The sequence below is a fragment of the Pogoniulus pusillus genome, chromosome 14 (assembly GCF_015220805.1).
Source record: "Pogoniulus pusillus isolate bPogPus1 chromosome 14, bPogPus1.pri, whole genome shotgun sequence".
NCBI classification, from domain to species: Eukaryota; Metazoa; Chordata; class Aves; order Piciformes; family Lybiidae; genus Pogoniulus; species Pogoniulus pusillus.
The window spans coordinates 22181509-22303404 of NC_087277.1; the positions used below are offsets into that span (position 1 = coordinate 22181509).

The following is a 121896-nucleotide window of genomic DNA, read 5'->3' on the forward strand; positions in this document are numbered from 1 at the left end:
CCAGTTTCACTGCAGAAACCCAGCAAAAACTACTTGTTCGAATCTCAGCTTCAGAATGTTATGGTCATTACAGAACGTGGTGGTTACTATTTCCCAGTCAAGTCAGATTTTCACTGCAGTACCATTTTTTTTTTTCCAAACACAGGGCTATTATGACAAAAAAAAATATATAGAGAGGCTACTAAGCCAACAGATTGTTTGGACAATTTGTATGCAGCAATAAGCTTTGTGATACTAACTAATCTCCAAAAGCTATAGCTAGCACATTAATGTTCTTTTTCACAATGTAAACAGAACAACATTATGGAGAGATAAGTTACACATCCACACATTTAAGAAAGATTATCAAAGAGCACAACCTGAATGGAAAGAAATCCTGCAAATATGACTTTGAAACCTCACTCAGAGCTGAGATACAATACAAGGAAACAAGTGAAATAAGTATTACATGCTCTACAGTGGAGCTCTTGACATGTCTGGGAAGCCTAGGAAAAGGAGTGCACTTCTGGAGTGTTAACTCTTCATGAAGAGATAATGTTTCCATTTCTGCAACACTAAATTGCTTTTTAATTGAAGCAGAACCAGAGAAGTGAGGGGAAAACAAAAATATTAAACCCAGATGATTGCACTGTTAAAAAGCAAGAGCTGTCTGAGCTATCTGAGCAACAAGAATATATTCTCTAAAAAAAAGATTAAATAGAAGACTAAATGAATGACTTTACTGAAATTTTCAAGTTGAAAGCACAGTGGGAAAAGATACTCAATAAGAAAAAGCATAGAATCATAGAATCAACCAGGTTGGAAGAGACCTCCAAGATCAGCCAGTCCAACCTAGCACCCAGCCCTAACCAGTCAACTAGACCATGGTACTAAGTGCCTCATCCAGGCTTGTTTGAACACCTCCAGGGACGCTGACTCCACCACCTCCCTGGGCAGCCCATTCCAATGCCAATCACTCTCTCTGTGAAGAAATTCTGCCTAACATCCAGCCTATACTTTTCCCGGCACAACTTGAGACTGTGTCCCCTTGTTCTATTGCTGGTTGCCTGGGAGAAGAGGCCACACTTGATAGGAGCTACAAGAGATTAAATACTAAACTAAATGCATTTAGACTGTTACCAGAACATATCCAAGAGAGAAGTCTAGTGTGTACTGATTGGACACATAGTCTTTGAAACAAAGGCTTCAGTGTGTCTGTGATACACATATACAAGACTAACATCACACTGAAACAACTGGAAAAAGGGTGCACATGGATGACAGCAAAAATTCTCAAGCTAAGAAGTGGTGGAATAGAACAAAAGGCATTTGGGGTTGACTTTTTGTTTGGCTTTGTGTTGTTCTTGTTGGGGGGTTTTTGTTTGGCTGTTTTTGGGAGGAAAGTGGTGGTGGGTGGTGTTGGTTTATGTTTGGGCTGTGGTTTGGTTTTCTGCAAGGTGGGGATTTCCAATCCAAACTTGAACTAATTGGTTTTAAAACAGTATTTCAAGAAATATAGATTAAAGCAAATCTCTGACATAGAGGCCACACTGCTCCTTTATCAAAGGTCTTGACAACCTCAAACACCATGCTGTGTTAGACTAAAAAACAAACAGGAAAAATTATGGAAACAAAAAGGGGGAAGCTGGAAATAAAAAAGACAGATTAATGTGCAGAAACAATTACTGATGAGTGTTATCTTTGTTTCCTGCCACTCGGCTGCAGGCTAAAACTAAGCAGCACAAGCTTCTGCCTGAATGGACTGTGCACTGGGGACAGTTTTTCCTCCTGCTGTAATAGTTGCTAAACTCCTCATTCTTCACGGGGAGCATTTGATGCAGTCAGTAAGATGTTAGGCAGTTCTCCCTCTATTTAAAGCCTCTCAGACAGTCACATACCTACAGCTACTTCTGTCACTTGTGGCTGCAATCAGGACTGAAGGGCCAGGCAGGTGGCATTGGCTAGATCAACATATTTAACAAATGCAAGTGAGAAGAGAAAAGCACCTGCTATACTTTCAACTGGTTTATTATCCACCACAAAGAAAGGCATCTATGTTTAGCCTGTATCTAGGGCCAGACTCTAGAATTTGCTCTATTGCCTGATGACCTCTCCATGAAAGAGAAGGGAAATTAGGAAAAGGAGAGAAGACTCACAGGTTGAAACGAAAACAGATTCAATAAAATAGACTAATTAATATCTATGTCTATATAAGATACATAAATTTATACACACCCAGCAAAGGTACAGCAGCAACACTAAACAGGAAGGAAGTCTTTAGGAGCAGGAAAAGGGATGAGTAGTCCAAGCAGAAGGCTCTACTCTCCTCTGCAAACTTCCTGTTTTACAGTGAGCATGATGCTCATGATCTGGGATACACCTGTAGCCAACTGCAGTCAGCTGTCCTGGCTGACTCAAAACTCCTAATGGTCTGCAGCCCATGGCTGGAGTGGGATTTCTCAGGAACACCAGGACAAGAAATCAAAACATATAAAGCTTTTGCCAAAAGAAAAAGATATTTATTTATATTTTCTGTAAGGCATCACTAAAAAAAGCCAAGTTTCCTACTTCTATGATCACTTACATGATTTTTGTCTTGGTATCCTACAGACTGCCTCCCTCCATCAAAACCAGACACAGTATATCAGCTCAGAGGGGTGGAAGCTTCACATAACTCATAAGGCATTTTTCTACTCACACTTTATGTTCTCTGACATCTTTTAATATCATGAAATTGCTGACTCTTGTACTTTTTTTAGTCCTCTGTAACTTTAGCTGCTTCCTAGAAAGCTGTTGCTCATATCTGTCTCACTCTTTATTTCTGTAATAGTTTTATAAGAGTAATCATCTGTGTCATCTTCCAACCAATCAAGTAGAGTCCAAATAAAATAACAATTGGCATTTTCAAGATTTCAGATATATATATTTCAATAGTTACAGGTATAGATTTAACCTTAGTGATCTGGACATTCCAACACACATGGTAGGGGTGAGACAGAAAGAACATGAAGTTACAGATGTCTAAAAGAGTAGCATAAGCTTATAAAGGGTGACAGACATTAAAAAGAAAAAAATTGGTTTTAAAAAGTAAGAGAAACCTTTGTGTGCAATTAGAGTAATCTAAAGGGGAAAGGAGCACAATTTATACTTGCCTGTTGATTCCCTGTAAGGAAAGAAACAGCAAAGTGCTGTAAAATGCGCTATGTCTGCTACAGCTGTTGATGCTGCAAAGCAGAAGTCACATGAACTGACTCAAAATACAGAGCAAGAGACTCTGTGAACCACGGATCACCAAACTTTTTCTTTTAAGCTAGCTTTTATTTTCAGAAAAGAACTCTGTGCCAAAACCAACCCACTAAGAATTTGCCAGCTTCGGCTAGCTAGAAAATGAAAGCACGCAGTTTCCTTTTGCTTGACCTTCCCAGATTCCTTGACCTTTGAGTTTTCCATTTGTTGCTCCTGAATAGGAAGCAGGAAAACCTCTATCTGGCTTCCTGCAGGATATGCCTCTATTATCATTCTTCAGTCACTAAACTAGAAGTTTTATGGAGCCTCGGGGTCTGAAAAAGCCTCAATGAATTGTGGACACATGCTTGCAGTCCCAGAGCTCTGCTGAAACCTATTTGGTAGCACTGGCTCTGGAATTAGCCATCATCACTTACAATGATAGTAACCAACGAAATTTAAAACCAGAAATCTAATAATTCATTCTACTTTTCTGAAAACTTGAAGAAGAAACAGTGCCTTAAATGACTGTCAGTATTTTCAAGTTAGAAAAGACTAAGAAGCCAGTCAATAAATGAAACTGCAAGCCACTGATGAGGTGAAAATAGATGAGCTATTGAGAAAAGTTTTCTCTAAAAAAAACTACAGAAACTACTTTCTGGAGTTTTCCTCAGGTTGTATTTTTCTGAACAACAAAACCAGACATAGCAAGAGGCATGTAAGTACTAAGCAGTGTTAGTTTAGGCACAACAGTGCCATCATATGTCCAAATTTCACGCATTTCAAAATGCTACTTGAGAATCAGAGTGAGGTAGAGAGTAACAAAGAATAAAACAAAATGCCTTTTTTGTTTGTTTGCTGCTTTTTGGTTTTGTTTTCTTACTAAGCATATGAACAGAGTAGTACAAAGACGTTTTACAACATTAGAAGTTTTGCATTTGACAATGCAAACAATTGAGTTGGTGGTAAAAAAACAAACAAACAGCCGGTTTCTGTTGGGTAAAGATAGTATATAAGAGACTCAGAATTTGAGTTCTGCATGCGTGGAAACCTGATGAGTGCAGGTACTAAAAAGAAATTCCCCCCTGCAAGCAAACTGGAAATAACAGGGGAAAAAAAAACAAATCAAGAAAGAATCCACCCCTCCCATGGATGTTTTGCATCCTTGTCTTTGTTAGTGTTCTCTTCTATTAGAGCTGAGAAGTTCGGCAAGCTCTCTGGTTCCTAACATTCCTATAGTGAATAATCCCATACTGGGTTCTGTTGCTTTTCCTGAAGAGAATCACTGTCACCCAAGCCTGTGGCCACTAAAATGAAGCATCCTCTATGTCACCAAGGATTCTGAATTCTACAAACTCTGGAAAAACTTCACAGCAATCTCAGGTTTGTTAAGAAAAAGAGGATTCTCCTTAAATAAGTTTGAGCATGCAGCAGCCAAGCCTTAAGCTTTTATTCAGCTAGGTTTACATTGTCCCCAGCCTTTTCAACTGAAGATCTGCTCCAAGGTTTTTTATTGCAATAATATTTGCTGTTTCATAAAAGCCACCAGGGGCAATTGAAGATTTTCACAGCAGGATATTGGGCAGCTGGATTTTTTTGGCACCTGGAAAAGCAAGGAAAGCAGCTTGCAATTGAGAGATAAGCACGTTGCTTAGATTCTTCTGCTCAAACATCTGTAAGCAAAACTGTTACTTCCCTTGCCACAATAAATCTCAGAACAGCAGCACTACATAGAAATGCACACCACTAGCACTTCTGTCAGGGTTTTTGTTTTGCAAATTCAGGAAGCCATTACTGCCCTAGATTGGGGGGGCTGTGTGTGTGTATGTTTTCATTTTTGGTGCTTCATAATTTCAAAACAGTGCCCATCATCCAAAATTATTGTTCTTGAGCAGTATGAAAGAGTCACCTAAAATGAAGGCTGTCCAACACACATGCTACAAATCGCATGCAGTTTGATGTTTGTTTCTAACCCAAAATAATCAGACCTTATATTACAGCAAAAATTAACAAACAGGACAACCCATTTGTGCAAAAATTCTGATAAATTAATGACTACACCATACAGTTTACTGAACTCAGAATAACTTGGGAGAAAGTCTAACAACATATTTGATACTTCCTTTACTACTATGACATTATCTGCAGAGCATCGTTATTAACCAAAACCTGTAACTATGTGATGGTTTGGGTGTCCCCCACCCCCACACACACTTCAGAAATCACCCAGACTAGACTCAGCTGACTCTGGAAATTGAATGAAGCTTATAATTTACAGCTTAACAGAACATATAAGCAGTATATACAGTTATATACAGCAATATACAAGGTAAAAATGTAATACAGAAATACAACTCCCCTCCCAGAAACCTCAGTCCCTAGGAGGGTCTCTTTACCGCCTCTTCACCTTCCCCCTACCCCTCTCAACCTTACCTTAGACCCAAGGAAGAATAGAGGTTCAGCCAGGGGGATTAGGAAGCAAAGTGGATTAGTCAAAGAGGCTATGAAGGAAGCAGACATCACCATTGTTTTCCTTTCACAGCCTGTAATCTAGTTCTTCTCACCAAAACTTTCTAGCTTGCTTCAAACTAGCACAAACTACTACCCAAAAATTGTAACCCAAACTAGTAAGCAAAAAAATCAGATGACCAAATTTTGCCTTTGAAAGAAAGATAAAACATAGAGCACTGTAAGTTCTCTTAATTGAAAATGCCATCCAAAAAAACACTGCTCTCCCCATAATTTTATGTAGTAAGGTATCTCACCTACAAGCATTGAATTTGCCACAATCAGAAACCTGCCTAAGAAAGAAACCATCACATCAAAGAAATAAAAATAAAACAAATACAAAATAAAGCATTTGACTCTGTCCCACATGACATCCTGGTCACCAAACTGGAAAAACACACACTTGGTGGGTGGACCACACACTGGATAAGGAATTGCCTGGATGGTGATCAACAGCACAATGTCCACCTGGAGACCAGTGACAAGTGGCATCCCTCAGGGATCAGTGCTGGGGTCAGTGCTGTTTAACATCTTTGTCAGTTACACAGACAGACGAATTGAGTGCACCCTCAGCAAGTTTGCAGATGACACCAAGTTGTGTGGCACAGTCACCTTGCTAGAGGGCAGGGATCCATCTAGAGGAACCTGGACAGGCTGGAGAGGTGGGCCCAGACCAACCCCATGAAATTCAACAAGGCTAAGTGCAAGGTCCTGCACCTGAGTCAGCACAATTCCAAGCACAAATACAGGATGGAAGGTGAATGGCTGAGAGCAGCCCTGAAGAAAAGAGCCTGGGGGTCTAGGTTGATGAAAAGCTCAACATGAGCCAGCAGTGTGCATATGCAGCCCAGACAGCCAACCACGTCCTAGGCTGCATTAAGAGAAGTGTGGCCAGCAAGGCAAGGGAGGGGATTCCCCCCCTTTACTCTGCTCTCATCAGACCCCTGCTGGAGTACTGTGTGCAGTTCTGGAACCCCCAGCAAGAAGGATATTGAACTGTTGGAGCGAGGCCAGAGGAGGGCCACAAGGATGCTCAGAGGGCTGCAGCATCTCTGCTCTGAGGACAGGTTACAAGAATTGGGGCTCTTCAGCCTAGAGAAAAGAAGGCTTTGAGGAGACCTTACAGTGGCCTTCCAGTATCTGAAAGGGACCTACAGAAGGGCTGGGGAGGAACGATTTACAAGGTCTTGTAATGACAGGATGAGAGGTAATGGGTTTAAACTGGCAGATGGGAGATTCATACTAGATCTTAGGAAAGAGTTCTTTCCAGTGAAGATGGTGAGACCCTGGCACAGGTTGCCCAGGGAGGTTGTGGATGCTCCTGTCCTGGACATGTTCAGGGCCAGGTTGGATGAGGCCTTGGGGAGCCTGTTCCAGTAGGAGGTGTCCCTGCCTATGGCAGGGGTTTGGAAGCAGATGATCTTTGAGATCCCTGATCCCTTCCAACATAAACCTTTCTATGATAAATAAGCATTTGTATTACTATTTTGCCAAATATTATGCTGTCTGTTGGGTTTGTAAGCAAGAAGTTTCCTAAATGAGCAAAGAAAATTTAAAACAGAAATGGAGACGGTAGGAAATAACATTTCTTCTACCATGTGTTGCTCTTTCAATTACTCCCTCCAAAATACAGGTTCTTCCTGGTGCAGAAGATAGAATCTTTACTTATGGCACTGCACACATAGTTGCTTGGGTTTGTTTGCTAGAAAGACAAGCCTTTTCAAAGAAGTCAAAAGTGATCCACAGCACTTTTGAAAAGCAAGAGAGAAACTACTTTGATGATGATAATTACCAGTAGTGGTCTGCTTGAGTCAGTTTCTACTCTCATTTTCCCTTACTGTTCAAACAGGCATAGTCATTATTATGAAATAGTGGACCCCAAAATTTTATAATTGTGAGGGGAAGAATACCTTAGATTGTTAAACTTCATAAGTTCGTTTCTTCCTTCCCACCACATACTTCACCATAGCAGTTGCACAGAGATATTCTAATAAAGAAAACCTGAACTGCATTAAAAAGACATATATTCAAGTCAATATACTGCTAGGACATTTTGATTCCACTTCCTGTTCAAACCAGCTTTTAGGCCCAGCGTACATGGCAACAATTTAAAAAGGCAAGGTACACTGCCATCTTGAAGGTACAGCTCCAGCAACACTACTCATAATGACAATCTGAAGCTTCCAATATAATTTCAGATGGTGGGATTAGCTAGATTTGTATGACTCAGTGTTAAAAACCTTACTCATGTGAAATATAAGCTTTTACTTTAGCAAACAGGAAACAGTTTTAGGGGCTAAAGACACAGCAAATTCAATTTGTGTTGAAGGAAAATTTTCATTAAGAAACACACAGTTAGTAAAGGCCAGAAAAACACTTTACATTAAAGATATCTAAAGACTACTACTCCTTAGTAGTTTATAGAAGGCAAATTACTATTTTTCAGCTTTTTTCAGAAATTAACATGTCACTTGAGTCACACGTGACACACGTAAGAAACCCAGGTTCTATAAGGAATCACTTTTTATACTTCCACAGCATATAAGCTGTGATCTCCATGTTCCACATACAGGGGAAAGGGTTGGTGGAGCTATTTTGAGATCTTCTTTCTTCAGTTACCCAAACGCCATCATCCTCCCCACAGTCATCCTTTGGTTCTTTGGGTGCCAGTACTCACTCATGAAAACCACACAACTGTGTTCCAGATACTCACCTATACACTGCAAATATTTGCATGGCCAGCTGAGATTTAGCTTTGATAAAGGAAATCCACAAGAATATGATCATCTTTCAAATACTACTATTTTTATCTTGTCTTCTTGGTTTTGTGCATTGATATTTTGTGTGCTTTTCATGAAGACACATTTTACAGCCCTATAGAGGCAAAGTCACTCTCAGTTATAAAAGATTTGCCCCCTCCCCCTTCAATGATGGTGTCATAACTTTTAGAGAAGTGAAACTTTATCTAAAGGTTTTGCTGATGTGAAAAGCTTTTGCTAACACATCCTGTGGAAAGAGCTGACTAGTGCCTGGGCTGCGGTAATGATTGTGATTTTTGGATGGCCCTCTTTGGAACTGCCCTGTACTGGAAGCTCTGATGTCTCAAGCTATGAAGCTCATCCAGAACAACAATTCCAAAATGTGCAAAGTACTTCTTTTTCCCCTCTACTTCACTCAAAGCTAGGCTACCACCCTCAGTTTTTCCACAGGTCTCAGTTTGGGGCGAGGGGGAGTTTGTTTGGGATTGTTTATACAGTTTTAAAGTAAAAATAGCCAAGTTTTCCAGCCTTTTTAAAAATTAGATACTAATGACTTCAGGACTCTATGCACAGATTCGTGAGTTGAACAATTTGGACATATCACTGCACGGGCAGAAAAGTTCAGTCAAAACTCAAAATGTTCTTCTGTTCTTTTGAAGGTTTTTATTTGTGGTTTTGTGACTTTTTTTGTTGTTGTGGGCTTTGGTTATTTTATTGTTGTTGTTGGTTGGAGTTTTTTCAGCCATGTTAAAGATTACAGTGTTTAAAAACAAAACGAACAAACCCACTAAACTTCAGAATCACCAACAGTAGTAACTACTGTAAACTCTTGTGCTAGTCTGAAGCAGGCTATAATGTTTTGGTGAGAAGAACTAGATTACAGGCTGTGGAAAGAAAACAGTGGTGATGTCTACTTTGCTCACAGGCTTGCTGAGTTGTATAGGAACAAGAAATAAAACCATTAGATAATCACTCTCACTGGGGCTGTTGGCTGAGCTGCATCTCTCTAACCTCACCCTCCATTTTGTTTCCTAACCCCCTGGCTGAACTTCTATTCTTCCTTGTGACTGGGGTAAGGTTGAAAGGGGTAGGGAGAAGGTGAAGGGGTGGTTGGGAGCCCCTCCTGGGGACTCAGGTTTCTGGGAGGGCTGTTGTGTTTCTGTATTACATTTTACCTTGTATATTTCTGTATATACTGTAAATATCTGCTTGTATACTCTGCTAATATGTAAATAATAAGCTTCATTCGTATTTTCAGAGCCAGCTGAGTCTAGTCTGGGTGACTTCCAAAGTGTGGGGGCAAGCAGGAAACACCCAAACCATCACAACTCCTGACAATGTTACGTTCAGTCAAACATACGTATCCTAGAAGCGAAGGTTAAAGAGAATCCACTTGGTACTTTATCACAATTAAAGAGGTGAATTTAGAAGATTAGGACTCCCTTCACAATAAAAAGAACATTTTCAGAAATAGCTTCATAAAAGGTTTTGAAACACACAATCTTCCCAAAGCCTTCTTAGCTCTGCACATGTCTTCATCTATTCCCAAAATGACTGTTGTTGAAAAGGATGTTAAGTAATGTAATTTAGTTGAGCCATGGAAATAAATGACACTCATAATAGTTACCACAAAGCATTAATAAACAGATCCCATTTTTAAATAGAAATAGGGTTTTGTCTTTGTTCTGCCACACATGGCTTTATGGCAATCCAGAGTACATTCATTTAGCTATTAGCACCCTATTTCTGCAGAAAAATAAAAGATTCTTTAAAGCCATAGTTGTGGTCCTTGCTGTTAAGGAATGTTACGTGTAGTGAGATTGAATGTATTCAGCAGAAAAAACATCAAACCTAACAAAATTACTTCACTATGCCATAGCGAATTGTTATATACAGTTCCAATAAGTGCACAAAATATCCTAAAATTAACAAGAAATCAACCCAAAACATATTTCAATTTAAATATCCATAATTGGCACATAAAACAGAAACTCTCATTTAAGGACTAGGAGCCTGATTCTGACTGCTGAAGTGTACTCTGATTTAGAGACAGGCTTCAAGAGAAGCAAAAATCATTCCATAGCTCGTGTTACACTAGGCGAGAAGATAACCTTTTCACAGGAGCAGAAAAATGGTCGTATTAGCCATGCAATGCTGGATGACCTCAGGATCAGGAGAAATGGCCACACAGAAACCTTATGAAGTTCAAAAAGGAGAAGTGCAAAGTCCTGCTTCTGGGGAGCAACCACCCCATGCACCAACATATGCTGAGGGCTACCCAGCTGGAAAACAGCTTGGCAGAGAAGGACCTGAGGTTCCTGGTGGACACCAGGTTGAATGAACTAGCAATGAGCCCCTGCATCAAAGGCAAATGATATTACAGGGTTGCACTAGACAAAGTATTAAAGGCAGCCAAAGGGATGTGATCTGCCCCTCTACTCAACCCTGTTGAGGGCACACCTGGACTGCCATGTCCAGCTTTGAACTTCTCAGTACAAGAGAAACATGGACATACCGAATGGAGTTTCACAGAGGACTGTGAAGAAGATTAAGGGTCTGGAGCATCTGTCATCTCAGAAAAGGATGAGAGAGCTGAGATTGTTTAGCCTGGAGAAGGCCCAGGGTGGACTTCCTCATTGTGCACAAATAAGACAGAGACAGACTCTCTTCAGCAGTATTCTCTTTTGCTCTGGGAATTTTTTAATCCACCCTTCAAAATTTAGAAGAAAATGGAAAATTGAAAGAAAAAACTAAAAGAAATTAATTATTTCTATCACTATGGAGATACCTGAGACAATATTTTGAATAATCATGACTTCTTTTTCCAGATAATAATGAAACTTAAGCTTGAATATTCTATGATATAATCCTTTACTCCTATTAACTCATCTGCAAGGAGATCAAGCCTCTGTTACTGTGCTGTGGTGAATTTAAAGGTTGAGAATTTTTTGTGACTTTTTTCTGAACCTAATTAACTGTTGTGTAATTAAGTGATTTGTAGATGAAGATCTTGAAACTAGGATGAGAAAGAGCTTTTTCAGAGAGATTAAGAAGTGTTTTGACACTGTATTTCCACTAGAATTTACACTTGGGAGGTCAGAAACCAAGACATTCTAGAGTCATGGGAGTTCAGAAAAGTGTTTGCGCAGAGGATGCCCACAAACATGAAAAGAATTAGCCCTTATAAGAAGATTGTTGTTTTGGAGAGAAAATAGTTTTATGCAATTCCCTTTCTACTCGCTCCACTGAAGCACTATGTGCTAGTTTGAGACAAGGTAGAGTGTTTTGGTGAGAACTAGATTACAGGCTGTGAAAGGGAAACAATGGTGTTGTCTGCTTCCCTCATAGGTTTGCTGAGAGATATGAGTAGGAATCAAAACATAGACAGGGACACTTCTGCTGGGGAACTGGCTGAGCTGCATTTCTCTCTAGCCTCTCTGCCATTTCTTTGATTAATCCACTTTGCTTCCTAACCCCCTGGCTGAACCTCCATTCTTTCTTGGGACTGGGGTAAGGTTGAGAGGAGTAGGGGGAAGGTGAGGGGGCGGTTGGGAGGCCTCCTGGGGACTCAGGTTTTCTGGGAAGGGAGTTGTATTTCTGTATTACCTTTTTACCTTGTATATTTCTGTATATAACTGTATACGCTGTAAATACCTACTTGTATGTTGTGCTAGCTGTAAATATAAGCTTCATTCAATTCCCAGAGCCAGCTGAGTCTAGTATGGGTGATTTCCAAAGGCGGGGGGGGAGGTAACATGCAAACCATCACACAGTATTTAAAAGCTCCATATATGTTCATTTACCAAAGTAAGCCAAAAGAAAAAAAGTATGAATATCATGAGAACGTAATACTGCAAGATCAAAGGAAAACAAACAGGGTGAAATCCTGAAATCATTCATCTTTCTGTTCAAGAAAGTCAAAAGAACACAGATTTTCAATAGCAACTGCAGATGAGAAAACTTGCAAGGAAGTGCAACTTTATGAAAAGATTAGTTTCTCATACAAAGACTCTTCAATTGGTGAGAATAAAAGAGATTTGTTTTTTTCTTGTCCTGTTTCCTTTTGGAGGGTCTGAAAGTTTCTGGCAGACTGAAAAAAAATCCCAAGAAAATTTATGACTATGTGGTATGTTGAACTCTCAAACCCAGTATTTTCACAACCCATTTATGAGTTCATCTCCTCTCCAAAATGAGTTACATGAATTCATCCAGAAACTTCAAGAGATTTTAAAAACCTCTTCATTTTTGTAATAGGCAAATGGATTTTCACAGCTGCAATTATTTTGGTCATCTTCATTATTAGAAAATTCCTTTCTATACCCTACAACAAGCTGGATAATAAAAAAATTATACAAGAGCAACAACAACAAAATTTCTTCCACTGATGTAGAATCTGAACACCCATTTCTTTTGCCATGTTCAGACTTGGAAATAACAAAGGAAAGATTAATTGTAGCTTTATTATCACCAATTAACAATGAAGGGCTGAAATTTTAAGTGTCTAAAAAAGACTTACCCCACTAAAAGGGAAAGAAGGAGCAAGATCTTTCTTTTTCACCTCAGTGACACTTATTACCATCATGCAGCTATTCATACATGGGTCAATGAAGTACCAGATTGGTGTTGTTTCTTACATGCAAGCCACAGCAGATACATTTTAGGGAGAAATTCACTAGCTGCTTCAAGAAATCTAAAATGAGGGATGTGACAAATAGAGTTTCTTCTGTTTTCATTGTTATTCACCTGACAAAGCAATGAAGTGATTTCAGAAATCATATGGTCAAAATGTGAATTTAGTTTTTGACCAGATTACTCCTTTGAACTCAGTAACCAATATCACAGCACAAGAATCCTGGCCCAAAAGTAAAGGGAACTGGAAGATGCAATATGGGTGCAGGTGTGTTTCAGATTAGATTAAGGTACTTTAGAGTTATATCCTCAATCTAGAGCTTTGTATGCACTTCAAGTAAGCATCTCCATTGTGAAAAGCAGTCTCACTTCAGTCCTGACCACTAAAACCTGCTCTGCACTAGCTTTTCCCTTATAGCATCACAGGTCCCCATCCTTGATCTGGGCTAGCAATATCACAGGTCATCTCTTTAGCTCCCCATCACTGCCACACAGATGCTTACACTCAGAGGAGGAGAGGAAGTGGGCTGAAGGTTGAGACTGTGTCTTCCAGAACATGACAGCATGTTTGGAGAGACTGAGCTGTCGCTTACTGGGGTGGTCTCTTCCCCAGCCTCAGCTGCTGTTTCATTCCCTTACAGCAGATGTTAACTAATCTGCAGCTGCAAGATGAGTCACTTCAGCAACCCAGTCTAATGGAAAATTAATTTCTCTTTCATTTGGGTTTATTCTTTTGGTGGTAGGCTAAACTTCTGTCATTAGATCTGACTCAAAGGAAAGACCAGAGACATGAAGCCAAAAGCAGGACTGGAGGGAGTTTCTTGTAACACAGCTCACATTAGCACTACATTAAAGATGATGTACTATCTGATGCTAGAGAGGCAGAAAGTATCCATAGACTACTCCATATTGTTGGTTTCAGTGGATTTGACACTACCTGAACTCAATAGCAATTCACTACTGAACTTGTGTAAATACGAAATTCTAGTCTTACTGAGCACAGACATCACCTCAAATAATTTCCCTTCTCCCTTCTTCAGAATATAGCAGTTTGGTTTCATCAAGGACTTATATTAGAGGCATCTCAGCAACAAGTATGGATTAAAATCATTATCACCTCCCACTCAATATCAGCTGTTCATTCCCACACTTCTCTCCTACCAGTTGACACAACTGTTTAACCCTTCCCTAAATGATATTTGTGAAATAATCTAGGTTAAGGAAAATAAAAACTGCTTAAAAAAAAGACCCAATTACACAAGTGCTTGCTTTCTACAGAAGTTATTCAAACAAGTATGTGAAATGAACAATGCTACGTGTAGTTATGTCAGCAAAAGAGTGGGAATAGAAACCTCTAGCAGAGTTACAAAAGTGGTAGGAGGAAGCAGGCAAGGCAAAGGGCATCTTAGATCCCATTTGCTTTCAGTTCCAACTGCACCATTCAAGTTTCCTGAAAGTAGTAATGTGTATTACTGAAGCTGTGAAAACGCAGAACACCTTCTTGGCCATTCCTGAAATGAACGAGAGGTTGTACCACTTACATTTTAGTGAGTCCTGTTCAACTTCCAAGGTTAGACAACCCTTTACACTCGAACTCACAGGACCATTGAAGGCACAAGAAAGCAAACATCACTATTTGTTTTGCACGTCACTCCTCTTGTCAGCTAAGTCAAACATACAAATGTTAAATCAGTTGACATTAATTACAGGTTCCATTCACAACACACAGTCACTAACACTCTCTTCCAAGGTTCTTACAGAAGGATGCATGCAGGCAGCTAAGCACAGACTGGCAAATGAAGGCAGCAGCAGCGCTGTCTGACATTTCCAGAAGACAGATGAATTCACATCTTGAAGTTAAGCAGTACAGCATGACTATAAGCATGAAAACAATAGTCATTTCATTATTTTAAATGAAACTATTTGAAAGTAATAGCAGCTAAAGAAATTGAATTGTGAGTTAAATCATATGTGGCTGATATTGCAGATATTTTGCATAGCAAATATTTTACGCCTGCACAGACCAGGAAAAAGTAGGTTGACTGCAATGAGGAACCATCCAAAAAAAAAAAAAAAAAAAAAAAAAAAAAAAAAAAAAGGGAAAGGCTCACTCAGTTTCTAGCAGAAAACCAATATATTCCAAATACTTGGCTCAAAAATTAGAGTGGTATAGAATTACCACTAACAGTAGAGAGTAATGGATCAGTTGCTCAGCATAGAGAAATCTGATCATGTCTTAAAAAATCAGCACTAAATTTTCAGTTTCTCTAGTAACCTCAGTGTCTTTTATAATCACTTAGCACAATAAAATATATATTTGCCATGTAATCTCACTCCATGTCAGGAGACTTTTGTGGTTGGTTTGTTTTTTGTGTTGTGTACTGTATCGATAGACCTGAAACCAGCATTTCTATTCCTAAGAAATTTACAGCTTAAAGACACAGTGGGAGTGAGAGTAAGGACCCTCAAAAAAGAAAGCACTATGGCTGACTACTGAAGATGGCAGGTCACATTCCATACTTCAGAGTATTTTTCTTTCATTTGGAATTTTCCCTTAAATCGATTTGAAATTATTTGTTTCTCTTTTCAACATCAGTGACAAAACTTGATATTGATCGTAATACTTTCCCGAGCATTCATTTAACCCTTTTCCTGAAGATATTAATACTCAGCTTTTGGACACCTTTGATCTCTTAGGATAAGTATTATCATAAATTTGCATCTACTGGTTGACCAGACAGTTTTGATCCCCTAAAACATAAGGGCAAATTTCATAAGACGTGAATCTCCAGCACCTAAAGTAATACAGTCAAACACAATTGTGGCCACTGAAGGTGCTCTGTAATTATCTGAAGTAAGTAATTCTAATTCTTTTTTAAAATGAAAGTATTATTAGTGAAATAGAGCTGAATGCTTAAAAAAGAGTGTCTGCATTTGGCAAGAATTCTAATTTCTTTAAGCAGTGATTAGCTATACAAGCCTATATTCTCTTTTTCAGTGAGAACACAGGAGGAACAAAACCACCCAACTTTACCCAAAACTGTTTTCACCTTTTTTCTATTCCAGAAGCAACTCACAGTTGAGCTAATGTAAGGGCTAACAATTACATTGAACCATTTGAATTGAAATTGCTAATAATGTGTTTTCCAGCTAAGCTTTACAAATTAAATCAGCTACTTCACAAAAAGGTCCTCATTAACACACTTCTTGCATAATTGAAAAAATGATGCATCTGCTTTTTATTTTTACATTACTACAATTATTGTCATTGTGGTTTGTTTTTTTTTTTTCAATTCTAATTCCACTGTGCAGTAAAATAGTAGATTTGGCTTTAAACAATATTTAGATGATTTGGCTTGCTTCAGAGCAGACCTCACAAATCCTTGGCTACTTAAGTCTTCATCAGCAACCACTTCAAGATATCCCTTCAGACATCTTGCATAAAAGACACCAATCGTTACTACTACCACAACCACCCACTACTTGGGCAGTTTGAAAGCAGTTCTTGGTGGAGAAGAATATATCCTTTTCACATGTTCTTAGGCACCAAAATTCTTTGGTGAAGTGCATACTTAGCTTTTTTTTGTTTGTTTGTTGTGTTGGATGGGGGATTATTTGTGTGGGGGGGGTTATTTTGGTTGTTTGATTTGGGGTTTTTTCCTTTCGTCCTTCTGTATGGTCCTTTGAGGAGCAACAACTTCTTATATAAACTCATTCCTCGTGAATTTAGTGACTGTCATGGCCTAAGGATTCATAAAAGTAAAGCCAGGCAGTAGAAATGCCAAGTTATGAATTTTTCTTAAGACCCCTGATGGAGTGGGATTATTAGATGCTGAAACACATGCATTACAGATAGCTCAAACTGCAAAATTCAGGTCTGAATCCAAGTTTCTCTAACAGTTCTGGCCACGTGGATATACACCTCTAACTCGGCCTAATGCAGGAAGCAGAGAAAAGTTATAAGTTTGCGAAGTAAATGTCAAAGTTCATTAATCTCCAGATTTGGACTCTGCTCATTGAGGCAGGCAGGCCTGACTTTACACAACTGTGCTGAACCTAGTGCACTCTGTCCCTGGGGCAGCATACAGCATCCAATTTGAGCTGTTGAATTGATGACAGAAGCTTCTAGGATAGAAAGAGCAAACCTCAGATTTGCAACCAAAACAGTGCTGTTAACATACCAATGTTAGTTACTGTTGAGTAATTCATTACCTTATGATCTAATAAATACCATCATTTATAATTCTACAATATTAAAAATATGTGGCTCATTAAGTCTTAGTTTCAAAGAGAGAAATTGAACTCATTTTTTCCACTTGCCCATAGGAAATAGAAAATTAGAGTAACAGAGAGAAGGAAGTTATTAAAATATGTAGATTCCTGATTAAATTTAGAAACATGAAAACAGAATAACCTAAAATAATAAAATGGAAGTTTATAGAGAAGATCCTTTCTGTAATAGTTTAGACTAGATTAAAACCATGACGTTCTGGATAGCAGAATGCCAGACAAGCAAAACACTTTGACCCTAAAGTCATGGATTGTAATTCAATCCCTGAAGTGAATATGTTGCAGGTTTGTTTTTCCTTTTACTATTTCCTACAGGCTGCCTAAGGGAGTGTACCACTCTAAAGCAGATTTAAGGTTTCTCTTTGGTCAGTCTACCTTCTATGGATTTCATCCTTTTCTGTCCCTACTGGCTTGGCATAACTGTCCTTTCTGCATCCTGTGTTGACCTGAAGATTAATGTAAGAGAGACACTGACCAGCCAGAAATAAAGAGATATAAATAGGTATATATATTCTCAGCTTGGCTTTCCTATTATTTCTCCTTTCCCTTTTATTTTGGTCTTAAATGTTTCCTTGCTTGTAGGTTTTACAGACCAAACTAACTCCTTTGTTAGAGATAGCTGGTCTGTTTTCTTTCACTTGGGAAATAAATCTGCTCCTACAATATTTATTTCCTGTATTATTGCCCTTCATCATCTTTAAAAGAGAAAAAAAAGATTAATTAAGCCCAGAGGTGTCCACACAATTTATGTTTCATTTGATATAGATACACCAGAGGAAGCTATTTGCACATACATGAAAAATGAAATAGCTACACAGAAAATAAAGGTTGTGGCAGGCTTAATAGATGTTATAGAGGCTCCAAGAAGAGGCATCACTATTTTAAGATATCAGTAAAATCAGCAGTCATTTATGACATGGAAATTTTCACCTATTGATGCTAAACCCATGTCAAGAATTTAAATCAGCCTTCAATATAGTCTCCTCATTAGAGCTTTGTTGTGCTTAGTAAAAAAACATCTGTCAATAGTACTGATAACAACATATTGGTATAGCTCCCCTGTCAACATTTATTTTGGTTTTATAGTGCTCTATTTTTGATAAGTCTGTCCTCATCTTTCGTAGCAGCCCTCTTAAGTATTGAAAGGATACAATAATATCTCCCAAGTGCCTTCTCTACCCCAAGCTGAACAATCTCACTTCTCAACTTTTCCTTGTAGGGGAGGTGTTTCATTCCCCTGATCATTTTTGTAACCCTCCTTTTGACTCACTTCAACAGTACTGATGACTCCAGACTTGAATGAAGCACTCCAAATAAGATCTCACCAGAGTGGAGTAGAGGACCTGCTGTCCACACTTCTTTTAATGCAGCCCAGGATAGGTTTGGATTTCTGGATAGCAAGTGCAGATTGTCAGCTCACACCTGCTTCTCTACCTACAAAAACTATACTGAACTAAATTTGGAAATTCCCTCTCATTGCCCATGTGTAAGGATCCCATGTGTCAAAGATGGCCTTGCCTCTCTTTCTCCCTATGACTGTAGTCAGGTTTATGGAGCATGATTTGCAATTCCCTTTCCAAAGCATCTCAAGTTAAGCTCGACAGTCATGGTGTGCCTTGGAAATTACAAGGCTAGCATGAACCACCAATGGTGGAAACCAGGGTGAAACAAATAGCTAAGAGACATTCCTCAAGATATGATTATTATGCCTGTCAAAACAGTGTAGTGGCAACTCCTGAGCATGCAAACTATATTGCACCTTGTTTCTTCTTCCAATGGTTTGGCTCCAAGTGGCATGGATGAGTACCTCCAAATCAAGTAAGAGAATGTCTTCATTCTTATTGCTATGTTTAATAAGCAACTCTCTCTTCCTCAGCCTGAGAAATTTTATTAAAGGATTGCATTTCTATTATCTTCACTCTCGGGTGTGTAAAAGTTTTATGTTGGTTTAAGTATACTGAAATTTTTGCAGCATTTTCCTCCCCACATTCTCTTCATCCTTCCACTGACATTACTGCCCATCAAGTAAGCAAGTGATTAGTATGTATGTGCATCTTTTTCTCATTCCTTACATCCTATAGTTATACGTGTATAAACATAGACACAGAAGTGTGCTAGATTGAAGCAGGCTAGAATGTTTTGGTGAGAACTAGATTACAGGCTGTGAAAGGAAAACAATGGTGATGTCTGCTTCCCTCTTAGGCTTGCTGACATGTATAGAAACAGGAAATTAACACATAGATAACCACTCTCACTTGGGCTGTTGGCTGATCTGCATCTTACTCTCTAACCTCACCCTCCTCATTTTGGACTAATCCACTTTGCTTCCTAACCCCCTGGCCGAACTTCCATTCTTCCTTGGGACTGGGGTAAGGTTGAGAGGCGTTGGTAGAAGGTGGAAGGGTGGTTGAGACCCACTTCCGGGGACTTAGGTTTCTGGGAGGGGAGTTATGTTTCTGTATTACCTTTTTACCTTGTATATTTCTGTATATACTGTAAATATCTGCTTGTATATTGTGCTAGCTGTAAATATAAGCTTCATTCATATTTCCAGAGCCGGCTGAGTCTAGTCTGAGTTATTTCTAAAGTGGGGGGGGATGGGAGGGAACACCCAAATCATCACAGTAAGATTGCTATATGTCAGCTAAACTGCACAAGATGCACAAGGATGATTTAATGGGTATTTCAAAGAAAGCTTTCCATGCATCAGCAAAAACAAAACCTCTCTTTCAAAAGAGATGTGTATATATTTTTCTGCCTGAATCTTGGACAAAATCATCACTGCTGATCTATATTTTCACTTGTAAGAAAATAAAAGCACCATGAGTGCTGTAAATTACTGACTGGCTTCCCAACTATTGAATGGCAAAGAGATTGACTGCGTAAGACTATTTCAGAGTCCTGACACTGTAAACACTATACTAGATTATATTTTAAATAATAAATACCCATAAAAGAATTCATTATGTCCCATAGCCATCTCCCTCCAAGACATTTCTCCCAAATATATCAACTAGAATGCATCACAGCCTGATCGCTCTTCAAGATTAAAAATAGAAAACAGTTGTGATGTTGTGTTGCTTGAATCTGCTAATATGTCTTCGCACATTTTAAGTGCCAAGTATCAGGCTTTAAATTCTTACTTTCAGAAGCAGAACATGCAAGTCTGAAGCAAGTTCTCTATTCTTACATTGCTACCATAGAGCCTTCACACTTGGCAATTGTTGACTCCGCACAACTGTGGAAAACTTCTAAAAATTTTGTTGTAGCAAGCTGAGATTTCACTTGCTCAAGCTACAAAAGAGGAGTTTTACTGGGACCTTAGATCCAATGTATGAATGAAGACGCTCCTCTCTCCTGCTTTTGGACTACAACATTCTTAGTGGTAACTGTGCCACAGTTCCATACCAAGTGATCAGACTCTGATCTTACAGGTCTTTTCCAATCAAAACAATGCTATGAAACTGTCAGCTCATTCCCCATACCACATGCAAATGCACAGAACTCACCTCTCAAGACTTCATTCACTAGACTGAAAACACACTTATCAACTGCTGATGTTGCATCATCAGTAAGACACTGAAGACAATAATACACAATTAGCTAGTAAGACCAGGTGAAAGAGTCTAAGGGAGAGAAAACTTGAGGTCAAGTCACAAAACATTGGATTTGTGTTGCTGGCCCACAATCAACTGGCTAGAAATGGATTTAAAAACTTCATTTTTCCCTGGCCAAAAGATTTAAATAGCAGCACCAAGACGACAAAATCAAGAGTAGCATATAAACTATGACATGGGACAGTATTTTTGATCTCCCTCTTCCCAGACTGAATCCAAAACCACAAAATTAATGCATAAAAGAGATCACATTCTCCTTTTTTTCATCTTTGGTGGTCTCTTAAAAAAAATGGTTTCATGGATGTGTGTTTATTTGAAATAAGTCTTAAAATTCAAAGCCTTGAAGCCCTTCCTGCAGCTAAATGACTACATACCTACCACAATAAAAGCCTCCCAACTCTTACAAAGTGTGAAACAATGGCACTTGCATCTCTTCAGGTCTTCTGACAAACTATATGGTACATTGAGAGCAGCTTTTAATTATAAGATTTCACTTAGGTTTGTAAAATGCTGCTGATGGCATGCCCTGGCTCCATCTAAGTGCCTTGGTGCTTTATTGTTCCCTCTCCTTAGGCTGCTATAGGTTGCTACAACACTCCCCATCAAGGTAACTGGGTGATCTAGTTGACCAGTTTTTAATTTATCTCATCCTGTCCTGTTGCAGTTTTCCTCAACATGAGAACCAAATCAGAACTTTAACAAAGCTGTCATAGTGAACTAACTGCATTGTGCATGAGAAAACACACAGATATTCAAACTGTCTTGCTGTCTCTGAGCTTTTGTGATGCATTTTGGGTACATTTAGAATGCAGCTCCCAAAGAAAACTCTTAAAATTCCAGGCTTGACTTGCATGTGCAGAAGCCAACAGCTTTCTCATGTGCCATCTAATGATTTGTTAGGTGATATACAATACTAGTCACACCTTTATTGCAATAATTCTACATGCTGCACATGTGTGAATTTTAGGATTGAAAGAATATATTGACAATTTCAAAAGACATTCATTTTAAAGGAAGGGGGAAACTTTTGGGGCAGAAAATCTACTGGAAGACATACTTTCAAAAACCAAAAAAGGCAATTGCCAAAACAAGCATTAGTAACTTACCCTAAACTGAGCAAGACCAGTACATAATTAAGATCTTGCATTCTAACTTCATCAGTCCCAGAAGAAAACAATTGCATATTGCCTCAATCTTGAATTCAGTAGCAGGAAAATCTAAATATGTAAAGCTCAAGATTGCTCTGCTCCACACAGTTGCTGCAAGGCTCTTCTCTATAATCTGGCAGTTACAATATTTGTCTAATGCTATGAACAATTATGTATATAGTATTCTGCAGCTTGATGCAACCAATCTAAGGTTTTCTCTTCAGACACACATGTAATAATCCCACCAATACTTGTAAAGCAAATTCTTTGCCTAAGTAAAAAGAGTAAGCTTTTTCTACAAGGTTAAAAATGTCACTGAGATTGAACCTTTCTCCCCAACTTACAAATTCAGTTTTGCACCAAGAAGCTGGGTATATGTAACCAACAGTTTTTCCTCCAGAAGTTGGACAAATGAACTTCCCAGCAATGTCCATATGTGTCTGCTTATGCAGAAAATAAAGTCACCACTAGATACTAAACTGCCTCCTCTAGCTGCTCCATTGTATTGTATTCAGCAGTAAAGCTAGACCTGATAATATCTTATGCTCTTCTTTCTGAACTGGTGTGCATAAGGTATCTTGGTTTGATGTCTTTGCCCAATTTCCTATGATTTAGTATGCAACAGACTAGATTAGGGCTATATAGTCCCAACAATAATCTTGGCAAAGAAACAGATCAAGAAGTTCCCAGCTTTCTTAATCTTATCTCTGTTTCTACCCATATGTTTCTGTCTGCATCTTCTTTTCAGCAGGTTATCACTTAGATTAGATGAGCCCAGTGATTCATTTTTTACTGAAGATCGAAGGGGGGGGGGGGGGGGGGGGGAGGAACAGCACAGTCAAGGAGGTTGTGCAGAGAGGTGAAAACAAATTGTAGGAGAAGCCACTTCATAAACTACTTTTTCTACCAACTCCACAAACCCTGAAGTATAGCCCAAGCAGAACTTAAAAGAAGAGCAATGCAGTAGCCAGATAGACTTAGCCCAGACAATTGATCAGCTGTATTGATTCTTCTGGAGGTAAAATACATTGCATGCAGCTGCAAATACTAAACAAGCACAACATTCTGGCATCCCAACAGCTGAGTGAACACATGGGGAACGTAACCTTCATTTACTTATGGCAGACCAGAAAGCTTTCCAAGACAACAGGCAAAATAGCAAATATGGCTTAAAAAACCTCCTAATACAACTGAGACCAAACCCAAGCTTCTACAGACAACAGTCTGGAGATACTAATTTTTTTAAATCATTTGCTATTTCAATAGCACTGCAATTCTTCAGAGTCTTATCTGAAAAAGCTCTTCTCTTCCTACTGTTCAAACAGATTTTCACAGACACATAAGCTTACAGCAGAAAGGTTTTAAGAAAGAAATGGTTGCTATATTTTCAACTGGTTGGCCTCCTTCTACTCAGCAGTGCTCACAAAAAAACAGCATGAATCCTGCTAGGATATTCTCAATTACACAATTATGAAGTGAAAAAAGTAACATCCCCAAGCTACTACTGTTTTTCATTTCATACTTTCAGATAATGACAAATTTTGCCTTGGAACACAGTAAATCTTAATGGGAAAATAGAGCTGTCTACAAATTAATCAGTAACGACAGATGCCACAATCTAATAACACTGAAATGTGCAAAGAACTATAATGAAAACTGATTACTATCCATATAATTTCTACAATTTTCATTATAATAAATACTTTAAGCAACTGATTACACAAATATGTCACATTTGGCTCTTCCCTTCCTCATTATAAAAATCCTACAGCAAAACTGTTGCTCTGATTCATATTTTGGATTCCATTAGTTTACTTATTTCCTATGACTTAAATTGCCTTTTCTGAATCATAAAATTTAATTTACACTTCTATATGAATATGTTTAAAGAAACAACTCAAAATATTTTACTGGTGTTTAAGCTACAAATAATATAAAAAAAGGAAACATCAGTCATTTTTTTTGAAGGTTAAAAATACACAACAAAAACACCCCAAAGGCAAACACCCTGCACAAGCTTCTTTCTTTCCAAAAGCCTAGGAAAACCTAAAGAGCCTCAATATACATCCAGAACATCACCATGAAGAGCTGATTTCAGGCTACATGATGGAAAATAGAGACAGCCTTAGAACTTGGAAACCCTTCAAAGTGATACAACCAAGTGAGCAGCATCTCTTATTCTATCTTCTACTAAAACATTTAAGGATGATGAATAGAGTGGGACATGAAGAGAGCTCAGAAAACTCAAAGATGCATCCAGATAGAACTCAAAAAAAAGAGAGGAATCTCTCCTGCGAAGGCTTAGCTGGAATAGTTACACTCACTGAGGTTCTGTTTTAGAGTTCAAAGTTCTCATCGCCAACTCTAAAGTAGGGTGCTGAAGCAAAGACTACAATGTCTGGTGAACAGAAACACCAAAACTCCTGGGTGTTTCAGAGACTTTGTATATTAAATATTAAGAACTGCAGTTTTATGGCAAAAGGTTTTTTTTTTATCATGATGGAGAAATGGCAACATGAAATGCTTTCTCATTTCACAGTGAGAAGCATAGAAAAGCGAAATTGTTTATTAGCTTCTCAGAATTGCAATGTGCCCTGGTTTTACCCATCATTTGCTCTCCTTCATTCCTCAATGCATTTTAATTCTGGCAAATTAGGTTTCTTTTCTTAGTTTTCAATCTGTTATGTTGACATGCTATCAATATTAAAGCTCACATTCTTCACTATTCAAGGATTTTCAAAAGGCTTCCAAACAAGAACGGATGGAACAATTGTTCTGCTTGTACAAGTTTATGTTTGACCCAGAAAGAAGCACAAAAACAAACAATGCAAAAAAACACTAAACAAAACACAAACCACCAAAGTTCTTCACAGAGAGAGTGATTTCCCAGTGGAACAGGCTTCCCAGGGAGGTGGTGGAGGCACCGTCCCTGGAGGTCTTCAAGAAAAGACTGGATGAGGCACTTAGTGCCATGGTCTAGTTGACTGGATAGGGCTGGGGAATAGGTTGGACTGGATGATCTTGGAGGTCTCTTCCAACCTGGTTGATTCTATGAAACTGGAGTAGAGCAAAACCACATCTCTTCCATTCCTTTTAAACTGTGTATAAGTTCTGTAACTAGCCACACAGAGGCTTAACCTGATAATTTCCTAGTGCCAGAGTATGTCAGCTCATAAGAGTGAACTTCTCTGCAGAGCGGGTAACAATGCCTGCTGCTCCATTCTAAACACAGCAAGGAGCCTACTACAGCCTAGAAACAAGTAGGTGTAACAGCTTAGCTGAGGCATAAGAGGTTGATAATTTTAAGTGAAAAAGTTTCAGGCATGATTCTCCCAGTCAGTGACATCTCTGTGCAAGCACTACAGCATAGTACAGGAAAAAGGATAAAAGGAAATGGACATAAATTGAACCAAGGAGGCTCACAGGGATAAGGAAGATCTTTCACCCCATCAAACTGCTTTGACTAGAAGCTGGATGGACTAAATAATTCCTGAGGTTCCTTCCAACCTGTATTGTAGTAGTGTATATGCAGAGAGAATAGAAAGATGACTATTACTAGGACTGGCTTTATACATTGAATGGATTAAAGCAGCAATAGCTGCTGCTATTCCACCTGAAATTGAAGCAACTGCATCCCCTTTTGGTAAAGTTCCTGATAAAAAGCTGTCTTCATAGCACAGATGGATTTTTTTAAAGCTTTGTATAAAGCATTAACCTTTATGAAAGTAAACACTTCCTGTGCAGAGTAAAACGCATGCACTCCCTTGTACAAGCCTGAATTGCAGGTTTACTAATTATTTCTTCAGTGGTCATATAAGTCTTTTGATTATTTCAAGAAATGAGACATGAGGGCAATCCAACCTTGCTGTATTTTTTTGTTTCAGTCAAAACCAAGCATATGAGGCAAAAGTAGTTTCAGATATTATACATTGTTTGAACCTCAAATCAAGATACCTTTAAGCTGCTGGTGGTGGTGTGGGGTTTTCTACATTAGGAAAAATCCCAAGCAAAAAAACTTCCTCTTTCTCACCTCTCTTATGATGACCTGAACAAACATTGTAGCAAAATGATCATGGACAACCTGTCACTGTGCCACAAACACATCATAACTTCAGAAGTACGAAAAGACAATTATTTTCTCTCTCCCATGATCATAAGAAGTCATGCTCTTGTTAAAAACCAAAGCATGGCATAAGCAGGAAAAGTGGACAAACCACCTGAATCACATCATAGCACCCCAGTTACTTCTTCAAGCATTCTAAACTATTTGATAAGCCATAAATTATTCTCTCTAAAGGAACAGCTAACTTAGATGGCCAGAGTAATTTCATTTGGCTTAAATATGTATCCTCAGCCCTTCCTAACACTGAGAGCTCAGTGACTAGGACACTACTTGCAGCATGCAGTTCTTTCTTTGTTTTAGAAATATCAGTGTAGTGATTTACACTGTGATTGTCAATGCTAGCCAGCAATGTAAGAGACTATGGGGCCAGTTATAGGGGCAGACTCCTTTATCTCACATATTGCATAGTGTGACAGCAACAAATGTGTAGTGAGAACTCTTAGGAAGGAGAGGGTCTGGGATCTGACCACAATCCAAGATGTCAGAACTTGCAGCAGTACATAAATCATACAAGAGGATGCAGAAGAAGACAAGTGGAGATGGAAACACACCTGCATTTACATATCCTGAGTTGTACAAAACTAATTCTTTTATGAAGTCTCTTTTCTTAGCCTAGAGGGAACTGACTGTTTTGTGGCATAGTGGAGCACTTCCATGAAGTAACCTGTGCTCAGGGAATTCTCTAAGTACAGGTGAGTATCTGTGGCAGTATCACAAACAGAAGCAGATCTTCAATCTGAGTGTGCTGCATATAAATCAGATTTTATCATCCTGTGCTTCCTGATGGCAATCTAACTTACTAGAGCCGAACCATAGATACTGTTATGAACAGGAGCTGAGGTAGGCTAAAATGTTACCTCCAAATGAAAAAGTCAAGACTCAAAATGTATGAAAACAGGGAAAATAACACTAAGACAAATTAATTTGAAAATTATCCATAACACAAAACAAAGAGTTCATGAGTAAAAGCTAAGCTGCGATAGCCATTCTCTGCTTAAATCTTGCAAAGGATAATCATCTGAAAAAAAGGTAATCATCATCAATGTAAATTAAGTCCAATTGTTTATGTTTGTTCCATGCCAGTCATCAAAACACAAGAAACAAGACTATTCCAGCTCCAGCAGAGAAAGACAAAGGCAGCAAAGCACCTAGTAAAGTATTCTGAGCAAAGAGATGTAGAGTACACTTTTCCAATTACAAATGCAGAAACAAGTAAATTAATTACCAGAAGTTTATTTTTTATTTTGACAGATGGAATACGACGCAGTTACAAACTGGTAACTAATGAGAATCAGCATCTTGACATGTAGTTTCTGCTTTAGTCCTGCCACAGGTAGGGCACCACAAGAGTTCCCGTAAAACACGAGGAATGGAGGGTGGAAGTTTGCTGTTCAGAGCAATGCATTCCTAGTTCCACCACCTGCTGTGTCATGTTTCATATTTACATAAAGCTTACAGGAAAAAGGTAATTATGCATCCAGTAAGAAAACTGCATTAATATTTCTTATAATGCTATTTTTCCATTTTCTTCTCAGAAGCCAGTAACAGAGGAAAGAAGCCTGAAGCCAGGAATGTGCTAATGAAGGTGCACAGATATTAATCAAGAGATTTAAGAAGAAGAAAGGAAATGTTTCCTTCACTGGAAAATGACATCCTGGTGCTAATTCACAGGAAATGACAATGAGGTAATAAACAGGAAAGAGAAATGCAAATAATTTCATTTATGATTGAAGAAGAAAAAATTTGCCCTGAATCCTGACCTGAATAGCAACTTCTAAAACAGAAAAAGGACAAATGCAGCTCTAAGAGCTCTCCAAGATGCACTAATCCCTAAATGACCCTTGGGATGAGTTAGGCAGGTTTAAAAGACAGCTGAGATTCTGAAACTGCTAAAGGGAATCTTTATGGTTGAATATATTTCAATATGTCTAGTGATTTTATAGAAATAAATTTGATTTTGGCAAATCTGTGACAATCAACTTGAAATGCTGATACATGTAACATGATTGAATAAGCAAGACATTCCTTCATGTAAAGCTGCAATGTTGTACAACTTTCTGCATCATCTCCTCCCGTTTCCCCCAAATACCAAACTGTAACATGTTTTTTCTTTCTCCAAGCTGCACAGCCAGGCTCTGTATGGATACAACTCAGGGATGAAGGACCAGCAAGGGGAGCTGCTGCTCATGAAAGGCATAGTAGCAGAGACTAGGGTTTCCTAAATCTCAATGTGCAACAATTCAATGTATAAAGTCATACCTCATGCTAAAATTTAGGGGAAATGTGGCTCTTCACTTCCCCCTAAGTGCACCTAACACAAATCCTAGGAGAATGTAGCTGAGGTCAGTGAATACAACACTTCAGAGAAGATAGCCTTTGATGCCTGTAGCTGGGAGCAGAGCAGGAACCACACTGCACTTGACATGCAGCAGCACTGATGTTCTCCAGCTCACCCAGAAAAACTTGCTACATTTCCAGGTACTACTCAGTTAATAATATATTTGCCTGCTCATATAATCACTACACATCACTAATTCCCACTCATGCAAGAGTCAGCACTAATCCCTTATCTCTAACAGGAACACTCCTTGTTCAAAGTAAACAATTGTAGCAGAGAAGCTGAGATCATAATCAGGCCAATTACCGCAAGATTCCCAAAACTCCCAACACGCCAGTCATGTGTTGCTAAGGACTAGAGCCTCATTCTGTATCCTTTTCTCCCCCCTTTCTTTAGTCTTTATTATGTGCAACCCACTAAACATCACCCAAATTTCTTATTCATAACACTTCTCTTCATTTGACTTCATCTTAAGAAAAAAATAAATAATGCTGTTTTGTGATACTCCTGAGTACATCACTAAAACATTTGTAATGAAGTCAAAGACTTCAGTCCTGTTGTTGCAGAGCGGATGCAGGTTCTGTCCTCTCCCTCCAACATATTTTATTTCTAAGAGCTTAAAGAGAATTGTCATAAAAAACCTCTCTGATCGTGGATAAGCATATAATCTGCTGGATAGAAAGCACTGGCTAGACAGATGGGCCCAAAAAGTGGTGGTCAGTGGAGTTAAATCCATCTTGCAGCCAGACACAAGTGGTGTTCCTCAGGGCTCAGTGTTGGGACCACTTCGTTGAACATCTTTATTGATGATCCGGATAAGTATACAATGTGTTATCAATAAGTTCACAGATGGCACCAAGTTGGGTGGCAGTGTTGATCTGTGTGAGAGTAGGGCAGCTCAACAGAGAGACTTGGATAGATTAGATTGATGGGCCACTATTAGTGGTATGAGCTCCACCAAGTCAAAGTTCTAGGTCCTGAACTTGGGTCACAATGACTCTCTGCACATTAATGGCTTCAGGAAGTCTGACAGAAAGAGATCTGGGGATTCTAGTTGACAAGGGACTGGATGAGCTAGCAATGCATCCAGGTGGCCAAAAAAGCCAACGGCATCCTGGCTTGTATCAGAAACCCTGTGTTCAGCCAGAGTAGGGAGGTGATTGCCCTCCTGGACTTGGCACCGATGAGGCCACACAGAATCACAGAAAACATCCATCTGAAAGTGAGATCAAAGATATCCAGTCTAACCCTCAACCCAGCACTGAAGGGTCAACTACAAACCACGTCCCTAAGCACCAGGCCCACACATTTCTTGAACACCCCCAGGAACAGTGATTGCATTACACTGGGCAGACCATTCCAATCTTTGATAACCTTTACACTGAAAAAGTATTGCCTAACATCCAACCTGAACCTCTCCCATTACAGCTTGTAATCATTTGATTTCCTCTAGTCCTCTCACTTGACATCAAGAGGAGGCTGTCCCCTCCTCACTCCAACCTCCCTTCAGGTAGCTGTGGAAAGCAATGAGGTCTCTCCTGAGCCTCCTCTTCTCCAGACTGAGCAATCCCAGCTCCTTCACACACTCCCCAGAGAAAGCCTAGGTATTACAATACAAGTTGAGGGGAGGGGGGGGAAGGAAGAAAAATTCAAGATTTTTCACTCTCAACATTTTGAATTTTGCTTCAAACCATAGGAATTCTCAATCCATGCAAACACAGGAATGCTGGATTAGGAAGAGCATAATTAAAATCTCATTATTTCACAAAGAATGGAATGAACAAGAAAGTATCTTTGATGTTAGAGACAACGTAGTCTTAAAAAGTCTAAGGGTTTTCTTTCATTTGAATTATGAAGTATCTTACATATGAGAGAAAAAAATTGTAGCAAGCAGTTTTAGAAAGGGTTGAAATAGCATAGTGCAGTTATAGAGCTGGGATGATCTAATTTCTTTAGAAGGTATGCATTATAGAACTGTGTGAGTTGTGTTTAACGGAAGCCCAAAGCTATTGCTATCAGAGGAGAACTTAGAGTTTTCCAGAGAACCTTATTATAAGTGAAATGAGTAGAAGAAACCTGATAGGTTTTCCTTGAGGTGGCAGGGAAGATCTTTTGGGACTTTGGAGGGGAGGCCTTATGAAAGTCAAGATAATAAAATTAATACAATAAGAGATTAAGTTTGCTGGACAGACTATGGCTCATTAGGAGTCTTTCCTCTAGAGGTTTTCATTCTCTGTCTGTTCAGAATTCCAACATGCACAGACATAGTAAAATCCTCAAACCAGAAATATATCTATTTTCTACACTATCTCATGACCAGAAAGATAGAGCTTCCATATGGGTCAAAGTGGTAATGCAGCACATTTTACTCTCTATAATGAAGATATAGGAGGTATACACTGCCTAAAAAAATCAATTGATGCAAGGGAAGTAAAAGGAAACTCTACAGAAAGCAGGATCGGGTGCTGGGTTATCAGCTTGTTCAGTTTCAGGCCACAAAGACTTTTCTTCACTATGTCAGCAGCAGGAAAGTATTATCCCAGAGATGTTGCCAGCATTTCAGAATATTAGACTGAAGTAAGATCACAAATATCTTACCACTACAAATCCCAGAGCACTTTGCTATATAATCTAAACAGGGGTCCTAAAAACGTACTAGTATGTCAGATTTACCAGTATCTTGGTGCTTGTTTCACCATTTGACAGAGTAAGCCTGCTCTAGCTGCTTTTAATAACAATTATGAAAATATAAATGCATTGCCATGCTCAGCATCTTAGCAAAGTAACTACTTAGTCGAAGACACCCTATAGTTTAAAGGTAAGGTCATGAGGAAGACTACATCCATAAGTCTATAAACAAATTTAGCAGATGAATTACATTTTGAGTTTGACACTATAGAGCAAGAGATCCTGCATGCCTCTTTGCAAATAAGTGTTTTCAAAAACAAACAAAACCCAACAATGAAAACAACCAACCCACCCAAACCAAAAATCCTCTTGTGACTTGGAGTGTTCCACTGAATCATAGTGAGAAGTGTTGTCACTTGACAAAAATCAATTAGGCAACTTCAAATTAAGGAATCTTTTAAGAGTGCAAAATACGTATCACAGCTAGGACACATTCTTGGAAAATACATCTTCACCTTCAAGCTGACTTTTGTCATCAACAGTCAGTAATAGTAATTTGTTAGAAATACTTGAAAGAATGCATTTTCTCTTCAAGTTTTGAACATATCACACACAAGAAACTGAATTAGAAAGATGTGATTCTGACCCTGTACATCCTATGGGTGTAGTCAAAACAATGCCATTGAAGACAATTCCACCAGTTCAGAACCCAAAGTACAGAGTAGTCAACACCTCTGGGTCATCAGTGACTCCAGCCATGCAAGTTCCTCCAATCTTGGTGTACACCAAACAACAAAGTTCAGTCATGATGCATTAAGTGCCTACACATCAATCCTACACATCAGAAATGGCAGTCCCAATTTTACAAACAGTCAAAGGATTTTTTGAGCCAGAGATACTAAGCAAATTCAGAGTTTTTCATATATCTGGCTTCAAGTAGTTTGGCGGAGAGGCTCTCAGTATTGTTCAGATGAGGACAGTATAGTAATATCTAAAGGGAATACCTGAAGCAACATTAAGAAGTAACATTAAGAGTTAGGATCAAAGACTATAGAAGAATTACAAAAAGTCACACTTCCTAAGATGAAATGAAACAGCTAAGGACCAAGTATCAGAAATAGAACTCACATTTCCAATGTAGGAACACAATTCCCTCTCTGTTGAATAAGACAACTTGGACTATTAAATGTGTTTTGCAAGGCACATCATGCTAAATAAGATGACATTTCCTGAGGCAACTGGAAACACTGGAAAGCTGTCCCACCTCTTCCTGCATTTAAAACATGTTCTCTTTTTGCACTTCACCTGCCAGAGCTGAAAATAACCGAGATGTAGAAGATATTTGAAGTGAAATTTGTGTTCATGTTCATTAGGTTTTATGCAGGCTAATTGTAGTCACCTGTAAAAACTAGTAGACAGAGACAGGTACTTACAGGTATCATTTCCTGAACTCATTTATGATGCTCACGCTAAGTCATGGGAAACCTAGGTAATTAGACCTATTAGAAATCTCACTTTGGCTGAGATGAATCCACTTATCAAAATGACATGTACATCTGATATCCAAATAAATAAATTTAGAGAAGTAACATTAAATGATTAGTAACATCATCAATCTTCCAGACAGTAGGTAGTTCCAAGATTACTCTTATCAATTGTCGTACCTAGACTGTTGACAGTGTTCAGGAAGCCAGTGTGCCTTAATAAACAGAAGCATATTAACTTTCCACATGAGTGGCAAGCTCAAGCATTTATTTTTTTCTCCCTCACTGACCTGTTAACATACACCCCACTAAATCCAGCAGAACCGGGTAGTTGGTTGTAAGAGTCTATGAATGTGAGTAGCACAGCTGAAGTGCTAGATTCTGATTTAGGCACAATAGAAAACATGTTACCAGGTCCATCAGTAACAGATTCTTGCTTAACTCCTCCTTTCTAGACTGAAACCAAAACCTGACACTAGTAAAGTGATGATCCCTAGAGCCAGCGTTTTACATATGGGTTTCTTGTTGGTGCACTTGCTCAACATCTCAAAGTTTAAAACTGCTTCTCACATGAGTCTTTCATGACACAGAAAAATGTAGTACTGGGGGCAATGTTAGGATAGAAGGCATTGTATACCTCTTTGCTGAAGCTGTACAGCTATCCTAGAAACTTTAGACTGACATGGCCAAATACAATTAGTAAAGGGTTGCGAGGCTCCACAGTGCTTAGTTTCCAGTTCATAGTTCCATTTTGCTCTTGAAATGAAAATATGAAGTCATTGCATAAGGTCATGTATTCAATTTATTTCAACCAGATACTTGAAAGCAGAACCTTGTGTCTTTATCAGAAGATTATTTAAGTGACTGGTTTAGAGTAATTTACCAGAGGAAATTCACTGCAAAACATACACATATTGACATCCTGATCACACAAAATTCTCAAATCCCTATGCATTTATGAGAGAAGAGAAAGTATTTATCTTCTCAAGGCTATACACATTTAAATTTCTTAATTAAAACCTTCACATCATTTGACTATGGACACAACATTATTTGTAACATAGATTGTAGTCTTGGTGGTATGAATTTTTTAGATGTAAAATCCTAGTTTTTCAATTTCCAAGATTTTACTGCACTAATTAAACCAGATTTAACAGAGTTCCCTGCTCATTGTGATCATCTAAAGCAGCAGCCAAATAAAAATTTGGTCTAGTTGACTGGATAGGACTGGGTGATAGGTTGGACTGGATGATCTTGAATGTCTCTTCCAATCTGGTTGATTCTATGAAAATAGCAGAATGTGTTCATGACAAGATTGAAAACAAAGGTGGAATCCATCTTTCCAAATCTGTTGCTACTGTGGTGTGCATGGTGGAAGAGATCACAAGTAATTTCCAAATTAAAGAAAACAGAAGGCCTGCAAGTAGTGTATTTTTACAGATATGCTTGACTGGAAAGATTAATTTATAACTAAAGATCCCTTTCCTGGGTTTGTTCTTCTGTGCTGGTTTGAGGCTAATTGCAGTATTTTAGTGAGGGAAATTAAATCCTTGGCTGTGCTGAGACACACAAGTAGCCAAAAAATCCCATCTAACCATTTCCTCTAACTTCCTTGTTCTCTTTTGACATCTCACCTCAGATCTCTGCAGATTTATCACACGAGCTATACAGAAATACGTCTGCTTATTTCTGGGGGTGGGGGAGAGGAAGGAGAGGGAGGTTTGGTCAGGAGCCTTTTGGGCAGTCTGGCTGCCTTCAGGAGAGATTTTGAATTTCTGTATTATTTTTAACCTGTATGTATCTACATATATGTTGTATATACATGCTTGTAAATTGTGCTACACTATAAACACAGCTTCCTTAACTTCCAGCCAGCTGAGTTTAACCTGGTGAATTTGGAGGTTGCGGGGCGCATAATTCTCAAACCACTACACCTTCAAGGATGACTGTAAGGTATAACATACAAAATAGCTGTCACTGGAAAGCTGAAGCCATTAAGTAAAAAATAGAAACCTATCATGGGTGTCCCAGGTTGAGCCTATAGGGTTAAAAATTTTCTGGGGACTAGAAGACTGTTATTCAATCCCATAATTCTATCTCCTTATAAACTTACAACACAGTCAGTTCGCTCTCCTCTCTTTCTCCTCCTGCCCTGTGTGTGTGGCAGGAGCACTTTGTCGGAAAAAACATGCAAGCAGGAGGCCTCCAGAGGCTTGTTTAGGCCTCTTTGGATGGCAGAGGCATTTGGGGGGGAGGACTGGAGCACTGGGGAGTATTAGATTTAGTTTTTGGGATGGGGAAAATTCAAGGCGGTTTTCCAGGGATGTGGTAATTGCTTTGTAATATCCATCTCTGTATATGTCTCTAAATATAATTCTGTTTTTTCCCTCCAATTTCATTTGAGAGTTTAATTTCTGTCACTATCTTAAAAAAAAATGACACATGGTAAAAGATTTCAAATGTTTTGTTCCATTAGAAGCTTTCCTAACATTACAGAAAAGGTCTCTGCATTATTTTTATCAAAGAAATTAAGGCATAAAATATCAATTAAGAGATTTATGAATATACTTTGTTTAAAGTCTAATGTTTAATCCTAAATAATCACAAGGCTACTTAAAAAAAAAAGATAAAGAACATTCCAGCCTCACTACATTGTAATAGAGTGCACTGTCAAATTCCCTCATGCAGAAAACACATGTACTGAAACAAAAATGCCTCCAAACGATTTGCCTGCATAGACAGCTAAGACTGCACATTGCAAGACATCCTGCCTGTCTCTTGACATCCTGAAAGTCTCCTGCCAAGATGGGAAGCCTTGGAGAAACACAGATCATCCAGAGGAGCCAGGACCAAGTCAGAGATTTTGCCTCCTTTCCCCAGCTGACAAGACAGTAATAGAATTCCTTGAAAGCATTTGGGTACTGTCTGAAGTTGTAGCTAGCCCCATGAGTCAGGAAGCCATTTTTGTAAATACTTAATGTCTCTTGTAATTTACCATTGCCTTCTGCCATGATCAGGAAGAAGTTTCCCAAGTCCATTTAGTGGGCAAGCAGTATATTGACCACAGGAACCTACTCTTCCAGTTCAATTAATATTTAGATCTAGAAATAACTAGCAAAATATGTAAATATTCCTTTGTTGAATGTTTCCACAACTGTGCAAAGAACCAATTATTATTATCATTAAAATTAGTGGTCAGGGTTGGAGAGAGTTCTGAATATCAAATTAATAAACAATGTTCATTCTAGAAAAATATCATCTCACATTAATTACCTCTCCATTACCACTGCCTCATATCAGGCCCCCACCATGTAAAATTCAACTTGTGTTGCCATCAGACCAAAAAAAAAAAAAACAATACAGTGTGAGGCTTGCACAAATACCTTGATTCAGCAGGTTTGCATGCTTAGACATGTTTATGTCCTCAAAAAAAAATCCTGTCCACTTACTATTTTCCACCAGGAAAAATGAAATAACAATGAGGTTACTGAAGATGGATTGTCTGTTTTGCTTTTTTCTTCTATGTGCAAATACATTTCCACAAATAAATAGTTCAGAAACACCATTTGCAGTGGCTTTCAGAATGGAATGGCAGAAAGCACAACACATTTTGGAACACTAGCCTGGTTTCATGCGGTGCTTTTCAAATTCTGTGACAAGAGGTATTTTTAAAAATCAAAGACTGAATGATGGAAAGCTATTGACTGAAGGCAGCAGCTGCCATTTTCTGTTACCACATGTGTCATTACAAGATTTAGACATTAGAACAAGTTTTAAATAAGTGATGTACGCTGCCAGAACTGCCCTTAAAGGAAATATTAGAAGCCAGACAAGATAGCAAGGCAAAAAGCAGTCTAATTTAAAATCTGCCAGAAATACAGAGGCCTCCTGGTGAGATTCTCAATGACAAAGTCTTAAATGTAAGATTACAACCAGACCTCATGTTCTGTGTAGAACTGCTTACCTAGCCCCTCATTTATAGCAGAATTCAATTGTGTGTACTGAAGAGCAAATGATCACTGTCTGTAGCTGAAGAAGCAAGTGCTGCTAAGTTGTGTGGGGACTTAACCAAGACAGCAACCACAGCAATTCACTTCTAAATGGTCACCTGGCCAGAACAGCTAAATATTGGAATCAAATTCAATAGGATTACACCATCAGTTAAGTCCAGACGTTTAAATTCCCTGCTATACTGTATCCTGCAGATTTGCTTATCTACAGAATATCTATATAGGAGACTCTAAACAAGACCAGAATGCTAGTGTTAGACATTGTTGTATAATGCTTAAAGCCCAGACTACTGCACACTGTATTCCCTTTCAAAAAAGGCTTCCTGGATCATAACTCTGAGGCTCCTGGCTGTACCTCATGCATCACAGAATCCAGCTCCCCATTAACACAGTCACCTGTCACTCTATTATTAGTCTGTCTACCATCATCTGCAAAGCAGCTAGTCTTCAATGCTCTCAGCTAAGAGATCATAGACTTCTGTGTTAAGTTTTCAGCCCCATGGAACAATCCCACACTGTCATCACTATCAGTGGCAGACAGTAGGGATAAACAAGACCCTACTGTCCTCAGTTTCATCTGTCCTGAAAATTAATAGCAAAGGCATAAACATGAATTTTAAGACACAGAACAAGCCATAAACCAAGATTCTGGCACCGACAATAATAAGGGGATCTCTTTCCTGTTCTGGATTAGAAGATGTATTTTACCTAAATAACTGATTTTTCCAGCAAGAGAAAACACAAAGAACTATGACACCTAACCCCACTGTATTCAAACAATGCCTTGTTACTTCACTTTTATCAGACTTCTGGATCAATCCGATTCCAGCATTGAAGTTGAAGAAATTATGCTGAGAAGAATCAAGCAACCTACATGTCCACGTAATATTCCCAGTGCACTCTGAATTAATTACAAGCCCAGGAGGAATTCATGAGGCATTGCACACAACAGCAACAACAATTATTAACTGCAGGCCCAGCTGGGTCCCAAACTTAAACCAGCAAGAATTTTGCTAATAAGCATGGCAGTAACAGAAAAATAAGCACCTTTGCCCAATACAGTCATTACTTATTTGTTTCTAACCCCATTGGTGTAATTTGACTTGGGCTCTTTATGCCTTTTGCTTTCTTCATATCCTCCCAGCTAGGACAACCAGGACATATGACAGTAAAGAATCTTTTGAACAACTGCAGAAGATCTACAGAGTCAGTCTGGGAGTACTGAATTATAAAAAAAAAAAAGCCACCCAGGAAAATCTGTACAGGTCTCATTATTTTACCCCAAGGACTGAATATAAACTTGTGTCTCAAGGTAAGGAATATCAGCAGCAATGACTGCGATTTGTGTCAGAAAAAAAAATGCCAGCAAGTATCTAGAATTTAATTTGTATAAAATTCGTTTCATAAATGAATAAATTTGTCAGCAAATGTAATTTTTTTAAGGAAGGGGGGGGAAAGGGAGGGAAAGAGGTGAAATCCAAGTTCAACCAAGTCAGAATGTGAAATGTGAACTTGTCCAGGCTGTTAACTCAAGAGAAAGCAAAGACTGGCAAATTGCTAGAAATGAAATTGAAAGCAAGTTGTGACAGTCTGCCAAACTGCACCTATAAATGCAGATTTATAAAAATAAACTCCACCCTTCTGCTTACATAAAGTATAAAAAAAGAGATGTGATTTGGCTTATTTTCTCAGTATAATAGAAATTAATTTGTTTAATAAATCCAAACTGGAAACTATGTTTTCCAATGCTAATGACTATATTTATCACACTTGCTATTTTCAGAACGTAGAGTAACTTTTTTGAAAGCATCCAAGATTTTTCACTGGCCAGACTTTGAGTTGCCCTGAAAAGTTTGGGTTTAGCTAAATGAAACATGCAGTACAGTCCCAGGCACTGCTGTTCTTGAACTATCGTTCTTTGGAAGCAGCATCTTGAAAACATCCCTGTATTTTGTCCATCCTTCTATCTTCAGTTCTAACCTTTCAGTTTCCTCTGATTATAAGCAACACCATACACATAATTCCCTCAAAAAGTATGAGTCACTGGTCTGAAACAGCCTCAAGAGCAGTACATGTTAGATGTGTCTATGTTTAGCCCATACTTGAGGCTAAAATCCAGCAGTTGCTCTGTCACCTGATGACCTTCTCCCCAGCAGAGAAGGAGAATCAGGAAAAAGGAGAGAAGACCCAGAGGCTGGAATAAAATCAGATTTAGTGCAATAGACAAGCTGATCTCAGTGTCAGTACAAAGTAAGTGGAGTTATACACAGCCCAGCAGTCACAATAAGCAGGAAAGCAGGACATGGAAGAGTAGAATTAGGACACACCCAAGCAGTAAGCTAAGAAAGTTCCTCCATCCTCAGCAAACCTCCCCCTTGATCCCATGTATGATGCTGGTCTGGGATACACCTGTAGCCTGCAGAGTCAGAGAACAGCTTAAGGCCTGCAGTCCATGGCTGCACTGGGGTTCTGCCCCAGCAACCCCAGAACAATGTTTGTTTTACTGATGAAATCTTAGGCTTCACTTCTTACTGTGTACATTCATTTTTCAAAACCCAGTCCCTGAAGCTGATACACGCAGAAGAACTCCAGTGATTCTGTGAGACCCCACTGACCTACATGAAGCTTTTTTCAAGTATAAAGTTTTATCACAATGTTAGGAATTGGAAGGGGTCCCTAGGCTTCATCTACTCCAACTCTCCGGCTAAAGCAGGGTCACCCTGAGCAGGCTGCAACAGAAACAGATGGGTTTTGAAAGCTCCCAGAGAAGACTCCATGGCCTCTGTGGGCAGCCTGTTCCAGTACTCTGTCACTCTCAGAGGAAAGTTTTCCTTCATGCTCAGATGGAATCTCCTCCTGTATTCCAATTTGTCCATGTCCTGTCAGTGGACATCACTGAAAAGAATCTGCCCCCATCCTCTTGACACCTGACCTTTAGATATTTATAAGTATTGGTAAGAGCTTCTCTCAGTCTTCTCCAGGTTAAACAGCCTCAGACCTCTCAGCCTCTCTTCTTAAGAAAGATGCTCCAGTCACCTCAACATCTTTGTAGCTCTGTGCTAGACTCTCCTCCCTTCTTGAACTGGACACAATATTCCAGATGTGGGCTGCATTAGGGCAAAGTAGAGGAGCAAAATAACCTCCCTCAAACCTGCTGGGCACTCTCTCCTTAATCAAAGAATCACAACGTCCAGGGTTGGAAGAGACTCCTTAAGATAACCTAGTCCAATCACCTTGACAAAGAGGGTCTAACAGGGCAGGATGCACAGGAACATGTCTAAAATGGTTTTGAAAATCTCCAGATGACTCCACAACATCTCTGGGCAGCCTGTTCCAGACTTCTGTCACACTCATCATAAAGTTTTTCCTCATATTGAGGTGAGACCTTCTGTGTTCCAGCTTAAACCCATAGTCCTTGTCCTATCCCTGGGCATCACCAAGAGCAATTGGCATTTCCATCTTGACACCTACCCCTTGGATATTCATAGACTTGGAAAAGATTCCCTCTCAGCCTCCTCAGGACTACACAGCCCCAGTTCTGTCAGTCTACTTTCATAGCAGAGATGTTTTGAAGTCCCACAATCACCACCAGAGCTCTCCACTGTACTCTCTCCAGTAGGTCCCTGTCTCTCTTGATCTGCGTGGTCTCACCAGGACAGAGTACAGGGGCAGGAGATCCTCCCTAAACCACATTGACACATTTTTCTCAATGCACTGCAGGAGGGTCTGACCCTCTCGATCACATAGGTGCATTGCTGTCCCACTGATAACTTGTCCATGAGGACTCCAAGGTCTGTCTCCGTGGGGCTGCTTTTCAGCAAGATAACCCCTAGTTGGTACTGCTGCCTGTGTTATTCCTCCCGAGATGTAGGGGACCCTGTGCTTGTCCTTCTTGAACATCATACAGTTCACCTCTGCCCAGGTCTCACTGAATGGCAGCACAGCCTGATAGCATATCAGCTACTCCTCCCAGGTGGATACTACGATATGACTAATACGTACTTACAGCTCTTCACATCTCATTCTTCCTGAAACAAGAAGGCAAACACTGTTTCCCACTGTATTTGTTGTTTATTGGCCCTATGCTGTCCAGATTCCTTGCACTACCTTTCGTTTGCATGCAAAAATGGACTATGATGCAATTAAAAGTATGGTTATCTTGAAGAATTCTCTTCATATAACACTTCTTGATCCTCTTTTGTGCTTTCTTCTCCAAAGATTTGCAGTAACACTTTTTTTTTTTTTTAGTACCATTGTAACTACTTCTGCAATCTGTGCAAGATCTTTGGAAAGTATGATTAGTTCCAGAACACAGGACTTTCTGTGACCTAGAAGAGTGAAGATCTTGTTTAAAAGTTGTGTGCCCCCACCCTGCCCCAAGGAAAAGAGGTCTTTTTTTCCTCTCCACTCAGAGGGCAAGGAAGCACACAAAAGATATTTTAGGAGTTTCCTCTCAGGTAGTACGCAAATTGTAACCTCTCCTGATTTGTGTGCTAACATGTCACCAGTTAATCCCAGACAAGTTTTTTCCCTACCCCTACTTATTTCACTGGTACAATCTTTCAATTACAAGTACAATGCTTTGCTGGACAGCACGTGGACACCTGTCACTGCATTTCTCACACATAATCATATGCTTACAACAGAAAAGGATAAGGTAAAGTGGTTAAATTGGTTTACTTATTGACCAGTCTCAAATCAGTATGAGTTTTCAATATAGGCAGCACCTCACTTCAACAATCACAACTGTAATATGCAGGAGCTTTCCAAACTATGATATGAACTAGGCAGCTCTACTCTTGCGAGCTCCAAGAAAGTTTGGAGAAAACAGGAAGTCAGACTGAGAAAGAACAGCAGTGAGCAACACCTAAACTTTACAAGCAACCAGCAACACACTAATATGGCTGAAATGCCAAGAAAGATTTAGGCTAGAGGTCTCAGAAGGACTTAGCAGTACTGGTGGGATTACAAGCTCTAGGTGAGCAGTTGGAGTAGATGATCTCAAAAGTCTCTTCCAATTCCAACAATTCTGTGATTCTATATTGAGGCTCCATGAAAGACCTGTCTCAAAACTGAAAATGTTCATCTCCTGCTCCACCATGGAAAACATCAGCTCTGAATGCTCTTGTCTACCTTTGAGAACCCATGGCAAATATTTCAACCCCCCGAGAAATTCAGGGGTGCTATCTTGACTTCAACCTCTAAGCCATGATGCTTCACAATGACCTCTATTTAGGCTTGGTAAGAGCTCAGGTTCAAAAAAAGAAAATATCTAGGTTCCTGCACTCCACCAGGCAAACTGCCAGCATCTAATGTTGTTGGCCATCCTTGAGTATCCTTGGAAGTAATTTCATAGCTCCAAGAAATTTGGAGGTACCACTTTTAGCTTATAACCCACAATGCTTCACTACAACCTATCTTCAGGATCAGAAAAGCCAAAGGTTCTAAATTGAAGGTCCAGCTCCTGCTCCAGAGAAAGAACCAAGAGCAAATGCTGTGGTCACTCTTCACTGTCTTACAGACACTATTTATTTGGCTATGCACACTAAAAGAGTATAACCTATTTTCATATTCTTATCAAAACCACAAGTATTGAAGAGACTCAGACTGAAGCCAAAGATCTGTCCTTCATAACACAAGATTGGTGTTGTAGCTCTAGTTCCTAAGGGATTATTAGATCAGATGCCAGGATCGAGTGATCTAAATCTCTGTGGATGATGCCAAAAGCCAGAATATCAAGAATATCCTGAGCATACTAAACTCATGCTAGTTGTGTCAGGCAAACAGCCACAGCTATTCCATTTCTTCCCAACTTCTTGCATACAACACCCTGTGTTCTTTCGTAAGAAAAATCAAAACACATTTGAAAAAAAAAAAGACTAAGTTGAAACACTCTAAGTGTGTGACAAAAATTAAGATTGTCCATAAGATCTTCACAGGTTTCTCTGAGTATAAGGTTAAGGATTCTTGGTCCTCGGGACATCTCATTCATTCCAAGCAGAGAGCACTAATTGAGTGAGCATATATATATATAATGTCTGTTGTTTTGTTTTTTTTTAATAGTTGAAAGACAAACTTGATTTGCAAATGTGCAGCATTATATAATCTTCAAATTTAAGACTGTAAGCATGAATGCTTAGGCTAAAGCCAAGAAGACCAACAAACATTTCACTATGTGCCACCATACACAGCCTTTTGGTAGTATTTTGGAGAGGCATTAGGACTTTCATAGAGTCTTGCATTAAAATAATCTCTTTCTAAACTATCATTCAGTAATCGCCAATACACAGCAACAGCTTTTCTAAAAGGCATATAGAAGTGTTATAGGTAGGTTCTTATTTGATATAAGATTGTACAGTTGGAGAAATGTATCCTTAGTTTCAAGCAGGACTGGATTTAAGACTTTGGGACTCCGAAGTCCAAGGAAATATGACTCAAAAACTCTTCTGGTTATTGCTTAGATCTTTTTTGAGTCAAATCACAGAAACAAACACTTGAAATAGTCTCACCACAGCCTCAAGTTACTTTCCTGAAATATCTTTGAAGCATTTTCTCCAAGGCTGGCCTCTAATTCTCTGACCATAAAAATTCCTTTGAAGCTCCATAGCAGGGACTTGGGAGCCTTTTGCTTGTGTTAGTCAGAAATCCAGTAATTAAAGGAACAGAACTTGAAAGCATCTTTGTAAAGCTTCAGACAGCTGGTTCATTTTCTCCCAAAGCAGCTTTATTAGGCTTTGTCACTTATAGATTCTGTATGTTCTGCTCTCATTTACAACTAGATTAAGAACTTCTTGAGACCATTAGTTATTTCACATAATGGAGGCATACTTTCAAGAAGTGTAGCAGATGCCATCATAAATACATTTTTCAGATTGCCAGCACAATACTGGATGACAGCTGAGTTGCACCCATATAGCCCTCTGGCTGAAGATGCCACAACAGAGATGGCTAAACTTCTTTTCAAAGTTCTTTCCACCAAGCTATTAAAGTGGGTGACAAGATCTCCTACAGACAGTGTTTTGAAGCTTTTTAAACCTGAAATGTCCAGGATTCTAATCTAATTCTATTATGCTGAATTAAATGTAGCTTACTTTCCACAACACTGTATCAATAATTAAGACTCTTTATGTCATGGCACCTGGTGCTTGTGTGGTATCATACAGGATGCTATGTATCAAATAGTTTGTATATGGCTGCAGCAAGATAGTATTAGCATCCTGTTCACCATGCATGCACTGTAAAAAAACCATGTCCCATTCCAGACCAACAATTATCTAAAAGAAGTGACAAGTCAAAGTAAATTGATCAAACATTATTTCCAATTCTTTGAGAAATCAAATCTATCTCAAATCATGGTAATGTAAATTACTGTGGCAAATGTGACATCTCTGTCTGAGATCATGTTAATGTAATTTACTGTAGTGAATACTACATACCCATCTGCTAAAGCATCTGTTAAAATTCACCACAATTATCATCTTCAAGAGCCAGAGAATTTTAATCTTTCAGGTTCTTGCTTTATAAACTCCTTCTAATGGATGTAGTACCTACTGTGCAATGCTGACTCTGAACATTCGAGTAGATTAAAAATGAGGTATGTAAATTCCCAGCTCTTAGCAGTTCACTGCAAAATAGCAGCTGGTAGGAAGTTAAGGTCACTATTTCCATGGCTCAAAACATTCTATGTCAGCCAGAATTTCCATTGTGAATGACAGAGAGATAAAACCTAGAAGAGCAATATGATACTTTAGATATTTGCCCAAATTATACCTGCTTTGTCCTAGTCTTGCTTATTGTAGAGGTCAAAAGGAGCTGTTTGTCGTAGAGGGCCTGTAGACCCCAAATTAGGCTTATACATGCTTTCCCTTGCCTGGACATGTTTTTCTGCCCACACCAGAGGTAAACACATTAAGTAAGCACAAAAGGGGCACAACAGACCTGGCACCATAAAGTCTGGCCTGCCCAGGGCTCGCATTGTGTAACACGGTTATGTAAGATAGGCTTGTGTCTGCCCAGTGCAAGGCCTCTGTGATTGCCATGTTTGGGAAGGTCCAGGCCTGTGTCTTTTGCCTATTATGGTATGGTTTGGGCCATTAGTCTCGGCCCACATTTGATAAACAGGGGTACACAGGTAAACAAAGTGCTTTTACTTATGCTTGCCTACCTGCCTGCATGCCTGCTTGTTTTGCTGCTTTTTGCCTGTGCTATCTACTTTTCTCTACAGAGACAGAGTCTCCCATGGGCTCCCAGCCAGCCGTGCACACCTACACACCAATGCGGTGAGTTACCTGGACTAGATCCTGTATTGCATGCTATTCTCTACAGAGCTCAGTTTCCCGTGCAGCCATGCACCCTATATGACGCCCTCTGCCTTATCACTGCCTGCTAAGCTCCATTGCCACGAGTTACCAGGAGCAGACCCTGGATTGTCTGCACATGATCAGCCTACATGCCCAGTGTGACAGCATGCTGAGACTGTATGGCATCATACTCTCTCTGCACCTGAAGGTCCTGCGTAAGAATCCCTAGACAGAGCTTCTAGGAGAAGCCAGAAGAACAAGTTAGAGACTGTCTGCAGTTTCCCCAGAAGCTAGGAAGATTCTCCTTTCCCCTGAAGCTGGGAGGATTCCAGCCTCAATGTCCATGAGCAGAGTGCCTGAAGATCGGACACTTGTATACGCTGTGATGTAGCCCCGGAGGCTGATAGATAATTAATGCTTTAATGCCTCTGTAAGTTCTATGGCCTTCTGCCATAGAGCAGAAAGAGCTTGGGCCCATCTACTGGGCAAGCAGCATGTTGACCCCAAGTGGCAATTGGCCACAGGGAAACTCCTCTCGCTGTTTATAGTTTGAATATTTGCTAGTTATTAACAAGTTACTGTTTGATATTATTCCTAGAATGTCTTCCACAACTCTGTAAGACCCAAAACGATATTCAAATTCAGTGATTGCACGCAGCAAGAGTTCAGAATATTAAAATTAATAAATTATATAGTTGTATAGAATATCATCTCGCACCAATTCATTCCCCTCCGTGACACTGTTCCAAAGTAAAATGTCCTACCTTGAGAAGTTATCTTTTAAAAATAAATAAATAAAACAAATTTAAAAAAAAGATCAAAGAGCATTCATAACTGTTTAATCAATCTGCTTATGCAGTGTTTAAAAGAGTAGAACATATCCCATAGGCACCACCTTTGTGGAAAAAAAGGCTAAAGTATCCTAAAGAATTGCATATCTCTAAGAGGTACTCAGTCTGCATTCACAATCCTTAACCTGTAGCAATAAGGACAGACAGATTTTTACAGTTAGTTGAAAAAATTCCAAAGTCTTAATTTAGGAAAGACGCATCCTGTAACTGCACAAAACATGACAAGACTCAAGGAAAGCCTAAAATCCATTAATATGTATTAGAACAGCACCTTTAAGAGAAAAATAGATAGGGTGCAGTAGCACTTCCAAGTTGGAAGTCCACTGCACTAATCAAAACAGTCAAGTATCTGACATTTTATGGTGATGGGGAACAGGGGATAGAAAAAGTTATTACTACAATCAGTAGGAAAGACTAAAATGAATCTTATGGGATGGAAGAGTTGCTTACTTTCCCTTCCTCCTTTCTCCTCAGAAGATGACTTCCTCACTGGTGGTGATGAAGCACAGAAGAACTTCACAAAGTCAGCTTCCAAAGAGACATCTTAACATGTACTTCCTGTTCCAGAAGCTAACTGTGTCTTGGCTGCTGCGCAGCGTCTTCACTTTGGGGTGTTGACACCTGCTGGCCAGTATAAAATTAGCAAACTGCCTTTTTCTCAGGAACACAGCACCGGTGCTAGATGCATGTGTTTCCATATTCCTTCTCTGCCATATGGGTAGAAACTTTCTGATTCCAGCTGGTTGCAAGTAAAAAATCATCATTTTATAAGTATGACATCTTTCATATCTGTTTTAGATTTTGTTGCACTAGTAATGCCAAGACACCCAGAACAATGCAAAGTGTTACTAAGTCTCCTCCAAGCACTCTATTGTACTATAAATAAAAATGTTCCTTGTTTTCCAAGTGTCATGAATTTCAGTAAATTCAAAGAACTGTGTATTTCAGATTTTCATGAAAAATAATTCTAAGTATCTGTTAATGAATACATAACCACCATAGATAAATGCTATGACCAGCAAGTTGGAGCTTTGGGCCAAATTCATTTTTATTCCTTTATGATCCCGCTGAAGTCAGAGGCTAACAAGAATTTTCTACTTATATAAAATCATCTCAGTAGGTGTGTTTCCTAATTAGAAAAATAAAACCTTACATTAAATATTCCATTATCTAATTGCTCATTTTACACACTGTATGTTCAACACCCAAAACAGGCAAACATTAAGGGTGTAAATTCAGTTCTCAAGCATATGATAAATCTCTATACAAACTCCTTTGGTGAAGGGAACTCTGGCATTGACTTCATAATCTCCATCAATTTCCATCAATATTTCTGAATTCTCCTGTGTGAGCAAACTCTAAAAAAGGTTTGCTTCATTTTTCTCAATCTTTATTTTGGGTAAAATATTGTATTTAGATGGCATAAAAGTTAACTATGACGAAAAATATTCTGATTGTGATCCTATTTTCACTATGGGCAAGATGGAACCACTGATTTTCCTTGTTTCAGCTCATTTCATCTCATCCAAACAGTCTGAGGTGAAACAACATGATGCACGAATGGATATTGTAACACAGTACATTTTAATGCCAACTATTTCACATTTCCATTTATATGCAATCTTCTCCACTTCCTGTAGCACCAGTAGACTGGTTTCCTATTCTGTTTCATGAGAAGAAAGAGGGAAAACTATAGTAATTGTTAGATGAGAGACAGGTATTGAAAGAGTCAGAATGACAGGTAAGAGTGGAAGCAGGAAAAAATAAAATATTTGTAATCTTCATAATAGTAAAATATTTTAATAACCAAATAATGTAAGTCTGCACTGAACACTAATGAGAAGCATACTTAAAATGTGAAAAAAAAGATCTAGAAAAATGCAGAACAAACAAACAAAAACAAACAACACTAATAAGCATGGATACTAACAAGGTGAAGGAAAGAGGAGTGCTAAGCAGGAATAATAAAATAGAATACAAGAGAATCAACCAGGTTGGAAGAGACCTCCAAGATCATCCAGTCAACTAGACCATGGCACTAAGTGCCTCATCCAATCTTTTCTTGACCACCTCCAGGGACAGCGACTCCACCACCTAGTCAAGAAGGGATGTGCTGACAGTTGATGACCTGAACTATCAAATTACGTTGGGTTTTGACGTTTTTTGTAGGTTAAAGAAACAGCCTTTCTATACCCCATAGCTTTTCAACAAGTTTCTTCATTACTTCTAAGATTTGCCCATATGAACACTCCTAAAAATACATGAATAAAATGCCTGCAATACCTTGTCATGTGATGGTAACACTGATTAGTAGTTTAGCAAAAAATACAAATGAACAAAACCCTACATGGATAATTGCCTTTGTAAACTAAGTACAAATCCAGAACATAGCATGTGATAAAAAATGACTACAAATACTGTGCCTGGAAATATAGGCTGTAACTTACACAAATCACTGTTGCTCACGATGTTCTTTCTTGCCTTAGATTCGCAACTCTTTTACTTATACGGTCAGATTATAATGCTGTTTCACCCATGCAGTTGGCACCAGTTCCCAGGTCTTGCAGAAACCAACCAGAACTTTCAGAGGAAATGAGTGTAACACCATGACATCTGGGAAGCCAACTCAGTTTCCAGTCTGGTTTTAGAAACTCAGAACAACCAAATGCTTTTGGTTATCTTTCCCTGCCCCTTTGCTCTAGTGTTCTTGCATTAAGAAGAGACAAACAGTATTTGTGCCATGCTGAAATGGGACTGGACAAAACTAAAATATTCTTTCTTTAAAAGAAGAGAGTTCTGGGAACATTGTTGATTTGCTAATAGTTCCATCATCCCTGTTAGTCCTACTAAGACAAAGAAACAAAGAGCAAGCAGACAAGTTTAACATGCTTCTCCAATCCAATGTTGTCATACCACCTGAAATTTGGTAGCATTCTACCTCAGTCTATTCCAAAACGCTCCTTCACAATTAAAGAACAGTATTCATCATATTATACTTCACATTCCTCATGGTGAAAAATAACCTGGATTACTTTTAACACACGCTCCCCTGCCCAAGCTATTAAGGAGTGGGTGAAAATTACCTGGAACAGAAGTACCTAAGTGAGAAATGCAAACTGCTAACACCATACCTAAAGAAGCATCTACATGCTTCTGGTCAGAATTTATGGTTTTCATAGAATGGTCTAGATTAAAAGGGACCTCCAAAGGCCATCCAGTCCAAACTCCTCTGCAGTCAACAGAAAGCATCCTCAACTAAACCTGCGCTCCCTGTTTCATATGCAGACCTATTTGAGTTTTCAAGCTCAGCAGTTTGCAGCCCAGCCCCAGAGAAATGCTAAGGACAGACCACCAGTGCAGAAGCTCATGCAAAGCACAGCAGTTTCAGCCGTTCCCATTAAATACAAAACTTGAAGAGAAACAAATGGTGCCAGCATTTTACACTACCCCAAAACTTTTCTCTAGGGAGCAGACATCAGGGCTATCCAAATACCAAAAAGAAATAAAGTCTGCATCTTCCATCACAGTATCCCAGCCATCAGAAAAATAAATCTGGGGCACTGTACCCTTAAAATATATATATATGGTTACCAATCTCTGTTCTGATGAGTAGGAGAGTTTAGCTGAGCAATTGCTTGATTAAAAATGTATAAAACACCTTTAGGAGCAAGGGCTGGGGATTGGCATAAGTTCTTTCCCCACTATGTACCCTAACATTAATACAAAATGTGTGCTTCTTCATACTCATTGTCTTCTATAGTCCCTTGAATCTTGTGTTCCCAGCTAGTGTAACAGTTCACACTCAGAAAAAAAGGAAGAAAATAAACCCACCACTGCCCTCTACTCTGCCTGCACTGGTGCTCTCCTCTAACATGACAGGTGCATCTAGAAGAGAGCACCACACAGGACCTTAAACTGCCTGCTTTGTTTGGTAACCATGACTCTTTTGCATACCTCAAACAACGTAACTTTGGTTTGCGTTAAAGATGACAGGGATGATCCAGCCAGCCTTGCATAAATTAATACCCTTACTACCTAAACTCTGATAAGGCAGAATTTCATGAAGTTCCCACTGTGTGCCACAATCTGTTGGCCTATTTAGACACCTGGCACTTCACCTGTGCTTGCAAACTCAGGTTAGGCCCTGATTTAACTCAAGATTGGCTTTCCACTGTTGATTCTATGTTCCAGGCTGAGTTTTTGCAGACAAGTGAATAACAGTACTTCAGTTTCTTTATGGTATCCAGAACTTCTGAAGTCTTAGCCAGTATCTACTTAACTCTGTTTTAAAAATCAGAAATATTAATTTTATATGCTTGCTCCTGATGTAGAGTCTGAATTAGCCTTGTTTTAGTGACTCAATGTTATAATCTACAAGTAACTAAAACAATTTAAACTTTCACATCTCCTCTAACATTAACAGTTAGCAAAGAGGCTATCAGAATGAGAAAAAATAATGGATTTACAAGCGCAATAATAGGACAACTTCAGAAACAAGAAGGGTCCACTGCTTAATTCCTATTCTATATTTGATTGCATATCTCTCTGCATGCAGGCTCTGCTTCTTACCTTCCTGGATTTCGAGTTCTTAATATGCACACTGACCTTTTTCAGAGAGTATAGGGTGAAAATGTTTCATCAGTTTAATGTTCAATTCAATAATTGCAAAAGTCTCATGCAGCCCACAGAACACATGAAGGATCTCATATAATAAAATTAAAGGTTTCCAGTATACATGGGTGGCCTATAAGCACTATTTCTCTTCTTCCAAATAAAGAATACCACTTCAATGAAACAGGAACTTTTCATATTAGTTTTTCTTGCATTCTGAATCACTTCACACATGGTAAGGGAGAGAAGTCCAAGGAAGCTAAAATTTCAACCTGCTGACATCTCAGGGGCTGAGAATTCAACTACGTTTGCCAGAACTGTATGAAGAAATGATGCCTGATGCCATATGGTTCTTGGCTTTGGGGATGTCATACTACACTATTCACAACAGGGCTACATCTATCAGTAACTAAGCCGCTGAAATATTACACAGAATCTTCACATAGAGACTTGCATCATTTTTCCCATTACAAGGAAGTTTCACATTATTACAACTCAGCTCTAAAACAGTTTGTTTTGAAGCAAAAAAAAATCTGTGTTGCAGATGTATAATTTGTTTTGCAATGAAATCTTCACACTAAGTGACAGAAACAAGCTGGAAGGGAAGCTTCAGGTAGCATAGCCTTATTTTTTTCCTTAATCCTTACACTCAAAGGATGTTGCAAGTATATACCAGAAAACACAAAACCATCCTTTGAGGACAACAGGACAACAAGGATGGCTACCAAAGTGTCACACTGAAATGAGTGCAAGAGACATTACCCTGATAGACAGTGGACTGAATGTTAGGGCATGCAGAGTGAAGCTGAGCCAGTTCTGTTCAGTTTTTAGGGAAAAACTAATAGTGATCTATCTGAAGATGCTTCCCAGTGAGGCAGCAAGTTAATGGGGTCAGACTTTTGGTGAAGTACAGCAACAGGATGGCAAGTGTTAGCCAAAGAATAAAGAACACACGAAAACACCACAAAGAACAACACACCACCAAACAATCAAAAAACATCACCCGAGTCATCTTCACCCTCAAATGTATTCAATACTTGACTACACAAGTCTCTGAGCAGACAAATGCCCTAGACCACCCCTGGTTTGAGCAAGGGCTGGATGAAGCAACCTAGAGAAACCCCTTCATTATTCTACAATTTAAGCTCCTGTGTGTGCTACTGTCAATGAAGTAGTTCTGCATCAACATCACAGATGTACTTAGGGAACTCCTACTGTATAGGCCAGGTTCCAGACTCAGATCAGTCAAGTTTGTTTGGATTTCTGCATCTTCTACAGTAATAGGCCTTAAGCTTCAATTCCAACTGGTTCTAAGCAACATATTGTTTTTAAGAACAAGAATGTAATGTAAACTGGACAGAGCTTCGCAGCACCAAATAGACCAGTGTGTCTTATGAACACGCATTCAGAGGAGCATGAGAAGCAGCAGTTTCTGGTTATCTACAGATCTGTGTTCCCTGCAGTCCAGTTTCTCCAGGTAAAAATTCAAAACCTGCTGATTTTTACTGCTTTCAGTAACTTACCCATTCTAATTCCTTCACAGGTGTTTTGGGTATTTCTGCATTGCACTTGACTTGAACTTAGTGTTTGCAGCTGGACCACACACTCCCAGGGTAGGAATTCACACCATCCAGTTTTAAGGATGAAACCATTATGAATATCTTTATCTACTCAAGCCTGTTTTTGCACTGCACAGAGCTTCAGTAGAAAGAGAATCTGGGCCACAGTGTCATATCAAACACTAATGACAACTGACTTCCTTAATGAAAACTGGGAATGTATTTTTAGTGAGAAAGCAAATTATACTACCCACAGTGTAAGGAAAGCCAAGAAATACATTTGAAATCTTTGATTCTAAGGTCTATGATTTAACCACAAGAGTACTGCCCTTTCCACATTAATAGCAATTACCATCTTCCAAATAGAAGGTTACTGGAGAGATTGAGGGGAAGCAATCTCCAATCTCAGCAGAACTGATTTTTTTCTCAGATCTTACATCCTGTTTTTCTCAGAGATGAACTTAACATGCCTATCTGCCATGATTTGAATCTCAGCATGCAGAGCTGTATGTCTCACCTATAAGCCTGAAAAATACAAATTTTTGTTTAGTACTAATTTATTAGTTCAAGTGTTTAGTGTTGAAAATATTTAAAGGCCTCACACATTTTTGAACACTCAGCAGAAATTCCCCAGGGTTATAGGAGGCATTACAGTAGTTTATAAAAGCAGAACAGTGAAAGAATTTGAGAGAATTATTCAAAATTAATTAAGTCATGAATTACAGTACTGGGATATACCTTATAAGAGACACACTTGGACTTCCTTGATGAAATTTTGCAAGTGGAAATTATTTTGAGCTTTGAAGACAGTACTTCTTCCAAAGTCCAAATTAGTACAGAAAGAAATAAGTATGAAATTCTTTTAAAAATAAGTTATATTCCTAGATACATTTGGGGCTTTTTGTTGCTGCTGTTGAATTTCAGTTTTTCAAAAGATAAATTAACTCTGGACACTGCTTGCCTTCCAAGTTAGCGCATGAGCAGAAACAGTAACACTCAATGATCTCTGAATGTGTGTCCCACAGCACCTCTCACAAATACAGCACTTACAGCACTTCCCTTTCCTACCTTAGACTCATCCATCTGCCCCATCGCTCTGACCAAGACCAAGCCACCATGCAAGTTAGCCAGTTCAAAGCTATAGACAAACTGCTAAGTATTCATAGACTTCTTGGCTGGCTGATTTCTTTTTGATCAGATTAAAGTTAACATCTACTTGCAATTTCATCCAGAACACAATTAGAGCTCTAATTTTGTTAGAGATTCACATTTTTTTGTAAAATTCAGCTACACCATTAAAAAAAAAAATATTGGTGTGAACTGAAGACAGGTAACATGACTGCATCATCCTGGCTTTGTCCATAAGTCAGGCTAAAAGCACTATCACTGAGCCACATCTGTAGTTTTGAAAAATTGCAGCATCATGCAAGTCCTGAACAAGCATGTACTGCAAATCATATAAAAGACTATTAGCCTCTGGAAGTAATTGCATCTTCTGGCTCTGGAAAAATTCTTGCATGGTGTTTTAAAAGCTTAATGCACTGCTTCATGTAATCTTGACTTTAAATGAAAACAGAACAAAGGAAATGCTATGTTTGCAGTACTATTTGTTTGACCTGAGAATGCCTTGGGATTTATTGTAAATTTGAAAGCTGCAGAACTCTAGAAGCAGCTTTTAGCAGTTCAGTAATTTACTGTCTTTGGACATATCCTGAAAGGTAGAGGTACTCTATTTTTAGTGTACCACTCCTTCTTGAACTCTTATATTTACATTGGCAAACTCAAAGCCACTTATAAGGAGAGCAAAGAACAACTTTCCAAGAAATTAGTGAGGCTGACAGATGAAAGGGCTATAACAGTTACCTACAAAGGACTGCATGTAGGATTATTATTTTATTTCACAGTGAGTGATGCTTTTGGGGGAGGGAACAAAGCAGCATACACTAATTTTTTAACTAATACTGAATTAATCCTGGACCTTTTGACATCTAGTTTGGGTATTTATACTAAATAGCTTAACTCCAATGTGAACGTTTTAAATATTTATTTTCTCATAGCAGCAATTTCTACTGTTAGAAAACTGGGGAAAGTCTGCAGCTACTCTACAGTAATCAGCATCCAGGCAGGTGAGACGCAAAAGGTATGTTTGCAAGTATGAAGAATCAAGTTTTTACTTAGTTTGGAGTTAACTCCAAATGTCACTGACAAATAAATAAGACAAACGATTGTCCATAGAACTGAATAATCCTAGTTTCACCCATCTTCCTTGGGTAGCAGTTACTGTTTTTATACAGGTTATCCATACAAGTCAAAATTCTGTTACTGTCCTGTTAGCTGCTGAGGCTTCTGATTTTTCCCAGGTTTCACAGAATGGCAGGGAAGGGAGGCAGAGAATATCTGACTTTGTATCTTGTGTCCTTTGGAGGATCTGCATACCTCCAGGACTTCCCATCTTGGCAGGAGACTTTCAGGTGTAGGCAGGATATCTTGCAATGTGAAGTCTTAGCACAATGTCACGCTGGCTATGCAGGCCTACTGCATGGAGACGTTTAGAGCCTATTCCTGGTAAACTCGAGGCAGGCAGTTTCCAGGCAGTTCAGCAGAGCTAGCTCACAGCTTTAGCATAATGCTGCAGAAAGCAATGACAGAATCACTGCCATAAGCAAAGAACAATAGCAGCAGGCAACAGCAGGCACAAACACTATGGCAGAGCACATTGTGTTTACCTGTGTTATCTCTTTCATCAACGTAGCTCAAGACTAATGGGCCTTCGGACGCAGAATAAACAATCAAAATGATAGTTAGCCAAGCTTGACCACATCAGGTGAAAGCATATGCTTGTTTTACCCATATTTGGGGAAAAACATAGGCCTTGCAGAAGGCATACACAAGCTAAGCACGTGTACCTTATTTACCACAGGTTGTAAACAAGTCTGGGCAAGCCAGAATCTTTAGACTCAGTGGCTCCGGGTTCTTTGCCCTCTTTCCTGCAGCTCCTTCTCTCCGTAACAGAAGGAGGGAGAGCATAACATCACGTCTGGGCAAGCCAAGACACGTATAAGCCTATTTTGGCCTGCTTAGGCCTACCATGACAATATGAAAGAAGCTGCAGAAACAAAATTCTGCTAGGATTTGCTGTTTGAAATCATTTACCTTGAATGACTTGAACACAAGGACTTTCCTTCATAGAGATAATTTGAGTGATTGACTGCATGGCTAAAAGTTGAATTTAGTACTACTGAAATAAGCTTTAAGAACTCAATATATTTGAGTCTTCTTTTGTTTATGGCTTACTAACTGCTCCACTACCTTGCTTTTGAAGATGCAGCAATTGTTTGCCTCTGTTTATTGCCAATTTCTCCAGAAAATTATGTATTTTAATGATTTGCTTCTCAAAATCTCTTTCACGTAATTGAAAGCTTTTTCCTTTCAAATAAACAAAGCTATATGAAGAAATTATATATTTTTTTTTTATCCCAAAGAGCCACAATACTTCTCAACATTCCTATTCAAATACCAATTCTCATCACAGACTCCGTACAGTCCATGATTCGCAAACCCTATGGGATTATTGCCAAGCATTAAAAAATACATATACAGAGAGGCATAAGTTTTGTCAGTAAAACCAATGTTAGAGGAAATTGCAGAGCACAGAGATCACCCGATACAAGGACACGACTGCAAAGTTTACGGCTTCCTCATATACCGCAGAATCAGAGAAATAAAGAAACATTTTATTGCCTTAGTTTTTGTTCCCAGGAAGACACTTACTGAACAATTAAATCTCCAAATAGTGGAAAAATCCATTCACTGAGGCTCTAAAACACAGTGGAAATAGAAGGACAGCCTTTAAAGATAAAACATATTTCAGGATTAAAATGCCACTGTAAGCAGGTGAGAAGGTGGAACAGTTTGGGGTTTTTTTTCCCCCCATTCCTGTCATTGACAGTTTGGGGCATGCTGTGGTGGCATCATGATGTGATATCAAGTCACATGTATCTGTCTGTTTTTTATGTGCTGCCTTGTATAAACACCATGCACTCTATAGAAAATTCTCCCTTTACAGTATGCAAATACCTCGATATTTTTACCTTCAAAATTCATAGCAATTGCTCTCATCTCTGAGTTTTTCGACTAAACTTCCAAATAGCCTATTATTTTTCCCAGTCTTACTGGTTGCATTTTCAATAGCTTATTTAATTGCTACTTCTATGCCCCTTTTAATCATTCACACCATGTCCAAATCATGCATGGAATATAACCTATTCTGCTCAAATACATCTGCTAAAATCCTATTTCAAGTGAGAACACTTCCTTCATTTTTCCACATATGTAAGTGTTTCTGGATTCCAGGAAAATACCATGCCATCTCAGTGTCTATCCTCTATATCACTAACTTTTAGAGTAGACAAACTAAACTTGATCTCTGCTAAGATGTGACTTTCTGAAACCAAATAAATATTTGTACCTCCTGTAAAAGGATGTGCTTTGTATATGCTGGGTCACAAACTGAACTCTGTGTTTTAGCCTCATGTGGATTTTGTGGGTTTTTTTGAACCTCACACATGTGCTAAAGCACACTGATGCAAAGTAGTATCAGAGTGTTAACAGACATGGTATTTTTTGAATGGCTGGTCAAATAAGATAACTGACATAATATGCATGGATAGTACAGGGATTTTTATTTTTTTAGTTGAAGTCAAAGAACTGCATTTTTGGAAGTCTAGGACAGCCAACTGAGAGCTACATAAGCAGAATAGGTAGTCACATAAGATGGTGTAGAACAACCAGCTACCCTTCCTGTAAGACTTCTGCAAAGGAAGAAATAAGGACAGATGTCGGCTACTAATAGGAGCAACCTTTCAACCTTTTCATCTGCCCACAATGTAGGAACAGCAAATTCAACTGTTTTGTGTGGTTTTGTCCTAGCTCAGAGCCTTGCCGTGACACAGAGAAGATTTGTCTTCCCTGAAGAACAAAATTCAATTTGAACAACATTTCTGATACACTAGAAACATTTATCCCCCCATTCTTATTGCATGCCTTCAGTAACTTTATCTGATACCTGGAGCATATAAATTAATTAACCAAGTATCCAAAGTGAGCAACTGTTATAGGAGTTTCCTTACTTGCATCTTCTCCCACATGAGAATAGACAAAAACCAACAGCAAACCTCAACCCCACTCCCCTCAACATTATTCTTTGAATTATGTTCAGAGGTAAACAAGCAAAACAGAATGGCAGCTATGCTGTATGTGTAGGGATGGTGCAGGAGAACTCAACTACAAATGAGCCTAAGAACACAACATGATGACTCAGTCCAGAAGACAGAAAAGCTGTGCATCTTCCAAAACGGGAAGGAAATGTAGAAGAACATTCTCATCTTTGGGTACTACTGCAGTATCACGCCTTCTGTGCTATGACTTATTACAGAGTTAACATGTGCTACTGAACAAAATTTCCCCATCTGTTAGAGAACTCCTGACATGCATATTTTTGTGACTTTGTTACAAGTCCTCAAAATGATGATGTCATGTAACTTTATCTACAGGCGTTCATCTGAAATGCCCAACTCAAATTCAGTTGTCTTTATTCCTGTTTAGTGTTATGGGAAGGGAGACATAAGTTAGCCTAGTCTTTCTTCAAAAGGTCTATTGCGCCCCCTCCAGACAGATGGGAAGAACCTCTCAGCTCCTCAGCGGTACCACTTCAAGATATACCAAAGAAATTAAAAACAAGTACATAGCAAGTTACATGACCACACCATGTCAGAGTTTTTAAATGCAGTGCTTATTGTCAAAATAATGCATTTCTGAAGTTGCCATTTTCAAATTAACTGGGCAGATGTGCACAGTGAAGAGGAGACCAAACAAAATACACAGTGGAATTAAGAAACAATTAATACACTGCAAAGAGTTGGCAAGGAAGTGACCGATGATTTAGCGCCTATTATTAGTCAAAGGCTAAAGCACAGTAGGTGGCTGAGGTTATTTTACTCTTCTATCAGTGACATCTGGTTTCTTGGCAGATTGAGGGCAGCATGCATCTCAAAAACATTTTTGGCTACTGAATCCAATGAGAATGCATAAACCCTTCTTTATAGCTCATGCCATAGAACCTATTTATCTCATGTTATTGTGCTAAAAAGCAGTACAGCAAAATCTGCTTGATTCTAACAACAAAAACAAGCTTGAAGAAATTGTATTAAAAAGCTTGTATATTTACTATGAACTCTTCATTTCATTTAGAAGTGCCAAGATCAAATTTTCAGTCTATTTTAAGAGACTGCATAAACATGACATGATCTTACTGAACAGACTGCTCCTGTGAGCCCAAGAGCATATCTGCACACTTAAATATTTGTTACTATTCTCACATCTTTGGGTCCCTTACTATCAATACAGCTGAGTGTACAAAGGTGACACTTCTGTCCAGTGGACAGTGCTGTGATTACCTGACAATTTCTCCACTACTTAATGCTTGAGAGCACCACTAAAGGAGAAGTAGCACTTAGAGCACAGCTTGATTATTTGTGAGAAATTGCAGGACATATCAGTACTTCAACTACAGCCTGCACACATTTTCAGAATGGCTTTGGGATGAGAGAGTTGTAGCTGAAAGCTTGACGAATGCCCAAGACGAAGCCTGATTCATTTCCAGAGGACCATAACACATCTATTAACAGGAAAACGAGATCCAATGACACAAGAGGACTCTTTGAACAGTGTTGAGATCTCAAGTAAATTGATACATGAATGTTTTCAAGTACTATCCAGTAGAACAATAGAGACAGCAGCAGGAGGCTCTATTTCTATAGTATTTCATTTCAAAGTCACCAATTCCAGCTCATAAGCATTCAGGATTACACACACAAGTATTTGTGCATCTTATACCACAACAGTCCTTTAGTGTCTGTTGACTTTAAAGGGAGGTAAACAATGAAACACCTTGGCAAATCTAGCACTTGGCTATTATCAAAGCCTAGAGCACTTGTAATTTACTAGTATGTAAAAAGATTATACAAAATCCAATCTTAGAGACTTCATCACCACCTTAAAAAAAGTTTGGTGTCTGTACTGGTAAATACTCCTCATCGAATTACTTTTGATCAATAAGCATAAAATACCTAGTGGACTATTGTCATCTCTTGGTCTAAACTGTAATTTGTTTGGTCCTTTAGTAGTGTAAGAAGCTTCAGTGACCATTAAAAGTTGCCAACATAGTATTAGAGCACCAAATGAGAGTCCCAAAAGAGCATCACCAGCAGCTTGTACAGGCTGCATTCTCTATAACAGATATGTCAGGGTAAAAGAAATTACAGAATTTTAAGAGAGAGTTGTTCAGGAAGCAAGTGAAGGACATATGCTGTAATATCTAGCCTTATAAGCAGGAGAATGTGGGAGCAGAGTGAAGCAGGAAGAAATGTCTAGTGGTCTCAAAATACAGTGATACTGGATCTTAGGATGCTCTAGTATTGGCATAGCAGGAATCAGGACAAGGCAGCCAAGAAAGAATAAAATATTTAGTGCTTGGGGAAGAGCTGAAAAAAACCCTAAGTATTTAAGAGACATTTTTGCAGAATGAGGAGGAAGGGAATTTTGAATTATACAAGTAAAAGTTAATACCTACACAACTGATAGGATGATGAATGGATTTTTCAGGTTGATATTAGGTTGAGAGCAAAACTGTAGGCAAGTTTTGCTAACTTCAAGGAGCATATTTCTCACAATACACAGGTGTTGAGGATGTTAAAGACTGGGGTAACTGGAGGTACAAGTTGATGCCATCCTCCATGCTCACACATAGAAGGAACTAGAGGAATGGCATTATCCAGAAGCTCACAGTGCTTTGCTTACAGCCCACGACTATTTGGCAAATGCCCTTAAGAGCAGGGGCTCTTTGCTAAATACCAGACAGCAATGTACAAGTAAATAGAAAAAGTTGTAGTGAAGAATTCTAGAATTTCCATCTGAAGGAAAACTGACCACTAGTCTGCTGCTTTATGCTCTGGAAAAGAGCCTACAAATTTAGAGACATAAATCTCCCACTTTCCCTGATAAAATTTACTGCTCTTCTTCAACTGCTTAATCACAAACTTAGCAGTGCTTTTGATTCATGCCTGTGCAAAGAAAAAAGTCATATTTTACCTGAATAAGAAATGGCAGTTTGTGGCAGTGAAAGCCATAACCAAGCTAACTCTACAACAGAAGGGAAATTGCTTCTTGCCAAGTTTTACAGCACAGATAGAGCTTTTAAACACTAGATATTTTCCTACACTGACAAAACTGCCATTATTCCAAAAATAAGCTTAAACCTAAGCAAAGTCTAACAGAGAAGGAAGGAAGGAAAAGTCCTTAATTTAGTCATTTCTTGAATCTTTTCAGATGTTCTATGGGTTTTCTCCCCCTCTAAGTAGAGCTAAATAAAGCAAATATTCATTTGGTCTTATCATGAAACATACTAGATCACCTTTGCAATCTCTCTATGGAAGTTTATCATGAGTCAGTAGCGTGCCCAGGCCACAAAGAAAACCAGTGGCATCCTGGCTTAAGACACAACCCACTGGAGAGCCTCGTGGAAATATTCTCATTACTCTTTCATAAAAGAGAAGAAAATGAAGTAGAAGCCAGTACAGCACTCTGAAAAAGTAACCATAATGGACACTACTTTTTAAGTAGTTGGGTTCGAAAAAGTAAATGTTTGCCCGAAACCTGGGATTTTTTTCTGTCACACTGAGAGTGAACTGGCCTGTTAATTTGCATTAGAAGTGCCATTAGTTGCTTTTCCTTTCTCCAGAGATTTCCCCATCCAAACAACCATTTGTCATTCATTACAACTGCAAAATTATATTTAAAAAGGAAAGCTAGAATCAAATAGATTGGTCTCAAGCCATGCGTGCAAAGGTTGTTTCCTCAGACAGCAATTACAAATCTACTTTTAAATAGAGAAAAACACAAAATGAAAACCTGTAAATTGTGACAGACTGGTTGAAACTGGGGCTAGTCTCAGTCCAGTGCTTTATCAGCTGTGCTTTTTAGAACTAGCTCCACATTTAAAGGGGATTTTTTAAGAGCCTGGGTTTTTTTCTCCACTAAGCACATTGTTTGCAAAGTGCTCAGCTCTCAATTTGTTGCTGTGTTGTTGACTAGATTAGATAGATTGTGTTGGTGGCATGTTTTAAACAATTGTTAGCAAAACCAAGGCTTAACATCACTGCAGTCAGAAGAGGATGCTTTAAGGAGATGCATAAAACGATGGGTTTAGGGGAATACATTACAGACTTCATTCTTTGCCTAAATTTTAAACCTCAGCTTTCCAGAAGAGATGCAATTTATGACCAAATTTCTATTTCCATTTCGTTCAGACACAAATTTTAGTGACAGAAATTTTAGCATTATACAAGAGTTAACATTAACTGCAGTAAACATCTTAAATGCATCACTCTCTCTCGCTCTGCTCTCCACAAGCATTATATGCTCACAGGAGAGTATAGGAAAGTAGTGGCCACAGATGTTTGCCTCTCATGCCTATTTCTGCATCCCCACAGATGCAGCCTAACACCTCTGGGCCTTTTTTCTTCCAAGTTAAGCCATTTGTTTAAGTCCTCAGTTACTTCCAGAAAATATGTAAAGCTTTTATAGATAAAACAATGGAAAAGTAAAGAACTGTTAGAAAAAAGGGATTGTATCATTTCAGATCACGTTTGATTCTATTTCTTAAAACTTCAATTCTATTTAAATAGGAAGCTTCAAAAGCCTGTAAATGAAAATGGTAATGAAAACCCAGCTCTGTCTTGACCACATTCAGATATTTTTCAGTGTAAATAAAATTGAAATATGATTTTCTGAAGGTCTTCTCCCCCACCTTTATTAAAAGAGTAGATAATGGAGGAATGTTGAGAGGGGATTGGTCAGGCACCAAGAATGAGATTATACATTGAAAACATTTGGAACAACAAATATCACATCTAATGGGTTTGAGTTTCAAAACTGGATAGGTTTTAAACTTGACTGTTACCAAAATGTGAAGTTCAGTCATGGTTCAAGAATTTATCCACTTTTAATACACTGAGTATTTTACTAAACAGAAACTGTGAGTAGCTGTTTAAAAACCAATTAGCCACATGAAATCACTTCATCAGCAAGTACAAAACTTACATACTAGTTTTGAACAAAGTAGTATGTAAAACACGGGTTCTGAAACAAATATTACAGTATCTTTGGTGAAAAAGCTACCCAAGTTCTGTAACAAGGCTAGAAAACAAAGCACCAGAACTAAATCTTCATCTGAGGGAAGTGGGGTCTTTGAATTTTATTGACCTTTTGGCAGCCTAAGATTTCAGTGTGTGCTTGCTCAGAGAAGATTTTATTGATCCTACATTTGGGAGAAAATAATTTTACTAAAGCCATTAACTTTCAACCTCTTGATGCAAACAGCCTTCAGGTAGAAAAAAAACCCTAACTTGTGTGTTGGTTTTCAATAAAAGGTTTTAAAATCTGGTGCACAGTCAGCCCATGCAGCTCCACACTGTTCAGCCCTTTCAAATACAAAGACTGTCTGCCCTCCCTGTCTTCTTTCTGGGACTTCCTACTAAACACATTCAGCAGGAGCCTCACCAGCCTCCCTGTTGTAAACAGCTGCAGCACTCATTCACAAAAATCTATCAGTACAGAATGCTGTTTGGGTTCACCTCACATGCTAGACCTAGCCCTTGAACTTCATATTTGAACAATGCTATTTTTGCTAGGAGTGGTTCAACACACACAGAGAGCTTCCCAAGGGAGATGCCCAGCAGACCACATACAGGCAATTTCTCAGCTGAAGGATATGGCAGAGAATCTATTGCCTTCTGTAGCAGTATATTTTTCTCCATGGAGAAACGTGGAAAAAAAGTGGGAAGGTGCACTATTAGCTCAGCAGTGTAAGACTACTAAATGACTAAACACAGAATGAGAGCACTACTTGTTAGGTTGTTTGCTTTTATTGCAAGAATGACCTCTTATACATTCCAAACCAATATTGCTTACCAATTAAGCTAGTGAAGACATCTTAAATTTGACAGTTTGAGATTATGGGGTCTTTCAGGGAGACCTGCAAGAGCCCTAATTCTTGAAGTGATCTAGCCCATGAGTGAGATATCATCAGGGACATCCCATGACTATCTTCACCTTTCTTGGGAGTCTGTTCCTTCTTGCCTCTAGGTCCAGAAACTTATTTTGGATATTCATTTAGATGAAAGAGGGACAGAGACTTTGAGCAGTACATCAGTTAATAAAACTGTCTATGTGACAAGTAACATTAAGCAGTAACATAGTGTTATCAAAAGAATTTCTGCTCAAAAGAACACTTAAGAAATCCAGGCATAAACATCTTGTGGTATTATCTTTGCTCTTTGAAGGGGAAAAAGAAAAATAGAGAGGCCCATCTGGCATTTTCTTCCCCCAAGGGAAGTGTACTTTCTACTAGTAGAGAAGGCTTCCTCATGTAGTATTACACCTGTAGACCAATGGTAATACTAAACATAAGAAGACTTCTTATGCCCAATTCCTTTGATTCTGTCATGGTGGGCCTGGATAGGCCAAAATAGACTTATACATGTCCTGGCTTACCCACACATGTTCTTCCCCTCTCCCTCCTCCTGTTCCAGGGACAAGCAACTGCAGGAAAGAGGATAAAGGACTTGGAGATACCAAGGCTAAGGACTCTGGCCTGCCCAGACTTGTTTTCATCCTGTGGTAAGCAAGGTACACACGCTTAGCTTGTGCCTGCCTTGTGCAAGGCCTACGGTTTCCCCCAGTATTGGATAAAGCAAGCCTATGATTTCACCTAATACAGTAAGGCTTGGCTAACTGCCATTCTGATCAGCTAATCAGATCTGTGCTAAGACCACCCACTGCAAGACATCATACCCACACCTGAAAGTCTCCTACCAAGACAGGAAGTCCTGGAGATACACAGTTCACCCAGAAGAGCCAGGATAAGTCAGGGATCATCTGCCTCCCTTCCCAGCACCCTGTGAAGCATCAGAAGTCTCAGAAGCTGACAAGACAGTAACAGAGTTCCCTGAAAGCATTTTGGGTACTATCTGAAGCTGTAGCTAGCCCAATGAGTCAGAAAATAGTATTTTGTGAGTAAAAACTTAAAGCCTCTTCTAATTCACCATTACCTTCTGCCATAAGCAGAAAAGAGCTTCCTAAGCCCATCTAGTGAACAAGTAGTATATTGACCAAAAGAACCTTCTCTTCAATTCATGTTTATATATTTTTGCTAGTTATACAAATAACAACATAGGATTTAGAAATAATGTTTCCATTATGTTTCTCTCCATAGAGAGAGAAATAATGTTTCCATTATGTTTCTCTCCATAGAGAACCAATTATTATTAAAATTAGTGGTTGAGGAGGCAAGAGTTCTGAATATCAAAATTAATAATATTAGTTTGGGGGAAATATAATATTGCATTAATTACCCCTCCATTACAGGTTCATATGTTACTTTCATCAAATGAGGTCACTAGCAAGAAGCAGCATCAGCCATCACCATTTTTACAGGCTGACAGTCAGTTTTGTCACCTTCTTCAATCCACCCAGCACGTTATGGCCTGATGATAGTATCACACTCAGAGCTAGTCAAAATCTGGTGAAGGGTGCAGAAATGAGTGTTTAGAATGTGTCTCCTACCTTAACTTAGTAATTTTACAGAGAAGAATGTGAGAAGGAATAAGAAATATCAACAGCCTGTCTTTTCCAGCTTATTGCCACAGAACGGTTCCCATCTGTTTTCCCATGTATGCTGAACAAATCCTGTCTATTAGATTTGACATATAGAACAGAATTTGAAAGGAAAGAGATAGTTCTGCATTCCTTAAAGGCAAAACCAATCAAGATTATGTATTTAGAATAATTATTTAACACTCTAAACATAGGATGCAGAGGCTCATTCTGGTATATTTGTGTCAATGTACAGAAATGCAACATAAGAAAGCCATATGAATCAGTGTAGAAATAGCTAAAAGGAAACAGCCAGAATAATTGTTTCAGTAGTGTTTGTTATTTCTGAAAATACCTCACTGGATGCTAATTCATGATGCATCTGACTGTGACTGCTTAAGGAGATATTTTCCATTATTTAAATATAGCTTCTAATGGGATGGTTGCAAAGAATTCTGCCAATCATTTTCACAGCAAATGCAGATGAAGTGAACATAAGACATTTAAACTACTTCCGTTTCTAAACACACCTGCTGCATTTTATGGAGAATAATCTCTTATGCAAGTTTAGAATATAAGATCCACTCTGCAAGTGCTTTGTTTCAAACTTACATTGAATAAACCAAACATGTCCTGAAGAGAAGTGTTATCCAAAGTTTCCTTGCATTAACAAAAAAAATGAAGTGTTATATTAAAATAATATAGGTTGCACACCCCCTATATCTACAGAACACATGAGACAGGCTTGAAATCCCTGTATGCTAAGCCCTCTAGGGTTTACCATTAATACTGCATATACTACGTGCTGGTCAAAGCCAACCTAGCTAAGAAGCTAACTGGATACAAGCTATTTGCTTTGCTGCTGCCCTCCTAATCTTCTTACTTAAGACTGCATCATTATATTCAATTAACCAAAGTGCTTTTAGCATGCTCAGAGCCTGGTAAAAATAACTAAACTACCACAGCACACAGAAGAGAAATGAAACATTGAAGGAGATGAACCATCTTACTAGGGTCAGGACATGAACTTGTGCCTTCCATTGGCCAATAAATATTAAATTTGTTTTGGTCTGCTTATTATTTACAAAACCACATCATATGAAGACGTTTAAAGCATTTAATTACTCCCAGATTAAGCCAATAAAATATTTATTAACTGCAGATGCCCATAGTTATTAATGGGTTCTTTTTTATAATGAAAACCTGTTGTTCTCAATAAGGCTAAGTCTGAAGGTAGTTTGTATGCAGCAATTGATAAAAGATGGGGTTTTTTTTGTAGTAGCCAATTTAATTCACAAAAATTTAACCAAGAAAAATCAAGTTGTTTTCTAGGATTTCTTCTGAGATTTTTTTTATTATGAGCTGAAGTAGAACAGGAAGGCGGATTTTTCACATCAAAAAGAAGCTAGATATTAATTTATGGACATCTGGATAATAAAGTATTTTCACTTGTTTATAGTTTAGTCATTTAAACACTAAGCTAATTCAGATTTTGAAGTGGAGACAGACTCCTAATAGCATGGTATTAAGGACGAGTCAAGTTGTAAAGATTGATGGTAATGGTAATTGAAGCAACATGGCACTAGATATATTTGAAATTGGAATTTTACCTATATACAAAACCATGCTTGATTTTATGCAGTTCTGTATAGAAGTATTTAAAACCTACAGAATCTCAGCTGTTATATCCTAGACACTGATTTATTCTAAGCAGAAACCATTCACTGTGCATGAAGAGTCAGGTTTGTATATAGTGTAATCAAAGCTAGAAATAACTTATTTTACAACATACAAAAGTATTCACAGTGAGAAAAAGCCCTCATTGAAACAGTGCACAAGGAATTTCTTTAAAGGCATTAATCAGACCTAAATCTGATTAGCTGTCTAATTGACTTGATTACTGATGGAAAGAACACATGTGCTATATTCACCTTCACAGTGAAAGAGTTACAAGACTACAGGAAGAGTGGAATGGATAAGATGTTTAAAAAATTTAAAATACTGTTTTCTAGAGCAAAATTATCACCTGAGCAAATAGACTGTAAGAATGAAGATGATCCTTCACCACCCAAGACATCTACAGGCCAGGTACAATCTTTATTCTTTAGTACAGACTCAGTAGTGCTACTTGTTTTTAAAAATACTATTTAAGTAAATGCCGAAGGTTGTATTTTCAAATATTAATTACTGTGCACAGTTTCAATCTTGATTTGGATAAGAACTGCCTTCGATCCTCTTCTTTTTCCTACCTTTTCTTTGTGTAAGAAAAAATAATCCTCTTTTTAGCAAGTTGTTTTCCAAAACAGAGCTAGGCTGAAATAGTACAAGGTTATGAGGTCTTCATCAACATTACAAATGAACAATTAGAAATATTGGTATATCTGCTTTTGATGTGCTGGTGTACTCTCTTCATCATGCTTCCTGCTGGAAGAAAACAGAAGGAAAATACGCTTTCTGGATATTGGGATATATCAGCCTGCTTTCAAATATCTGCTGGAAAGGCAAAGTAATTTAGTAGTCGTAAGAAGTATTTTCTTTGTATTAGTTTTACTAATAGAATGCCTTTTTGAACAACAAAAAAAGTCATATTCCTTTGCTTGTTAACCTTTGAATTTTTATCTTTTCCTCAAAAATATCCTTGAAAGTGTCCTGGTTTTGTCAAACTTCACAATATCAAGACTTGACAAGACAAAATGGCAACCACTTAGACCTTTGCCAATTTAGCAAAGTGGAAAAAGTATCAGAATGATCTACTAATCTGAACTCATGCTTCATGGAACAATTGAAGCTCCATCGTTACAGTTCATTTTAGCTAATCAGTGTCTCTCAGCACATTTCCAGCTCTCAGGCATATGCAAAGACTAACTGAACTTCCAGAAGCCTTGATTTACATGCACAAAAGTTCCATAAATGTTACTGTTTTAAAGAGAAATGACAAAAATATTTCTCAGTCTTGCAAAGACTTTCTAGAACTAGTATTTTTCAGTTAAGGCTTGTACAACCTCAAGAAATGGTATTAATTCAGCATAACAACAAGTCATATTCCATTTGTCGCTATGGCTAAGGTTGCTCAAAACACAACATGTCATCAAGCCCAGCAAAAGGTCTAGGCAGAATGACTAAATCAGAAAATGCAGACTGGCCTGTATGTGGCAACACTGAACAAGTCAGCCCTGACAACATGAGCAGCAGAACTCCAGGCTAAGTAATGGGGTTTGCACAACAGATGTGAAGACATCTGTTTATTTCAATATCTCAGTTCTTTTGTCAGCATATCTGGAAAGCCTTGTCCAAGAACACACAGAGAACATCCAGGAACAAAGCTCAACTTGATTAAGCAAACTCTTAGGATAATGTTGCAGAGCAGACATCAAGCCATCCCTATTCTCAGCAGCAAGCACAGTTTCTAATTCTGTTTATTTTTTTAAGGGTGAAAATAAAAACACAGAAGAAACACAGAAGGCAGAAGCCAGTAATAAAGTAGAACCTGCACCAGCACAGCAAGGTCAGTAATAATCTATTCAGACCTTATCTGGACAAAAATCTATGCACAGTAAATAGAGCTGTAAATAAGATTGTTGTTCTTCCAAATGCTCATCTTGGTTTTTAATAATGGAAAAAATTAAGAGCTCTGAATTCTCATTGAGGCCAAGCCTATCATTTGTTACAGGAAAAAGAGCACTATCCAAAAAAAAGGCAACAAGCTTGCAAACACAGTCCCTTCATGAGCTTGTCCACTTGAATCAACTAGTCTAACAGTACCTGTTTTCTCTTTCTGAAAGAGAACTTCTTAGAAACCTTACTTTCAAGTTATTTGATAGCTTAAGACGACTGCACATTTTGATGTTCTTTTTGAGTGTATTTCTCATATGTTTTTAGAAACAAAGATGAGTCAGACTCAACTGACATGCTAATATTTTGTTGAAGTCATTCAAAACACATGTTGTTTTGAGGGGGTCTTGTTTGTTTAGTTTTAAAAAGCAAACAATTTCTACAAAGCAATGCCATAATTACTTGCCATCACCATTCTGAAGACATCTAGGTCTAGAATACAGAGCTCAGAGCAGTTATTAAGGGAACTATTTGCCTAAGCAGCTGGTTGCTGAAAACAGCAGCAGGTCGCCTGCTTTCCTTACAACAAAGCCAGACTGACTGCTGCAGCAGCTCTCAAAATATAGGTGAAGTAAACCCAACTACTGGACCATGCTCTCTTTCTGCCCTCACAATGTCAGGAGTGCAGCCCTTTTTTTCCACCCTCCAGAACTGGAGCAAAACACCAAGTCTGTTTTTTGTAGCTATGTGCTTTTCCTTTGGGAGAAAATCTCAGGTTCATTTCAGTGGAACAGCCAAAAGCTGAAGACCCTCCAGCCCTCTGTGGTACAGACTTAAAGAGAGACAATCAGCTGGAAAAGACTACAAAAAGAACTTGTGTAAACCTTAATTGAGCTTTGTGTAACCATAGCAAATATCACAATTACTTTGCCCATATAATGAAGCTTTAAAATTCCATTTAATACAATTATCTTGTTACCTAATGGCTGTAGCACTAAAACAAGGGAAAACAAAATCTGACATGACTTATCTGTAGCAATAAGCCAACAACAGCAAAAAACCCAAATCTGCTGCTTTGTGAGTTCATAGCAACATTAAATCGCAGCTGCTATCCCACTAGAGAGTGAAGTTATTGTCAAAAATTATCTTGCTTCCATCCAAAATCTGATATAATTTTACATATTAATGTAATTAATTTGCCCGTTTTGGGATACTAAACTCCTAAAGTTTCTTCCTACCTAAAATATAAACTAAAATAGAGGTTGTACAGAAATACCAACCTCAATTACTTGAGAGGAATACAACACAGGTTACATTCTTGCTTGGTTGGCATTTTTTAATACATAGTTTTCTGGAAGGCACTTCATGTTTTATTTTCATACAGCCAAAAAAATATATCCTCCTTTTCCATGTGGATACGAGATAGAGAACAGCTAACCAATCCAGAGAAATTACATAAGCACCACACCTCAGGAGAAGATTATGAATTCCAGCACCCTGCAAGCTGAATAAGGAACTATCTACAATTGCACCCCTGGATCAGAAGCTAGACAGACCTTCTCATCCACCACACTGATTTTTTTTGTGATATTTAGTGTCTTCAGTGCCTAGATGCATTGGCAAGAACAGAGAGAATATAAAAGACAATTTATGTGCTGTCAGATTAAACAGAAGTTCCATTGCACATCACCTGAGACTGTAGTTTTGGCAGAGTCAGAAAATCTATATCTCAAGTGTGAAGTCTGGACAAAGCAAAAAGAAAAACAAATAATCACAAACTCAAGAAACAAAAAACCTTCAATCACCTCCAAATGCATAGCACCTCAAAGGAGGGGCTGCTCAAAAGTAACTTCAGTTCACTGCAAGCTTGCTCCCAGTGTGCATGCTTTTGTTTAGGAGAATTCACTTTCCCACTAAATGTTTGGTCTAGGAAATAAAAGCAGCATAAGATGTTGACAGCTACCACCTTTCCTGTATCAGCCTACCCATTTTACCTACACTTTCATAGAAAGGGAGTTGGAAGTCATCTCTCACATTTCAGTAGGTTTCCCAACTACCCACACACAGTCTAGACTGAAGAGATGTAGAAGGAAATTCTGTGGCCTTCCTAGTTGCTGGGCTATCATGCTGAAAAGAACACAAAACCACGTGAAGTCTGATAGAGTACAACATGGAGCCTGGAACTAACCTAGTAGGCAATTGAAACACTAAACTGGCAGGAGGAATGAAGAACTCCAATGTCAGTATGCTTTTACATGACAACATTCCTGAATCTTTTTAAAAAAGAGGAAATTCTCACAATATGTATTTGGCCATATAGTGGATAAGCAAAGTCCAGAGCCAAAACAGCCTCTTCTCAGAGGAAAGCTTTGGTCACTGGCTTCATGTAAAAGATTTTCACTCTCTTCCTACAGAGACAAATATTGAATCTACCAAACTACTATTGTGGTGAAACCTCAGCTGATTAGGCTCCAAGTAATTCCACCTCAGCAACAACTGAGTTATAAACACCTGAGAAGAGAGATTTGAGTTAAACATGACAATTTGCTGCTCTTGGGAATCTGACTTCTAAGCTGCTTAAGAAAGCTTGCCCCCTAGAACTTCAAATCCAGGGTTAAATAAGTGGTTTGTGTTTCAAAAAAAGTATAGACCAACTATTAGCATTTTGATAATATGCTGCAGCTCAGTAAGCCAAACCCATCAATGCAGAGACTTAAATAATCATCTTATTCCTTGTCTTATCTTTTACACTCCTCACTGGCACTCAGTCACCTTTATTCCCATGAAAATGTTTTTTTTTTTTTAAAGATTACCAAGAACTTGAATAGGTTTAATGAGCTTGCTTCCATGCCTGCTGATGTGAAGCCTTTTAAATTCCTCTCAGATGTTCATTTCTCACACAAGTGACAGGGCTAAACACTAGGAAAACAAAGCCAGCTTCTCCATACAAATCTTTCCTTACCGAAAAATAAACCTGCTAATACTTTTGTTAGCCACTGAAGATCAAGATGAATCTAGCTGCAATAAATATGCTTTTGTACATCCAAAATCCCAGGGAGGTATTTGCTTTTCATATGAAGACCATAAGGAACTGACCTTTAAAAGATCTACCACAGCACATTTCCAAAGAATCCAGTAAGAGAGGGGAAGCAGACATAAGATACTGGTCAGCCTTCTTAATACAAGGCAATGGAGCTGTCTGGGAACTCTGGGCAAGAAAGTCTTCCCTTTCTGAAGCATGGCAAAGCAAAAGCACCTTTCTAATTCTCTACTCTGGAATAGATTTGACTGCTACTATACAGCTGCCAATATTTGTGTCTGAAAAGTATTCTTAAACTTATTTTGCAATAAGGAAAACACATTTGTGATGTTGAAGGGCAGTTGTGATGGCTATGCAATGCGTATGTGGAAATTACTGATCCAAGAAATAGAACTTTTAAAGCCAGCCTAGTGACTGAGAGATTTATGATTTATTAGTTCCTGGGAAAAAGTCCCTTCATTCTGACCACCCCAGAGGCACACCTCTTCATGCTGAATAGCCAGTAAGGCTGGTGGTCCTCACAGCACAAGGTACTTTCTTTCCTGTCTCTAAGCTTCCTGCTGCTGCTCAAATAAACAGAAGTAAGGGTCAGATAGGAGTAACAAGTCTGCTTGCTCAGGGAATCTCTTCCTTTGCTCTGAACAGCAGACCAGCACCTCTGAAGGCAGTAAGAGGATGGGGCTGTCCTAGCCAGGCTGGAGAGGTGGTAATAGCCTCTTGCAAATCTAGGGCTTTTGAAGACAACCAGTTACAACAGAAATAGGACTGGGAAGTGGAACAATTGATGAATTACTGTAAAATTACTTAACCTGACCATCTGCTTGCTAAATTTGCTTCCTAACTTCTACGAGGAAAAGTTACTAGGGAATACTTTATGCTCTACTGGTGGAAGGAACAGAATACTTTTCATGACAAAATAACACTTATCTCAATGGCTCCATGAGGTTTTACAGTTCTTCGCTGACATCATCTATTAACAGAATTCAGACACCTCCGTGGATCTAGGACCATGACAAATTTTTGAATCCACCAACACTTACACAGGCATAGGACTGAAGGCTTTAGAGGATTATGGCAAGAATTAAAACTCTGCAGTGCTGGCATTGACAAATCTATCTATATCAACAGCTTCCTCCATGGAGAAAAATCCTTACTAAGGCCTACAAAACAATGTGAAAAGTGCTAAATTTTAGAAAGACTATACAGGAGTTGGTGCTATGTGAGCAGGTTTAAACTAAAACCAACTTAACTAGCTCACCTAGAGCTGTTTAGACTCATGATACTCTGCTTTTCGTGAATTCTGAACTCTTGGTTTCTGATAATTATTACACATTTCTAATGAGCTCCCCAATATTCAGCTGTTTAAGTTATGGGGGAGGGAGAAATACATAGATAAGTACAAAGCATTCTCCTTTCTGCTTTGCTGCAAAAATGGGAAATACTCTGCTGCAAGAGATACATCAAGTGTGCATGCAGCAGCAGAAAATCATATTAATTTGGAAAGAATCTGTCCAAAACAAAGTGAAAATTGAAGATAAAAGCTGCTTTATGGAAACACAAACAAGAGAGCTTAGCAGCCTCAGAATAAGCCACAATCACTCCTTCAACATGCAGAGATCTCGCTACTCTAGAATGCTTTTCCAATTATTGGTTTACTGGAATTATGAATGGGGACAATAAAGGTTCAATAATACTAACTTTCAGCTGGGACCATTGTCAGCCTGGCTGAGACAACACAGGTTAAGACTGACATCCCACCAATAGCCTTTTCCATTACTTTTTTTTTTATTCCTGACTGAAGTCTCTCCTGGAGTAACAAAGCCCTGTGGAAAATGAGAAAAATCAAAAAGACTAAGAGGAAACCAAAGCAGCCTTATAACCTGCATCTTACTCCCCACTCCTTGCTACCCTAGGCAGATCACTAGTATGAGGAGGTTGCAGTGGACCTCTCAATTTAACCACCTACCTAATGAATTCCATTAAGGACTGTTTTCCCCAGAAAGTTCCACTCCCACAGCTGGTGTTTTTCCCTTTGATCTTGAAACAGAACCAGCAAAATGTATCCCAGATTAATATAATTCAAAATCATACTCATAAAGAGGCCAAATGATCTCAACTACATAGACACTAGTGGCTTGCATCCCCCAACTCCCACTGCTAATGCATTGGCAGCTTTGCCCACTTATATTCTAATGTAATGGAAACAGAAGGTCATTTAGAAAAACTCAAATCTTTAGTTCAGTTAGCATGGATCTACTGTCAAAATTGCTCCAGGGGTTGGTGCCCTTGTGTAACTCAGCCTCTTTTTTATCATTCCCAATTTCTTTAGCATTATATAAAGCAAATACAAGATTTCTTTGCTGTTCTGTAAGCCTTGTCATCTACCTGAAGGATCATTATTTATTAAATAAACCAACTGTCGTACTCTAAATGCTCCCTAAAGTGACTACCACATGGCCTTTAAAGGCATTCTTTCAAGGCCAGGCTTGTACATCAGAGGGGTATGATATAGATTCCATCAGAGAAGAGCAACTGATGCTTTTAAAAAACAATAAAAGCAGCTACACAGATAGTCCTCACAATTTCACATGGGAAAGAACAACTAAAGCTTGACACACAGTTGGCAGTTGCGCTAGGCCACCTAGACATCATAATCCTAATGTAAATAAGCCCTACGCTGGTCATGGAGATTTATGAAATTCAAAAACTTAGAAAGGTTTGGCATGTTCACAGGATTACAATGTTTTCCATCAGTCTGAGTCCAATCACCATTTAATGGTTAGTGTGGGTTCAGATGTCAGATTAAGTTGAGAGTATCTAGCAGACTGAGAAGCTATTATCCTTCTGCAATGGGATGCTTACGTGTGCAAACAACTTATTCTCTTACTATTCAGTCTTCCCTCCCCATACACATTCGAGACAGATTTTCTTACTCAGAAGCCTGTTAATCTAAGTAATGTCTACACTGGCATTTTATTTCAGATGAAGAATGCCTTTGTGAAACAAATTTGATTGTCCCCTACTGTGCTCTGTTTCTTTTTTCCCCACCAAAACCCTCCAGGAACGGATGACTGGATTTCTTTACAATAAAACTAAACCAGAAGCAACACACCAAGTCAATCTATTTTACTGACACTGCTGATAGTCATTCATTTCAGAGGGTCACAATAGATCTGGCTTGGAAACCAGCTGCCTTCAGCACCTGTTCTGATTTTTTCCTATCAGGTCAAATTCTCTGCTAGAATAGACCCAACCAGAGGCAAATACTGAAGAAAAGAAATTTTCCAAAGCAAGATACCTGCAGAAATGATGAGATTAACCCTGCTGTCGTTTCTGAGTACACACCTTTTTGGCTGTGGGAATCAGGGCAGAGAGACTTGCAAAACTATACATTCAGAAGGCAGTAGAAACTGCAATGAGAGTTGAAATTTTTGGGTAGTATACCTTTTTTTCAACATGTCACCACAAGAACATTGTGTGCCAAGGAAAGCACAGTGAGTAGCATCATTGATAAAGATCCACTGGAGTAACAGTTAAATAGACTTTTAACAGGTTAAGTGGCAATACCCATAAAATAGTCAGTTATATATAGGTACAAACCCCTTTATTTCCTGTAACTGCAGCTCCTTTGCTATTTCCTTCGAGAGGATGAAATTCCTAGGAAAATTTAATTATTCCACTATGTGAATGTATTCACTGTGCTAGAAGCCTGAATCCATTTTATAACTCCTCCTTCATAAAAAAGTCTTTTTGACCAGAACTTTCAGAAAAGCACTTCAAACTCTTGTAATCAAATAGTAAGAAACTATTTCACCTTTTCAGGAGTCCTCACTCCTCTAGATATATGCTATTCTGCACCTTGAAAATTCCCTAACAGATCTTCTGGTAACATCAAACATTCCCTGCTGTTATATTTTCAACAGACTTGGCCTCAGGATAGTACTGCAATACTGTGTAAGTAAAACAAAAATCTGCATTTGCATTAAGGAATCAAGATACTGTTATTGATTTGAGCCATAAATGCAAGTGAATGTCAAAGTTTGAAAGTAAATTCCTCACTAGAATTCTCCCAGATTACAGGTGATACATAATACAAATCCTGCAGCCTGTCTCGCCATACTCAGTGACAGATTTCTCCAAGAGATTATTAGAGAATTGCCCCCTAAACTTGCAAAGTCAAAAGTTAGTTTTGACCAGCACATTTGGGAACATGAACTTCATTGCTATTTCTGCAGTTCCTTGTCTGACTCAGCTTAAGTACTTCTGATACCTGTGTCCAGGTATTGTCTTATATCCCATTTAAGAATTTTTTTCCTCCAGAGCAGAGCTCACACATCACATTTTTACTTCATCTAAATATGAAGAAAAGCATGATAGAAATGTTCTTCTGGTCCATTAATCAATTATCCATCCAGTACAAGCTTAAAAGAAGTCAGGTCAAGAACTTAATAGATGAGCTCTGTACTGATAATTTTTGAGATGGATAGATAAATCTTCTTTAAAAAAGACAAAAAAGTTACAGAATATATAAGGTACAATCATCACAAATATGTTCTGTACAGGTGGCACTGAAAGATTTATGGAGGAAATAATGCAAGGGTCAAGTCTCAGACTCAGTCTTGTGTAGTGTTTGTCTTCTGAAGAAATAACAATAGCCATGTTGTGATACCTCCAGAAGTATTATCACAATTCTTTCAAAACCAGCATTCAGAAATTATTTTTTCAGTTACAGCACCAGCAAAAGCACCTGAGCCTTCAAACACTGAAAAATCAACTGAACCAGCTAAGATAATTCCACCCAACGATGAGAAGCAAAACACTGAGTAAGTAAATTCAACTTACAATAATCTAAGGCTTTTTTTCTGACATAACACTACAGTAACTGAAACATGGCACACAGAAGAGTCCCTCCTGTCCCATAAGGATCTGAAGAGATTTACTTCAATTCTAAGGCAACCATATGTAGAGGTATTCTTTAGTATGTGGTTTTGCTACATGTATGTTTGTTGCATACATGTACATTCCAGGAACAAGAAAAAAAATTGCTAAATTACACTTATACACTAATTAAAATCAGTGATGCTGATCAGCTGTTGACATTTTCTCTTACCAGACCAGCAAGTCCCACAAAACCACCCTGAATAGCTAGAGGTTTTGTCAAATCATTCTGACTTAAAAGCCTTTTACCCTGCACATTTTTCTAGCTGAGTTACACATTAAATCAGCATTAGTCTCTGCAACCAGAGAATTAGGTCTGACTCTTCCTGAGAGAAGACAAATGAACTGAACAGTGACATTCATTCAGGAGACTCCAGAGGCATTCAAGCTTTAGAAAAAAAAGCTGCAGTGACCATTTTGCTAAAATAGAAATAAATACAAAATCTAAAACCAGTAATCATGCAATATTCTGTAATAATTAGGGAAGTTTTGATTCATTAATTGATAGAGCCATTTGGTTTAAAAGGGATCCTTAACAACCATCTAGTCCAACCCTCTTGCAATAAAAGGGGACACATTCAAGTAAATCAGGTTGCTCAGAGACCCATCCAACTCGATATTTGCAGGGATAAGGCATCAACTGCTCCTCTGGGCCACCTGTTTCAGTGTCACCATCCTCATGACAAAAGCTTTCCTCTTTATACCCAGACCAAATCTACTTTTTAAAATTCACTACTCTTTGTCCTATTGCAACAGGCCCTGCTAAAAAGTGTGCTCCCATCTTTTTGTAAGCTCACTTTAAGTACTAAAAGGTTACAATAAAGTCTTCCTACAGCCTTTTCTTCTCCAGATTGAGGAACCTCTACTCTCTCAGCCCTTCCTAATAGATGTTCCAACTCCCATAATTTTTGTGGCCCTCATTTTAACTTGCTCCCATGGGATCTTGTCTTTCCTCTTATCACAGACATACCCACAAAAGACAACAACTACACAAAAATGCAGTTTTATTATAACAAAAATTACTCAGCACTCCTGACAGAAATTACAAGTTCAGGTGTCATTCACTAATATACTACCATGCAACCAGCTAAGCTTTAACCTTAAGCTTTAAGACAGGCGCTTCCAAGAACAATGAGCCAAAATGTGGGTGCACTCACTCATAAAGCAGAAAACTCCCACTCAAGGGTACCCAAAACATGTACTCACCAAAGCTGGGCTGAGGACTCAGTTTGCAGAAGTATCTTCAGATGGCACCCTGATCCAGAGGGAAGAGGCTAAACCACAATGCTTCTCACTGAGAGGAACCAGCTCAAAATGGCTTCGTGCTAATTGCAGCTGCACTGTGGCCAGTTCTCATTTGTTGGAGAGCCCAGCCCACACAATCAGGGTGGGCCTACACCTGGAGGTAGCAATTAATGTCTGGGAGGTACCCAGGTGATCTTTATTAGCCTTTAGTGGGTGCTTTGTCAGGTGCTTGTCAGTCTTCGGTGTTTGTGTCAGCGCACTGTATCTGCCACACCTGTGCTGAGGACTCCAGATCTGAATGCAATAGTCCAAGTAGAGGCCCACCACAGAGAAGCAGAGAAGCAGAACCAGCTCCCTCAACCTGCTGGCCACTATTATTTTGATGTAGCCCAGGATGTGGTTGGCTATCCGGGCTGTGAGCACTCATTGTCAGCTCATATCCATCTTTTCACCCCCCAGAACCCGTCTCTTAAGGGCTGCTCACAATCCCATCGTGCCTCAGCTTGTACTGACATGGGGATTGGGGTAGGTTGGGGTTACAGGGGCAGGACCTTGCACTTGGCCTTGTTGAATCATATATAAGGCCCAGATGGGCCCAACTCTTAAGCTTGCCCAGATCTGTAGCATCAAGTTCCTCAGGCATGTCAACTGCACAGCTCAGCTTAGCATTACATGCAAACTTGCTGAGGCTGTACTCGATTCTACCATCTATGTTACTGACACAGATACGGAACAGTTTCATGGAATAGCTCAGGTTGGAAGGCTGCTCCAGACAGAAATTCTGCTAAGTGAACAACAAATTTAGTACTGGTCTCAAGTCACCTGAACACTACCTCTGAAAGAGGAGACACAAGAATGGCTGTGCCAAGGCACTGAATTACAACTGAGTGACAAAAACTTCAATATCTCTTTCCCAATAGCTTTAGATAGGACTGCACACAAGTCAGCCTTGTCTGCCAATACCTTGTTTCTCCTCTCCATCCTTAATAACAATGCAAGAGAACAACAGACAAATATCCATGAATAGCTATTTCCCAGGCAATAATAATTTGTGGAAGGGAGGGATAAGGCTACATTGGCTTTTCACAGCAAGAAATGAGGGAACAGAACAACAATCAGGACCTAATTTTCACTCTAATGGAAGGCAGTGGGGACTTATTAACAGGGAACCAGCACAAAACAGCCTTACAGCCTTTATAATATATCAAGATTTGTGTCTGTTTAGAGAGTTCATAAAAACATTTCTGTGTGTACACAGTCCTGCACTGTTTTTTAAGCGTGGTGCAAGCATTTCCCATGAGATACTGCCCAGGACTTCAGCAAATAGAGCACATCCCCAGGGAGCTGGCATATGGGAGGCAGGGCAACAGCTCCCCCAGACAGGACACAGCCCCCACCCTGAGCAAGATATGCAGGGCAAGCCCAGCTGCAGCCACGGCCAAGCCAGAGAGCACATCACCAGTCAAGGCTGTGTGACAAGGCAGATCCAGCACAGTCAGCCAGTCAGCGTCCAGTGAGAGGAACCAGGACTAGCACAGCCCTAAGGCGGCCAGGCAGGGTGTCAGGATCAGCGGGGCCTATGCCAGGCGCTGACACAGCCGTGTCTGCGCACTGAGATGGGCCAAACACTGCAGCCACCACCTCCCCACAGCAAGGGTCCCCAGACCCATCTCTGCAAACAGAGGAGTACAGCCATTTATACCCAGGAGACAATGTTTTGTCAGAGTTCCGTTTGCTATCAAAAAACTAACAACAACAAACGGCACCGTTTAGATCAGGGGTCCTCAAACTACGGCCCCCGGGGCCCTCAGTCCGGCCGTCAGCATCCACCCGCGCCGGGGGCTGGGGGCAAACCAAGCGGCCGCTTCCTGCCGCTGAATCCGCCCCCGGCCTCCGCAGCCCCCCGGCCCCCGGCAGTGTCTGAGGGACAGTGAACCGGCCCCTTGTTTGAAAAGTTTGCGGACCCCTGGTTTAGATCATCGCGAAGGTGACGCAGAAGCAAATGCGAGACCTCTGTATGACCCTACACTGTCAGTGCCGTGTTGCTGCTGCTGAAGAGTGAGACTGTGTAAAGCGCTTGGCATGTAAAAGCCAATGTAAGAGTAGAGGGGAGACAGATGCCTAAGGAAGAAGTAGCAGTGGATACCTGGCATCAGGGAATGAGACAAAAAATACGTTGCAGCAAATGCTAGAAAAGGTAGGGCGTGGAAGAATGGTAAACAAAGCATCTGAGAGCAGAGATGACAGAAAATGGAGAGACACAAAGCACTTCCATAACCTCTTCTCTCCTCTGTTTCTTTTAAAATCCCTTAAGCCTGGCTAAAATTGTAAGAGTGTTCCATCTTCCCAGATGATCAAGGTGATTACAATGCACTGTTTATACTGAGGCAGCAGTGAGGGATCGTGAACTCCGCTCTGCAAAATGCTGTGCAAAATGACAATCCATACTTGCAGGCCACTTTTTGAGGAGTGGCTAGAGAAAAAAAGTACAGTGGATACCCAGGATGGTTTTTATATTCCAGCACAAATTCACACACACTCTGGATTATGCTCATCTAGGTATTGTGAACTATGTAAATTCATATCAAATGAATTGAATCACTTTTTATAAAACATTAAAAAAATGGCCAAAGTCTGTTTAACATTCCCACCCAGGACACATACTCTTCTGATTCTGCTTTTGCAAATGCAGAAACACAGCTTTCAATATTTTCAAGAAAAAGGCAAAAGGGAATTCAAGTGTTGCCAACTGCCATATGAGTGCAGGAGGTTCAGAAAGACTGAGTTTCGTGATCCTATCTTGCCAGATCACTATGACATAGTAGTCTATACCACCCCTTAGGTCTGTAATGGATCTTTTTTTTTTCCCCATTCTAATTTGGCTAACAAATCAAAAACAAAATAAACAAACAAATCAAACCAAACAAACAAAAAAACACCCAAAGACCCAAATTTGGTCTGTGGTGCACAGCCAGGTTAATAGAGAACTACTGGTAGCATGTTCTTAGTGAGTAATGCACTTCATTCAACTCAATTACCTCAACCAAGGAAATTACCATGCTTATTAGCAATTGCAACACATCAATTCTTTAAGCAGACATATCTCAGAGAAACTACATCCTATTAAAAGAACAAAATCTCAGCATACTGGTAACAGTGACCCAGATTTTTTGCAGTCTCCAGAAATCCTTGATTACTGTAGTAACAGCAGGGACATATAAACATGACACCCACGGCCCCAAACTCTAACTGATTTCAGATAAACAAGGCCAATGCTGGACACTTCAGAAAAATCCCAGTACAAAGGTAGTTACAAGCACATTTTATAGAGACTAATACTTTTCCTGTTAATTAGTGCAGTAGCTGAAACTGTAAGCAGATGGACCGTATCTAGTGTATTTTGTAAACCTGACTGAAAAGACATCAATGCCTTTAAAAAAAGCAAAGTACTTTTCTTAGCACTTATGTTCTTTCTGCTCTCGTTACTTTTAGTGCTCGGATTTGAATTTGTGCAATGGTTAAATTGTGAACTTGCAAATTAAATAGGATGGTGACGGTGTGTTACCTGTACCAAAATGGATTAAACTTGCTCTAATCGTTGCTGAGATGGATTTTCCTACAGCCCTTAGGTTCTATCCATTTTGCAGGATGCAGTCACCCTGCTATTGAATGCCACTCGTTCTGCATGACAATCACATAAGTAGCCTGAAGTTAAAAACAGTGCAAATGCAGAAGTTTTTTCTTGAAATCAAAATGACGAAGAGAAGGGACAGGATTGTCATTGTACTGAGTGAAATGCTGCTGCTTTTATTTTTCTTCCCTGGCATTATTTTACATGAGATATTTATTTATATTTAATTCTAAGCAGCAGATTTTTTTTTAAGAATCCATAAGAAAACAAGAGTTTAGTGCTAGTTTAGGCCTAGCTGGGATATTTTGGTGAGAAGAATTAAATTATAGGTGTGAAAAGGAAACAATGATGTCTACTTCACTCATAGGCTTGCTGAGATGTACAAGAACACAAACATCGGTAACAGTCTCTCTCTGTCTTTGGGGCTGCACTTTTCTCTCTCTCTAACCTGCTGTCTGTGTGACTAATCCTTCTGCTTCCTAACTCCCCTGGCCGACCCTCCAAAATCAACTTAAACATAAGGCAAAGTCTGGGGTAAGGTCGATGGGTGGGAGGAAGGTGGAAGAGCAGTTGAGAGCCCCTCCTGGGGACTCTGGTTTCTGTATTACTTTTTTAGCTTGCATATTTCTGTATATAGCTGTAGATATAGTAAATATCTGCTTGTATATTGTGCTAAGCTGTAAGTATAAAGCTTCATTCATTTTCCAGCTTGGCTGAGTCTAGTCTGGGTGATTTTCTTAAGTGTGTGGGGGGCAGGTAACACCCAAACCATCACTACTTTGACACTGACATATTTCTTTGATTTAAAAATGTTTTATGTCCTCCATTGACCTAATTCTTTCCAAAATAAGAAGATATCCTTTTTTGTGAAGGAAGAAATGATAATTTTATAAAACTGCTATCTCTGCTATGATCTTTTGAGCCAATTTTCAGGGGGAAAAAGGAAAGCAATGAGATTTGTGACAGATACATCAGTGTGTTTAATGTAAACCTTTTTTTTTAATGTATTGCTATTTAAATTGTATTTACACCCAACATTTGCAAATACATCAGGGTCTTTCTTAATAAATCTGAGACATAAATCTGAGGTAAAATGCTTATTATTGTTTAGCAAAGGAAAACTAATTATTAGTACACCACAAGTGTTAACTATTCTTGCCTATAATTGCTCTTGCCCAACAGGTTTTTTAAAAACATATTGTCTCTGATTATTTACTCATTTTACAAATATTAGCTACTTAAGATGAAAACTTACCATGCTGTGCAGTGCAAGAGGAGAAAAGAGGAAACAGGCACAGGCAGACGAGAAATCAAAGAAGTTTGGCATCCCAGCTTGATTTGGTGCCCTGGATAAATGATACTCCGAGTGAGATGTATGTTGATCTGCTATCCATGGGGAATACACACACTTGTTGGGATTTTTTTTTTTAGTTTGGAAAATAATGTGATAGGAGCCTGCAGAAAGGGTAAAGATGGTCTTAGATAATAGCAACAGGAAGTAATCTTAGAGGGAAGGGTCTTTCTTACCACATAGACTGGATGTGAGGAGGAAGTTCTTCACAGAGAGAGTGATTTGCCATTGGAATGGGCAGCCCAGGGAGGTGGTGGAGTCACCGTCCCTGGAGGTGTTCAAGAAAAGCCTGGATGAGGCACTTAGTGCCATGGTCTAGTTGACTGAATAGGGCTGGGTGCTAGGTTGGACTGGATGACCTTGGAGGTCTCTTCCAGCCTGGTTGATTCTATGATTCATGATACGGGGAAAGCTAAATGAATTGAGTTCCTACACAGGTGACTGTATAGGAGTTTACTTCTAACAAAAGCAGAATTGCAACAAACCTAGGTGCACCAAGTTAGCTGTATGATACATGGCATGAAGTTCAGTATACTGTGAAATTCTGACAGGGTTCCCAACAGGGCTGCAACATCAGATGCCGTTCTAGTTGAATCTGTGGCACCACTTCTTTTCCTTTTATTTTTACATTTGCTAATTGAATTAAAGCTTCCTGAAGCTAAAAAATTTATTTTATTGGAGTGAAAATGTAATATACTGTCAGTACTTCCAAACATGCAGAAATAATAAGACACATTTTTCTGGATCAGTGAAGACAGGTCTTGCTCAAAGCCTCTTAAAAAAAATTATGATGGAGCAGAGAAAGATACTTATTTCAAGACTGTGAATGAGAATTAAAATCTAATGAAGAGCTTTCTTAAGTTTCAGGAAACCTAACATATCAACAGTTTGTTTATAGACTGTAAGACAATGTATCTTAGAAACTTCTTAGCACTTGAGTGCTTGATAATTTTAGTAGTAACGGATCCTGAGGTACTTATACAAGTTAATTAATTTACTCACTTTCCAAACCTTCACATATCTCAAGTTTGTTTGCTGGAAAGCATTTTCTGTCATACTGTATACGCTCTTTATGTTGTCAGGAATCACTGCCTGCAGTAGTTTTCGTGATCTTGGTTAATATAGTCTTAAAGTCTGCCACATTTGTTTCAACTGCTCCTTACTCATTTTAGAAGACTGTCCAGAATGGATACTTTCTTCAGACATTTCATAGAATCTTAGAATCAACCAGGTTGGAAGAGACGTCCAAGATCATCCAGTCCAACGTATCCCCCAGCCCTAGCCAGTCAACTCATACTAACTCACAGTGTTTCTGTTCACATTCATTCTTATTAAAATGCTACTCGTCATCTCAAATATCTTTTTTCCCTACATCTCCTCAACCAAAAATTTGGATTTATAGACAACAACCTTATTTCCTCTCAAATCTGTTTTGCTAGCCTTTTTAAAGCCACATTCCTAGCAGCCTTGATCACTATAAGAGGGTTTAATACAGTTTCTTATGTGAATTCATGTTTGGAGCACAGCTGGTCAGAATAACTCTTGCTATTGGCTCATAGACCATTAAAGGCAATATCAGATGCATTCTATGATTACATTTGCACCATTTGTTTTCATAGCCAAATTACAGTATGGTTCATATGGTTCATAGCTGCTGTTAACTAGAACTCTCAGATTTGTATGCTCTTGCTATATGCAACTGATGTTCCCACCATTTACAAAAGAAATTCTTCCAATGTTTTTCAAAACGCAGTCTGCACTATGTAGCAGTCAATTCAAATAATTCAATTCTTCCTGGATAGGAACCAGTCCTACTTTTTAATGTTCCAAATTCAATGTCCTGTCAAATAGCATTAGTACTCCACTACATTTTGTACCAACGTCATTAAAGAAAATATTAACGCTAACTCTTAAAACTCCATCAGCTTCCTGCATGGGTAAAAAAGACAAAGATAAGCACCTTTGACGGGCAATTCAGAACAGGAATCTCTTTTAGTCCTTCTGAACCTCTTCTCAGAGCAGCCTTCTATTGACTGCAAAGGGAGCATAATCAGAATATCTAAAGTAAACTTTTTTTTTTTAATACCCCTGTTCCTGTACCAAACAGAAGATGAAGGCATTTTTCTCTTGGAGAGAAACATTAGATCCTAGTCATTTAGGATGTATGATCTTAGACTTGCAGTCTGCGATAGAAGACACTGGTTTCTACAGCATTACCTGCCCTAGGACTGGCAGTACAAATTCATAGATCCATAGATTCATTGAATACCAGGTTGGAAGGGACCTCAAGGATCATTTAGTCCAATCTGAAAGGGTAAGACTATAGAATTAAAGAAACAACCAGGTTGGAAAAGACCTCCAAGATCACCCAGTCCAACCTAGCACCCAGCCCTGTCCAATCAACTAGACCATTGCACTACATGCCCCATCCAGTCTTTTCTTGAACACCTCCATCCACAGCGACTCCACCACCTCCCTGGGCAGCCCATTCCAATGCCAATCACTCTCTTCGGCAAGAACTTCCTCCTAACATCCAGCCTACACCACCCCCGGCACAATTGAGACTGTGTCCCTTTGTTCTGTTGTTGGTTGCCTGGGAGAAGAGACCAACCTCCACCTGGCTACAGCCTCCCTTCAGGTAATTGTAGACAGCAATGAGGTCACCTCTGACCCTCCTCTTCTCCGGGCTAAACAAGCCCAGTTCAAATGAGATAGCCCAGAACCCTGTTGAGATGGACCTTGAAACTTTCTAATGCAGGGGAATCTGCCACCTCCCTTGGGAGAGTATTCCAATGTCTAATAGTTCGAATGGTGATTTTTGTTTTTTCCTGGCATCCAGTTCAAATCTCCCCAGTAGCAAATCTCCCCAGGTGAGCCCATTACACCTTGTCTTTACCATGTGACTTGTTGTAAAAATGGATTCTCCCTCCTCATGATTCCCTGTCCTTTAGCAGACAGGAATTTTATAGCCTTTTCATTCAAGGCCATTTTCTTCCACTGTGCTGTAAACATCTAAATCTTTCCTTCTGGCAAGAGGGAAGTTAAAGCATTGTAATTTTATTCAGCAAACAACCAAGTTTAAACCATCAAGTTAAAAAAATATAAAACCTACAAATTAAAACCACAAGAATCCTCCATTATTATTATATGCTTTTGTTACCTATGTTGCTGTCATGAAACAAAATACATTTGAGGTAATAACAAACTGTGCATAGTACCTGAGTTGTGGTGATGATTTTTTTCACTTCCTCAGTTATGTGGAACTACTACTTCTGCAGGGAATACACATTTCCCCTCTGTAAAGGACTATGTGGTGTAGTAAGAAATGTAGATCTAGGCATGTTGTAACATATTGCACAGAGGTCAGAGATAAATTTCCTTTTCGCTGATGGGCATTAAGTTTATTAGAAGTGTTTTTGTCAAGTTTGAATGTGCTTCCTTAGCCAAGACAATTCAAAGTGCACCTCCATATAAAGCATATTGAATCACTGAATGTTAGAGGTCAGAAGGGACTTCCAGAGATCAAGTCCAACTCTCCTGCCAAAAGCAGGATCCCCTAGGGTACTCTGCACAGGGATGCATCCAGGAAGGTTTTGAAAGACTTCAGAAGAAGGAGACTCTGCAACCTCTCTGGGCAGCCAGTTCCAGTGCTCTGTCACCCCCACTGTAAAGAAGTTTCTCCTCATGTTGAGGTGAAACCTTCTACATTCAAGTTTGTCTCCATTGTTCCTTGTCTTATTACTGCACACATAATTTAAAATAAACTCCATAGTAGCAGTCAAAAATCATATGAAGTACTAAGGACAGTTACCAAAATGGCTCACCTGAGGATTTACTCTCCAGACTGGGCAGTACTAGAGCTTCCACAGAGCATAATTCGAGAGCTGTCACAGGCCTACAGGAGGTTTTGGGGACCTGGCCAACTTTTGGACTGAATCCACACAAAAAGGTGCCAATTCCAGGCTGCAGTGGTGCTTGGTCCCAGCAAAAATGTCAGCCCTGCCTCTCAAGCTTGGACCCAACCAGCAATTCCTCAGCTGGGACAGGCCCTGACCTGCAGCCACAGCTTCCCCTGGGCCTGTGCTGCTCCCTGCCAGGGGCAGTGGGAAATGCCCTGGTGGCAAGGCCTGGCTTGGCCTGCTTCTCCTCCCCACCATGGAGAAGAGTTACCAGCTTCTGCTGAGCTCTCACAGGAATTGGATGGCAAATATGATACACATCTTCAAATTAGCAGTGTTCAATGTGGAGCTTCTTCCATCTGTATTAACCAGAGAAAATTTAAAGTAACCATTACTAGAGAATAATAGGAAAGGAGACAATGCAAACCCAATGACAAGCAGGGCAAGGAAAATCAATTTCTCATCAAGAGTGACCAAATAACTTCAAACAAATTCACACAGTGTCTAATCAGCACCAAATAACATGGTTCCTTTCGACTACATTGCATTGATAAAGCATCAAATTCATGATAGAAGAGACTTTAACTGTTATTGAGAAGGCTATTAAGTAACAAGAAAATCACAACCAATTTATATCTTATCCCTAGAAAGCAGACAGAAAGGGCTTTGAGCATGACACTTGTGATAAGCATATTTTACTGTAAGTTAGTCAATGCCCTGAGCAAATACAGCAACAGCAAAAAGCAGGAGTGATTACAAATTCTTTATATAGAAGCTGAAAAACTAATTGTGACATGTTAGCTCTAAACAAGAGAGGATTTCATTGCACTGCAGATGTCCTGAGCACAGGGAATGTGTGACACAAAAGGAATTGTGATGAGATTATCAAGTATATCAGAACTGTTTGATTAAGCTTCTGTCTGTTGAGTTTTAGGAAATGAACACCACAGAGGACCTAAATTAGAGGAATAATAAGAACTTACTCCCAGACTTCTGCTTATCTCCATTTTATCCCATTTCTCAAGAATTTTCACATCCTTAAACTATATCTCCTTGAGCACCATGATACATGTTGTATCTCCAGAAAACTGTGCTTCTCAAAAGGCTACCCACATCCCACTCTGACAGTCTTTTTTTTTAGCTACAGCTCCTTCTGTCAGGAACTTCAAAGTAGGTTTCAGTCTCAAGCAGTCATGATGTTTATTCAAAGATCACTTTCCAGTGTTTTCCATGTTCTCCCTACCCGAGGTGCTGTCATATCACTTTCCTTCTACTAATCTTTAGAAAGGTCTTCACAAGAATCTGGAAATTTCAGAAATACTTTGCTCTTTTCTGCCTCTTCTCTCGATGTAGCATTTACATTCCCATAGTATTTGGGGCAAAGAAGAAAAGCTGTTAAGAAGGAAAGAACAATGCTCTGCTCCTTGTATTGGGTGTAGATGGCAGGGATTCAGTACGGAGGTGGCAGCTGTGACTTATGTGGGAGGAAGCATTCAGCTGCCCTGCACCACTTTCAAACATCTCTAACAGCAATTTGTGACACCAAATGAGAAGAGTTGAGTCTAGGATACAGAGGAAATATCTCAAGTTCCATGCATGCCCCCCACTGCAGACAGCAGCAAACAACTGAGGAATAAATTCTGAGTATGAATAAACCCAAAAGAGTTGATCAAGAATCACACTCTCACCTAGATCTTCTAACTGACTATGCAGCAGGCATAGATCTCACTTAAAAGCATTCATTTCAGTGCAGTATGTGAGTTCACAGGTGTGTGAAAATAAATGGTCTTTAAAGAAAGGCTGCAAGTGTTGGAATTTCATGACCCTGAATAAACTCTTAGTGGAAACAGAAGAAACTTCAGCAAAAACACCAGTGTTTTTTTTTTCAACTTAGGAGAGCAGTTGCTTTTTCTACCTAATACCCATGACAAAACCTAGATGAAATCAATTTTCACAATATTAGAAATAAGATAAGCATAGCCTCTTCTCCCTCACCTGCACAGCAGTCTTTAACTCAGTTATGTTTTGTCATCACTGGAGTATCCTTATATAATAACAGGGCTATTTTTATGTGCAGATGTGAAAAGCATGCCTTGCATCTTAGTGAATGCATAAGTTCTAAGCCTTACATATAGACACAACAGAACTTAGTGAAAAGCAGCAGTGAGAAAACACTTGTGTCATGGGCTGTACAGAGCACAGAGTACCCCAATCTCCTCTGCATGAAATATTGTGTAGATTGCCGCTGGCATAAAAAAAACACTAACTTTAAGTGTCTACTTACTGTGAATTAATGATGTGAATGAGCAGTGTGGCCAGCAAGGATCCAGTCCTAATGTATGACTTCCTTCCACTGCTTCCTAGCATATTAAGCTTTTTTTCCTTTTTCTTTTTGTTTTTCTTTTCCCCAATAAGCACACAGAACCCAGCACCTTCAAATGTACAAATCAATGAGTATGCTGAAGCTCAACTTAAAGAATTTGCCAAAAAAATCCGGGCAAGGTCAGAAGCCTATAAGGAAAAGCTAACTGATCCAGTGCTGTCCTCCCCTGAAGGCAGTCCTACAGCTTGTAAGTGACTCTAGAAATAGCTGTGCATTTGTTAGAAGATGAAAATTAGTTTGTAGGAACAGAAACTACTGTGATAAAACTTGCAAGCAAGTGTAACATGTTTATCTACTAAAATGGATCATTTTGTGCCCACTGAAATCAGTTTATCTATATTAGCTACAGTAAGCCAGTAAGCCAGGTGTTTAAGGATTAGCTCTCTTTGAACCAAATCATTGAAGAATTTGGGGGGGTGAGGGGGAGGGAAGCAAACTCAATGTGTTTTATAGTCTAAAATAGCTCCTAGATATGTTTATTCATAAAGACAGATTTGAAACACATGAAGAATCATAGGTATCCTATGAGTAGTCACTTTGACATTAGAATTGCTGTGTAAAAGCAAATAAAATTTAGCTATGGCAACAATCTTCCATACACACTGAGGACTCTCTCACTGCATGCTCTGAATAGAGCAAACTCATCTGAAATTAAACACTGACTTTTGACAAAATACAATACATTAAGAGAAATATGGTATTTTTTCTCTTTAGGAGGAAAAAATATTTTTTTCCTTTTCACAAAGAACTAAATGTGATTATTTTGTACTCTGGTATTCTGAGATGTATGTTGCTTGCCTGTTTTCTAATAAGCTGTAAAAAATAGTGGCTGAAGTGTTATATACTATATCAGCTGATAAAATAGTTTCTTTTTTAGAAAATTATTTCTTTGCCCATTTACCTCCTTTGTTCTCTTTGTAGAGCCTCTAAACATTTATTTCCTAAATCATTACAGATACAGTTTGCTGATTTACTGATAAGACTATTCAGAGGTCAAGTCACCAGAATTAATGGGATAAATGCAGGGACACATTTGTCCAGCCAAAGATGAAAGATGGTTCAAAGAGGTGACTTTTTGTAAGCTTAGAAATATACAAACTCATTGATTCCCATTAGTTTCACCTGCTGCATCTTGTGTACCAAGTCTCAGGAGAGGGAAGAAGTCATCCCATGTCACAGTTGTCTCCATTCCAACTGCATGCATTGTTTGCAACCGTCTTGCAAGAAGAAAAGCCCAGTTGCAATAATGAATGCTTAAATATTATTTATCTTATTTCTTGCCAGCCTTTTATGGTATTAGTATGGGCAGTGGTCAAAGATAGTGTAGTAGTTGAGCTATTATTAAAATGTCACCCTTTGCGACATTCTGTGTGACTAGCACCAAAAAAGAAGCCTCCACCCCCACCAAAAGAAGAAAAAAAAGAAGAAAAAAAAGAAGCATCAGAAGCAAAGCCAGAGGAGGATCACTACTGTGATATGCTGTGCTGTAAATTCAAAAAACCTCCACTGAAAAAATACAAGGAGTACCTGAAGCTACCAGAAAGCATAGACTCATACACAGGTAAATCAAATGCTATGCAATAGAAGGGGTAAAGGCATATTGGAGCGACCTAAGCAACACACAGCACCCCTGAACCACCGTAAGATCCACATTCCAGTTTGCAACTAAGAGTGACACACCTAAATCCTGCCCTGCAAACATTTATTCCAAACAGAGAAAAGACATGAAAAGTGACAACAGTCATAAAGGTGGTATGCAAACAAGCTGCAATTAAAACCCGTCTTCCAATTCTGGACCTAGAAGTTCTCCCATACACTTAAGCCAAATAATTCTTTAGTGACTTGTAATATGCACCAGAAGCACACAAAATACATTGAGTTTCTTCAGCTGCATTGAAGTCTACATGCTCTCATCAACCAATCTTTCTACCCTTTTGAAAATTCTCTGTGTCACTCCTAGTTCCAACCTATATCATTTTAGCAGCCTGTGCCATTGGAAAAGGGGGAGCGGTAGGCAGAAACATTCCCAGAGGCTGCAGCAGAATAAATGTGTCTAAAATAAGAAGAAAGCATTCAAAGTTTATACTTTTAAACTCAATGTTGTTTCTTTCAGATCGCCGCTACGTAGCATGGCTGATGCTCGTGACAATCGCCTATAACTGGAATTGCTGGTTTATTCCTCTTCGCTTTGTGTTCCCATACCAAACACCCAGTAACACGATATACTGGATTACCATAGATATCATCTGTGATATCTGCTACCTGTGTGACTTACTTGTTTTCCAGCCCCGAGTGCAGTTTTTAAGAGGTGGAGATATAATAGTAAGTATTGGATGTTGTTTTTTCATTGGTAATGGTTGTGTGCTAAAGTACATTATAGAAGTTACCTCTAATCTGACACTTCTTTCTACCATGTCAAATACACCTGACTTTTTCATCAAAGGGTGCCTACATCCTCCCTCACTGACTTTCTGTTATCTTATTTTGAATGAAGGAAACATATTCACCAATTACAGTCTTAAAATGAAAAAACAGATTTGAAAGTAACAGATAGGAACAATCAGAAGAGGCACCAAGCTCTTTCTCACCATGAGTAAACTGGGGCAGTGTCGCAGAGGGGATTCTGCCGCCTACGCCAATTGCGGTGCAGGGGAGAAATTAATTGGTGCCAGCTGATATCCTATAAAAATATATCATTTATTAACCTTAATATTCTGAACTCTTGCCACCCCCAAGCACTGAATTTTAATATTATTTTGGATCTTACATGGTTATGAAAGACATTCTAGGAACAATACCAAACAGTAACTTGTTAATAACTAGCAAACAGTCAAACTACAAACAAGAGAGAGGATTTTCCCCACAGCTCAAATGCCGCTTGGGGTCAATATGCGGTTTGCCCAGTAGATGGGCCAAAGCTCTTTCTGCTCTGTGGCAGAAGGCAATAGAAAATTACAGAGGCATTAAAGCATTTACTCACAAATTCTGATCAATTATCAATCACCCTCCTGGGCTATGTCACAGCCTATATTAATGTCCAATCTTCAGGGAACTCTACCCATGGACATCAAGGCTGGAATTCTCCCAGCTTCAGGGGAAATTAGACAGTCTCTCACCTTATTCTCCTGGCTTCTTCTCGATGCTCTGTCCAGGGATTCTCAGGCAGGACCTTCAGATGCAGAGGCAGGATGTCGTGCAGTCTCAGCACGATGTCAACGCTGACCGTACAGGCCAATCACGGGCAGACAATTCAGGGTCTGCTCCTGGCAACTCGGCAGCAGTAGAGCTTACCTGGCAGTGATAAGGCAGCGGGCGTGCAATAGGGTGCAGGGCTGCATGGGAGACTGAGCTCCGTAGAGGCAGGCAATACAGGGTCTAGTCTTGGTAACTCACCACAGTGGTGCGCAACTGTGCATGACTGACTGGGAGCACATGGGGGACTCTGTCTCTGTAGAAAAAAGTAGATGCACTGCAGGAGAGCACTGCAGGTGAGGCTTCAGGCAGGCAAGCATAAGAAGGCATAAGCAAAAAGCAGTGCTGGTGAGTCTAAGCAGGATAATGAGAGCGAGCGAGCACTTTGTTTACCTGTGTACCTCTATTTATCAAATGCGGGCTGAGATTAATGGCCCCTTGGCCACCAAAATGACCAATCAGATTGGCAGTTAGCCATGCCTTACCATAATAAGCAAAAGCCACAAGCCTGGACCTCCCAGATATGGGGATATCATGGGCCTAGCACCTGGTAAACATGAGGTGGGCCTGTGGGCTTATACAACCACGTTACACAATCAGGGGCCCTGGGCAGGCCAGATTTTATGGCAACAGGTCTGTTGTGCCCCTTTGTGTTTACTTTATGTGTTTACCTCTGGTGTGGGCAAACAAAAAACATGTCAAGGCAAGACAAGGCATGAATGAGTCTATTTTCAGGCCTATATGCCCTCCACAACAGGCAGCTTCACTGGAATCAGTGATTACATGACTGATCAGGTCCATGGCCTTCTTGTGTTGAGTACTCAAGCTAAGGTGTTACCAGAGCATAGCAAAGCAGCAGAATCACCTCTCTTGATCTGCTGGCCACACTTCTTTTGGATATATAGTTTGCTATTAAATGCAGTGCTGTGTAACAAAATTTTATGTGCCAAGATATTCCTTAACTACCAACTGCTTCTAAATCCTACAAAACCCAGGGTTTATGAACACACAGCTAAAACTCCAGCATAAGAAACTTCACCTTTTCCTTGAAGAAAATGCACAATTCAGAGATTTTAGTGTGCAAAGAAATTATTTACTGCCTGATCTCCTCTGTTCAGTACAAAGTTATTTTTAAAATGCTCCTGTTATAAATACAGAAAGTCTAATAATAGATACATTTCTTTAGATGCTTGTGATTACCCTTTCTTATTAAGTTATTAGCATCAGTTTCCATGGAGAGCAATTAAAAAAAAAGCCTAGTAATTTCCAATGAATGCAGTGTTGATTACTATAATGTTAACAATGCTAGCATACTAATGTTAGTTTTCACAGTGCTAATTTTGTACACCACTATCATAAACGTTCTTCGCATTTTGCTTGGAACTGCTAAAGCCAAATGGAGGTTTAGCTGTGCAACTGAAGGGGAGTAGGTCAAGCACCAGCTAATCTATGTGTTTTGACAGAGAAGATTGTAGGAAGAATGTGGCATACTTTGCTAGACCAACAACCAAACTTAGAAAAAAATCAAACTCCAAGCTTGATTTTTTCAAGTAGGTCAAATAATATCTGGTCTACTAAAAGTACTGTTTCTTCCTACAGGTATTTCTCCATCCATGCTTTTAGACCACTAGTAATGTAACTGTCATTGTCCCCATTATCAAAAGAGAATTATTATTACCAGGTTGCAGAAGCTCATTGTTAACTTTCTGTTCTTGACTGTACCTTTTTCTCCTTTTGTTAACACACTAGTCAGACAAAGTGGAAATGAGGAAATTCTACTACAGCTCTCTGAAGTTTCGGGTAAGTAGACCTCATGCTACTGATGTCAAAATATAAGTTCTGTTGTTGGATTTCACAGGATTTATTTTCATTCACTTAAAATCATTGTTGATTTTAGAACAGCACCAGAAAAGAGTGGCTTGATGGCATGTCAGTGCCTACCAGCTGAAGATTGCCATCCTCTTGAACAGTGTTTTAAATCAGAAAAATAAGTATTAATTCTGATTAATAAAACAGAATTAATAAAAATCTGCTTTGATGAATCTGGATGAGGTCATACACACACACACATACTGAAAGGCAATAGAACAGCTTGCCAGAGATTAATTAAACAACGTAAGTTTAGAAGTTAGATGATAACAGTATTGAGTGAACTCTTATGAGGAACCTTATGGTACTCACATGACAAAAATTCAAACTAAGACGTTTAATGTTCATTATACATTTTAAAAATAAAGATGCATTTAAGAAAACTGTTCATTTTGTTCCTAAATATTGGTTCTGCCAACACAGAACTGGTAGTTATTGAATTCCTGATGCACACACAGCTCTGTGATGCTAAGACCACATCTCTGATATCTCAGTTATTGCTCCCTTCTCTTCTGTAAACACTTTTGTACCTGCCCTGATTCAGGCTTAATCTTGTTTTGGTGTCTGTGGTACCGTTACTTAAATATTTGAGATTGAGCTATTCAAAAGTGCAGGACATAGGCTACACAGGTAAGTGAGTAGGACAGAGTCATACTCACAGCAAGAGAACCATGCAGATATGTATGCTTTAAACTGAAGTTCATGCAGTGTATATAGTGCTCTTTATTTCTGCAGAAATTAATGAGCTAAGTTTTCCCACCACAGGCAAGGTATAGATATAACCTGGGACTCCTCCCTATGATTAACTACTAATTAACAGTTACAGATATTAAAGCACTTCTGACTAATTTTTTTCTTCCTTTTTGACATATGTCTGAGGGAGGCCAAAAAGGGCAAAAAGGGCTGTTTGTTCACAATCAATTTTTTTTGGTGTGTGTTAAGTTACTTTTTTTCCAGAGAGTTCAGGTATTAGCTTCAACTTACTTTGCTAGAAGGAAATGTCAGTGCTGCAGGCTTTTTGCTGCCAACATTATTTGCATCTCTCAGAGCAAAGACAATTCTGATTACAATGATATGAAGCCTACAATTCCACATCTCTCTTTTGTTTTCAAATTATATCAACAGAGCACGGTGTCACAGAATCTTTAAAAAGGCAAAGACAAGTTTGCCAACGTTTTTCTTAACACTACAATTCTCTTGAAATTAATAAAGTAGACAGATAAAAAGGCAAATTACATAGTTGATGGACTGCAGTGAGACGCTGAAAATTCTGCTGATAGGCAAAAAAGAAGCATCCAAATATAGCAAAAGACAGTATCTATAAAAACAAACAATATAACCAACAGCATAAAAAAGCCAATTGTGTCATCATATGATGAATATGTTGTTTGGAATACACAGCTTCTGTGGGTTGCAAGCAAGGAGCCTAATTCACTGCCTTAAGCAGCCTGGTTTTAAAAGCCATAGGATTTCCAAGAAATGCCTGTGGAGTGCACAATCCACCTCTGCTCACCAGCCACCTACCTTTACAGCCTTGCCAGAACTATCACTGAAATAACAGAATGTATTAGCAATCAAATTCCTGAGAAACTGTTAATAACCCCCATGAAACAGATTAAAATCTCAGGCATAGGGGACATAAAAGCAGGGCAGGGCAAAGCTGTTGGTGCTTTCAAACAAATCATCTTCCCTGTCAGTGCTTAGGAAGTTATGGACTTAGCATGCTGTTTAAATATTACACTCACTCCAAACAGGTTTTTGAAATAAATGCATTATGATTATTGTGAAGTTTAAATTGACCTCTCTGCCCTTCGACAGCTTGATGTGGTATCCGTATTGCCTTTTGATGTTTTATACTTCTTCTTCGGATTTAACCCAGCGTTTAGAGCAAACAGGATGCTAAAGGTAAGATCTTTGTTAGTGATGGATGGCAGTGCACATATAAACGTTTTTACAACCCAGTGAAAAGTCGTTTATAATATTTAAAAATACAAAATATAAAAGTCGGAAAATATACTCAGGATAAACTAAAACATCAGTAAAGAAATCCACCAAAGATACATGATACAGTCCAGTCAAAAGGAGCCTTATTCTCTTATTCTCTTGTTTTTCTTCTGTTTCCTGCTTTCAAAAGGTGTTTTGTGATTAAGACAAGTTTCTACCTATTATTTAAATTAGATGGATCTTAAATTGCTTGCTTAGTTTTCAAAGTAAAAAAAACCAAACATTAATTGCTGCCAGTATTTTCCCATATTTCCCCCCTTCTGTCGGCAATGTCAGGCAATTAACAGGAAAGGAAGGAATTTTAAGGACAAGAGAAACAATAACCAGTATATTTAATAAACATAAACTATCACTATCAAGTCCAAAGATACCTAGAGTTCTTTAACGAAAGGACTGAGGAGGGGTTAGACAACAGCCCTCTAGAACTGACATTCAAAGCTGAAAGGAAACACAGGAACACTGAATAAAACAAGGGTGCTCCTCACTTTAGTTCTCAACAAAAACTGAGCCCTGCATAAATCAGAACCAAAGCAGTATTAAAGAATGAGAAGTTAAATACTATCTCGTATTAGGCAAAGAGATGTACTGAACAGAAACAAAGAAATGAGCTACATGTGGATATTGATGGCTACAGCTACAAGTAAACTACAAGTATTTAACAGCAAGAATTCAATAGGGCAACTGACACTCTACATGGAATCATCTCGTATACAGTTGTTGATATATATGATCAGTTATTTGTCAATCACTGGAATTTCACTGACACAAAAAAGGGATTTTTAAGTGTGGAATTCTCTCTGATCAAGTTGCCCAAGCAATCATGTGTGTTTGAGAAGGTAGAAGCAGTCTGTGCTTTCCATAATGAGATTAATAGTACACTCAACACCTAAGAGAACATTAATTCCATTTTCATCTCTGCTTTGCAGTTCACCTGTTTAAAGAAGGACTACTGAAAAAAAAAACCCTCCACTATTTTTAAAATGTGTATGTGAATTAATGTCAGTATTATTATAAAAAGATGCATACTTAAGAACAGTGATTGGATTACTTTTGTTTATTTTCCATCTAGCATAACACATTCTTTGAGTTTAATGATCGTTTGGAAGCTGTTCTGGACAAAGCATACATCTACAGGTATGTGCTTATTAAACTCTAGTAGCACGCAATGCTTGGCACAGAATACATTCCATTTGGTTTCATAAGTTGTCAGTGAAGCACTGGGTGGAACATGATACATATTTAACTGTTCAGTTTAAGATTTTTTTAATATCCCATTTTATTGTAATCATTAATATAATAAATGCAAAACTTCACTCACATATGAAATCCAGCTCAGCTCAGCTGGCCTGGTTCAAGCAAAATGTTCACCAAACTGAGGCTCCTGCCAAAATTTAACTGATCTGAAATATCAGAAAGAAGTTTTTTTTTAATTAAAGACCTAAAGAATGTTTACTTTGTGTTGCTAATAGCAGTGCCAAATATTCAGTAACTGTTTATTTGTACTTAATAAGAGTTATGAGCTTGAGCTTGTGTCAACATTTTTCTTCAAGTATGCTCTCACCATGAACCTCATGTACACAGAAACTTGATGCTCCATTGCATTGACTAAACTTGGAATGAGAATCAATTCAGCACAGATCTCAAATAGTGACTGTAACTGTACTCTACTGCACTATGTTCTCACCTACTGCACTGACAGGAAGAATTTTGGATCTTACTAAACAGTTCACAGACAAGGTTATGGCAAGTTTGGAAGATCTCTCAGCTGTCAGTGATGCTGCTGAGACCCATGCATTCAGTACTATGCACTGCAAACTGCACTGAATTCTACCTGCAGCAGATAAACTGGTGATGGGCTACCCTTCCTGTGTTTAGGCAAGTGCTGTACTTGTCCTGCTAATTTATTCCCTGCCTGCACGAATATTTGAACAGAGAGCAAAATCCAGGAGATCTTTCTTTTTATCTCCATGCACTGAACAGAAAATACACAATGAGATCATTGTTGTATTAAGCAGAAAGCTGCTTGGTTCTTAAGCAGTTCATCATTGGTGTTCTTCAAAGAACTGGCCACAAGCATAAGAACTGGGATTAGGAATGATATAACTTCTGCTGTAGCCACTAAATCACACTATTTAACAGATCTATGCAGGCTTCCTAGCACAGCCCTTGTAAAGTAGTTCATTTCTGACCTCAGATACTTCTTGGCTTTGGTTCACAAGTTTAAAGGATATCTTGAACAGCCTAGCAAAGACATTAATTTGTACCTTGCAGCCCCACTAATAAAGCTTCAAATTTCTGTAAATATTCATAGCTAGTTAAAGAAGCAGATTACGTAGGCCTTAGAGAACCATAATTTTAAAAGTACCCTGTGTCAAATACTCTAGGAAAGCTATTTATTTGACCTTAGACAAACATGAGATACATAACTGCCAGCTATTTTTTTTTCCTCATAATCAGTGCAGGTGAGGAATTACTTAGTAGATGTTTAATGTAAACACCATTGATTCAAAAAATGGAATTAGTTCCATATTAAAAGGAAGGGGGAAATCTAAGTTGGTTTACAGGAATCTGCTGACTTTTACAGGGTCATTCGAACAACAGGATACTTGCTGTTTATCTTGCATATCAATGCATGCCTGTATTACTGGGCTTCAGACTATGAAGGACTTGGCAGCACTAGATGGGTGTATGACGGTGAAGGGAACATGTAAGTCCATTTCTCTTGCAAGAGATTTCTGTTGATTTTGATCCTTCCTGCATCCCCCTCTTTTTTTCCAGGGAATGCCCATATTTTACAAGTGCTTATATAGCTGCTGATTAGCAGCTTTCATTACTAACACATATTTGGAAGGCAGGTGCAGCAAACAATCAGTTTACCACTTTCAGCTTTTATAGATTTATAAGTCAGTGCTAAGCACCAACTTAATTAAACCTTTAGAAAGTAACAAGGGCCATAAATGAGACCCACTGATTGCACACGCACATGGGAACTCTTAGAAGGATTGCAGAACAATCCTTCAAAGGAATCAGAGGCATAGATTTTTTTTCCTGTCATACTGTCTCATTAATATGCAGCATTTTAGTCCTTCTTAATACCATGGTGATTGGGTTGAAAAAAAATCCACTCACTTTCTAGGATCCTCTGAGAAGGTCATGCTCAAACATGTGTCTCCAGTGGGAAGGACTGGATACTGCCACACTTTTCCACAGTCTCCTTGTGACAGCACTAAGCTGAGTAAGGGACAGGTAAGGGGTAATCATTAAGATGACAGAAAGGAAGTAAAAGAAAATAACAAAGTTGTACTATATTTTGTGTGCAGTTATATGAAAACATTTTCACTGGGTTCAGATGTATGACTGGCAGTTTCTTCCAAAGCCCATAATATAATTAAAGTCACAGAAGTTCAATTTGTCCATTAATTACACCCTTTGCAAATCCACATATAATATAATCCTGCTATCATAAGTCATCCTTGAAATGACTTCTCATATTTCTCTTGGAGACATGCTCCTTTTTAATTCTAATTTTATCAGACTTGATTCATGAGCTTGGTGTGAAGTCACTATCTTGAAGGACAAAATTATAGCTTTGGGGAGTAAACCATGCTTTGTGTAAAGTTGCATTTACTTTTTTTATATTTAGGGCTCTCCCAGAAAAAAATGGCATGGCTGAAGTTTCTGCACACCACTAAAATGCACAGATTGACTATTGCAGTCAGACACATGCAAGGGCCATGGAGCTCAGTGGGACCACTTAAAGTTATGCACAAGTATTTATTCACAGCATCAAGGCTTCCAGAAATCTGACAAGAAAAACACAATGAATTTCCATTGTAGCCATTTCTATTAATGTGATCCTTGGGACTAGGCTTATAATTGAAAAAATGAGTTAACTAAGACTGCAACCTGAAATCTCTGTAATTAGGGCACTTAATCTTCAACTTTTGAATGCATCTTTAGAACAGCCAAGAGAAAAGGCAGGAAAGTGTTCCTGGTTTTCATGGATAAGACTATTTTACGTTTCACTCAAGGCAACAGTAGAAATTATCTCCTAGCTTCATCACGGGCAATGCAGTGACACCCAGAATCATCGGTTACACTTTAATATTTTGTGATTCCTCTTCCATGAAGAAACAAAAACACTTCTCAAATGATTTCATACTAAAAATCACATGGTATTTATGGCATATTATTCTATAAACAATACTAAACTATTCATTCAACATTTGCCTTCAACAGAAACGCTCAAATAAAATGCATTCATGTAAACTTCATTAAGCCATTAATCTACTTCATCTTCACACAGTTTGGAGAGCATATGACTATTTTTTTGCCTGTCTGTGGTCCCATGTTAATGGAAATCTAAAGAATATCCCACATTAAGTTTCATTTAGAATCATAAAATCAACCAGGTTGCAAGAGACCTCCAAGATCATCCAGTCCAACCTAGCACCCAGCCCTGTCCAATCAACTACACCATGGCACTAAGTGCCTCATCCAGTCTATTTTTGAGCACCTCCAGGGATGGTGACTCCATGACCTCCCTGGGCAGCCCATTCCAATGGCAAATCACTTAATTTCTTAAAGGATAGCTTGGTATCTCACTACCAGCAAATGCCTTCTATATGAGATAGTCATTGCCACAGAGAATTAGACATAACATATTATCTGACTGCCCAATGTCTGGGGCATTGTGTGAAAATGAGCTATTATTGGAGATGCAATGTGAATTTAAATATAATCAAACAAGATACTTCTAGGTATATTAATTTCTTTGAAAAGTGGGAATAAAGACTAATCCAAGAAAAATCTGTCAGAGTGATGAGAACTACAGTATATATAGTGGCTCGGGAGTGCAGATGTCATTTCCTTTCACATAGCAGTCAGCCTTGCCAATATTTGAAGCCAAATATGCCATCAGTCTCGCATAGAATGGGAACACATTCAGAAGAGAGATAAGATGAACACAGCTTCTTAGATCATTTTAAAAAATGGCAGTGAGCAGCTTGACAAATAAATCAAAATTCTACTGGTCTCAGATTACACTGACGCAAAGCAAATGATCTGGCACCGATTTACTGGTTTATGTAAAATCCCTGCTGTGTCCATAAAATGTTGCTACTTATGGCCAAAACCAGTTCTCAACCATGTCGATATTTCCAGGATCCTTTTCTTTTTTTCTTCCTTCCTCTTTTGCAGGCTAAAACCAATACATAAACAACAGTTTCCCTTATCAGTTTGATTATATACATGTTCCTGAGTGGGTATACTTACTCATGAATTTCAATTTATAACTAACAGCTGTACACAGCACTCAAGCAATTCTGTTTGCAAATTCCTCTCAGTTGTATCCTCTTCCATCTCTAAAGTGTTAGTGCCAGTCCAAGGAAATTGGAGGTCTTCTGTATGGCAGCCTTCAATCAAAGACTTTGACCTGAGTTATAAAAAACAGTCAATTTTACCTTCCCTGCCACACATCCAAATTAGCCACACAAGATATTCCCAGAATTAATACTAAATCATGAGCTTGATATTACTAGGTAGACAGACCTCAGTCTCTACCAATGCAGGAGGACAGCAGCCTTAATGTAACACATCTGCTGTGTAAACACAGCAGCAGGGTTTTGAAGAGGTCTCTTTGCTATAATTAAAGTGAACAATTTGAACTGTGTGTTTATTTAAAATCTACTTCAAATACTTGACTTAGTGACCAGACTCCCTAATCCCTCATGAAAATTGAAGTGGCTCACATCAAGAATATAATGTCGTTATTCTGAATCATGCCACAGACGTTATCTGTCTCCTCCATCACTGCCCATAAGGGAAACTAAGGAGCTAAAATTCTAATACAACCTCCTCACCCCAGGTCAGCATTAAATTTGGCAAACCATATCATCCCACTCTATTCATGGCATATTTCTTCTGCAGACAAGTAGTTTGCAAAATTCTCCCACATGCTTCCTAATACTTCTATTTCCATCCTGACTGTCTTTCTCTGCAGTTCGCTGCCTTCTTTCTCTAGGCAACAGACGCAGCAGATATCTGAAAGTCCCACGAAACAGTCACTGTACATTTCTAGAACAACTCTACTTCAGTATGCATTGCCCAATGCACAGTAAGATTGCCATGACTGAAAAGGTGTTTCATAGGTACCAGCTGCAGATTGCACTTGCAGTGCCTGATGTGTCACACATGCTTGCTAGACAGGAGTAGTTTTGTACCTCCAGACCACCTGAAAACGCACAGCCCAACTCCTAGGTATGCCAGACCTAATGCTTTCAGACCTGCTACTTGTAGACATGTTTTCCAGGAAAAGCCTTTGTAGTTTTCACCACTCTGTCTGGGATCATCATACCCACATGCACCCTGATAAGTCACTCAAGAGGTTATAAAAGTACCAGTTAATAAAGGCCACCTTTCTACTCTGCTTCAACTCCACCCTGGTTGAAATCCAAGTGTAGTCAAGTGTCATAGCCCTGAAAGACTTCACTGGGCTGAAATGAACATGTAAATGCCACCTTAAAATCCAATAGCCACACATGCAAAGATTGGACTTATTTGTGTTAACCAAAACCATGTAAAATGTTCAGCATACTCTGAAATGGACTTCTACAGCAAAGACACTTCTATTGGCGAAGTATTACAAGGTATCTTATTTGCAATGTTTCTGAATATTTTCATACCTAGGACGTATTCTGGGGGAAAATCTAGTAGTTTGATTGCCTGAAGGATAAACACACTATCTGTGTTGTGCACAGGGAAAATCCCTCACTTGTCTCACACTGTTTGCTTCAACAATAACTTTATAGAAGGCTAGTTAAGATGTACAGTAAGCATTGATCTTTTCCAGACACTAACCAGTGGAAAGCAAAGCTGCTAATACTGTTGAAATAGGAGTCCAATTTTCTGACTCTCCTTAAACAAAATTCGCATTCTCATTTCTCCCCTTCTTAGGGATAAGAAGCTGCTTTACATTTCAACTCTGTAATTTTCATTTCAGATGAAAATAAAACCAATAAAAAGCATAAATGGAGAAAATATAAAATCTGTGTCTAACAGATAGTGAATATCATGTGTCTTTGCCAGTAGAAAATTTCATTTGAAGTAAAATTACAGAAGAATATACTGTATTAAATACATCTTCAGAAAAGGGTGGGCAGACCTGGAAAAAAAATAAGAAAGGCCTTGCATATTTCAGATACACACCAGGGCAAAAAAAGAATACAAGCCCTAAATTCATTTGAGAAGCTGTTTTTACCCTTCATAGACAGTGCCAGAACAGAGACTATGTTGCCTCTCTTGGTGGATTTAGTAAGCTCAGTGTCCAAGCTTACTTGGGTGGGTGAGGAGTTAGCCAATTGTTTGTGTTTTTTGTTATAGTAACTACCACAAAAGGAATGATAATTTCTTTACTTCCATACTCATAAATTACACACATTTCAAGCATAACTAGATTCTCAGTTAGGGCAAGTGAATATGATATTAATATACTTGCTGTGATCATTTCCTCATACAAGTTAGAGACATCATTTCATGCTTAAATTCTCCCAAAACAAATCTGAGGGTTTTTCTTAATATTTATTTACACTACAGAACTTCTAAGAGAAAGCTGACACTTTTGCATACTTTACTGGAAACATACCAAGATGACAATCTTTCATGAATCCAAGAGAATTATTACAGAGGTGTTTATGGTAACAGATACGAAACTGAGTTTACTTAAGAACTGTGAATGAAAACGGCCCATTCTGGATGTTCAAAACTGATTGGCAAAGCCTGAAATCTTAGATAAAAGACCTGGAAATGAGTAACATCAACAAAACCTCTCATTGGAAGTGGTTGTTACTGTGAGTTTGTTTTCTCATATTTGAACAGAAGTGATCCTCCAAATGTATTGTTATATGGACCACTTATCAACAAGAGTGAAATTCATATATTAGTAAGAGAAGAATTTAAAAGTGGAAGCCATCAAATCAAAGTGTACACCTTATCTACAAGCAGATCAAATGGCATTAGATTCAGTTATACATATCCACATTTAGCCCTGAGGCTAATCTATAGCAGTTGGCCTAACAGCCAATGACCCCTCCCCAAAAGGGAGGTTTAACCAGGAAAATGAGTGAAGACCCACAGGGTGGAAACAGATTTAATCAAACAGACAAACTGATCCCAAGGTCAGTAAAAACCATATTCAGCCCAGCAAAAGTGCAGCAGTCACAGCATCCCGGAAAATAGTGCTTAAAAGGAAGAAAAGCAAGGTAAAGAGAAGTCTAAGCAGGAAACTTCCCTCATCTCAGCAAACTTCCCCCTTTATCCCAAGAGTGAGAATTCAGGAGAAGTCCTGAAAATCATTAACAAGGTGCTTTTCTAGCCACTGATGGACAGCTAGCTATTCTGAGGCATGAGGGAAAGCAGTGAAGAAGGCAAGAGTGTTTAAGGCAATGGAAGGGGCAGCAGAGGTCAGACACCTGGAGAAGTTAATACAGGAGTCAACCTTTCAATGCTGCGTTAAGTGAAGTGGTTTGGAGAAGCTGGATTAGCACACACCTTGTGGAAACATGTAACTTGTTTGAGATAACCTAGGAGGCATAGGCAAGGGCAAGTGCTCAGAAGCAGAGTGGGGAGAAAGGGGTAGGAAGCTGAATGGACACAAGAACAACACTGCCTGTGTTGTACTCACCATAAGGCTTTGCACCGGTGTCCTCAAGTGAAGCCATGGAAGAGACTTTCATATGTATGTGCATCTAGTATGCTACAGACAAGCTGTGAAAGTCTCTAACAATTTCACACTGCATTTAACATCATAGCATCTTCATTGCTAGCATTCTAACACTGTAATGTCCACCTTGGTAACTGCTGCATCGAGTTACTGGAGAATTGTAAGTAGTTGCTGCATTTCCCATATATGCTTATTTTGCTCTCAGTGAGAACATTCAGCTCAGTATGATTTACACAATTGTACCACTTGTAAAATCACAATCCTTTATAAAAAAACAAGCTGAAGGTCTTTTGGACTGAAAAGCAACACCAAAAGGCCCAGCTCAGGCAGGTATATGCTTAACTTCAACCACATAACTAGCTACCTTCCATAACAAACACTCTGTCTGTGTTCGCAGGTACCTCAGGTGTTACTACTGGGCTGTTCGTACTTTAATCACCATCGGTGGCCTTCCAGAACCACAAACTCTGTTTGAGATAGTTTTTCAACTGCTGAATTTTTTCTTGGGTGTCTTTGTCTTCTCCAGCTTGATTGGTCAGGTACAGAAAAAAAATCAATAACTGGATACATTGAAATTGCTGTAATGTAATGATGACATATTCAACCCAAACGAGTTTAGTTCTGGGAAAAATATTAGCTTCCATCTGAACGTTCCTCTATTTAAATGTTACCTGTACTTATTCTTCTGACAAATACATGTGGTTAATCACTTCTCAGGTTTGTAGTCCTTTTGCACACAAGCTGATTTAAAGCCAAGACTCTGCAGGACACAGATGTTTCTTGAAACTCTATATAATTCCTTTGTTCTTCCTCAGAGCCAAGGGGGCGGTTCCATGATATTCATATTGTACATATTGAAATTTTAAGTATGATATTGATAAGTAAAAAAATATTTAATAACTTAATGTTTGATACTGATGCAAATTAAATACTGTCAAGCCCTTTTTTTTTCCAATTTGTAATTCTGCTATTGCTGTGGAGGCAGGAAATTAATGTGGCCAAGTCAGGAATATATATAACAACAGAATTATTTTATTTTCCTGAAAACCTGCCCCCAAAACCACATACAGGAATTAATTTAGTTTAATTAGCAGACTCAGTTTGATTGAGAGTATCTTACAAAGGATACTATTGATAAATTTGGCTACTCTAGAAGTCAGGAAGTGGAAGAGGCTAAGCTATAAACACAGCTTTCCTTGCTATTAATCAGGCTGAGCAGAAAGTTTTACTCAGGAAGTGAGCTAGGCTGTCTGAGACAAAGGGCAGTCCAGATGCTTGGCAGCTCTCTCTCTTTCAAAAGGATATCCCAGCCTCATTAAGCCTGTTAAACTTGCACAAAAGGGGTGCTTATAGTGGGGAGCTGTCCAAAGTAGGGTGGGTCCAGTCCCTCAGGAGTTTGTCCTTTGCAGCACCAAGAGGCTCTCTCTGCAGGAACTATCCAGGTGTGGGAGAACCCCAAGGTAGGAAGCACCCCAATATTTATCCCTTTCCTAGGCAAAGAGTCAGTTTATCATTTCCTAGGCAAGAAGCACACAGCCAATCATCAGCCCAATTTCAGCACGTGCATCTGCGTGGGTCGCCCCTCTTTGCTCCCCTCTCCCCTTTCAAGCCTGCAGGGCAGGGGGGAAACAGGTTTTTCGCACCTTTCTTCTCCCATTCACTGCCTGAAAGGAAATTGGGGTATCCAGGACAGCTATCTGCTGCATGTATTTCTTAACCTGAAAATCAACTATTTTCTGTCTCTCTTGGTACCCATTTGGCAGCAAGGAAAAAACCAAAACCCATAGCACGGCAAACCAACTACATTTCCAAATGAATATAACTGAAATATTTCTGGTTTGTAACTATTAAACTTGGGCTATAAATCATGGGCTTTAAAATGCCTTGCCTACAGAAAACCAAATATCTTGGTTCCTATGTGAGACTGTGTCTTACTGGATTCCTGCAGAAATCATTCCACACTTTTTGGTTTACCCTTGTGTGGCCCTGGAAGAACTGCTACAAAAAAATAAAAATTAAATCAGAAAATTGACTTCTATTTCAAAGACAGGACTTGAAAAGCTCAATCAGTTAAAAACTGTGTATCTCTAGCTGTTTGGAAGTGCAAGAGCAGAAAACCATCACGAAACACACTCTTGCCTTTAGGATTTGAAAGTCATCCACCAACAAGAATAATCAAAAATAAAGTAGCTCTTATGAAATGTTTCTTCTGGAAAACAGTGAATTCAGGTATATTGGATGAATATTCAGAGTTTGCATGTTTATAATTTTCCCCTGAACTGATGTAACTGTTAAAGATAAGTGCCGTTCCCCAAGATGATTCTGCAGATTATATTCACCACCAGGATAGCCACTGGCAGAATTAATCCTTGACTCTTAACACACAAACAGCTTCACTGCAGTTTGTTATAATTCCTGTTTACAAATTGCTCTTAAAATCACTGAGTTATTCCTGATTTAGCACACTTGCCTTAAAATTGTTACTCCCATTGCATCTCTGTAGCAAAGAACAAAATTCAGCCCACCAGCACAGGAATCCTTGGCCACTGCAAGATGAGTCCAGACATGCTTTCTGAAGAAGGAACATATATGAACATTAAATCATCCACTTTCTAAACATGAAATTATTTTTCATTTGGAATGTTACATGAAGTTTCCACACTAAAAACTTCGAGGACACCTTTCAGCTCAAAGTGCATCTTTAGGACTGATCTATAATCCCTTAGCTATTTACACAGAGGCAGCCTCTTAACTGTAGTGGTGCCAGGTGCTCTTTAGCCCATTTTGCATCACTTCTGACTCGCTCTGCACAGCAAATGCAGAATAGTTTTATTACTAAATAGTAATCCATAATAGTTTTATTATGGATTTTAAAGAAAGGCACTACCTATATTCTTCATCCATGCCCAGAAATATCACACACACAGATATAAGACAGAATAAGCCAAAACCCAGAAATGATTCCCTTAAAATCACATAGACTTTCCAAGACCATTAGATCAAATCCACAGTGCTCCTGCAAAAGCAGGTGAAGCACCTATTCAGAACACAGAGCTGCATGCAAAACCACTCAGTGGTTTTGTAAACAAGTGTTTTATTCTTTCTACACATTGTTGACAAGATACTCAAACCAAGACTACTTCTGCTGAAACGTGTAGCAATGACAACTGATGTTTGCAGATGAGAGACGTAATTGGAGCAGCTACAGCGGGACAGAACTACTACCGCTCCTGTATGGACAACACTGTCTCCTACATGAACACCTATTCGATTCCAAAACTGGTCCAAAACCGTGTTCGAACCTGGTATGAGTACACATGGGACTCCCAGGGAATGCTGGGTAAGGCTTCCCAATTCCAGCTACAAGGCAACTCCAAGTGGGGGTGGTTGTATCGATGCAGAAAGAGGGTGAAATTCACATTTCTTCTCTTCTGAATTGCGTGTCAGAGAGGAGGGTGTTCAGTTTACTTTAGAAAAGCAAAAAACCCTCCAAAACACTATGACATGTACTGCTTCACAAATTCTATTCATTCATATAATCCGGTTATAACTTTAGACAAGATGCATTGCTTTAACAGACAGCATCTTAATATGAGCATATTAGCAGCTTCATCTGAACTTGTAAATGCTACATTAAGTTCTTTTCTGTACAATGTTCATTTTCATGGAAATTCATTCTGTCTTGCTTTATATTTTCTAACTGAGATTGTTCAGGGGGTTTTTCCCTTTTTTTTTTTTTCTTTTACAGATGAGTCAGAACTGCTGGAGCAGATGCCAATCAAAATGCAATTAGCCATTGCAATTGATGTGAACTTTGCCATTGTCAATAAAGTCGACCTATTCAAAGCAAGTAGTTTTGCAGGAGAACACAGAAATGTGTAGTATTCCTGAGACAGAAATCTTGTTTTGTGCATTTTGCAGCACTTAAGGATGTGTCAGTTAACACGGAAGACAGAACAGGTCTAAGAAATATCTCAGCTAATAGACATGCCAGGACAAAGCCAAGTGCCTGCCTTTGAATTTTTTGTGTCAAAGCACTTTTTTTTCCCAATAAGCAAATGAGATTAAAACTCAGTCCTGATAGACTGACATACTAAAGCTGATGGTGTGGTGGGACCATAAGGGATGAGTGCAGCTCATCTCAAAAGTCAGACATAGAACAATGTAGATTGTAGTACAACCTGCCTTGCTGAGATCACAAATGCTATGTGTTCTGGCAACAGAACTTTAGAAATTAGGAAATGCTACTTTTTAGTAACTGTTTTTGGAAATGAGCTTTCTCTTCATTATCATGATAGTTTTCCAGAGATACAATTTATATCATAGTATCACCAAGTTTGGAAGAGACCTCATAGACCATCAAGTCTACCACAGAGCTCAAGGCTAGACCATGGCACCAAGTGCCGCGTCCAATCCTGCCTTGTGCTTATGATTGGATTTTGGAAATCGAAACAGACACTGCACTTTTATAAGTCTTGACATGCAGTCATAGAACCACAGAATCAGTCAGGGTTGGAAGGGACCACAAGGATCATCTAGTTGCAACCTCCCTGCCATGGGCAGGGATGCCAGCCAGAGCCTCAGCCAGCCTGGCCTTAAACACCTCCAGAGATGAGGCCTCAGCTGCCTTCCTGGGCAACCCATTTCAGAGTTTCACCACTCTCATGGTGAAGAACTTTCTCCTCACACCCAGTCACCTTAATGCTAATTTATTTGCTAAGGTAGTTCCAAGAAATCACATGATTTCTCATCACATGATGTCTCTGTATAAACATTACACAGCTGCACAGATCCTGCCTTACTTGGTGAAAACACAGAATTCACTGATTCACATCAACTTTTTTACATAGTGTGTTTTTTACCCTGGATTAGTAAAAACACCACCCAAACAAACAAACAAAAACCCAAAAGCCTAACCAAAACATCACATGAAAGATCCATAAAGCTCTGTGCACAGCATTAACTGAGCTTCCACTGCAAATTTAGATGTACAGAAGTTACTTTGTAAAAAACAAAGAGATGTTCAACCCAAAGAGAACTTTCTAAGTACTTGAAATTATAATTCTTTCAGTCTTTGTTCTTCTTTAAAAGTGGATCCTTAGGATGTGTTGAATTTGCATTCCACTTTTGAGTCTTTGGGTCATTCATGTACTGCTGGGATTTGGTGCCCAGTGTAAGCACTAACAGCCACTCGTGCTACTGAATTAATAGAGCAATTAATTATAACTGTTTTAACAGGGGTGTGATACCCAGATGATCTATGACATGCTGCTAAGGTTGAAATCCATCGTGTATTTACCTGGTGACTTTGTGTGCAAAAAGGTGAGCTTTATTGTCTCTCTCAAATAATAATTATAAAATCCATTATGGAAAAAGGGTTCAGATATAGGTCAACTGTCCTGTAGATAAAATTAATCTTCAGTGAATTAGATAGTATAAATATAGTTAAGGTACTTGGTGCAAGAACAACAAATGTGCTCTCAAATTTCCACAGAGATGGCAGCAGTATGGATTGCATTACTTATATTATCAAACATAACATTACAGTATCATGGGAAAGTATTTAATGTAAATATGGCTTGTGTAAAGATACACCAGGAATTGTTAATATTTAAAAAGGAGCAAGCTTAGGGGCTTTTACACATATATCCATACAAACCTAGCCTATAGATCTCAAGCTAATGATGCTTTGCATGTGCTTCATTAGTGCATTCAGAAACTCTTAAGTGGAATTACCCAAGAATACAGAAAATACACTGCATTCCATACCACAGCTTGCAGCAGGATCTGATCTTGTTCTGCCTTCATTCACAGCTCAGATGGCTAGCTGAGTGCTATTACTCTGTCCCTTAGCAAAGCTGTCTAGCTTCTCCTAGCATTTTGGCTCAGTTAGTCTTACAGTTACACAGCTCACTTTCTATCAGTATTTTTATTGTTCTGGCAAGTGATCTAGTTCATACCAGACTCAGAAGCGAACCTCAAAATCCCCCAACTTGGCTTTGGCAATTCTGGTCCAGCACGTTCATTAAGAACTTGCTACCTTCAAGAGTTAAGCATACTACCCTCTCCTCAAATGCTGAGTTAGTCTCATTTTCTCCACAGTGTAAGACATTGAACATTTGTCAATGTATTGAAGGATCAGGTGTGTCCCTCCAGAGACCAATCCCAGAAACACTACTGGCTAGGAAAGAAGTGTAGATTGGTGTCTTTGCTTGTACACTGCACAGCACAAAAGGATCTCTGAATGTGGCTGGGACTCTGCCACAACAAAGAATAATAAATGACAGTAAGAGATTCTAGCTCTTGATATTGCAATCAGATATAAACAGTCCACATCAAGAATGTATTACAGGAATTTGAAATACTAATTTATTTCAACTTGACTCTGAGCTAAAAGGGCTTTTGCTCATATAGATCCAATATGTGCCCAATAACTGCAGTAATCTTATTAGTGCTGCAATTCATAGTAGGGAATAAAAGGTTGTGGATGGATGTTCATTCACTGTACCAAGGAGGCTCTGCATCCAGGCTTTGAAAAGAAGTGAAGGGATAGGTAGCACAACCCCTATGCTTTCAGCTCTGGCTTTGTTGCTGTTGCCTTTCCACTTCTAAAGCGAAATTGTTGCTTTGCCTCAGTTACTCCAGCTGCACATGTGAGAAAAGAGTTATTTGCCAGCCTTACTGAGATGTTGCGAGGACTTCTATGATCATGTTTGTGAAGTCCATTATGTTAGTCCAGTTTGCTAGTTTTTTATTGTATATACTAATGCTACAGCTTTGACTCCTCCTAGATCATGTGAAGCGAAATGCTTAAGACAATAATCTCTTAAACCATCCATAAGGTTGACAGAATTTGAATGATCCTTTATTCTTATTTTCCTTTTGCATCAGGTAAGTCATAATTAGAAGCAATAATATAAAATCAAGCTTTTTAGACCATGAAGCATCTGTGATTTGTTCCTCCAGAATAACAAAAGTAAATCTCTTGTGAAAGAGCAGAAAGCTATTCACAGAAGAAGATTATTCTAACAAGAAAAACAAAACCAAAAACACTGCCCTGCTAAAACATTGGACCTTCATGTGTTTGTCTGTCCAGGGAGAGATTGGCAGAGAGATGTACATAATCAAACAGGGTGAAGTTCAAGTCCTTGGAGGCCCCGATGGTACAAAAGTCCTGGTTACACTAAGAGCTGGAGCTGTATTTGGGGAAATCAGGTAGGTCCATCACTATTTTTAACACTTCCTCTAGAACTAGTCAGATAATCAATGCCTGTTTTAACTTCTGTGTGGTAAGCATGACAGCTACCATACCATGGGGAAGCTGGGAAGTGGGTAGGATCAATGAGAAGCACACAAGAAGAAGCACATAAGGAAAATACAAGTGAAGCACCAGAGACTAATCTGGCAAGATCTGACAATTTACCTAGGAATACACAGACAAATTTCTCCCTCAACATTTAGAAGACCACACTTTCCTGTTCTGAGGTCTGCAATACATCAGGCCCAAATGTATTTCATTGCCTGTACAGTGAGACAAGGTGTCCTTACACAGCAGATGGTAAAAATGGCAATTACCAACAAAAGAGATAAAAAAATATAAAATAGAAAACAAATCCATTTCATTTAGGAGCTGAAGGAGGGATTAAGTCACCAAAACTTAGATAATCCACATCTGAAAATGGGTTTAAGAGTATACAAAACAAAGAAAAAGGCTGACTGACCAGATTTTTGAGACTGAGTTTATCTGGAGGAGAAATAGTTTCCCTGGTGGCTACAAATGTTTTTTATATTCTCCATGTGGTTGCTATGCAAAATCCATTAACTCTAATATGCTATGTTCCCCAGATAGCCAATCAAGGGCTAGTTTTTAGGCACTGCATCCCCTGCTGAGCTTGGCCTGAGGAAAAGTAATAAAATACACGTTCTGCGGCGTGCGATAAACTGGAGCCTTGATTTCTTCCAGCTGCATTCCTGTTATTGTTAATCCTCATGCTGGTAGCTTTAATCTGCCTTCTGAAAAGTGGAAATCAGCTCTGTGCCAGATTTCCAATTATCTTTCACTTCTGTCTACCTCTGTAGTAGGGGAGACATTCCTGTTCATCCAGGGATGTGCAGAGAGCTTGCTTAGACCTCAAGTGGAAAACACCTGATATACAGACTTTCACATTGACTAGGACTGAAGTTATATTAGCTGTTTGAGAGAAGGTTACTTGAAAGCTCTTCCTGCCTGACAATGTAATGCCTGAGCAATGCCTCAAAACAAAATGCTGTATTGTAAGTTGTGTGGAAAGGCTAAGGACAGTTTCAGTAAGGACTGAATAGCGACAAGATTAAAACCAAAAATCTACAGCAGCCCAGGTATGTAACACACACAGTTGTCAATTATTTACCACATTAGTCTTGTATTTGAAGCAAGGACTTAGTTTTAAAACTGGTCATTAGCATTTCTCAGTTCAAAAACCAAAGAAGGGCTTTTCAAACTTTTGATCCAGTCGAGGTGAGCACTTGTTTCCATGTGAGAACTACACAAAGGCCCTTAAAGATTCATTTCTCAGTACGTGTTACTCTATGCATAACTACCAACATGCCCAGTAAAACCCTTAGCAGTGCTGTAACCATATGCTTCAAGTCTTGTTTTATTCATCACTGACCTACTGCATCAGCAAACCCCCTCAGACATACCTAATTTGCCTGTAAATGTCAGGCAGGGGATAAATATCATCTCAAGGAGAAAAGACATTGCAACTGGCAGACATCTCCAGAACTGAAGAAAAGCAAAGACGGGAAGCACTGAGTTTATCAGTAGAGATTTATCCTCTCCTCTATGGCAAGTGTCAGAAAATAATGAGTTTGTAAAGTGCCCTTCTACAGAAGTTTTTTCAAGGTCTTCTGAAAACCGTACAGCAGAAGCAAATTCATCTTTAATGGATGAAATTCTGCTTCATTTAGGAAAAAATTTAGATGTGCTCAGTATTCACAGCATGCTTATCACCTGCTATCAGACTGATTTCCTTCTGATTTCTGATTCAATATTTGTTGAGAGAAAAATGTCAGCTTCACTCTGAGTGGTTTAACTCCATGATTCCTAAGACACTTGCCATTTAATCTCATTGTTCAAAATGCAAATAAATGATGCTTTAAAAGACTCCGAGGACAAAGGTGATAAAGAACACAAAAAAGAAGTTTGTTCCAAAATAATTCCCTGAATTATAGTAGAAGGCAACTGCAAGACTAATGTTCAAACAAGTCCTTTGCCAATGTCAGCTTTTAAAATTATTACAGAAAGAGATTAAATAACAGAAGTTGCCTTACAATTAACATCTTAACCTCGTTACTGCCTTCCCAGATAGATATTATCAGTTTGGGGAAGAAAAACAACATCAGAACCAAAGGCAAGCAGACTGCTGCCTCAACAAGAGTCTGTCTGCTCAGACAATTGAGAAAGTAAGAAATGCAGCTGTGACACTCCATTAACCTAGAGAGATTTACACTTTAACCCAGATGTCCTCTCCATCCACTTACTGATAGAAAACACTGGAATTGTTTTCTATCAGAAAATAGTAATTCTGGAAAAATGAAAACATTTCTCCATTACAGATACATTTCTGACATGGACATCTGTAACATTTAGACTTAGTTTTCAGCTCTTTTTGTACTTTCATTTTTATTAAAAAACAAAACAAAACTATGAGGAGTCTTTAACTCCATGCAAGACTGTATTTTCCACTTTGGCCCCAGATTTCCCACAAAGTGACATGTACTTCTTTTCAATCAGCTCTGCCCTTTGGTGTTTGACATCCTGCTCAGGAGCAAGATCCTGCTCCATTTCCCTTCCCTGACATACCAGTTCTTTCCATACACAAGAGAGGTGCTGAGCTGCACCACCACAACCCTGATACCTAACAACTGATACCCACACCATTGCTGGGACCAATTTGCTAATTTCAAGGAGTAGCAGCTTCCTCCAGATACCACTTATTAAATACACACACACACACACACACACACGCGTACACATACAATAGATAAGCTGACTTAGCACTTTGACAGCTTCATCCCTCAAAATTAAACTTGCTAATGTAAGAACTCAGAAGCCATCATCTCATGCTAATATTACAGCATTTCATATTAACAACTGGAATAAAGTTTTAAAAAAGCAAATGTCTTTATTAATATAGATATGAAATTACTAAGTCATAGCCAAGCAAACATAGCTCTTTTTAAAGGTGGTCTAGAATATAATCCTTAGCACACCAGCTAGAACAGATTCAATGATGAAAACCCTAATGCTGTCCTTTGTCAAAGACGCTTCTGTTTAAGCAAGGACTGCCTTGTAAAATTCACCTCACATCATCCCCTTAGTGAAAAAGCTGATCTCTTCAGTCCTAGTCTGCCTTGATAAAATGAGCTTTCTGTTAGGAAAGACTGAAAATGATTGCTCAGTCACACGTTGAGAAGTGATTCATCAGAACCGAAAAGTTGTTCACAATTTTCTCTCGCTGTTTTTCTTATTGCGCAAATAGTTCTGTTCTAGCTGAGGAGCTGTCCATAATTGTTTAAAAAGCAGATGATAGACTGCACTTTCAGCTTGAGTTCATATATTGATTGCTGTCTTGGGTTGCAAAAAAACCCTGGCATATGTATAAAAATAGCTTTGTACACAGTTGCAAAGGTCTCATAACAAATTTAATTTACAAAGGGTAGTATCTGCATGATCTAATATTTATTAACTTTAAATATTTTTAGAGAGCATATTTAAACATGTTTATATATTCCTGACTAATAATTTAGATAAGTGTTAATCCATGTTTTCTGGGGTCTAGGCTTTCCTTTATTAATAACTTTTTAATTAAGAGATTACTAAATATTCTCTAAAAGTATTAACATACTGGGAAAACATTAGGGTAGGTCTCCTTCAATAGAGTGATAAAAATCAAGTTCTGCACTAAGAGCAAAATGCAGCTTATCACCACAGCTGAGAAGCTTTTTAATTTAATACAAGATGGACATTTTTGTTTTTAATTGAAGAACATCTAATCTGTGTGTGAATGTCCTCCCTAGGGCTAACTGCTGCTTGATAAACTGGTCCAGTGTCATACTTGTAAAACAAAATAGCTTACTTTTTTCCTGGAAGACAAATTTTTAACTGTCAGCCTGGAAACATCTTCCCAATCCACAGCATTCAACCTACCAGTGGCCAAATGTGAGATGTTGTATGTGAGAAAACTGAAAAGCAGAGATCTACATAAGCTACTCACAGGAGAATTAAAATTCTTGGAGAATCTTTAATTTGTTTTAATAACTCTTAACATAATAGTGGACTTGTGCTGCTCTGCTTTTGATGGAAATCATTTTCAGCAACAAAACTGGGGAAGTGTTCCCATGAGGACTAAAACAAATGCTGTCCTTGCAGTAGGTATCTCCTGGGGGAAATCTATCTAAGAAGACATTTCACAGTCCTTAGCACCCACATACACCTCATTAGTAGTGACAATTTGCCCTCTTGAGGCATGAACACATTCGTAAGCCCAACTGCAAAGGGCCTTTAGAGAACATCAGATAGAACAACTGGAGGTGTGAGTTTCATGATTAGTTTAATAGAGAAGCAGCATAAACCGAGCCTTTGCTAGAGAATATTATGATATGAGTAGTGTTTATTTTCCTTCCAGCTTGTTAGCTGCAGGTGGAGGAAATCGCAGGACTGCCAACGTGGTGGCTCATGGTTTTGCAAACCTTTTCATCCTGGACAAGAAAACACTCAATGAAATCTTGGTGCACTACCCTGACTCAGAAAAACTTCTCATGAAGAAAGCAAAGTATGTTCTAATAGCTTTTAAACTACATGATTTAGCTGCAGAATGGACAGCTCTGGTTTCCAAACAGATTTGCATTCCTTTCTTGGAAGAATAACAGATGTAAACACATTTGTGTTCAGAGGTCAGATTTGCCTGGCAGTATCTAGTGGCATGCATGATCTTCAAAGGGATTGCAAGGAGTATGGCAAATAGGATGAAGTTTTCAATGCATTTGCATATCTACTGGATATAAGGTTGAAAAAAACAACCAAAACCCCAAACCAAACAAAAGCCAAACAAATCCCAAAGCACCAGGAGATGCAGATGTGTATCTAGACTTCTGTCCTTGAGTGTCTCCACCGATGGAGCATCTACCACCTCCCTAGGCAACCTGTTGCAGTGTTCCACCACTCTCATAGTAGAGAATTTCTTCCCAATGTCCAGTCTAAGTCTTCCCTGGTCTAGTATAAAACCATTGTCCCTTATCCTACTGCTCCATGCCCTTGAAAACAGTGCCACCTCCAAGGGGTGCAAGTACCTTTTAACAAGTCCAAACACTCAGAAACAGGTTGCCTTTATTAGTACACTTCAGCACTGCTGTTGTTCTCGGCTGCCTTGCATTGCTATCATAAGTCTGGAATTTCAGGCAACCTTACAGACTGAAATTCCACCAAAGACTAAACATAGTACCAGAGTGATACTGTATTAGGTGGAACTGCAAGCTCAAGCATTCACACTCCAACAGCCCTAGTTGTCAAATGGCAGTAACTTAAGAATCACCATGTTGCTGAGAAACAAAGAACCTGGCTACAGAGTGGGCTCACTGCCCAATTTTCAAGACCAGCATCAACAAGTAGAATGAATGGATAGATTCAGGGAGACCAGTGGATGTAGTCTACCTTGACCTTAGCAAAGCCTTTGACACTGTCTCCCCTGACATCGTAGTGAACGAGCTCAAGAAATGTGGGATGGAAGAGCAGACAGTGAGGTGAATTAGGAACTGGTTACAAGACAATGTTCAAAGAGTGGTGATCAATGGTGCCAGGTCCAGATAGAGAGCTGTAATCAGTGGAGTCCCCCAGGGATCAGTTCTGGGTCCGGTGCTGTTCAAAATCTTCATCAATGACAGGGAACAGAGAGACAGAGTCTGCTCAGCAAGTTTACTGATGGCACCAAACTGGGAGGCTTGGGTGACAGAGCTGAAGGTTTTTGGGCCATCCAGCATGACCTGGACAGACTGGAGATCAGGACAGAGGAACTAAATGAGGTTCAACAAGGAAAAGTGCAGAGTCTTGCACCTGGGGAGGAATAATAAACTGCATCAGTACAGGTTGGGAGGTGATCTGCTAGAGAGCAGCTCTGTGGAGAGGGACCTGGGAGTCCTGGCAGATAACAAGTTATTTGTGAGACAGCAATGTGCCCTTGTGGCCAAGAAGGCCAATGGGATCCTAGGGTGTACTAAGAGCATATCCAGAAGATCAAGGGAGGTTCTCCTCCCTCTCTACTCTGCCCTGGTGAGACCTCATCTTGAGTACTGCGTTCAGTTTTGGGCTCCCCAATTAAAGAGGGACAGGGATCTGCTGGAGAGGTCCAGTGGAGGGCTACAAGGATGATTAGGTGACTGGAGCACTGCCTTTTGAGAAGAGGCTAAGAGACCTGGGGCTGCTGGAAAAGAGTCTGGAAAAGAGAAGACTTAGAGGGGATTTAATAAATGTTTATAAATATCTGAGGGCTGGGTGTTAGGAAGCAAGGGACAGGCTCTTATCACTTGCTCCCTGTGATAGGACAAGTAGCAAAGGATGTGAGCTGCAGCACAGGAGTTTCCACCTCAACACAAGAGGGAGCTTCTTTATGGTAAGGCTCACAGAGCACCGGAACAGGCTCCCCAGAGAGGTTGAGGAGTCTCCTTGTCCTGAGACTTTCAAGGTCCATCTGGATGTGTTCCTCTGTGACCTGAGCTAGATTGTATGGTCCTGATGATGTCTTTGGGTCTCTTCCAAACCCTGACATCCGATGAAACAAATCCACTGTCTGCTGGTCCTCAGAATTTATCCTTCCTGACTTTTCTGAGGCTTCTTTCTTAACTGTGTTATGTATGACGATTATTCCTTGTTATTCCTGTCTGTCCTACACTACCACCTTCTGCTTTCTTGCCCACTCAAGCCAATAAATGCTGCTTTCTCCAGACAGGCTCTCATCTGCAGGAACCTCAGCTTTCATCCCTTGTATCTGCACTCCCATTTCAGCACAAAACTCTCTGTAGGAACAGACCAGATACAGGACAATGTCTTGACTTTTGAAGAATAACTGTACCAGTCCTGTGCTGCCATGTGTTCTGCTCCCCTTTCTGGGCATGCACTAATGATTCCAAAACTCCATTGCTCTACAAACAGTCAGTCATGCCTAAGAGAACTAGTCACCAAAATCAGAGTTTTGGACTCTTTGGGAAAGATTGCAGTTATGATCATCTTTGGAATCAAGTTATCAGTTGCTCTGCCCTGGAAGGTTTACCTCAATGGTTCCCTGTGGGATTGTATTGGCCACACTACACCTTTAAAGGGTTCCTTGAGAAACTCATGAGGATTTATTCAAGCAAGAAATTTGTCTTGTTACCACCTGCCTGATAGCCACCTTATGATCTGTACATAACACCCAAGCAAGCTGTTTAAGTGTACTTTTAAAATTTATGACAATAAAAACTGGGGGGAAAAAAGAGAACTATCTTCACTTCTGAAATGCCCAAAGCTACAAAGTACAAGATGGTGGAAAAAAGTGTATTATAGTGAGGTTTATTGCACCTTCAGACTGCAAGTATAGAAAAGTTGCCTTGAAAACTGCACAGTAAGCCAAGGGAAGTGAACACATGGGAAGCCTCCGCTTCTCTCTGGTTCCATCTATCTCAGAACTGTTGTGAATCTTCACTCTCGTCATTCATTCTCACTTCTTGTCGTTAAGGCTGCAAATCAGCACAGCTAAGGAAGTGTGAAACTTTTTATATCTGCAAGGTGTCTCCTTCTGTCACTGCCTAACCTGACCTATGAGAGATGAGCCATGCTGGAAGTTAGTTTGGTAAGCTATCACTTCCACAAGCATTGGCTGAACTCCCAGCTGAGCATTAAATGCTCTCTGGATTTGTATCCAGAATGCCAGGTAAGAAAACATCCTCAGGTACAAGGCATCTGTCCCACTCCACACTACATCTCATCTTACAAAGTTCTCATCTGCTTTGAAACACCTTGAGCATTTGCTTGTTCATTCTCAAATCCAAACCTAAACAATACCCTCCAACTCTACCACAGTCTGTGGTAAAATCCTTACCCTTTACAGCTTTGCTTTTGCCATAAGACTTGGGACAAGAATAAAACTGGCTGGAAAATTTGCCAGATTTTCATCCATGACTGTGACACTTTGCCTTGGTAGGAACTTTGCTCAGTTTCATTTCAATGCTGCATGTTCTTGTTCCTTCCTGTCTCCAGGGTGCTCCTGAAGGAGAAGGGGAAACCTCAGGCAGGACCACCAGTGCAACAACCACGGGGTTTGGCTGGTTTCTTTGCAACAAAACCAGAAACTCCAAAATTGTTTAAAGCAATGCTTGGAGGAAAAGGAAGAGACGGTCTTGCCAAGCTGCTGCAGCTGAAGAAAGAACAAGAAGCTCAGGTAATTCCACAGAAAATAGATTCTTCCCAGTGCCAAGAGGTAGTGAGAGGGCTTGGGCAAACAGAGTAGATGAAAATGCAGTCTTACTGCAATCAACAGCAAAAATTCCCAGTAGCTGAGATATAATCACTGTACCTAATCTCACTACTTCTAGTTTACCCCAAATATTCCTGGACCTGGACTCTGTGCAGAGCAAACAAAAGCAAAAAAAAAAACAAGGGGAAAAACAAGCAAACAAAAAAATCCTCCAAAAACTAAAGATAAAGTAGATTTTACAGAGACCCTAAGGGCATCTGATCTTTTAGTTTCATGTAAATAACAGTCAATGCAGAAACATCCTTAACACAGTAATCTGATCCAGCTGACTCAAGCACATGGTGAACTTCCACTTCCAAGTCCAGTCTCTGGTTGTCACAAATCCTGAAGACACAACTTAAAATTCATCCTGCGCAGCTAAAACTGATTAAATCTCTACTATGCAGCACTTAGGAGAGAATAGTTATTTTAGCTGATGAAAAATAATTCCCACACTGTGTCCTGAGAAACGCTAATAAAAACCTGCTTAGTTCTACAGCTTTACCCATGGGTGGCAGAATCCTTTTCTATCTGTACAGCTGAACTGGCTGTGTTTTTATCTAAGCTAAAGAAAGAACTCTGCTTATACAAATGGCCACATTATGCTTTAAGCAGAATCATTACCTCAATTTAATGTGTATTTGTAAACTTAGTAGCAAATAGGTTTGGTCAAAGAATTAGGGCACTAGGTAATGTGTCAAGATTGATATATCCCTTTTTCTTTCTGTACCAGCCTAAGCACAAGGCAAGGCAAGACCTAAGGAAGGACTGGGTGTCCCAAAATATGTCTGTCTGACCCTGCTGTATTACTAAAGAGTAGACAATATCACTAGGCAGAAGCTTTTCCTAGGTTTCTGTGCTGACATTCCAACTCTGAAATTGCATTTCTCATTTAGAAACTGATTTTCAGCATCTACAACACAAATGCATGAACGCTGCACACCATTAACCGCAGCATCCCTGCTGTGCCTTTCCACCGCATATACAAAGCTACTTCCTGAATTTCTTATGCAGCCTTGGAAAACGTTTAACTTCTTGTTTTTAGAAAGCTGCAGATGAAGCACAGAATGAGCCTCCACCAGAAGAGAAGAAACCTTCACAACCAGCAGCCCCACCTGCACCCTCTGCACAAGACAAAGAACCAGATGCAGATGCAAAGGCTAAAGCCGCAGCTACAGAGAGAAGAAAGTCTAAGGAGTCTCTGATCATTAGTATGTCACCATCCCCCAAAGCAGGAGAAGGAGAGATCCTTACAGTTGAAGTTAAAGAGAAAAAACCCAAATAGATGGTGCTTTGGGCTGCAGTCCTGTCTACTCTCTTGCTTAATTGATAAGGCTTGTGTGACTTCCTTTTTTGCTACAGAGGATAAAGGTAGAGAGTATTCAAGAGAAAAATCTATCCCAGATCCTTTTCCTCTCTCCCTCCCCTTCTGACACAACTGGAGAAATTATTTATGTGCTTACCTCTTAATCTTGAGCCTGAAAACTTCTGTGTAATAGGAACAATATTGTACCTCAGGACCACTTCTTTCTTGTTTGATCCATGCTCTCCCTTACCTCTTATTCTGTCTTGTTCTTGCTTCTCCTCTTCCCTCTCCTGTTGATCCTCACTTCCTTATTGCTGTTCCTCTTGCTCAGTTTGCTCTTAACTTTTGTATGTGTTCTTTTCTATTTTCTTTTTTGGTTTCCCATAGTGATCCTTCTTCTTGTTACTGCTCTACTGGTGCTGAGGCTCCTAATCTTTCTCTCAATCTTTCTTTCTCCTCCTCTTATAATC

General features: G+C 39.1%; 1 protein-coding gene across 1 annotated transcript; it reads left to right on the plus strand.

The window, feature by feature from the left end:
* Positions 1–66750: 66750 nt before the first annotated feature.
* On the plus strand, positions 66751–121405 carry CNGB3 (cyclic nucleotide gated channel subunit beta 3). The gene is made up of 18 exons (XM_064154348.1): positions 66751–66858; positions 68200–68275; positions 76089–76185; positions 88842–88996; positions 90188–90370; positions 90923–91131; positions 93751–93801; positions 95689–95775; positions 96944–97008; positions 98459–98581; positions 104991–105132; positions 107774–107933; positions 108342–108439; positions 109832–109915; positions 111690–111808; positions 116263–116409; positions 119865–120045; positions 121166–121405. Exons 1-18 carry the CDS (start codon positions 66751–66753, stop codon positions 121403–121405), a joined length of 2325 nt encoding a protein of 774 aa, XP_064010418.1.
* Positions 121406–121896: the final 491 nt, after the last annotated feature.

Coding starts and splice junctions, on each gene's coding strand:
- CNGB3 (XM_064154348.1), top strand. CDS start 66,751: ATGTTTAAAAAATTTAAAATACTGTTTTCTAGAGCAAAATTATCACCT. Junction 97,009..98,458: donor GACAAAGCATACATCTACAG/GTATGTGCTTAT, acceptor TGACTTTTACAG/GGTCATTCGAACAACAGGAT. Junction 107,934..108,341: donor GGACTCCCAGGGAATGCTGG/GTAAGGCTTCCC, acceptor TTTCTTTTACAG/ATGAGTCAGAACTGCTGGAG.